The sequence below is a fragment of the Thunnus albacares genome, chromosome 10 (assembly GCF_914725855.1).
Source record: "Thunnus albacares chromosome 10, fThuAlb1.1, whole genome shotgun sequence".
Classification (NCBI taxonomy): domain Eukaryota; kingdom Metazoa; phylum Chordata; class Actinopteri; order Scombriformes; family Scombridae; genus Thunnus; species Thunnus albacares.
The window spans coordinates 27,897,725-28,030,185 of record NC_058115.1 but is presented as its reverse complement, the minus strand read 5'-3'; the positions used below and the strand labels follow the sequence as shown (position 1 = coordinate 28,030,185).

General features: G+C 39.7%; 3 protein-coding genes across 15 annotated transcripts; 1 reads left to right on the top strand and 2 right to left on the bottom strand.

Moving 5' to 3' along the window:
- Window positions 1–21,669: 21,669 nt before the first annotated feature.
- Window positions 21,670–29,253, bottom strand: LOC122991066 (transmembrane O-methyltransferase homolog). Of its 5 annotated transcripts, XM_044364680.1 has the most exons (7): window positions 29,162–29,253; window positions 28,797–28,916; window positions 28,260–28,274; window positions 26,252–26,289; window positions 24,145–24,439; window positions 22,262–22,458; window positions 21,670–22,152 (listed from the first exon to the last, which is right to left on the bottom strand). In XM_044364680.1, exons 2-7 carry the CDS (start codon window positions 28,879–28,881, stop codon window positions 21,808–21,810), a joined length of 975 nt encoding a protein of 324 aa, XP_044220615.1. In that variant the 5' UTR covers window positions 28,882–28,916; window positions 29,162–29,253; the 3' UTR covers window positions 21,670–21,807. The 5 variants fall into 5 exon arrangements, with proteins under 5 accessions (XP_044220615.1, XP_044220614.1, XP_044220616.1 ...); XM_044364679.1 differs by lacking the exon at window positions 29,162–29,253 and having other exon boundaries at window positions 28,797–28,929; XM_044364681.1 differs by lacking the exons at window positions 28,260–28,274; window positions 29,162–29,253 and having other exon boundaries at window positions 26,252–26,368; window positions 28,797–28,884.
- Window positions 29,254–29,435: 182 nt separating this feature from the next.
- Window positions 29,436–125,220, top strand: LOC122991065 (LIM and calponin homology domains-containing protein 1-like). 9 transcript variants are annotated; one of them, XM_044364669.1, is made up of 29 exons: window positions 29,440–29,749; window positions 68,704–68,774; window positions 73,297–73,366; window positions 81,174–81,280; window positions 87,575–87,605; window positions 91,097–91,207; window positions 93,547–93,745; window positions 100,196–100,454; window positions 102,281–102,538; window positions 104,519–104,908; window positions 106,230–106,265; window positions 108,419–108,545; window positions 108,884–109,041; window positions 109,356–109,836; window positions 111,325–111,639; window positions 112,445–112,547; window positions 112,713–112,807; window positions 112,907–113,006; window positions 113,675–113,749; window positions 114,469–114,497; window positions 115,501–115,614; window positions 117,893–117,985; window positions 118,191–118,355; window positions 118,510–118,604; window positions 119,467–119,628; window positions 120,417–120,512; window positions 121,224–121,332; window positions 122,155–122,257; window positions 123,171–125,220. In XM_044364669.1, exons 1-29 carry the CDS (start codon window positions 29,648–29,650, stop codon window positions 123,194–123,196), a joined length of 4,080 nt encoding a protein of 1,359 aa, XP_044220604.1. In that variant the 5' UTR covers window positions 29,440–29,647; the 3' UTR covers window positions 123,197–125,220. The 9 variants fall into 9 exon arrangements, with proteins under 9 accessions (XP_044220607.1, XP_044220604.1, XP_044220605.1 ...); XM_044364672.1 differs by lacking the exon at window positions 120,417–120,512 and having other exon boundaries at window positions 29,436–29,749; XM_044364670.1 differs by lacking the exon at window positions 106,230–106,265.
- A 2,490-nt stretch (window positions 125,221–127,710) lies between these two features.
- Window positions 127,711–130,329, bottom strand: phox2bb (paired like homeobox 2Bb). Its single transcript, XM_044364685.1, has 3 exons — window positions 129,519–130,329; window positions 128,683–128,870; window positions 127,711–128,222 (listed from the first exon to the last, which is right to left on the bottom strand). The coding sequence occupies exons 1-3, from the start codon at window positions 129,757–129,759 to the stop codon at window positions 127,794–127,796; spliced, it is 858 nt and encodes a 285-aa protein (XP_044220620.1). The 5' UTR covers window positions 129,760–130,329; the 3' UTR covers window positions 127,711–127,793.
- Between the last annotated feature and the right edge of the window lie 2,132 nt (window positions 130,330–132,461).

The following is a 132,461-nucleotide window of genomic DNA, read 5'->3' as shown; positions in this document are numbered from 1 at the left end:
TTCTAATAAGGGTGAAACAAGTTCACAACAGTTTATAACAAATATTTTGACAGCAGCCATGTAGGAACTGCTCTGACTCCAAGACCGCCAAATTTCTAACATGCCAGAAATCCAAACAATCCATACAACAGCCATTTGAGCAATTAGGTGTCGCAACCTCCTTAAAACTGAACCCATGGCCCATGAATATAGCCTTTATCGTGCCAAGGAAGATTTGTTTTCACAGTCTGTACAGAAACATACAGATATCAACACAACAACATACCAATACACACAATACATAAACACATACTACTCCTGCCTGGATCCCAAGCCATACCCAGATACTGTATATATACACACATGGTTGTATAGTCTGCATCTACCGAGGCAGTTTGTTCAGGATGGCTTTGGAAGAAGGGACTTATGCCAAAACAAGCTCTTTTCCATTTCAGAGTCCTGCATCCACAAGCAGGCGACAGCAGTGTGATCTGTGGATTGAGGGGGTGATCAGGATCATTTGCTATTATGAGAGTGCAATGGTTCTGTTGTTCATGTCTGAGAGATTCGGGGTTGGGAGGCAGATGATTTTGGAGGTTTTTGCTGGAGATAGTTCAGGGTTGAATATGGGAATAATCCATACAGTGTCTGCCTAGCTTTACACATTAGCCATACGTTAGAATACAGAAATACTTTTCCAATATTGTGTAAATGTGTTTGCAAATATTTTGCTCCACAGTACATCGCCTTCATTAAAATGACTGTACACTTACACAAACATTCATTTTATTCATATCCTCGTGTTCTTTCCTTGTCAGCAGTGCACAGAGAGGTGACCCTGCCTTGTCCCTTTGCAAGCTATGGATATCTGAAAGTAATTACAAGCAGCAGAACTAGTAGCGACTACACATGGAAGACAAAGAGGGTGCACTGTGGTGGTCAACATTAAGAGCATTAACGCTGCCCCCACATCTCATCATTATCCCAGTGCAATCTAAAGCTCAATAAAATGCAAATCACAATCACTGCTGTTCCCTCTTCGGGAGATTTATACATTAAAGTGCAGCAGTAAAAGGAATCCACTGAGGTTTAAGGTCATGTTGAAAGAGTGTAGAGTAATGGAATATAGAATGAGCAAGATGGGTGATTAAATTAGCTCTATACTGTGCACTATACTGTTTGGTATCAGGTGTTTTAATCAGCTTAGAAGGCTGTGTGTGACTGGTGATTTACACACTTCATATATATATGATTTACTCCGGTGCCATGCTCATCTTTTCTCATTAGGGAGGGAATTTCTTCAGGCCTCTTTACATGTTCCTATATAAGAGACAACAAGGGGAGCACTGACAGCATTTAGGAGTCAATCGTTTTCCAGAGTGCTTGTTTAACAGGCATAGAAATAGGGAAATTATTTGTTTTATCACTAATCTCTATTGGTGTGCCAACTTTTTTTTATTTTTTTATTTAAATGCCTCTATGATCCACTGAAACTGTACACACATTAGCATACAGCCCCCCAGCCCCTCATCCCCCACCCCCATCCTGGCCTTTGAGGAGCTATGCTTTCTTACTTTCACATATAATCCAATTCATTATTGTTGGCCCCCCTCGGTACACTCAGCTGTCAGCGGAGACAAAAGCCCTGCCAAATATGGATGCGTTTTTGTTCCCTTGGATTTGTGCTGCCCTCCCCTGGGGATACTGCATCCCCCCCCCCCCCTCCACTCACCCCTCTCATCTCCCCCCATATACACTCACACCCTCCACCTCCCCCTGCTCAGGAGGGGTGAAAAAATACCTGGGGCTGTTCATTGTGTCACCTCTTCCATGGGTGGAAATGGCATTCAGAAAGGAGGGCAAATTCTTTTGAGGGTCATGCTAATTGAATGTAAAAAAAAAAAAAAAAAAAAAAAAAAGTTGCTGTACTCAAAGGAAAGTGGAGATCTAAAGGAAGATATTAACTATTGATTTATGAATATGGGATGCAAGGAGGGGCTTGATTATGACGGGGGAATGTTTTTCATTTTTCAAATTGAATTCATAAATGTTTCAATGCACTGCTAATTCAGTGTGTGCAGAGACATAATACACAACCTCATACAAACACAGTATTTATTCAAATCTATGTTTGGCATATTTTGTGGCTCAAAATAGCCAACCTTGTCTGCTACAAAATACACTTAGATTTGTTTTTGATTTTGGAGGAAACATAAGTGCTGCCTGGAACATGTTTTTCCCAACCAGGGTTTGCTTCCTACATCCCATGTGTTAAAAGATTCGCTACTCAAATGCTTAAGGTTGAGAAAAGATTGTGGTTTTGGTTAAATATTTAAAAAGCAGACGATGTCACTTGTGACTTTTTCAGTGATTAACAGAGGCCACAATATTTCTGTAACCACAAACAAGGGCTTTGAGTTGCCTAACTGTAACCATAGAAACATTAATTAAGCTTTAATTACCAGGGGTTGACATAGTGGGAGGAAAAATTAAATATGCTGACAGTTATGTTGTCAATATCAATGTTTCCATGTTATGCTGATAGAATATGTAACCCTGGCGGCATTATGTTCCCTAAAATGTGTTTACTTATGCCAATTAGTTGTTTATGAATATGATTTTTAGGAGTGGTTGAAAAGGGAGTAATTAATCTCTGGCAACTAGTTTTTGAAAGCCTCTAAATAATAAGGATGCCAAAGGGATGACAGAAGCAAAATATGCTCTGCTTGGAAGTCTAGTTTGTTCTTGATGGTGTGTTCACTTGCTGCTGTTTAGGAGCTCACTGTGATGTTTTGATTCATCACTTCCACTGGCAGAAGAAGAAGCCAGATATCTGACACCGCACTTTCAGTTTGGTATATAAGGCGGATTTAGACAGAGGATTTACACTGTCTCAATTAATGATAGTCTTTCATGAATACTGTGTGATTTTAGCTGATAAAACAGTCTTGCCTTGTGCAGTTTTATGTAAGCTGGTAAATGAGGACCAAATACCATTTTACAGCACGTTTAACACAAAAGTATCACCTGCATTAACTTCTGAGGATTCCTAATGAAACTTCCTCCAAAAGCAAACATATCTTTTGTCCAAAAGAGACTCGTCAACAGAACACTGTCAGTCACAGCTCTTCAGTTTTTGCAGATGTTAGCTCTCTATAGCTGCACTGCTACCAATTACTCGGCATGAGTGATAGGTGGTGGTGTGGAGGGCTTGGACATGCACCAGGGTCACCGGTGCTGGGTCTCAATTAACCACACAGCTACACATGGGATCTGCCATGGCCCTTATCTCGTATTTATAGAATAACACAGAGACAAACACAGAGCACAGTCAAGAGGCAAGACCCATGAGGTCAGCTGTTGTTACTGCTGGATATTTGCAGCTGCTGCACAGGGACGGTAAAGAAAAAAGAAAACTCGACAGAAAAGTTTAGATGGAAAATGTAAGGAAGCTGAGGCTTAGTTTCTTTGCTTGTTAGTCTCCTTTTGTTTGGTTCAAATCCATGTTGGAAGAATTAACTTTGTTATTTTTTCGAATCATTTGTTTAGGTTCATGCTGCAAATGAGCAAAGACTTGGAAACAACAACATCTGAAACACAAATGGACTCACAAGAAGTTTTTACTGAACAGATTTTGGAAACTCATTTTTGCAGTAGGAGAGAGTCAATCTCCTCTATGTCTTAATGGATACTTGTATTTATATGTTTTTGGTTGTTTATGTTTTGTTTTTTTGTGGGACGTCAATTTGAGAAGTCCAGTTGTAAATCAGTTATAATATACAGTATCTATCCACTTTGTCAGTAAAGGGCTACGTATCATGCATATTTTCATATTTTATTCTTGGGCTCTACTGGAATATCTTTGCATGATTTACAGTTAAAAAACTCCTTATTTATCTTATACCGACTCTTCATGCAGCCCTTCAGTTCAGTTTCTGTCTGAAACAAGCTGTCTTTTAAGGCATGAACAAACAACCTGATGTCATTACAAGGTGGAAGTAGAGCTAACAGTGTTCAGAGCAGGATAAAGCCTGAGCTTTTGCCTTGCAGGGAGTATTTTTTACATACGTTTAAGCTTTAACCATGTTTAACAGAGACATCCAACATCATAAGAGTATAAAAATAACAGAAAATCACAAAAAGCATTTTATGTCTCCTTTAAACCACATTAATTGATGAAAACAAGAGGTACTTTTCCACCTGAATTCACTTTATCAGTCTATTTTATTGAAAGAGTAGATCATCACATTCTTTTTAAAACCAAAGTGGTGCAAATGTAAAAGAATGAAACCCCCATTTAGGTAATCTGAATAATATTCAGAAATGTGTTTTAGTGCTTCATGTGGCTCCTCAATCAAATTAAAAATATATTGTCTTCTTTTTTTCTCCTCTTTTTATCAAAACTTCAACTATATCAGAATATTAAAATACCCTTTGTTAGTTGTTGCAGAGAATACTGACATGTTGCAAAGTTCACGTACCATTCATTGCAGTTTGAACAGTGGCAGATATTGTACTGTTACTGCACCAAACAGCAACATCCCATCTTATCCTAGTAAACAACAGATGTTTAGTCCAATATTAAAAGAAATATGGCAATTTCTCCTCTGAATAATCTCCCTCTTGCACATGAGTTTCAACATAATGAGCTTCAGCAGATTAAAAATTGTAATCCATGTGCTAATGGCCATGGCATTTTTTGTCGTGCTTCATTATGGAGATTTAATGCAGACAGAGGAGCTTTCAAATCACTTTTTATGACAAGTGAAACGCAATCAAAGCTTTCATTAAGAGGTTCGTTAGGTGACTCTTAAGGCTTTGTGGGATTCGATTTGCATCTTAAAATATAAGAACTAACAGCGCAAAACACACAGCATGCATGCAGATTGGTCTAATTATAGTAGCTTCTGTCTTCTTGAACGTCCACAGATTATAATGGTGTCTGCACTTGACAAGAATAGCTACATAACATATGATAATGTGTAGCACTGCGAATAATATGAAAAACAAGGTCGAGCCCCATATTCTACTTGTGACAGCAGGATGCTTTGTGATTCCAAATGCTCTGTGAATACTAAACAAGCTTCTATACAATGAGCACTTGATTGGATTCATATAGTTGCCCTCTAACACACTTTCACAATTGCCTTTCAGGAGCTGTAAAAGGAATATGCATGTGGGTAAGTTGAAAGCTTACAAACCACAGAAGAAAAACGTTACGGTTCCAGTGACAACCTGTTATGTTAAAAGGCCAGTTTGTATATCAGTGAAGGTACTTTTACAAGAGGCAGAAAGGCTGAACTCAGAAACAAAGCAACTGTAACCTGGTTTATATGGAAATACACCGTAGCTACCCGACACACAGTGTATTTTATCGTCTTGAATGACAAAGTGGGACTGCAACAGAGGCAAGCTTTACATTTCTCCTAAGTGAGGTGGATGCATTTGAACAGTGTCACCTTCATTTATTCGGAGGTGAAAAAACACAACTTTAGAGATAAATGCAAACCGAGAACAGGGGATTTACTAAAGCTCTAGAGCAGCTTCCTCCCACACATCATCACATTCATACAGTGAAACGGCCATGTAATGTCCCAGAACAATGCCTGCACAATAACCTTGCAATAGCAAAACATCTGGTACAGTGTAATATACGCAATGTGCAATAACATATAATAGGCTTTCCACTTATTGTCAAGCAGGTTGTATATGCAGTACATGTATGCATATATACATGTACATTAACCCCCTACAGTAGGTATATAAAGTAAATCATGACATTAGCCGTACAATATATTTCACCACTCTTTGCACTATTTGTAAACTTGTACACACAGTTACAGTTATTTTACTGTAAACTGCAATTTACAGTAAAAAACATGACCTGATATAGACCCTGTACTGTATTTTCTTTATGTCTATGTGTATCCAGCTGTACATCTGTATTGTGTATAAGTATTACAACTGGAAACTAGAAAATTTCTTGTGTGCTTAAACATACTTGGCCAGTAAAGTTAATTCTGATTCTAAATTTTAAGATCTTGCCTCTCTTCTCTTTTTGTTTACATGGTATCATTATCATTTAACAAGTATATTCCATGTGCAGTTTACTTGAATCAAATCAAAAAATGTCTGGGTAATGATGAACATCAGATGTTTTTACCTCTTGCTGCTAAACGTCCTAATTTTCCCCTGCAGTTTTATTGTTAATGATGGGGTTACCATCGTTAGGGTTAGAAAATAAGACCTACTGTAGACTTAGAGCCGGGCGTATGAAGTGCCTTTAATAAAAATCGAGGTAAAGTAAAGATTTAGTTCATTGTTAAGTTGTCATAAAACAGCTTCACTTGCCCATTACTGAGCCTGAACTCACACATCTCAAAAATTTGAGCAACAATTTACGCTAAAAGCCCAAATTGCTACTACATGATCAAAGGGCTTTTGTTCAAATTTCATCAGTGGCTTTCAGAAACACAGTGCAATGATTTCCATTTCATTTTATTAGAGTGATATACTTTTTAGAATGTCATTATGTGTTATGAATGAGTGTAATGGTGTTTTATTCTGCAATCTCGAGGGTGCATGAACAGAAAAGTGCTATGTCTTGAAAGTGATTTATGAATACATTTTTATTATTACTGCTGAACTTATCGTTCCATCTGTTGCATTTGTATTGTGCTGGGCAATTATTCACTGTAAGCTGTAAAAACTGGCCATGGAGGATGAAACACTGATGTAAAACACTGAAACCCTAAACAAAGATACCTAGAACAAAACAATGGGTGCTTGGTCTACTCTATAATAAATTCAGTAGTTGCTATATCTGCAATGCTTCATTCTCATAAAAAATACAATAAATATATTGTTTGGTCAGAAATTGCACACAACCTACATAGAGTTTTACAATAAATGACTTGATGATTGATGTTATCAAGTTCTAACTGCACGTTGGTAAATGTTAATTTATTAAAACCTTTATTTTTGTGCGCACATCCACTTGATTAAAGGAGAACCTGAAATACTGCAGCATGATGACCTTCTACCTCCCAGCAGCAGTGGAGGGAGAAAATAGGAGAAAAAGTATTCTGTTTTAAACTAGCCTTGACAGGTTTGACTTTTCAAATGGAAGAAAAAGCACTTGCCTGATGAAATTCTGCAAGAGGGAAAAGCACGAAGCATGTGGTGCTTTCTTTCATTTAAATCCGTGTTTTACAAAAAAAAACAAAAACTCGGCAAGAGAGAGAAAGGACAGGATTCTTTAAAAGGACCACATAGACAGTAAAAAGCAGATGCTAACATGTCAGCAACTCCCACATTCCCCTCATCCTGACAAGATGCAGCCAACAAGATATGATGCTCACCATTTACAGTTAAAATTTCCCCCCAAGCCATATAAGTGCTATTGAGGATACTGTACCTTTGAAGTATAATAGACTCACGGATAGCTTTAATGGCGTGAAATGTGCCACAGTGCAGTTACACCCCCACAGATGTACAGACCTGTCAGAAAAATCACCCAAATCAGGTCAGTTTTGCACTCAAGGCAAATGGACAACTCTGGCCCAGACAGATTTAATCAGTGTCTGATTTACAACCTCGAACCACTTAATGTGCCAGTGCCACGTTCACATCACATTCTCATTTGTTTTCCTATCAAATAACTACAATAAATCTGTGGGAAAAAAAAGGGAACATTGTGGATTGGAGGGGTTTTTTTTCCTCTGTACTCTCAGCTCACTCACAAAGCATAATGACCACAGGGGACAGAGATAGTAAAAGGAAATCTAATATTATTGTACCAAACATATTGTGAAACTAGGCATTAGTGTAAGGACATTAGTATATATTATGGACCTGGATTTTGACATCTCATTACCAGCAGTCACGTGCTCAGAGAGCCTTGAATAACAAAATTATCTTACAGCCACCAATGAAGTTACAAAAACTTTTTCATTTGTTTTGTTTTCAGGATGCGGTTTGCTTGTTGCTGAACAGCATGAACTTAAAACAACAAAATCAAAAGTTGCATTAACTTTCTGTGTCAGATGGTGCAATTGTTTCATCTTTTCTTTTTCTATGATCACAACATATTGAGCTCCATCCATCTGCTGATGAAGATCAATGCGATATAATTGAAAGCTCTATAAGAGCTACTGAATTGACCACATGGTGAGATTGTTTTCTCTACTGCTGTTTTCAAGGTCAAGAATTAACTTTGAACCTCAGCATTTTATCTTATATAAACAAGAAGTCCATAAAGAGCTCAGAGAAAAAATGGAAGTCTGAACATCTACATTTCCGTGTCAACTGGGAAAACTATGTGCTGATGAATCACGTGATACGATAGAAAGATCCAGAACAGCTACCTTGTGGTGAGACTGTGATCTCTTTATGATCTCCATTTAAAGAAACACTTCAACATTTTGAGAAATATACTTTTTTTCACTTCTTGCTTAGAGTTAGTTAACAAGACTGTTGCCACTCTCATGTGTGTACGGTAAATATGAAACTACAGCCAATTAGCTTAGCTTAGCTTAGCTTAGTTCAAAGACTGGAAACAGGGTGGGCAGCTACCAATCTTTCTGGCTCAGTCGAAAAGTAACAAAGCATGCCATAAATCAGAATGTCTAAATAACAAGTTGTAGTTGTGGTTTTATGTGTACGAGAGGTGGCTTCCTGTATCGAAGTCTAAAGCGAAGTCTAAAGATAGTCGCTGCATTCGGCCAAGAAGATACAGAGTGACACATAATCCCCATGAAAGCTTGCTGAGAGTTTCCACTTTTTATGCTAAGCTAAGCTAACTGGCTTCTGCCTGTGTCCTTAAACTGAAAGGACAAATATGAGAGTGGTATCGATCTCATCTAACTCTCGGCAGGAAGCCAAATAAATGTATTTCCAAAAATGTTGAACTATCCCCTTTAAGCTTTGATTTCTGGGGATCACAAAATAATTATTCTTTAGTCACTGGAAAATGAATTGACAATAAATCGATTTGACAAAACATTTACAATATTCTGTGATCACAAAATAAATGATAACATGAACTGTTCTCTTGATCCCCAAAAATATTTATTTGATGCAGAACACACGCACATCTGTCATCTCCAGGTGTCGAGTCCAAAAAAATTGTAGATACTTTCTGCATCCCAAGGACTCGCAACACTGTAAAATGCTCCCTTTTAAGAACATTATTCTTCAATGCATTTAGAAATACCTCTGTACCCTTTCTAAATACAATAGGAGCATTTTACAATGTTACGGGCCCTTGAGAAGCCAAAAGCTTCCATATGAATCACCTGGTGGTCAAATCTCACAGTAACATACTTAATGCACCAGATCACACTATGGCTCATACTCACAGGCGGGTTCACATCCAGCAAACATGAGCACACAATCACACACACACACCTGAAGTCACATCAGTAAACAGACTTAGAGCAGTGCCAGCAGCTCCATTGTTAGAGATTTGATCAGCTGTGCTGTTGTTGTGATCCAAACCCATTCGTGTCCTAATGAAAAGTCCATTTGGACGACAAGCAATGTGGCCTCCTCTTCTCATGTGGGCTTATAAAATGAGGGTCCGCACAAGGGATTGAGGAACACTCCATTCTCAATAAAATGAAAGAGACCATGGTGATGCATCAGATTAGATATTCACAGCAGCCATTAGTGGCTGTGTGCAGGGGAATCTGAACAGAAATCACATGGAATACCACCAGAAAATAGGATGGACAGTGAAAAAAGAGAGGGCCGTGGAAGTGGATTCATGCCATTAGGGATTCTTAGAGATGGCCTCAATTCAAGTCTGTTGGTCAGAAATGAAGGAACAATACAATTTAAATTTCATATAATGCTGTGGCGCTACCAACTACAACTGGGACAGTCATGGAACACATGGTGCTTATTCTGCTTCAAGGCTTAATATATCTATGGCTACTTCAGCGGTAATAGACTCATGGGAAATAAACTCAGCAGCTTCATAACTGTTTTTGCTCCACCCATGGCGGTTTGTTGGAATTACTCTCCATTTTAAAATAAGGTCATTATGGCCTGTTCTTTGGGACAGGATGAAGTATGTAGGAGGTGTGGGTGTTGCCTTTGCCCCCTAAACATTTTAAATATAAGACCCTCTACCCTCTAATGGAAATCTGCCAGATTTAGAGAAATAATTTGGTAATTTGGTAGCCACTCAATCTGACTCTTTTTTTCAAAGCCGGGAACAGACTTAATCTTATGTCCCTGTGTTAAATTGTTCGGTTATCTCTTGTTACATAAGCTAATAAGTATATGACAAAAAAATATTTTAATCCCATTTTTTTCTCTTCCTGTGAAACGTTAAAATATTTTCGATTACTCATCCTGAACTCTGTGACGCACATGAATACATAAATGTATCCAATTATATGTGATTTGGGATGACTAGCTAACCCTGTCCATCATGTAAAACTGTCCTGGATGTTATTTGACATTTCCGAAAAGCCTGGTTTTGCTCTTATTTATTCATTGCCCACTTTTGAGAGAGCAAATCACATGTGGAGGATTTGATTTAAATCCCACATATTCTTTTTTTCACTCAGAAACACGTCACATTGCAGAATCTTGAGACAATCGAACAGATGTTTCACTAAGATTTTGATATTACTGAAAGCTTTAGTAGAAACTCCATAATGACTATTTCCACCCGACATTCAGGTTTGTTTTAGTCTTAATAAACACAGAGATGAAACACTGGAAAGTAGTTATGTTATGATTAGAGTTAGGCTGCTTACATTTGTGGCCAATTTGTTGTTGTCATTATTGCTCAGGGCCATTGCTCATTTCCAGTCATATATATGAAACTAAATAATCATAATAAACTACTCGATTGGAGGACAACCGAGTAAATCTTTTACCACCACACACTGATTTTATCTTTGTCTCTCAAATGGTCCAGACTTGGTTCACACCCAAATCATAACACCTCAGCAATCATAATAAAGGCTCAAGCCATTGACAGGTTTTTGGATGGATCAAACAGAAACAGTGAAAGTGCAACATGCAGCATTAATTAATCAACTGTATCCCTGTCGAATGAATTACCATTATCACATTAATTGTGTAACATTGGAATAATCACTGAGAGCTCTAAGTCTCTGTAGTCTGCCACAGATTGCTGTAACAACACCTTCCTCGTGTGTTGTGCTGTGAGAGGCACTCAATTTAGAAGCCGATGGAGGCTGCAAGTCTTTCCACCAATGGTTTTGTTTGTTTATAACTTAATTATTCCACTTAGGCCTCAAAATGAATGTAATAAAGACCTTTTGATGTGACATGTAGCAACTTCAAGTTTTACAAACAACATATTTCTTTCTCTTTCTCTCTAAAATTAGGAATATTGGTGATGGAGAATGTGCAATGTACATTTTCAGTCAAATAATCCCCTCCTATCATCTGCTGTGAGAACTTTTTAGTGGCTATTCATTTCTTATTTCCCCAGTAACTTATAGATCAATAAATTCACATTTCTCCAACCCACCTTTTTGTGTGTATTTTGTGCTGAAATCGATACACCCTTAGTGGGCTTTGAAAGGTTGATGATGCAGAAACACAATTGATCCATTAATAAAACAGTCGAGTCCAATCCATAACGAACAAGGGAATGAACATTATGCTACATGCATTCACAGGCGCACACACACACACACACACACTACAGGAACACAATCTATTTTTCAACTCTTGGCCAAGCAAATGCTTGAATAATACATAAAAGGTCAATGATAATAAGATGCCCTGTCGATGTACGTTTATTGAAGTAATTGCACTTGTTCCATCCCTTCACCAAGACTATTCCCCCTCCACCTCCCTCATCGATCCTCTCTTTATGTCCTATATCTCTCTTTATCTCTCTTTGCTGCATGGGACAAATCACACTAGAAAGTGGCAGAGCAAAATTACTTTGCCTCTTGTTACGATTATACGCTGAAATAACTGTAGTTATAGTAAATCCAAATAAGTAGCTCCACTTACTTTTTGCAGGTGAAAAGGCATCACAACATACAAAAGCCTAAAACCAAAAGTAGAAAATTTCCTTAGTGCGGTAAAAGCCTGAAGTGTCAACAAATTGATAAAATTTATCATCACATTTTAAACCTGTAGCCTACTCTTTCCACACATTGAAAGTAAAGCAAAGATAGCAGAGCATTAATGTCATTTTTGAAGTTGTACACAGCCAGTTGTACACATCCCAGCTACAATTTTAAAAAAATATACCATACATCACCTTTGTGACACAGTTTCAACAAAAAATAATGTTTTGATTTGACAAAATAGTAATAATCTTTACTCAAGGCCTAGGTCTACCAACTTATTCTGGGACATTCAACCAATTATCTGTCTTCATTAGTGGATGGAGAATTAGGATTTATTGAAATGACACTCTGAAAACACATATGTACATTACATATCAGTAATTTTTAACAATCCATTGGGTAATTTGTATTTGTCGAAGTGAATTTCGATACATCCTTTCACCTAGAAAACCAAGTTTCCAATATTTAACCTTGCCTTTGCATTGCTCAAGTGTGACACTGCACACCAAAAATCACTGAGTTAAAATTAGCAATATAGCGCCAATACAGCATTAAGTTAACTTTACCCAGTAGCAATCTGTTATTTTGACCCAGTGTTACACACAACAAGCTTTAGCTAAAAACTGTGTAAGTTTAAAAAAGAGTAGAGGAGATTATAACAGGCTTCAGTTTAGGTAATTAACCCAACGGTATAATAAAAATTAACACTAAAACTGTGTCAAAACAGCCCCTTGTCTTGAGTGGCTTTCTGGGTAACATTAACCCAGTAATGGGTTGGTGGTGTTCCTATACCTCATGGCTACCAGTTAGTTGGCTGTGTTAGCTAACGTTTCTTTGCTCAATATTTTGGCGATGATTATACATGTTGACGCTAAGGTTATTTTGGAGGACATGTTGTGCATTTGACAAATGACAATGAAGAGCGACAGGAAAGGTGGGGGGATGTAAGGTGATGACTTGCAACTAAATTAAGTCCCCCAGTCGCTATCGAAACAAAGGGATTGCAGTAAACTAGCCTATGCAATGTTGAATTACCAGTTTTGTAGATAAATAGTCAAGGTGTCAAGAAAGCTAGCAAACTAATCAAGCTTGGTATGTATAAGCTTGCTAGGTTGGCATGTTGCTAACTTCATTCACTTTCTTGATATTGTCAATTCTTCAGCATTTTAAATTTCATTTTGGGTGAACAACTGTATGAATTCCTAAATTACACTCTTCCTTGAATGTTACAAGAATGTTGAATTTAATCATCACAATAATACAAAAAAACAGATATAATTGTGAATAACATTGGAAATATATTAGCATTTATTTATCGTGCATACTGTAATTATAAAACAAGTAAAATACTGTAAGATCTAAACAGCACTTGGATTTTTTTGTGTGTATTTTTAATGAAGCCATATTGTCAGCATTTCATATCACAATTAAAATGTAGGAGGACAGCAGTAGTGCTTGTCCAATTTTCCCTCAGCAACACATTAGTGCTCTTAATATCTGAAGTATGAGACATAGACAGCGTGTCTTGCTTCTCCCCAAAAATAAAAATCTCAAGCATAGGAGGTCTCTTCAACTTGGAGCAGAGAAACTACATTCTGAGAGGCTTTGGCCCTCTTAAGACAGCGCATGGTGGGAGGTCTATTTTCTCTCAATCTTCCCTCTCTCCACTGAGAGGGTGCATGTGTGTGAATGTATATGTGTTGTGTGTGTGGTGGTTGAAGTCCGGGTCAGAGGCGGGTGGTAGAGTCACTTCACACTGTCAGATCCTTACACAGATTAAAAGAGAGAACTTGAGTGTTTTTATTTTTCAATAGCTGACACTCATCAAAATGACAGGAAGTAAAGGAGCAGGTCATAAAGACCTACTGAATTTGAGCCTTCCTTTATCAAATATGTGTATTTGTGTGATTAAGTTAACAGCAACACTGTTTGTAACTGATCTTTATTGTTTATTTAATCTATTTAGAAATTACACATGTCATATCAGTGGCATATTTGCACTCCTGATAACCTGTGAACAAAATGAGGAGGGAGGGACAGGACAAGATGAAGCAGCCATTTCATAATCATGTGGCGATTAAAGGGGCCATATTATGCTTTTTGTGGATTTCTATCATTTAAATACTGTTATAATGTCAGATTTCTGTGTTAAACATGGTCAAAGTTCCCAAACTTGAGGTGAATGTATGTAAATATGCCATCTTCAATTCATAAGCCAGGGCTTGATCCTGCTCTGAATGCTTTGTTTGTAGAGTTACATCTACTTCCCCAACAAACTGATGTCAGACGGTTCGCACATGCTCACAAACAGCCATACACTCTGTAGCCTGCGTTGCTAAGGTTGTTGCCAAGGGTGTTTCACAGGTTGTTTACATGTGCAGCCATAGATTGAATGATGATAAATAGATAAATAAATACTGTAGGCAGAAACATAGATAAAACTTGGAGAACTGTAAACTTTTAAATTCTACTGTAATATCTTAAGATTACACAGCAGTCAGTCTAAAAATACGACTGTTTCCTCACTCCTGGAAAGATGACATGCTGGAGAAACAACACTTTCAAGTGACAACAGTCAAATGTGAGGGTGCGGCATCATTACACAATGATGAAGTGAACAGAATGAAGTGTGTGTGTGTGGTGGGGTGTGTATGGTGTGTATGGGGATCACAGTGTACCAAAATAGAAGTCCTTTGGTGTCTGGAGAAGCCATCAAGAGGCTCCTTTCTCCTTTTGCTCTGCCTACTCAAGTTGATGAACCAGGAGAAGAGGGGGAGGCTTTGTTCCTTCAATGACTGAGAGGAAACATGGTGTGAATTTGAAATTACTTTGCTGTAAACAGAGGTTTATGCTGCTATAGGAAATACTGATGTAAAAAGAATTCTCACGAATTAAGTGACTTAGTGGATTAGAGGATCTACTGGATACCATTCTTATTAGAAAATAGACAGCATTAGTTGTTTGTTCAAATGCCAAGATGGCTTGTGTTTACAAGAGACTGTCCAAAAGCATTTGTTTACATTCAAGTGACAAAGTCCTCAAGCAGCAGGAGGAATGACTCTTGTCTATCAGGAGCAAGAAAAAGAAGTGTTATGTCGTTATTGAAAGTCTGCAGAGATGAGGTCGGGGTGGATGGATGGGTCAACAAAGGGTCATAAGACCACTGTTTGTTTCCAGTTTCATGGAGAGCCTCAACGTCGGTTTCTTTTAACTATGATCATGATCAATACGGGGGCAGCTGTGGCTCAGGAGGTTGAGCAGGTCATCCACTAATCAGACATCAGACATCAACTAATGTGGTCCCTTCCTTAACCTTAACCAAGTGGTTATTATTGTAACCATGATGATGGAAAACCCCTAACCTTAAGCATATGGTTGTCAGATCGGGAAAAGGTTTTTATTTTGAAAAAGTGATTTGTTACAGTTTCGGAAGACACTGACAAACATGTTGGCCTGTTGATCAGATCAGTAAATGCTTCAATGTATTGTTTCAGAGGACAATGATAGACGACATATATATTCTTGTTGGTTCACAACTACTGAATAAGGACCTCTAGTGGCCTCATGAATTGTGTTAGCGTAACTTCACATCCTGTTTCTTACCAACAGTCAATATCGCTTTCTTTTACTCATGACCAAGACTTATTCTTAATCTTAAAGTTTTTGTATGTATTAATAATTTTTTATTGCCAGTGAGTGAACAGGTAGTAATGTAAAAAATGGGACCTTCCCTGACTTTCTTGGTTGCCTGTAACAGTCTGTGGACTGATTTCTATGTGCAGGCCCCGGGTCAGATTTTCAGCGAAAATCCAACGGAAGTGACATTTTTGACCGGCGTAATGACACAACAACACTGCAACAAACAAAAACTGTTCTATCCAACTAGAAACACCCTGCAGATATTACCTCTCCCGCTAATGAAACAGCTAGCTGCCGTTTAATTAACTGTCCTCATCCTCAACTGTGTATTATCTCCATGTTTAATTCATAATAGTCAACAAGTTACACCCCGTCTTCTGACTCTCTTTTTCTCTCTGTCTCTTTCTCTTGCTCTTTCTAACTGCACTAAACCCTGTAAGTTTGTATAATTTTAGACATTACAACATTCATCACGCTGTTGTGTAACAGCTGTGACCTCGAGTCACGACCCATCCCGAGGCTCCTAGAAATATTGCATTTAATTAAATCTTGTTATTGCACAAATATTATTTATTTAAATTCTGCACTAAATTGTCTTTAAACCATGTAATGGCTTCCCAGCTGCTATAAAAGCCTAGGCAGTGCCATTAGGATCTAATTTAGAAAACTCCACCTGATTTCTTCCCGGAAGAAAACATGTCTATCTCCTCATTTAAGATTCAGTGGATCATTATAGACATTATAGCCATTTGGGTTGAAAGTGTTGATCGTATTACAAAAAAAAGAACATCTATTTCTTAATTGGAAACATTGAAATTGGGCTCTGAGAGTAAATATCACAATATGCACAAGAGGGAGTGTGTATCTTTGCCTTGGATCATCCTCTTCATCGTGAATAAATCAACATGAATAAATCAAAATCAACAGCGTTTACATCACAAATTGAAAGGTTAACTAAGACTTCTGTTTTAGTATGAACTGAGCTGTCCTAGGGTGAAGAGAAAATATGTAAAAACGTGTGGCATTTCCTCTTAAATGCTTGTTCTGTTGAGATCAGTTCGATGCCTGAGTTTTTATGTTTCCTAAAGCTGAGAGCGCCATCAAGTGGTTATTCTGTACTGCGTTATCCAACTAGAAACACCCTGCAGATATTAGCTCTCCAGCTAATGAAACAGCTAGCTGCCTCCATCGACCACAACACATTTCACAACAAAGGCGCATACATACAGCGGTCGGTGGGGGGGCTGACTGACTGGGACTGAGAGATGCTTTGCTGAAACACGGTGCAAAACACAACGTTAGAGATCTTTTATGTAATTATGAGAAGTGTAAGCGAGGAAAAAGACATCACCTGCAATAGTTGCGAGCACCAGGATGTTGACTACAGCTTATTTAACAACCACAGGTGTCACTAATGAGAAGGAATTTCTGATTCCTACATGAAGAACCTTTAACCAAGTTGTTTTTGTGTCTAAAACATACTAAACCTCAAGCATAGCAGGGGCATTTTTGTCAGAGCCATATGTAATGGTTTTGGAAAGCACTGACAAACTATGTTGTCAGAAGGGTAGATGTTACAGTTGCAGTGTATTGATTTATCAACAAAAATGTACAATTTTGTTTCATTTGTCCTTCTCATAGTGCTGTGCTCTACTTGTAACAAGGGACAGATTATCACACTTATGACATACACAATCTGTATGTTTGATAAAATTATGTAAATCAACACAAATGTAAATGATGTGACAAAAATCAAACATACTGTCAAACCTCTGCTTTAAGTTTAGTGGCATAAGATCATGGATGGACTAATACCCAACACAGTATAAAAGATGAGCATAACATTCTCTGCATAACTTTGACACACACAGTCACTGAAAAAGTTTCTGTCTCCGTTGTGAATTTATCCTAGTGAATGGCTGTCCAGAGGTTCCCAGCACTGCGATGTGGGGTGTTTGGGTATGAAGGCTGGGCCTTTGTGCAGAGAGCCCGGGGGCAGCAGAGCGTGGCTCTTTTAGGGTTTGATTTATAATTGAAAGCTGTGTTTACATCCGCTCTCCAGCCTCCATAGCACAGAGTGCAGTTCATAGCTTGATGAAGGAGGAACCCAGAAATTGAACCCATTAAAATAGGAATTTTTAGGAAACCAGAGGAAGGGGGCGGAGGTTTCGGTTGGTCATAGAGCATGGTGTTTACATTTGGTTGTACATCATTGTGTACACTAGTGGTGCTCTGAAAGGAGGGCAAGGAAATGTTAAATCACCTCTGACAGCTGAGAAATTGACCACGTCTTGGCTCTAACACTTGTGTTGTGGGACGTTGGGAGAGTATCTGAGCTGAGATGGTGGTGGAAGCTAATGAGGAATCATTACAGTTGGTCCACTTTGTATAATTACATACACACATTGGCCATTTGGGGATGCGCTGGGTAGAGCTAATATGATTGTAATGCTGCTAGTTTCTCTAAAATGCCTGCTAGAATCACAGTCATTATCTCATAGTAGATTAGAAGCTGTTGAAGGGAAAGACAGACAAATATGCAAATATGACCATAAAAAAAGGTTAACAGAAATACAGTATGCATAGGCAGGTTTGCATTAAGGCCGTTAATATGTGATTAATAGGGCATCTATAAATCTAAATATTCCTGCTTTTCTTTACAATTGTGCACATCTGTTTAGGGGTACAGAATGGAAGGTTAAGTCAAATTTTATTTATTACTTATCTGCCATGTTGCTTTTCTAAATTAAAAGGGATTATCAGTTTAGGAATGCAATCCAGAAACTTGCAGTGAAGTCAACAAAGTCTTTACCAAAGCTAGAAAATGAAATTTAAAGGAATTGAAAGATATGAAGACTTTCATTCCAAAACACAAATTGTAAACCCTTTTCAGTGGATAAAAAAAAAAAAATCCTCACAGATGATTATACCCACCCTGAATGTTGCTATTTTCCAAATGAAATGCTCCAGATTGCTAATTAGTGATAATAATATTCAGTACTTTGACTTTCATGCAAGCAATCACTTCCTTAGATTGGGCGTCACCTTTTTTCCAAATGGTACATATCTTAATTTAGAGTTAAAGTAGTTCTATTTTGATACTGATTATGAAACTAACTTTGTGTACTAATGAGTTGGTTGTTTCTGCTTCAGCAGTTCTCCATAATAGAAGTAATATTACCAGTGGAGGAGCAGACAATAACCCATATGCCTGTGGTCTCTTTCTTATTAATTCAGATCGAACAGCAAATCCATGTGACCTTGTAGTGCAGATGGTTGGACAGTTATGTCTGACAGCAGTCAGTGTTCAGCTAATACACAAGGAATGAGCCAAACATATCAGAGTTTGCTGGAAATCTATTGTTTCCCCTCAAACACCAACATCCTATTCAACAAATGCACCACTTCCCCTTTTGTGCAAATAGTGGTCTATGTATGAGTTTATAAAGTATTCATGCAGCTCGTCAAATCTGCCATTACAGCTCTGAGCTCCATTACCTGCTTTTCTGTATGGAAACATTCACAGTGAACAGTTCAACTGGATGGATTTGCAAAGTTCACATCCTTGACTGTGTATTATCACCATGTTTAATTCATAATAGTTAACAATTTACACCCCCTCTTCTGACTCTCTTTGTCTCTGTCTGTCTCTTTCTCTTGCTCGTTTAAACTGCACTAAACCCTGTAAGTTTGCATAATTTTAGACATTACAACATTCATCACGCTGTTGTGTAACAATTGTGACCTCGAGACAGGACCCACCCCGGGGCTCCTGGAAATATTGCATTTAATTAAATCTTGTTATTGCACAAATATTATTTATTTAAATCCTGCACTAAATTGTCTTTAAACCATGTAATGGCTTCCCGGCTGCTATAAAAGCCAAGGCAGTGCCATTAGGATCTAATTTAGAAAACTCCATCTGATTTCTACCCAGAAGAAAACACTGCTACCTCCTCATTTAAGATTCAGTGGATCATTATAGACATTATAGCCACTTTGGTTGAAAGTGTTGATCTTATTACAAAAAGGGTGTAAAAAAAAAGAACATCTTTTTCTAAATTATTAACACTGAAATTGGGCTCTGAAAGTAAAAATCATAATATGCACACAAAGGAGTGTGTATCTTTGCTTTGGATCATCCTCTTCATCATGAATAAATCAGGAAACATAAGTGTTTACATCACAAATTCAAAGGTTAACTAAGACTGCTGTTTTAGTATGAACTGAGCTGTCCTAGGGTGCAGAAAAAAAATATGTAAAAAAGTGTGGCATCTCCCTTTAAATGCTTGCTTTGTCAAAACCACTTTGATGCCTGAGTTTTTATATTTCCTAAAGCAGAGAGCGCCATCAAGTGGTTATTCTGTGCTCAACATCTACTTATTTCTTTCTTTGTTTCTTTTGTTGTGAAGAGAGGTCTTGGTGGAAGCACGTTTGGGATTTTCTCAATATCCCATGCACAACTAAGTTGAATTCAGCATCTCCTATACCTGTGTGTTATTGTCATCACTGTGTTCATAGTTTGTTTGTCATTTGAGTGCCTTAAATGATAACTATGCAGATAGAATAAACTAAATCATATTATACTTTGCTGCAAATGAAATCCAACAATCTCAGCAGTCGATTCAAAGATACTGTTGTATTATTGAAGACTGTAGATTAATTTGTAGCACGTTTACTATTATTCAGAGCAACCTTGTAATATATAACATGCATTTCATTATTATTATTATTAATAATAATAATAGTAATAATAATAATAATAATAATAATAATAATAATAATAATAACAACAACAACAACAACAACAACAACAACAACAACAACAACATTAATACTAGCTGACAGCTGAAATAACTTGCACAGCATTGCTGCAAATACAACACACTTGTTCAGCATCCTCATCTGTACAACTTCGCAGAATTTGGTTACCATGGTATATTACAGTTAGGAGATATGGCAGTTAATAAGTAGTATGGTGGTGTTTTACTCATGACCACAGGGTGGGGCTATTGGTGTCATGATTCAGTATGTTGTGCAAATTCACAGAGAACTTGTGTACCAAGTGTCATTTTATTTTTGACAACATATTTGCAGAAATATCATGTTATAATGTGCGTTATTATGGGTAGACTTACATCAAATGTTACACACTTGTGCAGTGTGGCTTTATGTACAAGATTCCCAAATTTGGTTGCAATCCAATTTAGCATTGAAGAGTTCTAAGGGCATCATCCACACCTTCAAAAACCAATTGCAGACAAACAGTAAGTGTTACCCATAAATGAACTCATGAGTTTTGTCTGGGGTCATTTAAATATGGTATTTACCAAGTTTGGTGAAAATTAGATGAAATATGTGCCAACAGAAGCAAAAAATCCTAAATGGTGGAAAATATTTCCAGGCACAAATGGGCACAGCCCACATCAGTTGAATCAGCATTGTCCAAGGAATACTCTGTGCAAATATTGTTTTGATTCAACTCACGGTTCATGAGTTATGTAAAACACACAATAACTGACCACATGGTGGCGCTATTGGTTCCATGTTTTCATAGGTTCAGCATTTCCACATGGGACACCTGTCCATGTAGTATGAATACTTCAGCACTTTTAGTGTTTGAGATACCACCTTGCAAACATAATCCCATAGACTTCCTGTTTTAGGGTTTTTGGTTTTGTTTGTTGCTGATGAGACATTGTAGTGTTGCTTGGGTATTTGAGTTGTATTCATGTTTATTCTGTGGTGGTTCTATGCAGGTTGGTTTCTCTTTTTTTTTTTTTTGGGGGGGGGGGTTCTTTTGCTGTGTTCCCTCCTATTTTCCTGTGCTTGCTTTGCCCATCTACACACCTGCCCTGTATCATTAATAAACATTTGAAGAACATTTGAGCCATATATTTTATGAGAAGCACAAAACATTTTACTGTGTTTGTTTCCTTAAGTTATCCAAGTTAGAAAAAGATTAAACATTAAACAGCAATTCGAAAAACTGTCGTAAACCATTTATTCAGCACACAGGTCTCACACATAAGTAATACTCAAGAAGGTACAGTGGTTATGGTTGATAAAGTACACAGAGAAAGAAAGCACACACACACACGCACGCACACACACTTCTTTAGACTCTCTGGTTGACGTTTACGCTAGTTCTTTCCTTCTGGAAGAAGATCTCTGTCATAAACTGAAGCTCTGTCTTGATGCAGTAACAGTCTGGTTTTGCTCTGATATAATCCACAATTCCTCTCAGACTTTCAGCTCTTGGGTCCCTGATGATCAGAAGAACAGAGCAGCCAGAGGGGCAGAGGAGTTCCTCTCTCTCCAGGGCCAGCAGGTCTGTAAGGTACTGCTGGGGGTCATGGTCCATCAGCACCAGATTGAAACCCTCACTGTTCCCTTGATCGGGTTCAAGAAATGGATGCAATGTTGGGATGCTCTCATCTGAACTACATGTCAACACCTGGAACTGCAAAAAGAGCACGAGTTAGAATTCCTCTTTTAAATCTGTTCTTGTTTACCACCTTGTCTGTTATGCGGATGTGATAAACTGAAAAGCTAATCTACCCTGAGCGTACCTGGGAGTGTTTGAAGCCCGCCACCAGTATGATTTCCTCTCCTAGCTCTGATGTGAATGGGTCCAGCTCCACTGTGATCAGTCTGCCAACAGGGGACAACAGACGCAGCAGGCGGACAGAGCTGTAGCCGCAGTGCATCCCCAGCTCCAGCACCCTAGACGGGCAAATTTGCCTCACCACCTCATCCAGTGCCTCGCCTGAGTCAACAGGACAGGGCTGGTGTTGATTTCTTTGAGTAATTAATGAAGTATCTAAAGGATCTAGTGGTCATTTAGGATCATAAATGTTGCGCCAGGAAGGTGGAATATATGAAAATCAGTGCCCTTCTTATTTTAAACTTGACAGACTAATATTGCAAGTATGTTCCATTAAATTAAAACTTGGATTATTAGGTGTGGATTGATATACTGTGGACATAGAAGCACCAGTTTTATCTTAACCTTTTTTTTTTTTTTTAAATTATTATTAGTTATCAATATTATTACATGCAAGGAAGTGAAGACTGACAGATAAACAATGTGTCATGTAGAATCACTTTTCAATTCACTATGTTAAAGCAAATTTCAAAAGTTACAGACTTTTAGAGAGACTAACAGAGCTTTTTTGATGACTTGTGATCTGTAAACATATTTATAGAAATATCATAAATTGCAGTTGTCACAGTGGTTTAACTCATAGCTAATTCATGAAAACATTTGTTTTATTTTGTTCTACTTAAACTTGAACTTGAGCTACATTAAGAGAAAATCCAATGTGAAATACAGTATGTTGCAAGACTGTCATGTGATGGACAGGTGAAATGCAATGCACAAACGACACAGTGAGTTTGTAGCAATAAATGAAAAACTGATCATAATTCCATATCAGTCAAATCTTGGTCTAATATATGTGACTCCTTTGATTAATAGATTCACATCTTTATATCATGGACGGTTATTCAAGGTGTCAACTTGCATCTGGATTGCAAATAAATAAGCTTTAAACATTGACTTGCAACTTGTTTATATTGACTCCAGACTTGAATCTTAATAATGACTTACAAACAGTAACAGTTGTTCAAGGATTGGTAAGGCACTGTGAACATTCCTGCAAAGCAAAGTTTTGATTTTTTTCAACTTCCCCGAATGCTCCAATGTATCACAGTGTGCACCTGCCCGCTGTTATGGAATTTTCCATCTTTAGGGGTTACAAATTGGGTTATATTGGGTCAAGCGTGGGCCTTGAGGTCACAGAGTAAACAACATTAAGTCTTACAGAGAGAGACACCGCTTCTCCTTGGATATGCAGCTATCTGGGTGTTTGGGAAAACTGGAGCCACTCTGATAAAGAGTGAACCGGCGTTGTCCCGGTAACCAAGGTCAGGAAGATGGCCCTAGACACCACAGATAGGTGATTGCGCAGATTTCCATTGGCATAACCAGACAGTGCTGACAGAAACCTGAAAGTACCATGCAGTGTGACCAGAACTAACACGGGTAAAGTGCAGTTCCTTGTTTAGAAACTAGTGAACAATTTTTTCATATTGTAGGCTGTCAGACCTTCAGAAAGCAGAACGGGAAGAGACAGCATCTTGTGCAGAACACCTTGATGTTTACTGTTTCAGTTCTCAGCTTGGCCAAGTGTTTCAATAAACTCAGCATAAGACATCAAGACTCCTGTACACTTTCTTCTACCTGAAGTGTTGACCAATGCTCGGAATTTCTACACAACACCCACCACAAGAGTGTGACACTGAATCAAAACACAATAAACTGCGCTGGTATCTCAGCAGCCTCCACTGGATCTGTACCCAACATTATAACCTTTGGTTTAAGAGACTTCAAGGACAATTTCTTGTATCATAAATGCACATGATAAATAAAGCGATTCTTATGCATACTGACCAATTTGTGGACCGATGCAGAGAGAAGGATGTGTGTCAGCATAGAGGTCAAAGGTCTCCAGGACGCTGTCAGCATTGCCATGGGTGCATTCGGAGAACACAAAGGCGTGGGTGCTCCTTACACACACTCTTCCTCGCACCAGCCTCAGTGCCCAGGCCAGAGCCCGATGGCACAGTGCGGCAACTTTGACATGATAGCGGCTGGATAACATGATGATGGCAGGAAGCAGTGGGATGGAAACGACCGTCAGCCACATTTGAATAGCTGTGGAGAAGATAGTAGGAGGCCTCAAAATCTGTGGATGAAAAGAGGAGAAGTTGAGATGTGTGACTGATTTGATGAATGTAATATTTGCCTTTTTAAAAAAGCTAGACATCGCGTATTATTTAGACTTGATTGAAGTCTGATAACCAATTTTGGCTCATTTACAGCTCTTATGAAATACCAGATTTTACTCTTGGCATATGAATTGAGCAAGAAAAGAAACAAAATCTTACTGAAAGCAAAAAGCATCTTCATTTTCAGCAGATGTAGCCAATAATTTGTCATATTTGATAAGATATTTTGTGGTTGTGTTTTGTAAAATAAAGAAAATACTCTGTGGAGTGGAAGTTTGGAAATCTACAGTAAACTCAATCCACTGATGAAGACTGTGCCATATGGTTGAAAGCTCCAGGAGAAGCTAGTGGACCTAGAGCTGAGATTGTATCTTGTCATGCACAAGTTAAGTATTTCATATTTTATACTTATTATTTTGTATATGTGTGTTTCCAATTCAGAGTTGCTTCTTGATACCTGACACCACATTATTAAAAAAACAGATAACATTTAGGATTGATTGATTGATTGAAAGGCAGCAGTACAATACATAGTCAGTACAGGGTATCCTACCAATTCAATAATTAATACATGAATCAATCCTACAATATACAGCATAAATCCATATGTATGCCCAAACGGCTTAATCTATACCTAAATAAGTCAAAATCAATCAGACTTAAAAACCATATGTTCTCCTAATCCAGACAAAATTACTCTGACAATGCATTAACAATTAAAACAAACAAAATGTGTATTTAGGAACTAATGCAACTCAACTTAAATAGTTATATTTAGGACCAGCTGCTACTCAGCCAGCTCTTTAGGGAGGACTTAAAGTTTCCAGCAGAGCTAATCGACTTAAGGCCTGCAGGTAACCCATTCCACGTAACAGCTGCTGAATATAAAAACCAGTCAGAGGACTACATTGAGGAAGCTATGACTTGTAATTTTTTAGCAGACAGCAAAAAAATGACAAAAACACTGGTCTCTGGCACCCCCTGCAGACACAATGTGGTATTATTTTGGTGTGAACTGTTAAGAATGTTTTGATTCCGACATATAAAAACATCTTCTACAGCAAGGAATGTCAGAATCTCAAGTATCCTTTGAGAGTCCAACCACCAAACACTCAGATTTTATATATTTGCCCTAAATGGGTCAACAGCATTTCTTAAATTAACTCTCAATATAATAAATATCCCACACTGCCTCCTTGGTTTCTGAATGATATAAACCTCCTGTCTGTAACGTAAAGGAAACTGCACTTCTCTTTGCAAGTGAAAACATCATTTTGTGAGTTGTGTATCTTTGGGGTTCCATAGATTTACCACATTTTCACATTTTACAGGAAAACAGGGAAAAGAAACACCTAAATGCACATTTTCAGTATTAAACATACCAAACATGACACAATAGAATGATGGTTGAAAAAGTAAAGTAGCAGCCGAGCTATAAAGCTACATATAATTCATATTAATATTCTTTTTTGCAAAAAACCTCCATGTTTTATTCTTATTCATCTTTACTACAGGCACCATCATGTATTCACCGTCTACTGTATCTTGCAATAAATAAAAAATGACTGAATATACAACGGTATCATAACATTTCTAACAGTGTAACATCAATACACATATCTAATAAATGCTGTTTTAGATTAAAATTGTAAGAGGATTCTGGGTATTCTAGTAGCTTATTAGGAAAATAAAGAAAATGAAAATTTGAACAAGGACATTGAACTACTTTCTCGATACAGAAGTAATAACAGTAGCAGAGTAGTACTTGCCAAACCGCAGCGTTGCTCGTCCAGCTTAAGAGTGTGTCCTGTCAAACACAGATGGGACTGTCACTCTATTAAGTCAAGTACACTATGGGTGATGAGCATATGAAAACAGCGTGCCCACTGAAAGACTAACCATGATGTTATTTTAGACATAGGCTAGATCTTATCGGACAAAGTCAACTTGAAAGAAAACGAAAAAGGAAGGAAAGGAAATAGATGCCTGTGTGATAGAAGACAGGAGAGGTGAGTGAGTACACCTTCAGTACAAAAGGAAATGAAAATTTCCTGTCTGGGAAGCCGCTCCTCCCATTTTTTAAGCACTGCTGCGTTATTCCACAAGAGGTCAGCAAACATGTAAGAATATAACACCTGTGCAGGTCAGACGCTTGATTGGCATCCTCTAACTATGGGGCCTCATATGGTAAAGTGGTTAAAAATGGTGAAATTATTTGTGTGCGGCCTTTCTTTTTGAGAAATCTGCCCAATTAAGCTGACTTACTATGTAAACTGTTTATTTTTAATTATTTCACTGACCAAAGATGGATTGTGTTTCACTCAAAATGCAGTTAGAAATGTCTAATGACTAATGGAAGCGGTATGAAAACAGAGATAAAGACATTTTCTTAATAGTATGCTTTAGTTTATTGCCTTAGGGTGATACAGGAGGTCATAGTTGACTCTGTTTCGCTTCTGCTCTACATCAGTGAACTCTTTGCTCTCTCAGTTGCTCCACATAGTGAAAGTGGGTGTGAGATCCCCAGTGTGTTGCTGCCCTCATTGGCTGGTGGTGGAGTGGCACTGCTCTGTGTATTTTTGGCCATTCGAGCGAATCATACTGCGGCGTGCAAGTCCCTGTCAGTCCAGCTGCGTCAAGTTAGCAGCTGGAGCAGCCGGTTTATTACCGGAAGCGAAGCCATTCTGCAATTAAAATAAGAGCATAAGCGGATGGCTGAAGAGGTGGGTGGAAGCCTCAGTAACCTGTTTTATAGCCTACATTTGTCAACTCTGACATTAGTTGCCTGTGCATTTTCACTGACAACTACCAACAATGCCTGTAAACCACACATCCATGCCGTAAACCTTATATTAGGTCGGCTTGTATCAGCATGGTTTTCCTAAAGATCAATACGTTAGTTAGACTTTGAAAGTCCTCACAGGTCGTTTAACAACTTTTATGTAATGGAGAACAGATATATGCAATTTTTGGTTACCTTCCTGTTTCATTTGAACCGCAGAGATATGGAAAGTATGCAAAGAAGAAGAAGTTAAATAATGAAATTTAGTGGCTAATTCTCAGTTTTTTCAGTACTTACACTTATGAAAGAGTGTTAAACGTTGTAGCAAAAGCCTTAATGTCGTTTAAACCCATCTTCATATTTGTGAAACCTTTATTTTGACTATGAAAAATGAAAAAAAAGGCGACCCCCCCCCCCCCGCCCCATCCATACCACATTAGACCGAGTCCAGATCAAAAACCTCTATACTTAGACTTGTCAAGTCTGGACTAGATTACCAAGGAGACTCCAGAGACTCATTAAAACAGTTTCATATTTGTGAAACATTTATTCTATTTGTGAGAAATGAAGACGGCAAAAAAAGGGGGGGCTGATTTCACTGATGTTGCAGCTCGAAATTCACAGCAGGATTCCACATCTTTCCATTTTTCATTTCATTGGTTTTGACCATGTAGAGTTTTTTCACTTAAAAGCAAAGACAGTAAAATTATTTTTATCTTATGAAAAGCATTTACACAACATATTTTTAGCGTAAATGTTCTAATCTGTTTAATGTGGTCTCGATGGGAAAAAGGCAGTAAAATCCTTTTATTCATTTTTCATAAGCAAACTAAAGATTTAACACAACTGGAAGTGAATTTGAACAGCGTTAAAGCTTTTGCTCTGATGTCTAACACTCTTTCATAAGTGTGAGTGGTGAAAAAACGGTTAATCCGCCACTAAATATAAATAAAATATACCTTAACCACCGTTTCGTCAAAATTTGGACGCCTCACCTCCGGTTCGGTGGCCTGTTCGGTTTGAGAAAAAAAAGTTACAAGCAGGGAAACTGTTCAAAGCCCTTTCCCATCCTGCAGCCCATGTTATACTTTTCATTTCAGTTGAAAAGAGGAGACTTTAATGAATGTGAAAATGTCTTTAAATCGGCTGTTAGTGTTGCCAAACGACCTCCTGCAAGTTTTGGACAGTGACGTTATTTACCATTGAGATAAACACATGCTTGAGCTAGCTGCTAATTAGCTAACTAATAATTCTGTGACTCGAATGTCACTATCTTGAAATTAACCGTTAGCTAATGTTAAAATCACAGGTGTGAAAAGGAGGCCAGGGACAAACTGAGGCTAACTGTTAGCTGTTAGCGATGGCGTGTGAGATAACGTTTCCTAGCAACCATCTAAGCTAGCCAGATAACTTAAGATATATTAGCCTATGGATGAATTACTAACACAGTGTTAGTAGCTGCCTTCTGTGGTTCTGACTTACAGTTTTAGTTGACAGCCACACTAGAAAATGCATTACTATTTTGTACTTACACCAAGATTTCAAAATGTCCTTATCATTCTCAGTAGCCTGCTGTCCAGTTCCCTGTACGGTGTTACACCATATTTGGTGACCCATCAGATTCTGTGACCTGCAGTGTTGGTACCCAGATCCTTAAATAAAAGTATCAATACCACAATGTAAAACTACTTCGTTACAAGTAAAAATCATGCAGAATCCTACTTAAGTAAAAGTATAGAGGTATTACCAGCTAGATTTATTTGAAGTACTAAAGCCTGATTTTCTGCAACATTAGTACTTTTACTTTAGTACTTTAAGTAAGATTTTAAATCCAGGAATTTCACTCGTAATGAAGTATTTTTTACATTGTGGTATTGATACTTTTACTTTTACTTACTACTACCGAGTGCTACTTCCAACACTGCAGGTCACAGAATCTGATGGGTAACCAAATACGGTGAAACACCTGTTAGCTTGCGTTAGCTAACCAGGTTAACGCTAACGTTAGTTGACTAGGTAAATAACGGTTGTTAGCTGATGGGTGTCAAAGCAAAACAAGTACGGTGCCTGATCGTTGCAAGCTTTTATTTCGAGTGCCCTCCCCGGAAACCGTGCATGTGACTGTGGCTAACTTGACGCTGATGTCTGCCCACAGACTCCAACTGGAGCGATACTGGAGAGCAGCAACTGGTCCGTTCGCCTCGCCGGTGCTGCTGCTGCTGCTGCTGCTGCGACACCTACAACCGACGGAGGAGAACAAGCTGACTGACGCGGTTCACGACTAATTTCGTTGGAATAACGCGGCACAGAGCTGTTTTTTTTTATTTTTTATTTTTACACATTTTACAGCCTTTAATACTTGGAGAGCAGAGCTTCTTCGCCAATGGCAAGTCCGGTTGCAGACATAGGACAGTCTCATCAGCATCACCCTGTGACCGAGTCGGCCGCAGACTCCGCTTTTCAAGAGGCGCAGAAATGGATCGAGGTGAGTCACTGAATATCAACGAAGAGCCCGTTTAATGTATCAACACTTCTGCACTTTGCTTCCCTTTTGTGTAAGTGTTTTGTTGTCGTTATGTGGCCTTAGTTACTGGTTTGCAACCTCTACCTGCAGCGCCTTCTCCTTTATACGCCTGTTTGATTTTTATTGCTTCGTCACCTGTTGAAAGGTGAGCCAAACTGCAATAATTCAATTAACAAAAAAACCCCAGTTATGTATTTGAAGTTTCTGTGTTGGGTTACAGGGTGTCTGTTGCTCAGTGGGGGTATTTATAGCGACTATGTTTAATTTAATAGTATTTTAATCCAATCTGCCATATAACATTCTTGTAGTAGTCCAATAGGGACTTGCGTCAGTGAAACTCAAGTTAATAACTACCATATTGCTCCCAAAACAGAAAGTTATACGAATAACCTCTATTGATTCAGCATATCCGCAATCATTTTGTAATGTTCAGTATAAGATATTAAATGTTTATACTAGACCCTCCTGAGTGTTACAGCAGGCTCTCCGTTGCTTTTGGTGAGGGCTATTGTACAGTGGCTGTGGCTGCTGTGGGGCCTGGTGCGTGTTTGGCTGAAAACAATGAATGCATCATGTGGAATGGATTTTTGCCTCATTGCGAGCCTGGTGAACAATAATCACACAAACGAGGTTTTGTTCTGGGAGAATTTCAATCACGACACTCGCCTGCCCCCGTTGCATTTGACTTTGTCATCCTGCAGTGAGCTGCCCTCTTGTCAGCCCTTCAAAACACTGATGACTGGCTGATTATGTATATGTGTGTGCTTCTGGTGGAATGCAGTCACAGCTTTGTAGGTTTACATAAAGGCTTAAATATGTGATTTTTAAGCCCACTGTGGCACAGAGAGAGCTTTTTTTTAAGTGATTGATTCAGAGCAGCAGGGGCATAGATAGGAATTATGGAGCCTCTTTACAGGAAAGGACTCTGGGACCCCCCCATACTCCTCTCTAATTTACATTTCCTAATCAATCATTTGACAAGTTGAGTGCAGACAAAACCTCATTACATTAATTCCTGTGTGTCTCAGTGAACTGGACACCTTCTGTATTTGTTTTGGAGGACTTTTTGTTTGTAGTTTTGTAGTTTTTAGTGGTTTTAAAGACAGAAGTTAAAGCCACAGTCTCTTTATTTGCTCTTTATTTTGCATCCCTGCATTTTTAATCTTTGTGATCAGCTACCACATTACATTTATACTGGTGGGACTGTCCTACGAGCTATTTATCCTATGATTTGATATGATTTATTTATCCTATGCATCATATAGTCAAATGTATCACAGCTACAACTTAACTCACAGCCTTTGTATTACTAATAAGACTGTAACAGTCATTTTACACACTTTTTAAAAGGTCTGCTGTTTCTTTTATACATCTGCCCAGACTTGTATTTTGACATTTATAATCCTGTGTTTCTTCCTAAAACTTATTACATTAACTTGTGTACATATTAACATGCTCTTTTCAAACAAATGCAAGTGTGTGCAACCTTGAAAAAAATATTTAAAAATGATAAATCCTCTTTAACAGTGTCAGGCGCCATTACAGGCCTATTTAGCAGGACCAAACTCCTCGGAGGCCCATATCACATCTTTAAAAAGCCACTACTGACCTAGAATCTCCGAGGCAGATGGGACTGAGAGCTGAAAAGGCGGGAGGGAAGTGATACCACTCCTGCGTTGTTGTTCTTCTATCACCCTTCTCCCTAGGGGGCTGATATCATTACCTACACACACACACACACACACACTCATGGTAACGGTCCTTCAGTCACCTCAGGGAGGCAGAGACAGGACACTGGTTTCTGAATGAATGGAACAAGACAAAGCCTCAGTTAGCATCCCAGTGGCCGATGTTTCACTGTATTCACATGCTGTATCGTACTGTATATGATGTCAGGACCTCAGGCTTGGGGTTATGACAACAGGTTTCCTGTTTGCCATGTTTTGTTAGTGACAAATCAGAGCGCGCAAAAAAACTCCATCTAGCATCCTCGCAGCTGTAACTTGTGCGCTTTGTGTCGTGCACTTCGTCAGCTGAGGTGTAAAGTAATAATCGCACCTATTAATATCATGTCCAACATGTCGTGGAGGAAATAAAGACCGGCACTGGATATCTTAATTGAGAAGGCATATATTTGAATCTTCTGACCTTCTTTATACACAAAAACATCAGATACCATAGACTTGACATGAAGTGGCTTGTTTGATTTCAGGGCCTGTTCAGACTACGTGTGTTTGGGATGATTTTTCATTACAAGGAGCAGTTACTCTCTAATTTTGGTTTGTTTTGGCAGGTGAAAATAATTTGAATTCTGTTCTTGACTCTGTAACCACACAGAGACTCTTTAGACTGCTGTTGAAAACCAGATTTATGCTTCTCTGTCAACGCGTTCTGGTGGTCCCTCCATAGTTCCAGTTTAGGAGGAACTGATTTATAGTTCAGCGTAACAGGACATGTATGTGTACTACATTATCAGGCATTCATTATGTACCTGAAGTAATCGTTTACACACGGCATAGAGCGAGGCTTGCTCTGGAAATGACTTTGCCAGATAACAAATTTGAAATTAATCTGGCGTTGCTGAAAGGTAAAAGATGACTGAATCTTCAGTTTGCTTCATGTTGTCTTTGCTTGAAACGATCTCTTCCAGCATTAAAAAAAAACATGTAGGAGAAAACATGAGCTGCCTTAGCCGAATTAGCACGTGGAATCACAATAGCCGAAGCATACAGAAGATGCATTTTTGAGGAAGCGCATGTCACAACCAAATGTTAAACTACATTTCCCACCAAGATTTGTTTCATAAATAATCCCTAATTGGGAGAAAGAATTTTTTTCTTCTTCTTTGGTTATAAAGTAACTTACCCATATTTTACACTTTGATTCATGAAATAATGTGTCATCATGGGAACCAAGCTTAGACAAATGGGATCCAACAGTGCTGCCTGTAAAACCCAACGCCATGACGCATCATTCACACCTGCACTCAATACTTCCTCGAAGGCCACTTCATCTCACCATCTCCTCAGTAACACTGTCACTAATGACAGTGTTTAGGCTCCTCTGAACTTCAGAAGAGGACTGACTGGCCCTTTGAGGGTGGAAACCTTCAGTCGGTTAGGCTGATTGATTTGCGTCTTATAGCCACAGGGTGTTAGCATGAACGGAAACCCAGTGGAATTATCTCACTGGTTCTTTTCTTGTCACATATCTTAGTGGTGTGATGAATGGTCTTTCTTCTTAACTGTGATCGAGGACTATTGTGCTTGCAGGCAAATTCATATCAAAGCGTAAATGTGAGAAAGTATTTCTGTTAAGAGTTGTGTTATTTCATCACTTGTTTCGTTTTGATTAAAGACATTTCTGGAGGAAAAATATCCAACTGATAAATGAACATGAAGAATATGTTTTGGAACAAATGGAAAAAAAAATGTAATCAAGAAAAACAAACTGGGATTAGCATGTGGGGTGTAATAAGATATCTTGTCAGTTTTAGGCATTTTAAGCAGTTTCATGTTGGTCGCTGGTGTCCTTGGGGAGTCGGTCATATAAAATGAATCAAGTCCATATAAACTGGAAGTTTAGCCTTGCTGCCAGGGAGGCTGCCTTGTAAAGCTTAGAAAAGACGACATGATTTAAAACCCAAAGTTGGCAGCTGTTTTTCAAGATTGTGGGGCAGGTCACCTTGGATCTTCACTGTGATTTGTGAGTGTAGTTTATTCACATCTTTTGCCTCCTGACTGAGGCTCAGACCAGTGGTAACTATCCTAACAATCATGATGGAATCTGGACAAATCATCTTGTTTTAGCTGGTCAGTGATATCTCAGTAGGTGCTTCTGTGTCTATATATGAACAGAAATCAGCCATTAAATGTTTGATACTGAGTCCTTTCACAGTCATTTTACAATGTCTTCAATATCTTCCATATCTTCTCATCTGATTGTATGTTTAATATGTTACATTGTGGTTTAGGTATCTGCTGGTGGTACTCAACTTCTTAGCCCTGTTATGTGTCCAAAATGTATAATCTAAATAATATTCTTTGGCAAGAGGTCTTTTCCAGAGCTTGTTTCATCTTGTTCAGTGTCTCGTTTCTATTAGTTCTGTATTTCCTAAGTATCTCTCTCTCTACCCTGAACCCCCACCCCCTTCTGTCTAAGTCATGGCATGTTTAGGGGGCTGTGAATAATACAGCGTTCCATTGTGACAAGCCTGAAAGGGAAAGTGATATCATCTACATGTCTGTGGCTGATATGATTGTACTCAACAGTCAAATCACCAGACCGATCTATGTTATTAGATTCTCTTTTCAGTGAATATCACTGTGACAGGATATCTAATCCTCATTCCGCTGTTCACAGTGTTCGAATCATCTTGGGACTTGGGGTGTGAGGGCTTTCGATATTTGTGTAGTGTAGTCATGTTTATGGAGAAGGCACAGCACAAAAAATGAGTTCAAAACTGCACAATACAGCTACAACCAGCATATAACCTTGTTTGATATTTGTTATTCTTTGAAGAAGTCCTGTGCACAGGGGAAATGGAAGATATTCAATAGACACTCGTCTACAATACCAAACATGTTTGTAAGGTAATTGATTGAAACCTAAGTGAAATCCTGACAATCAGGACCAACCTCATCTGACTGGAATGAGATACGGCATATCTAATTAAAGTGGTAAACAGGACTAGACTTGATGACGGCTTCTGGTGTTTGCTGTGGAAACTTTGAATTAAATGGCCAGGAAATGATGAACCAAGCTAATAAAATGGGGGAAAAAATTAGAGTTTTTAAATCACCACAGCAACCAAAAGCACAAGTTTTGTTTTGGTGCTTGTGTTGTGGTGGGAGAGAGGCTACTCTGCATTACGAGGGAACGCTGGTGCATACTGGCTGCCGTTCGTCTTTGCTAAATAGACATTTGACTGTGAACTTCACTGCTTGTGTGATTAATGTGGCCTTCCTGCATTTTGCTCGAACTTTTTATATTTCTCTGTTTTCTGTCTGTGTGTTTTGATTGCTCCCTGAGCTGGAATACGTGACTTCAAACTGTTGGACTTTGGATTAACTAAAGTGAAGTACTGCCTATCTTCTCTACGGGGATTTATGGATTTTGGATTGTCCAACGTAAAATGCTTCCTACCTGCTCTACTGGGATCCCTTTTCTCCGGAGCACAGTGGCTGTCTCTTTCTCCAGCCTTCCCACTCAGGTGTGCCCGAACCCGTCCGGTTCACCTGCACTCTCTATCAGTGTGGAAATAACCCAGAGCTGCGTTGTTACTGACAGACTCTACTAACTGGGTTTTTTTCTTCAACTGGAGCTCCCTTCATGTATGCTGTAATGATCTGCACGGTGTGACTATAACTGTGGCCGTTACCAACACTGCAATTCTGCCTGAACAACGCAACTGCTTTAATTATGATGTCCTACATCGCCACATTGCTAGAATTTGCGCAGCTTCCTAATATACCCAACAAGGGGTTTTTAAACCCGCTGCCAAGAGTTTGGGATTTAAAGAAACAGACCTCATTACATCCATAGAGGCTTGCGCCACAAAATATGGAGTGGATCACAGTGTACTGCAGAGTTTGCAAAGACTTCCATCCTCAGCTCTGTCTCCGCCACCAGTTATTTAATACACAATCTCTTACCAATAAATCCCTCCTCATCCATGACCACATCTTGGACAAGGGGCTTGATTTCATGTGCTTAACTGAAACCTGACATAAACCAGGAGACTACTCTGTGCATAATGAGGTCTGCCCTCCTGGCTATAGTTACATGGAAAAAGCCTGCAGCTCTGGGCGTGGTGGTGGTTTAGAAATCATACAAAGGGATGAACTGAAAGTGTGTCCCTTGCCAATGCCTGATCTTTCTTCTATTGAATTCCTTTCTCTAAAATGTAAACCTCCATAATCCATGATGGTGCTTCTCACCGACTGCCACCCACAAACCAAACTCATCTTTCCTCCCTGAGATACACAACCTCCTCACCTCACTCTGCTCCATGTCAACCAACATTGTCATTGTTGGTGATATGAATATACTTGTCGACAACCCTTCCTGTCATTTTTCGGTGGAGTTCCTGAGTCTGATTGAATGACTTGGCCTGAAGCAGCATGTTGATGTCCCAACTCACACCAGGGGGCACATACTTGACCTGGTCATCACTGACTCCCCATCAGTAACCCACAGGTCTATGATCTTGGTGTATCCAACCACAAGGTGGTCTCAATGGATTTGACATTCTTGTCACTCTCTACTAAACCTAAGCATTAAATGCTTTTTCGGAACTGAAAAGTATTGACCCAGTTATCATGACTATGGACCTCCAGCACATCACTTGCCTAGCTTTGGCATCAGTGGATGAACTAGTGGGACTCTACAATACATCTCTAAGCAGTGTCTTTGATGTTCATGCCCCTGTCAAGACGCGTGAGGTCAATTTTTCACACTCCACTCCCTGGTTCACTCATGACCTGCGGAAAATAAAAGCAGCTGAACGTGTCCTGAAATAACACTTAGGCGCTCTGGGCTCACTGTCCATAAACTTGCCCTCTGTGAACATCAAAGAACTTACTCAAAGTCCCTTAATGTTGCTCGGTCACAGTTCTGTTCCAATCTAATTAATAATCATCCTGGCAACCCAAAGCATCTTTTTTCCACCATAAATCATCTCCTGAAGTTGTTGAGGCCACAGAAAAGTGATGTAACAGCTTCAGTGACTTTTTCAGAGCCAAGGTCAACAATATCCGCTCTCTGATGCCCAGCTCTTCCTCTCTGCCTCATCCTGTCATCGACCCTCTGTCTAGGGGCTCACTGTCTCTAATCCATTTTACTGGCGTCAAGCAGAGCCACATTGAGGAAATCCTCAGGAAGATGGAAACCCTGTACTTGTGCCCTGGACCCCATTCCCACAGCTTTGCTCAAATCATACATCCCCATTCTCAGTCCCCTGATCACCCAAACTGTCAACCTCTCCCTTCAAACTGGTATTGTTCCATTTGCCCTCAAGGTCACAGTCATCCACCCCCTCCTCAAGAAGCATGCTATGGACCCAGAATTTCTTGTCAGCTACAGACCTATCTCAAACCTCCCTTTCCTGTCCAAGGTGTCGGAAAAGGTAGTTGCTTCTAAGCGTCAGGACCACCTTAAACACAACAACTTATTTGAAAAATTTCAATCAGGTTTTCATTCAGCACACAGCACTGAAACAGCTCTGCTCAGGGCTGTGAATGACCTGCTGATGGCAGCTGACACAGGGTCCCCTTCTCTCCTGATTCTCCTTGACCTGAGTGCTACATTTGACACTGTGGATCACACTCTCCTCTTATAGCGTCTCCACACCACCATTGGACTGTCAAACTCTACACTTAAGTGGTTTCAGCCCTACCTTTCCGGTAGGACTGAGTATGTCTCAATGGTCTAGATCGCTCCCTGTCACATGTGGTGTTCGGCAAGGATTGGTTCTCGGCCCAATCCTGTTTACCCTCTACATGCTCCCTCTTGGACGTGTCATCAGCAGACATGGCATGTCTGTTCTTACTAAACTAATGATACCCAGCTGTACATCAAGCCCTTCTGCAGCCATGTCTTGCCTCAGCACCAGTCTTAAGGATATAAAGGCCTGGACGGGCACAGATCTCCTCCAGTGAAACAGCAGTAAAACTGAAGCTCTCTTTATTAGCACTCCACACCAGATTCACTCATCCCCCATACCTCATCTCACCATCGACGGCCAGGACCTCCTCCTTTCCTCCTTAGTCACTAATCTGGGTGTCAGGTTTGACCCTCAACTGATTTTTGATGACCATATAAGACATCTATGCAAAACCTCTTTCTACCATCTCAAAAACATCTTTGAACTCCACCCCTCTCTCACCCTGAACAGATGCAGAGAAACCTGTCCATGCCTTTATCTCCTCATGATGAGAGTGCAAAAACACAAACATATAACACCAATTCTGTTTTCATTGTACTGGCTCCCTGTCTCCTTCAGGATTGACTACAAAGTCCTGCTACTCACATACAAATCCATCAATTGACATGCGCCTCCATGCCTCTACCTACAGGAACTGATCATACCACAAACCTCCACCTGCATCCTCAGATCTGCTAGCAGCTTGCTCTTCCAGGCCCCCAGTACTCAGGAAGGCTTTTTCATCTTAGTTCTGTTGTGTGTTGTGTTTTGTGATAAAACTATGCCATCTTGTTTATCTCCTTCATTAAAATGAGAGGGAAAGCAAGCCTTTGTTGAGAGATGTCAGAGAAAGGGACTGTGATGTATGGATGTTTTCCAGTGCTTCTTTGCTGACACAGTTTGTGTATATTTTTACAAAATATATATTTTGTTTTTCCAAAACTGTATATATACATATATATATACATATAAAATACTTTAGTGATCAGAACATCTTAAATTTGGGCAACAGCTAATAACCATATTGTTGAAACTGTGCTTGTTGCATCATAATGCTTGAACCTTCACCTCTTTTTAAAACTGACACATACTGAACTTATAATTGGCATTCATCACTATATTAATTGTGTCTGTAGCTGCCTTTGCAATTGTGATGAGGTACTTCAACGTTCTTTTTGAAGCACATTTTAGTTTTTGCTCCACAGAAACTGTTGATGTATACACACAGGCAAACAATCATTGTCTGATTTTCAAAGAGCGTCATGATAGCCTGCTGGTGTTTAATGAAATTGGCCCCTAACCAAAAGGTCAGGAGGTCTATATAACAGAAGTTAATGCACATCTGTCAACAGCTATTTGTCCTGTCAAAACGTCGTTGAGCATCAGCTTTATGCCTGCACTATAAAATGTCTTTGCCTCGCTGGATGTTATGACAGCAACATCTTTTGAAATGCAATGCCACACACCTCTCTATTTGGCCCCAGGCTGTTTTGGAAAGCCAGTGTGCCATGTGCATAGAAAGATACGTAGTCTCTCCAGAACCCTTCCATGATGTCATTCACAGTTTGGGGGCATTGTCATTCTTTCCTATGAGCAGACTGATAAGTTAGGTGTTGAGCTTTTCCTGTCACTTTTTCTGAAAGTACATGAGTTGCATTGCTATGACTACAAGCCATGGAGGAATGTAATTTTAGAAGGAAGTATCTGTCAGAGCGGGGTTTAGGGTAGATGGAGGATGTCCACCTCATCATTCACCTTAATGCTCTGATGAGCTGGAAATCCACGGTCTACCACAAACCCCCTTTCTCACTCTGCAGCTTGAATGATGAGCTTAGAGTACACAGTTAAGTGTATTATTCCAGGATGAGAATTAAGTTACATGGACATGATTAATTTCAGCTGCATAAGACTTTGGTTTATCTGCATTCAAAGCTATGTTTCTGCCATTGATTGTCAGTATGTTTATGGACATAGTTAAATACAGTCATTTTAATGCAGCTCACTCAAATGTATAGATTGAGAAATAATCTGATTTATGTTAGTTAAATCAGAGTAAGTAACTGAAGTAAAGTCCTCGAGTAAGGATATAGACAGTTTAGTCAATTGAAATGTAGTTTCTCTCTTTCTTGATCCACAAGTGTAGAGAGTGGCACAAGATGCTGCTAATCATGATCTTGAACATGTTACATAAGCTTGTTAAATTAACCACAGTTTCACTAGTTCAGCATTTATCCGTGTTGACGACATCGCTTGATTAAACAACTCACAACATGTTCTGCTCAACTGAGCTGTGGCTGATAAAAATGCAATACAAAATCGGATGCTGTAGTGTATACAATTCAGTCCTCTGCCAGTACATAAATCACTACTGCATAGCTCCAATCACTCACAGAAATGAGAAATCCCTGAAAGTAAGATGCTAATCACTAATCCTTTGGTTATGATCCTCTTAATCTCAGCAGAAGCCTTCTGTTCAGTCCTAGTGAAGCAGGGAAAAGAGCTGGCGTGTTGACACAGTGGCATTAGTGAAACAACAAGCATTAGGGATTAGATGTTTCAGAAAAGCAGACTGATGGTGTTGCTATTTACTCTAGCATGCTTTTTTTTATTATATCAGTCACTTAATTCAACTATATTTTCAAACTTGAGGCATCTTCTGGCCAAACTTTGTCAGATATAGTCAGATGCTTCCATGTATGTTTCTATATTTCAGAAGATTTAGACAGCTTGTAAAGAAAATGTTCATGTAATACAAACAAAAGTCCATGTAGTACAACAATGATGCAGTTGTCAGCAAATGCCTGCCAGTCTGGGACCAGATGGGTCTTTATGGACACACAAGCACGTTTGGGGTGAGAGGTGATCATGTGGTGGATTACAAAAGTAGATGGGAGATTAGCTCCCTCCCTCTCAACTAGGCATGCATGTCCAGTGTAGGAAATTTAAAAAAAATATTTGGTTAAAACACATACAATACACATTTTCTAACTACAATAATATGCACATGAAAAGCAAAACAATGCAGGCCTATTCCCTTTCAACAGTTAAGATTTTATCTAGGAAGAGCCGTCAGTATAAACCACTAGATGACAGTATAAGATAATGATCTTGAGATCATGACAATATTTAATGAACTTGATCTAATTAAATCTATCAAAATTTCTGGTTGGGGGATAATGTCATATTCAGATCTCCTACAAGTCAAAACCAGTCTAACTTTGATAATTTCATCTTTGTCGGTCTGATGCGTTGCATACCACACCTTCAGGTGTTTCACAAAATTACAGACCAGTAGCTACAAGTACTGTCAAAAGAGTCAAAATAAGTGTAATAGTCCTTCTTTATTGATGCAGTTCTGGAAATAAACTTCAGTTGAATTTTTCAGTACGCTTTATTTCATCTCCAAATTTAGCCCTGCTGACGATTTGAGCATGGATGAAATAACATTATAGACTCGACTGTCCAGCATCGTATCATTGGTTAGTAGACTGAAAAAATATGTTCTAAATTTGGGACGAAAAAGCTTACTTCACTTAGAGCTCAGTAACGTTAGTCTACGGCTAACACTAATGTTAGCTAACACGCCAGACCAAACGCGTTTTAAAGTCCCTAGCGTTAGCATTAATGTTACTTTTGGTGACGATAAGCTGAATACTTTTTAACCTGTTGACTTGCTTTAACAAAGTCGTGATTACCTCTTAGCTGTCGGAGGCTATGTTTGGGTGGGTGAGTCCTGCATGCTTTACAGGAGAGGAGAGTCGTCTTATTCACCTCTTCAACACAAAGCCAGTGTGTTTTCCAAGCAGCAATCAAGGCCCAGAATTTGAGTTGCTTTCTTCAACAGGTAACAGACGGAGCTTTTTTAATGAGGTACCGGTTCATTGCAGCAGCTAACTTCACTGCAGGTGCAGATTTGCATGGCCTCTGCCAGGTGTTGTCACAGCAGCGTAGTGTGAAAAACTTGGCAATTTTTGCCCCTCAATCATAGTTTTTAGGGGCATTCTGAGATTTCTTGGGGCATTTTTGTCCTTTCCCCCCATTAATTTCCGACACTGTGCAAGTCTGTACATTTGTATTCATACTGCCACTGAGTCATCAAGCATTCATTCATGGTTATTCCACGTTTTGTACTGAAAATCTATTGTTGTTAATATTAGCACATTTACTAATGTGAGACCAGGGTTGTCTTGTCTTTTCCCATTTACGGCAGCTGATCTTGAAGGCTTTTCATGTAGGTGTGTCCTGCCTGTAGCTGATTTGTATAATGCCCTTCCTCTCAAGGAGCTTTCAAATAGAGCAGTGGATGTGTTGGCTGCTGTTCCAATGAGGTCAAAGTGGATATTCGAAAGCTCTACCTGTCAGTAAATAGACAGCAGAGCAAATAAGGAAGCGCACACACAAGAAAAGGTCTTCTGTAGCTAGAGCCAAATGGCTCCGCATATCTAGTAAAATCCACCGGTGCTTCATTTCACAACCAAATATATTCAAATGAGGTTGGCCACTTGACTAAATGAAAACAATATTATCCAGTTAGGCTGATGACAACTTATCCAAAAGAATAATCCTACATAATAAATTCTGCCCTTGCATACTCAGTAGGAATGTGTTTATATAAGGAGGAATGATTAATGGCTTGTCCAAAGATTTGTGGAGAAAGACCTGTATTAAGTGAGGCTGTGCTGTAGGCGTAAGAGTGGATTTCTTGACTCAAAATGAAAAAAAGGATTAACTGTGATCTTGTGTGAGAGAGGATGCTTATCAGTTTCTAGAATGTTTAAAAGTTCAAAGTTGAATTTGCAAGAACTTGTTAATTAAAAAAGAGTGCGACCGTGATGTAGTTATTTAATAAAACCTGTTACCACTGTGACCCTGAAAGAGATAAGCGGTGTAGACCAATAGACAAGTGGAATTGTAAAGAGCCAAGAGCAGAGCACCAAGAATATTTTTGCTTTTCACTCTGGATGACTCTTTGACTTTCTGCATTTGTGTGTGTGTGTGTGTGTGTGTTAGTGCCTGATATTGCAAGTCTGTCTGTGACAAGGTGAACATACTCATCTTTTTTAGCTGTCAGGTCTGTGTGTTTATACACTGAAGGAGAAAAAGAAGCGTTCAAGGAGGAGAGAGCAAGGCAGCCTGGCACTTAAACTGCAGTGCGACACACACACTCACACACACACACAAACAATAAGCACAACAGAGTGAAGGAGGCACAGCCGGCTTTGTGCCAGGCCTGCACAGCCGCTCTCTGCAGGGAAGCTGTTAACAGTAGTTGTTAGTTGCTACACTAGTCAGTGCACCTAAAGCTTACTCTAGATGGATGATAACAGCATGTTACAATGAGGAAGTTTGCCATTTGAAAGTACATTTCAAGAGTGTAAACAATACTTTTATCCAGAATACATTTGAATACTTGAGTAGGTTAAAGTGGCAATATGCAGGTTTTTCATGTACAGTAAATCTACATCATTATATATCTTTGTGTTTCCTGTGTATACATGCAGAAATCCCCCTTTTTTTTGCCTGGAATTGGCTTTTTTTAGCAGTGGTTGATGTGGCCATTAGTAGCCTGGGTTGTAGCAAGCATGACATTGACTTTCGGCACCCTAATGAAGGATGTAAGATAATTTTATCCTAGAATAATGATGAGACATTAATAGGGAAAAAGCTAATTAGCCAAAGAAACTTTCCCTCTGTTGGTCTCTGCACAAACTGCAGCTGCTTTAGTAGAGATATTGCCATTAATAATCCTCTAAAAGAAAAATGAAGCCACTCCAAGCCACTCTTCCAGTAGACGTTATTATGTAGTCCTATGCATTTTGGTGTGCTTCCCCTTCGTGAAACCACAATGTCCAAAGTGCCCTGGAGTTGTTTTCAGTTGATGATTTTCTTTTGAACTAACCATAAAATGAAGGCTTTTTAAGTTTTTTTTTGAAGAGCACCTTTTTTAAGTGGCTTCCCTTTTCATTAAGGAGCAGCCACAAACCAAAGATATCCTTCAAAAAGACACGAAAATTCAGTCGAGAAACTCCCCCGTCACTACGTTTATCTGACATTTTAAGCTCCGGTTTTGTGGAGCAGATGGAGGGAGAAAGCAGCCATACCTGGAATCTATCTGTGGAGTCACCACCTCTTCTGGGTTACCTCCTCTGGACCCGTTCAGGGACTCAAACCATTCAGTCACAAGCCTGTTCTCTAATCTCACCGTCTGTGCCTCCTCTGTCATGTTATCTGCCATCACTCTATTGATTGCCCCTTATTCACAGGCAATGTGGGTCGCTTTGCATGCCTCCTGTTTAACTCAGATTTATTGATTGTTTTGTGGGCTTTAGGCTGAAAAGGTCACAGGTTCAAGTTCTTGAAAATTTGGTTATGATTAGTATCCAAATTGAAAAGAAATGAGATGGAAGGAGTGACTTCCTGTCAGAGTTGTACAGTATACCGTCACTTTGAAAGGTGTTAAAAAACAACAACAAAAATAACTTCTCTTCCTCCCCCAGATGGTGGTAGTTTATGTGCTGTTACTCGCCCTTCTTCCTGCACCCTGCTTTATTTGGAACCGTCCTTAACTAGCAAATGGGACTGTTTGATGGATAGGACAAGACTGATGTTTCTCCACCGTCCAGGGGATGTTTCTAATTGGGTCATGCAGGCTGAAAACTGGAAAAACTGGTTTCCTAGTTTTCTGAGTTGGGGCACTGGGGAGCTGGACTCCTTCTGACTATCAGGGGAACTAATGCAACCTCTACTGGATGGCAGGCTGACTTGACAGTTGTGTAGCAACAGTGTGCGACTGTATTATGAAAAAAGACCCCGCTGCCTTTCTTCCCTCTGGCTCCTAGCTTGCTCTGTTTTACTGTACATGATCTTTTTAAAAGCACAAGTTGATGTTTTATTGTATTGTGTCCTTTAAATTGCACTGATCGTGAATAGAGCTGCAACGATTAGCCGATCGACAGAAAATTAATTTTGATTATCACCATGAGTCATTTTTAAGAAAAAATGTCCAAATTCTCTTATTCCAGCTCCACAAATGTGAATATTTGCTGGTTTATTTAGTCCTCTATGACCCTAAACTAAATATCTTTGGGTTATGGACTGTTGGACGGGACAAAAGAAGAAATTTGAGGACGTCGCCTTGGGCTTCGGGGAACTGTGATTGACATTTTTCACCATTTTTTGACATTTTATAGACAAAACAGATTACTCAATAATGAAAATAATCATTAGTTGCAGTCCTAATCATGAACAGTATACCCAAGGATTTGACTTGACTGTTCCCTAATTGTTCTTTGCCTAAAGTGTAAATGTAATGATTAATCCACGTTCATTTGGAGCTGAACTGCCTTCTTCATGTTGGCTTGGACTCACTTCTCATGGGGAGCGTTCAGCTTCAATTCAGATTGTTTCAGCATTTTTTCAGAATGAAAAGTGACAATATCTCGTAGCAGGTAGATGAATCTAACTCAGCTGTCTCGTCTCAGTTCATAGTAAGATATTTCCTGTCGTTTCGAGCAAAACAGTGAAATTGTTAAACTCAATGTGAGATTTTTTTTTTACCGCAGAGAACTGGATGACTCAGGTCCGCCATGAATGGAGGGTTTTAGTACTGAGGGGGGCGGCTGTCATTGTCTCACACACAGAGTCTCATACACATGATTCTATGCCCACTCACCCCGACATTCCTAAACCCCTCAATCCCCGGCCCATTCAGACGCTTTTACACACACACATGCACACACAAACACACACACACACACACATATCCAGATCATGGTCACTTTTGGGGACGTTACATAGACTTACATTCATTTCATGGAGACTTGCCCTAACCCTAACCCTAACCACTACTTGCCTAACCCTAACCCTTACCCTAACCTTAACCACTGACCCGAAAATCATCTTTTTCCCAATTAGGGACCCATTTGGAAAAGCTGTCTCCAATTAACTGGTCTTAAGAAATTTGTTCCCAAAAGTAGCCTATGACAGACCACACACACTCACACACTCACACACAGCTCCCCAGCTGTTTGCCCCTACCAACAATGTGTGCTGTCACCACACTCTGGAAAGTGACACAATCGTCTCTCAGCTGACTAGCATTTGTCTGGACTGGGCTGCATGATGCAGCACTGCTGTCATAAGTGTATTTCTGCCAAATCAGAGGTGAAAATCTGTACAGCCAATATGGCACATATTTTTGTGTATCTGCAGACTACAGGATTTAATTTCATAATGCATCATGATTTGTTTTTACAAATAATGTTTAAGATGAGTCTATATTCCTGTACATAAATCCATCTTCAATAATATAACTACTTTACTGAAAGTCTTTCATTCACAAGTATAAAAGTAATACTACAATATTCAGGTGGATGAATTTGATGAAATATATATGAGAGGGATGAAATAGAATAACTGCCGTTTTAAGGAGGATGGATAACGTGCATGTTCCTGTCCCCCACCCCACTCTTTCCCCTATGCTGCCCTAGCTGACCCTTATTACATATTCAGCTAAAACCATTAACGATATTTGCATGAGAATAACCGTCTGCTTTCTTTCTTTTTCTCACATTTTTTTTTTGCCTGCTGTTCTGTTAGATTTAACAATCATGGTGCAATAATTCTGAACCTTTTTCACAGGAGATTTACAATGAAAACAATATCATACTATAGATTTATCAGTTAGCCACTGAGACATAGAGTAGAGGTTGCTACAGTAGTTCACTTCCAAAACCTCTCTGACTTATAAATAATGAACGTGACAAGGAAAGTATATAGCTGTGAGGACTCTAATGTAGATTCTCACCCCTCAGTTTGTGTTTTGGATCACGGTGTATGAAAGAGAGTGGGATTTATTGCGTGTTTTCAGGTCTAGCTACCAGTTACACGCTCCGATGAATTCCTATCATCCGTCTGCACTTGTCAAAGACGTCACTACTGAACTTGAGGTTTTAGTTGGCTGGGATGGAACCATGTCTCCCTAAGTAGAGTGTCAGCAGATGTAAAATAGTAAACCTGTCTGTCAAATCATTCCGACACTCCGTTGCACCTAGACAAAAATGTACTGTCCTTTTTTGGTCTTTTATTAGTAGTTCTTTTTCTTGAGCAATGAAATATGAAATGGCCTGTAGACTTTATACCATGTACAAAACAGCAGTTCTCCAATAAATACCCAGATTATGAAAACATTTAGGCTACTGTATCTGTGGTGTATCTGCTTCATTTGTTGTTCTGTATACCTGGTGTCTGGTAGATCTTTTGTGGGATCAGTCTTTATGCATCAGATTCAACAATGCTTTTTTTGATACTGGAGGCATCAATGGCAATTTAGCAGAACAGGGGAAAAAAGTGGGTAATTAGTGAATGAAACCACCATGACTGAATCCATAAATAGCTCCACCTGCTGTACAGAAACTTTAACCTCATTGTTTGATATACAAGTATTCTTTGGGTATTGAAGTGCTGAAACAGAGGACTTAGCAGTAGATAAAGAGATGACTAAAAAAAGATAAAACACAAAACACAGGCAGCAGGGTACCTCAAGAAGAAACACATGAACAAATGATCATTACACATCACACACAACTCAAGATGACACAAAAGCCAATTTTAAAAAAATGGGTCTTCAATTGTTTTTTTAAAGCTTCTACAGAGACTGCTGACTGTCTATGTACAGGAAGAGAGTTCCATAGTGTTGGAGCCACAAATGCAAAGGCACGATTACCTTTAGTTTTCAGCCAAGAGCGAGAGACAGCCAGTAGGTCCTGGTTGGATGACCTAAGTGACCTACTGGCAATGTAGGGATGGATAAGATCCATGATGTACTCAGGTGCCTGTCCATGCAGGGCTTTATACATAGTAACAAGAACCTTAAAATGGATCCTAAAACAGATGGGAAGCCAGTGCAAAGAACTTCAAATAGGAGTGATATGAGTCATCCTGCTGGACCTGGTTAACAGCCTTGCGCAGAGATGTGGATCAAGACCAGTCTGACATGCCATAACAAAACAGGATCTTGCAGATTACTATGTAAATAAATTAAATTGTCACATCCAACCAGTTCCTATGATTTACTTCATTTGAAGTGTTGAGTTAAAGTGAAGTGAAAACCTGTTAGTGTGTACCCACAACCAGTAGCACTGTATCAGTAATGAGACAGACAAACCCAAACAAATTGCAAACAGAAATCTCCAAATCTGAAGCAAAATGTACTAAAAAAAAGCAAAGAATTGACAAATTACTTTAAAATATGAACTTAGATCCTCTTCAGCCTTTACAAATATACTGCATATCCAGATCCAGGCTGCAGATATGATCAGGCTTGACGGGGCAGGCTTTTCTACCTATTGTGATTTTAATGCACTAATGCATTATCTTGTAAAATTGCAATCTAAATTTAGTATGCTAATGTTTTTTGTTACTTTTGGGTCATTGGTGAAGCTAAGCCACTGGTGAAATCCATTAAATTTGCAGCTTTATGTGCATCTGTGACAGGGATAGACAGAGAGCAGGAGAGGAAGAGAGAGGGACAACCAGAATAGAATTTTAATAAAATCATTCTTGATATCACTATTTTCCCCTAAATATTTGATACATGATTGTTGTCACAACAGTTACAATATAGCAACCATTCTTTCAACTTGACAACCAAAAGCTGATAGCTGGTTACAAGGACGGCAACCAGTTCTAAACTGTCAGTTGTCTCAGCTGGACACTGCCACTGCTCGGGTGAAGGGTTCAGATTTCCACTGGGCTCAACCATGCTGAAAATGCAAGCATTCACTGTAGTGAGGGGGATAAAAGCATCCACTAAATGTCATGTTTGACTTGTACAGTAGGAGCCCTGTTCTCTCCGACTGCAGCAGGTCAGCCTCTGTGTAAAGGCAGCAGGCAGGGGTCTCTTGAGGCTGCTTCAGGCCTGGACCACAGCCAGCCCTGCAATTTATCAAGACTATTTGTTAAATGCTGGCAACAATTTAATCATGACAGGGCATTTAGCAATTTCCTCTGAAGTCCAAATTAAAAAGTAGACTAGCTTTTTTGTAGCTTTGTTGGATAACTTGATGACGATGCACTCAGGAGTGATCCCTTTACCAGCAGATTCACTTAACTTGATCTAATTTAGAGGTCATTATACACTATATATCTGGCCAAAGTGTCCTTGATCAAAACACTAGCTCTTCATTTGTCGCAAGTCTCTCTAGTTAAGAGTGTCAACTGAATACCTGCGATGGAATGGCTTAGTTTACAGTACTGGTCTCTTGAGTGCTGTTATCCCCATCAGCTTGCTGGTAGCAAGGGATAAACTCTAATCCTGACTAATCTAACCACCTGCACCTCCTTCTTTTAGGGGTGAGCATGACAGCTTCCCTTGGTGGTCCGAGTCCAGCTTTAACACTATCATTAAAAGGACACGGGAAGCTTTGCCACATATGTTGCCTTACCACTTTGACCTTGACCTTTTGAAAAGCTTGTTATTGGTTGCCTACAATGTTTGCATTCCAAAAATGTAAAGAAAAAATTCACTTCACCTGATGTATGGTACAACATCTGTCTCCGTCAATTATGTGTGTTGTTCTACTAAATTAAAATTTTCATTGCAATTTAATAAACTAAAGTGTCAATTTGACACCCACAATAACCTCAGGAGCCCAATATTACAGCAACTTGTAATCATGCACCATGGAGGGAGAGAAGTACACTGATTTATTTACAGCAGACCACAGCAGGTAATTGTACCCATGAGAAACTTTAACAGGAGCGCAGGTATCCAGAAATATTTGCCCCGAGAGCAGTTTAATTGCCTGTAGTTGCCGCAGTATATTTGCCTGATTCTGCTTACATTTAGCCCTCTGGTGGCAGAACACAGCCAAATCACCAACACTCACACGCCACAAAGAAGAATTACTGAAATCAGTAGGTAGGAACAAAAAACATTCACAACACTTTACTCACATTGGTACATTAATTGAGATCCTATGTCATTGTGTAGTCACAAGACAAGTTGCAGTTGTGTGGAAGATCACAACTTCAGGATTTTTTTTTTTTTTTTTTTTAGCTTAGACTACTCTTCTGTACTCTTACCAGCCTGATGTTATTGCTTTCCCCTTCTTCACAGGTAGCCCACAGCTGAAAGCAAGAAGTTCATGGCCCTTCTGTGTTGAAAGGCTTTCAGGGAATTCACTGTTCTTAAATTAGGTAGACAAGACAGGTTGAGGGATCACAATAAAAAAACACATCCGATGCATTAGACATCATAGATTGATAACTGTAAGAATATCCAAGGTGGTGTTTTCTTTTAAACTTAATCAGCTCATGTAGGGATTGTATGTTGCTTTAGATGAGGCTACCGGTTAAATGCGATCAGTGTTGACTTGAATTATTAGATCAAAATTTATCTCTAGCTTTATTTTTGTCTTTGGTTGATGTAATCTTACTCTGTTTTCATGGTTCTTAAATAAAATGATATTACAGATATTACGTTTTTCTGTGTTAAGCAAATTGACCACCAAAATTATCTATTCCATTTTCACATTCAGAGTTGTTTTATTATCATTTTTACATTGTGTACTTACTCAGCAGTAGACTCCTTATGTTCAGTGATATAATCAGTTATTCAAACAGCTACTAAGTAACTTATGCAATGTGAGCAAAGCCTAAGCTTCATAGATTTAAGGCATATTAACTGTTGTGAAACTATTCGGACTTTGCAAAGTAATTCAAATAAGTTCTCTTTTCAGAGCTTTATTACAACAGTAATGTTAATCCTACTGCCCAACCTGAGCAATCATCAGTCCATCCTGAATAGCTTACAGTATTTGCAAGTGTGCTGGCGTGTGTGTAGGCATTATGAGTAATATCAGTAAGTGTAACCATGTAAATAAGTGAAGGATATTGGTTTTTCATGTTCCTACGATGGAAATGAAAACTTGATCTCATAACAATTTCCCCTATTAAAATTTCCTTTTAGTGCATTTTTAGGGTTTAGCTCACAATCACAGAACATTCTTGTTTTTGTCACATGGATTTAGAGGGGGCCTAACCTCTAACCTCTTTATCACAGACTCCCATGTGCAATGTTTTTCTGTTGTTTTTCCTGTCTAACACAAAGTAGTTTGTGTTGATTTTTGGCATTTTGTGATTTGGCCGGCTTTCCCCTCCACAGCATCATAGAATTGTGTTTAGTTTGTTGCTCAGAGACACATCGGTTTCCATTTGACACATCAGCTCTGGCTCAAAATTGTGACATTGAAATTACAGTCTCAGTAACTGTTATTCCACCTTTCCATTGTGCTTTGCTCCATGGCACTTCAACAGTGTGAATTAGGTTATATGGAACAACATTTTACTTAATTATACCTATAGAACATCTATTTTATGGGTTTGGGAGAATGTTGATGACATCGTGATCTACACTATCTCACCCTTACTTACCCTTCTAAAGAATTTAGGCAGGGAGGTCTGTTATTCTGTCCTCCATGGAAGATACTGTAAAGGTCCTTGGATTCTTTCTTAAAACCCCTGAACCCCTGGGGAGAGGCACAATGGCAGGATTTCTGTGCATTTGGGGTAAGGAAAGCCTGGCTCCAGTGCTTCCTTTTCCTAATAGGAGCTCACTGCTAACTTGGACTGACAGATGCCCCCTGTTCCCAGGGGTGACAGAGGGGCTTAGCGTTGGGAAACAGGGATTCTATTACATTCCACTTATACTTTTAAGTGAAATTAAGTCCTAAATGTGGTGTAAAGAAGGAATTTCAGAGCTTTAAATTTAAAAAAAAAAATGTCTAATTTGCTTTCTTATCCTGTAGTGTCCTCCTGTGGCAGCATTATTCGAAGAGAATATTGGATTTATAAATCTTTAGTTGGCTAACTAGTGTTTTTGGTTGTGGTTCAGAATTCAAAGTATGTGACTGAGAATGAATGTGACAATACAGCTTAATCATTTGCACTTTGTTCATCTGCAGAATTGAAATGAAGATCCTCACATCACTGTATACCCTCAGATTAGTGATTGAAAGTGTAGATTTAACAGTTTATTATTTGGGTGTTGAAAGTATTTTGTTGTTGAAAACTTGAAGATATCCTAAATTTGGCAATATTTGTGAAATTTGCAAATTAATATAGACATCAAGTTGCTTGTCATGCTCAAAAATGTTTATTTCTTATTTGATTGTGTATTCATCTTCATATGTTTCTAAGTTTATTTATATATTTTCTTTTCAAATACCGGTAGCCTGTTCATTGAAGATATAATGGAAGCCGAATTGCAATGAAATTGGTGTTGAATTGCTCTTTAACATGAGTACTGGCATGACTAGTGTCTCATACGTCCAACACTTGTGAGAGCAGAAGCCATTGTAAACACAGTGATTAACCCCCATTGTGCTCTGCTGTTGACACAGTATGTCAGTGAAGCTCCTGATTAGTTCAGCCTTGCTGAGGACAAATCTTTGTAATGACGAGAGGGCACGGCATGTCTGAACATGTGCGCATAAGAGAACAGAATCTTATCACGTTGAAAGTGTAGAAGGATTTTTGTTTGTTTTGGCTGGCATATAGACCTCCATTTCTTAAAATGACAGCATGAAGATGAATCTAGCTGTTATTATCTATCCTGTATTTACTAAGATCCAAGGTCTGTTGCCTGGATACTGTGCTGAGCATGGTGCACTTAGCAAGCACACTGCCAAATCTTATGTTGCTGTCAGCCTCCAAGAAAATAACACTTGGGTTACACTATTTCACTATTTTTTTTAAAGTCACTAAGTAAAAACTCTTAAGCTTAAACCCCACTACCATCGCATTAATATTGTCTTGGGGTATGTAGTGATTCAAAATGATTGCAATAAATGTCAGTGATACTAATCTGGTACCTGCTATAATTAGGTGAAGATGGAGGTCTCATGAAAGTACTTGACAGTGAAAGTGATAGTAATCTCATGCAAATCAAACTCCTAATTAGGGCTGTTGCAATACCTGCAATATTGCAATACTACACTATACACAAGATAACCGCGGTGGATGGCAAGCAACCGCCAAAACCGAGCTATGTTCACATTTTCTCTTTTTTTTATGAGGCTAGGCCCATCTTGTTTTACGCTTCACTGCGTGTGTATTGAATATTCAGCGGCTCCCCAGGTCCGGTCCAGCAGCTCCAGAGGATCCCGTCCACTGTGCACAGCATCTGGCACTCTGAGTTCTCGTTCGTGGGGCTCCAGGGAACCTCGTGTGAGCCTCCCACAGCTAGCATCCAGGCTAACAAGCTAACCTGGCGTCCAGCCCTCATAACAGAGCTGGGCTTGGGGTGAGCTGACCGGGAGTCAGTGCTGATGCTTGGTAGATAAAAACACACCTATATGAATACTTTGTCTCGATTACATGTTTAAACTCTCCTGGGTCACCTCACGGCAAGCAGGCTGCCATTAAACCTACAAGGTAAAGTAGTTTTACAATCTAAAGGTGCATCCAGCCAGGTTTAAGGTGACTCGGATGTAGGCCAACGTTGTTTCCTGCCACAACATGATTTAAAGTGTTTTCTGTGTTCGTCAGGTACTGCTGCTTCATTCGGCCATCACATAATCAGACTAACATACTACATACCACATACATATTTGTCCTTTGTGTGATTTCCATACTCAGTAATGAAACATTAGGACAGAGGAGACTTGGCATAGGAAGACACATGTAGACTATTGACAACTGAACAGTGACCTCACAGAAGTGTGTCACTGATTGACTTAAGCAACAGTCTAAATCTATGTTTCATAAAATGCAGAGGTTTGAAGGTGAAGCCAATGTGGAAGTGCCTTAAACCTGCACTCTTTCTAATGGACAACAGGGGACGACTCCACTGGCTGCAAAAAGAAGTCCGTTTGTATAGAAGTCTATGAGAAAATGACCCTACTTCTCACTTGATATATTACCTCAGTAAACACTTTCCTAATGAGTTTATGGTCTCAATAGCTAGTTTCAAGTTATCTTCAATACAGCATGATAAGCTACTAACATTGAATAAAACTGATAATAAATTGGGGTATGCTTTTGGGCGTCGCTACCTTGTGATTGACAAGTCGCCACCACGGCAACAATGTTGGTTATGTATCGTAACCCCATGACTATACTCCCTTTGACTATAGGCGTAGCCCTCTAAGAGCTATCGCTATTTCATGGCGTGTTTTCAGTTCATGAAAGTTAATTGGGACATTTTGGTCGCCTAAAAAATTCTTGTTCAGCATTCGGTTGTACTAAAAGACCATCTAAGGCGTCAGCTGTTCAGTTTTTCTGGTAAATACATTTTGTTTTAAGCCTGTTTTTTGCTTATCAAAATTAGCATCCCAATTAATATCACAGTTAACATGAATAATGGATGCACCTTGCTAACCAAGCTAGCTAGCGCTAGCATTAGGGTTAGCTCCACCCTCTCGTAATATTCTGTATTCTCCAAACACTTCTGGCTCCAAAAAACCAAGATGACAACGGCCAAAATGCCAAACTCGAGGCTCCACAACGGTAGTCCACAAACCAGTGGGTGACGTCACGGTGGTTACATCTACTTCTTTTATACAGTGTATGCCTATGCCACAGTAACACATAACGGTCAAGAAATACGAATAGGAAGGAAATGCTCAAATATCTTTTGTGTATATAGTAGACAAGTCTATAATCGGAACCTTGAATGGGCCCCTGTGCTCAATAAAAGCACCTTTTAAATATGGCTGATTGAACACTGGCGTCAAGATGTCCATCCCAGCAGGTCAAGGCCGGTCGTCTGCCTGTCTGTCTGACTGTGGCTCCCAGTGTGGCCGATGGCTTGTTGTTGCCCTCGGCCTCAGGGAGACTGTAGCAGGCAGGATATTGGAGACTAGCGGAGGCCCCTGGAAAAGCCCCACTGCTCAGGAAGCTAAGCTCAGAGAGCTGGTGTCGACACGGAGGCTCTTTGTTTCTGATCTTACAGAGCTGTGGGGGGTTGTCACTAAAATCCTGGTAGGTATGGGATGTATGGTAAGTTACTGGCGTGCTTTGTGTTGGTTAATGTTTAAAATCGGTAACCAACAGAGTTGGGTTGTTTTTGATCTACGTAGCTTTACACAGGGAGCTTAGTTGTTGGAGGGGCTATCCTGCAACCCAGGGGTTTTCAAAGTCTGACACTGATAATTTGTGATAATTGTGTTTTTTTTGTCTGTATGTCAACAGGTTTTCAACACAGGGCAAATGTCTGCATATGAATGGATAGAGGAGAGTGAAAGTATTCTGAGAATCAGTAATGTCATAAAAAATATTGATAGTTTATATGAATGGATTCTATTATTCTTTGTTCCTTCTGTTAGTATTTGTTCTCCACACAGTAGTCTTTCATATATTCATTCACACTTTAACTTCCTGTGTCTAATTTCACTGAAAATGTGTGTGAGATGATCTGGGTTAGTAGAATGGGGATTTGTAACTGCACACCCAAGGTAATGGCTAAATTGAAGAGGCGGCATTTGTGCCACTGAGAGGAGTTGAGAGGACCCTGGAGTGTGTACTGGGTGGAGGGGTTTGAAGGTTCAGTCCCCCTCACACACATCTCTTTGGTCAAAGTGGGGCAATACAATGAAGGCCCTGTGTGGATCTGTCCTTGTCCCACCCAACTGGTCTCCCTGATCTTCTAAAGGGACATTGTTGGTGAGATCAGACGGTTTCCCTTCAACCCCACTCCCTTCTCAGCAGCTTTTACCTGGTGGCAGACTAGCTCTGCAGAGAGAGCAGAAAGTTATCAAAACTTTAAAGGCTCATTTTGTGATTCAGATGTTCAGTATACAAAATAATCCAACACCAAAACTCAAAAGAACTTAGACATTCTATCACACTTATCACGCGTAACACAACTTCAATCATGATCATCTGGGGGAAAAAACACACAAAAAAGCTGATTATACATTTATAACTCAAACTCTCAGTTATGAATATGAATTTATCTATAATGTATATTGCCAAAGATTAGGCCTTTAAGACAAAAAAAGCAATATTTGAAAATCTTATAAACAATATACCCCTGTTTCTCTTAAAAATGTTACATGTGAGAAAGGGCAACTTTGCATATGCGACAGCTTTCTCTGCTGCAGCTACACTCTGTCGTTTAGACTGATAGGAGGGGTGTACTTTTATACAGCCAAGTGCAGTTGGACACACATTTTATTCCCAATTTTCAGCCTCATGCCAGAAATGTCTTGTCAGATGAGGAGTGACATATTTCAAACTGTGGATATTGCATTGCCAAATAAAGGTTTTAAGACTCACTAGCTACATACACAGATCAAATTCTTACAAAGCTCTGTTTCACTGCTCACTGGTGCTTTGGACAAAGAGCAACTGCTGAATCACATAGGTAATTACTGTATACTGTGCCAGTGTTGGTTATAGTATTACTTTTATGGATTTCATTTGCAGAAGCTAAACTGTCATGGCACTTGTAAATTTCATACCTACTGTATACACACATAAATCTTTGGATCTAGCATTGTATTGGCTTACAAATAGAATTAAGTGTGACTGCAACTGCTCCAATCCCACTCCTACACACACTCACGCACATGCAGATTTATGAAATGGTGAATGACTTGGCAGGAAAGTCACAACTGTCAGCATCACCTTTGCAGCCAAAATAGGACAATGTAATCATTTGCAACCTGCTGTTGACCCCCCACCTTATTTCATGTCTGACCCTAGTCAAAGTTTCCTTTTTAGCACAGGTCCCCTTCCCTCTCCTTTATCCTCGACAACTGCCAAGCCATCCTCAAGCCAAATGCTCCTTCCTTTCCCCTCATGTGGGCTCAAGGCCCTGCCAAACCTGGAAGAGAATGGGGAGAAAGACGTGGGAGGGAATGGGGGTGGAAGTGAGTAGCACCAATGGGGGCCAGGAGTGGGGTTAATCCACAACCCAAACATTGTTCCATCATCTAATCAGGGTGGAAATGGGACGGACTGGCTGGAATACTAACATTTAGCTCAGGGCTAGCCCATTTTAGTCGCAGGAAATTTGGCTTGTTTAATCAGAGGGGGCTTATCAAGACTCGGGGGGGACAAGAGACATAAAGAAGTGAACCGGCGTCGGAATTCAGACTGTTAAAGCTCTTAAGAAAACAAGTTTGGAAGAAAGCAGTCTCCTCCGTCTGAATGCCAGGTGTATGGTTTGAATGCAAAGTGCTCATTGTCGTAGTCAAAGGCTGATATTTGTTAGCTAATTCAGAAAAATGCATTATATTTTTGATCTTTCAGAGATTTAAAAAGTTTCTGCACTACTTTGGTGCTTTGGTTAGCCCACTCGATTCTCATAGACAATAGCACTGGGCAAGCCTAAGTAGAAATGGCCCAGTTTGGCATATGAATGGCTGCAGTGTGGGAGTGTGTGGCACACTTGCTAAGCTGTTTTAGCCTCATTCAGTAATAATCTCTGCCACAATGTGGTAGACTCACTTGCAAATATTTTTTTTTAATGCTGTGGATTATCTTTGAATTTATATGAATAACATTTTATGAAATAAACCCGCAGAATGAATAACATGCAAGAATATTTCAGTTTGGGGTTTATATAAGATCTATACTGTTGAAAATATAAATCAACTCATCCCTTCAACAAGAACTGGGAATCCCCCAATCAAAAACAACCACTGCAGTACATGTATACAGAAAAAACTTGTTAACACATTGACTGGACCAGATGATGAACTGGGTCACAGCAATTAATTAGCACAGTGGGTTGGCAGTCTGCACTGCTTAAAGCTAGCTAAGTGAGTTTTTAATACAGTTCAAGGTTGACAGCTAGTTTTGGTAATATATAAAAACCAGGCAGGCGGGACAAGGTGAGAGCTTGTGTTAGTGTTGGACTCTGAGAGTGAGGCTGTGGCTATCTCCAGAAGGTGTTCATACCAGTACAGGCCCAGTATATACCAAACACACAAAAGAATAATCATTCATTATTTTTTAAAATCTAAATACTGTAATAAATCTATACTAATGTCTTTACTTCTTTGCTTCCCTAATGTCCTCTGTGTTGCGTAACACATTTTCATACTTCCATGAAGCTGTCAGATTTGCACCAGCAGAGATTCGTTCTTGAACTCCTAGCTCTTGCCTTAGCATTGAATACTACATCTGTATTGCTCTTAAATTAAGGCTCCTGAACAGAAGAATATGGAGACATTCCAAAGTTGACCTTCTTGTTTAGTTTTGAGCTTCCTCAAGCTGTGAGTTTATGTGAACATTGGCGTAAGGCCATTCTACTTTTCATCTTTCGTGTGAAAGGAAACGAAGAACAAGAACCGCTTCCCCTGCCAAACCTAGAAATATAACAAGGGTCAAAGCTTGTTCTGTAATCAGCTGAGAACCACTGAAACATTACAAATAACTAAATTGTTGTCTATGCTGGAGTCCCAAAGGAACTTCCTCCTAAAATGAAATCTCACTGCTTCATGATCTTGTCACTATCCTTTGCTTGCAGTCATTTTCTTTTCATTATTATTTGAAAAGAAAAAAAAAAAACTAATATTTTCTTCTGCTTTTGAAATTATGTGCAAACTGGCAGCTCTTTAAATGTATAAAAATTGTATTTGGTTTACAGTCACAGATTGCATTGATTTCCATCATTGCTCACAATAGCAGTATACAATCAGAGATTTTTAAGGGACAGCTGCCATGGTACAATCTGAACTGGCTGAACAATCTCCATTGTCTCCTGGTGCCAATGCTCTTAATACTGGTCTCGAAGTGGAAATAATTATTTATGTGGCAATAATTTGTTGTTGTAAAAATGCTACTTTTAAGAATGTAGTTGGCTGTCAATATAGGAAAAGTTGGGTGTTAAATTTGTAATGTTCTAGGAATTAGAACACAGTGGACAAAAAGGTTTCCTTGCAGGATTTTTTTTTGACAGCACTCCTCACGTGGCTCCCAATTAACATCATGTGTTAAACTCCCTTTGACATACACCATTTGATTGATGCCGGAAAGGCTGAGAACGCACCTGTGTGACGATCTTTTAAAGGTGATTCCCAACATACTTGGATGACATGTGTCACCAGCAAATTAGCGGTTTAGCAGTAGCTTGTCTACACTCCCTTACTGACAAAGACAAAGAGAGACAAAAGAACAAATGATCAAAGGAGGCAGAGTTGTAATTTGACCTTTGCACTTGTGTCTCAATGAAGCATGGATAATATTGATGTATCACATGGCTCTCTTCTCCCCTGAGCTGTCTTTGATTCATTGCTCCGTTGAAGCGAGATGCAAAAGCCGAGCCAAGTCTGGAAAATTTCTCGCACTCCGAGTTCCTCCACTTGTCTTTGGGAATTGCTGTCATAGATTGTTAAGTTGAATATGACAGCGTGTGTGTGTATGTGAGAGTGTGTATGTAAGTCGGTGCATACATTTCTTTCTAATCGGGAGCAGGTGACAGACTGTCTAGTTTACGTTTTTCTGCAGGGATTAATAAGATAAAAACACTTAATGCTATATTGATAAGCGTTAATGACTGCATCAGACTTTATCTGCAGTGAGATATAACAGCACTGCAGACATTGGCTAGTAAGAACTCAGGTATAGTAAACTCTCAAGCATACAAGATTGAGGCAGCTTTCATCTTCACTGCTGCCAGGCCTCATGTGGGCTTTTTGAATTAGAAGGTCACTTTCTATTCAAAAAAATAGAGATCTTAATTTTTCATGCCCATATACTGTAACTTGGGAAAAGGGTCGGCCTAATTGAGTTTGAAAATTTCATATATGCAACATGTCAAAAAGAACCACTATGTAAGCATTCTGTAATGTGTTGTGGATTATATTCTGTTTTTTCTGTCATGTTAGCCTGGAACTAAACCCTCAAGGTAAGTTACTCGGTTATGTTATCTGCAAAACAGCTGCATCTACATAAAAATCTGATTCGATTTTTAGGAAAATAATTCACCGTAATCCTGACAAGAACAGCATTGTTTCAAACAGATGACCAGCTAACGGTCAGAGCATTTTTATAGTGATATAAACAGCTCAAGATTTCGAGTTTGACGTAATATCGTTACAATTATAAAACGCTGCTACAAAGCAATGTCGTATTAGTCAGCATGATAATAAGCTGCATCTGTCTCCTTTCAAGAGGTCTGGCAATGATCACTTTGATATGTGAGGTTTTTAAAGTAGCATGAGACAAAAAAAACGCAGCTCAAAGCAATTGCATTATGTAAGCCCCGTTACAGGTGCGCAGGTGAATATCAAAGAATATTTTATGTCAAGAACTGTCTTGAAAATCATGACAACATATTAAACACAAACTACATTGTCAAGTGTTTGTGTTACTTCAAAGTTAGTCTTTTTTTTTTTTTTTTTTTAAGAAACATTTTGTCTCCCATTATGTTATTTTGTCTACTCCCTCTTTTGTCCATATTTAATTTGGGTTTCATTTTTTATTTTGAGCATATATTAACTCTTATTTTCACATATGCTCTCTGTTAAAACAGTGATATGTTTTTCATCCATTATATAAAGGTCTATGATGTCATGTTGATGTTAGAGAATACATAAAGCCACATATGGACCATACTTCCAGGTGGTCTCCAGATTTACAACGTGAACCCAGCAGACGGACATTCATTCAGAGCTCGTCAGTTCCTTTTGACAGACAGCGGGCCGGTCTCCAGAGATGAAGGTGTGACATTGAAAACAGCTCCACGGACCGGTGCATCTGACAGACCACTAGTCCCCCGGGTGCTGTTATTGACGCTTCTGATTTAGCATGTGACTGACCACAAATTTGAATTATTTACAATACTTGTACATTAGTGTGCTGACTTTGCTCCTTTAAGTTTAAATATTTATTTGGACCATTTTGTGTCTTCAAGAAGAAAATGTCTCATTGGTTGGGTTAAACTTTTATCAGTATCTAAATCTGAATACTGAATGCTATAAATACAAAAATAAAGAGAAATATAGAGTAGCTCACTGTCATAATGAAGTGCCCTTCGGCCTTTATGATGAATGAATACACTATTAGTAACTCCCTGTCAGTGTCAGCTATAACTACAATTTCACATATAAATGTAATGTGATTTCTGCATAGATGAAAACAGTGTGTCTTGCTGAGTAGGAGCAAATACATGACTAATCAGGGGTTGTGTAAGGTTTCCCACGCCAGATGACTCTCAGGATCCGCCGTGTGCCTGAGAACATTTGTGCTTCTCTGACTAAAAATGAAAGAAGCAACAGAAAACGTTCATGTTTTAAATAAAGCAAATGACGAATCGAGCAGCAGAAACCCTCCTCGCATTCTTCAGTGTGTTTATAGGATAAACCGCAGTGTATTGTAAGATGCTGTAAAACTCGTGTCCAGTGAAAAAAACGCTGACAATCTCGCAATCTGGTAGTTCACACTTAAAATTAAAACATTGTAAGATCGCAAAGTCCCTTTTGCTTCTGTTTAACCGATGTGGCTCGGAGTGATTATTCTCCGGTCTTGAACAACACATGTCTTTCTTTCCCTTTTTTATTGTGCTCTCCATGACTACAAATAAACATCATTCATTGTTGCTGCCTACAACGTGTGGTTGGCACATGTGAATGGTAAACTTGTGGTAATCCAGTACAAAGGTCTTGTATTAAACTCTGTGTCCCACGCATTATTCTTCACACGTTTCACTTCTGTCAGAAGATTATGCAATAGTTTTGTAGCTTAATGTTCTTTGAGTTAGTGTTAGGACCTTTCCTCTGACAGGTCATTATTCTTGTTACTTCAGGGTGGTCGCACAAGATGGTTGCCATTACAAGTTTTAGTGTATTAAATATGGCCATCTATCACAACAGATTGAGCACAAATAGCCTGCTGTCATCAAATCAGCCCTAAAAATATTCCCCTCAGAAGCCACGGTCCGACTCTGGGATTACTCTGTTGCGGTCCAGTGCTGATTCCACAGTATAATACCATGCCAATTATGTTCTATTAACTGTCATTACCTGTGATGATCCGTGTTTCATAACAGTCTTTTGTTCATTGTCTCCGGCCCGGGCAGCGAATCCGCTGTGGTTCCAGTTAGGCTCAATTGATTTAAAACTTCGGCTGCTTCCTCAGAACAGTCTGTCTCAACTCCCGCCAAAAAGAAAAAACTGGTGCGTCTGCAGTCGGCCTCCTGTAAACACATGCTGACATCAAATATTTGCACTGATGTGTTTTGTAGGCGCGTGGGTGAATGAGTGAATGTTTTTCATATGTGTGGCCTCAACGGGGGGTCCATGAATCTTTTTGTGTTTGTGTCAGTTGATAAAATACGACCAGTTAGAGTTGACTTGCATGTGGCACTTGACTATGTGAATGCGCTTGTCTGATCATTCCTCTGGCTCCCTACTACAGTATGTGCTCGACTGTATCTGCTGGCGTCAGTGTCTCTAGATCAGTCTGACATGGTGAATGGTTGGATCTGCAACTGATTGTGGGTGATTTAGCGGTGATGGTGATCTGCCATGCAGGCTTTAGAAGCATGATCCAATATTAGTCCAAATTTTATAAAAACCTCCGCCAACTCAGTGAAACCTCAGGATGCATGCTAAAATTAAGCAACGTGGAAAAATATACAAACTATTCTGTTTTCCAGGCTCACATTGGCCCCAGATGCCTGAAGCACCTCAGTCTGCTTTCTGGAAGGGAGAGTTTATATCATGATGATACTTTATTACCTTTTAATGTAACAAACTGTGTAATATTGCATGTTATCATGATGATCATTAAACATTCCTGACCAAAAACAGCAACAATTTTTAAGTTGTGTTATTTATTAAGAGTTAACCACTCAAACTCAGCTAATCTGCTTTATCAGGATTGTGTGGGTGTGGTTTAATTGCCATCAGTTATTGATTCAAAAGATGCCAATTTCTTCTTCAAGTATGCAGTATCACCTTTTTTTTCCCAATTGAGCCCTGCTGTTTTTAAAACTGAGAAGAAGACAAAACATAAGTATGGAAATCTCTCATTTCAAATAACCAAAAATGTTCTTACATCGGCCAAAAATGTAGTTCATGTAGGAACCCATTTCTCACAGAAGTTGATTGAGAAATTAAGTTGTCAGGACTTATTAAGGTTGAAATGGACTTTTTTTTTTTTTTTCGCTCACATTTTATTGTACATTATAAAACATAAGAAACTGACTTGTTTAAATATTCTCCCCCTCCAATTCCCAGCTCTCCCCTTTTCCCTCCCTCAGGCTATCCTCCAACATGCCAGCACACTGAGCACAGAGCAAACAGTCCATATAGACACAATAGAGGATCCCCGTGGTGGTGGCAGTGGTGGCAGCTAGTGAAAAGGTCCGGATGATTGATCGTAGGCAGATACCACTACTGACCTTTGGCTGAACTTGTTGAAGCTCCATGAGTTGAGGGCACCCCCAGCCAGAGGGCCCCCCCCCCCTCATATGAAGAGTCAGATGTTACCAATTTTAATGCTGTTGTTTGTCTTCGGACATTTTTTTTTTTCATCAAATCCTACTTCTCAGAAAGTCAGAAGCAAGATTTTTATCTGTTTTATGATGATAAAAACTTGGCAGGTGACTCGCTGCTTCTGTGCCAGAGCAGTGTTTTGCCTGGTCATGAAACTGTTTAGATTTAGATTCTGCAGCACTGAACGAATTTAGTGGTTTTATTGTTCGGTCTCTTGCTTGAAGAGACACACATCTGCACAAATCATGCATCAGCAGTATTGTTTGTTTCTATTCCCCTGGCTCAAGTCATCAATTTTGTATCACTGAATGGCACAGGTTGCACACTGTTGTTTTTGTACCGTTAATCAGAACCAAAAGCATTTACAGATTAAGCTTTCTTGCCAAATTGAATTAACGAGATTATTGGCCGACAGCCAGAAGACGTGTTTACATGTGTTCTTGAACTTGGAGGCATAGTGTTGGGATTCTTTCAGAATTATGCAACACACTTAAGACAACATCCTGTAAAGAAGAATGCTTATGACTACAAAGCAGGCGTGTAACTATAAAGCAGGCGTGCGGGTTGGGAGCACATGTCTCTCTGTTTATATTCGCTAGCCCTTGAGTTAACAGCTGTCAACTCTTTCACACACTTTGCCTCAGGGCCTTGAAGTAAAGTAGTGCTTTTCCCCCAAGTCACAGAAACACGCCTGACTCTAAACCTTGAATTATTGGTCGTTAATTTGGGATAGGTAGCCGTCCAGTGCAGGGCTTCTAAGATTAGTGCTGCGATGCAATGGATCTGTTTTCATTGGATGTCCCTCAAGGTGGAAGGATTGCAGTAAGCTAGTTCAGACAGGGAGAGGTAAAAGCACTGATACAGTCATGGATTTGATTGCTGTTTGAAGGAATGCTCTTTATTTGGATGATGTGTTGGCTGAATATTCAGTATAGATTTTTCAGCTGTATCCTGTTCTAAAAATGGTATTTTTCTTTGCTATATTATTTCAGTAAATTGTCTTTGAGCTGTGATCTTCTGCCAGATAATATTTGACTTTATTGGAGTCTCTTTTCATCACAATGATGTTTTATCTTAGAACATAAAAGCTACGTCTCCTGAGAGTTTCCAACGGAGAACTTCATAGGCTTGTCTATTTTATAATTCACCAAAGTAAAAAGTAGATTCACACACTACTGCTCCCTCGGGGAAACGCTATTTGGCTAAAGCCAAGTTTGCTTCTGCAAAGTTCATTCATGCATTTTCCAAACTAACAGAGACTTCCTTTCTTTGTGGATACCAAAGTGATAATGATGGCCGCTTTGGACATCAATCCATGAGAATGACTTTGGTCTGGACATGAAGTGTTTCCAAGAAGAAAAAAAAAAGGCCAGCATCGTTTGATTGTTTGTGAAACAATGCGAGCGACATTCCACTGGAAACAACAAAGGCGACACATTCCTCTTTTTAATTGAGTCCCCGTATGACCCTGCAGTGGTTTGAAAACGCTGTTTGGACCCAGAAGATTCCAGCATCTTTAACATGCATTTTTTTCCAATGAGGTGTTTGTTTTACTCAATATGCTCAGTATACACTAGAATACTGTAGTGCACCTAAATGTATACATTTTATTTGATGACACTTTTTTATTTCCACTAGAGGTATTTCAGTCACTATATCAAGTGAGATTGTGTTTATCCAAGCAGAACATTTGCTTTTGAGATCAACAAATGGTAATTCTTATTCTGGATGATAGAATTTATTTTATTTTATTCTAGTTTGGCCAGTACATGTGTGTGTTACCCTTCCACATAACATTTGTTAAAGGTAAAGTCAGCAATTCTAATCCAATACACCTTTTGTCAAATTCAGCAAATATTTCCTCACGGTCCGCTAGCTGGTGTCCGGTGCTCATACACATCAGTGGCTCTGTAAATGGACATGTAAACACAGTGGCTCGGAGCAACACTACTCCGGCCATTCAGCAACAGGGGGCATTCGTGCTCGCGCGCAGGACAGAGGGAAGTCATCAGAGCAGCTGTCTGTGATGACATGACAGTCTTTCGTCTCCAGCACTCGTTGAATGGTGGGGAGGGCTGGCGAACTGGAGAGAGAGAGAGAAAGGCCGTGGCCAATTCACACAGGAAGTGTTTTTTCACGGAGCAGATACGCTTCCATTTTATTAAATGTATCAATCCACACTGAATCCCAGACAGTCTCACAGAGACCTCCCGTTTTTTTTTTTTACGCTCCAAGTCTGTTTCTGTTGAGTTTAGTGAAGCATGATCTGAGCAGGCAGCTGTTTAAATCACACACATATCCCACTGTATCTGTGTTTTCAACTTATTAACCATATCAATGAAACAATAAATACAAACACTGTCAATTTCTTCCTGTGGAGCCGACATGCAAACTATTTTGGTTCAGTATATTTCTGCTATCAGTCAGTCTGGTGAAGGCAGATTGGCCGGCCGCTGTCCTCTCAGCTCCCCGAGAGCTGCAGCTGACAGACGGCTGCGGCTGCGGACACAGACGCTGAACGCAGGCCGAGTGAGAAGCAGGAAGGCTGCAGAGAGGCGGAGAGTGTGGATTGACTGTTGTGTTCACATGAGACAATTTTTGCTCGTGATGTGTGACAGGAACAGAAGCGACTCTACAGCTGACGCATCGCTCTGAATTCCACCGTATTTCTCTTTCAGCCGTTGCCTTGGCAATGCCTGTTCATGAATTTTCGGGGGCGGATCTTCTGAAGGAGCATGAAGAGAGGGGTGTATTTGTTTGGGTGTTTAGTTCAAATATCAACAGTCTTTCTTCAGAATGATTGACTTTGCCTTAAATAGAGAAACCCATGTTAATTTTCATGCACCCAAATGTGTGTTGCCTCTAACTTAAGTGCTCCCTCTGACCAGACGGGAGTTTCATGTGCTCTTCAGCTCGGGGACAACACTTATGGGAGCAACAGATGTACATGAGTCAAGATCCTTAGCAGCTCTGCAGTCACTGCCAAACAGAGCAGCATGATAATGAGAAAAACGAATCCCTGCCATTTTCTACAGCTCAGACCTTGTCATGGCCAGAAGAGAAATATGTAATTTATGTTAATATGCATGAACCCCAAAGGACAGAATATTAATTGACCTAACCCTTAAGACACTGGTTTCCACCAAATTTGTTTGGGCCCACTAGAGACCCAAGAAATGAAATGTGGGATTTATTGGATGTGGGAAAAAATTATTAGGTATAGAGTGTAGTAGTATAGAGTATGAGAAGTTTCTGTGTTTTTCCAGTTGGCACCTTATACAATACCCACCTGTAGGAAAATTATAAGCCTCACTTGTTGGCGGAGCTGTAATCTCTCCTTGTAAAGGTGGTGTGACACTTTAATCTCTCCATGCACTCACACTCATTGACAAGGTTGGCGAGGCGTTGACCTAGTTGTTAGAGAGACTGTAGTGTAACTGTAGCACGCAGGTTCCATCCCATCATGTTTCCCCTCAGTGTTTTTTTTTCTGTCTGTGAACAAGACATCAAAACCTGACCATATTTGCTGTATTGTGAGGCGTATAACCGTAACATGTCAAAGCAGTTAAAGGTCATCCCAGAGAGCACAGCATTAAGTCATCTGACACATTTATTGAGGAGCTCCTAAATCAAGGTCATCTGCTCAGTTGCAGTTTTTTTTTAAGCTGCAGATATAAAAGTATCCAGGCCACTGGATCTTCACTGAGATCAGGCATGAAACTCTTATGAACAAAACCAGGGAACGCTGTTCATTTATAACGACGACCTGAGAATGTTTTCCCTCATGTACAAGACTACAGAAAGGTATTTTGTAATGTCATTCTCAGATATGTAAAATACAGAAATGAGTCTACTGTCACACAAAATATTGGACTATTTGCATCACAAACATTTCTCTGTGTCAGATGTGGACACAGAATTAATCTCATTGACTAAGTTAAACCTCAGCGGCAGAGCCAAAGGGAGTTTTTTCTGGCCAAGTAACATTAGACCGAAGCCTGGTGGAAAAGGCAAGAAGTAAGTGGGGAGGAAGATAATTACCATGAATCCTGCTGCTCTTGCTTATAATTGAGAAAATGCAATCTAGCTGCATTAGGCTGTGTGTGTGTGAGCTAGTCTGTCTAATCTTCTTGTCTAAGCCTATAAATGTTTATGTATAGTTTGACATTTCTTCAATATCATGCCAAGAGTTAGATAAGGAGATCTAGATGTCCATTCGATATGAAGCTTGAACTAGAAACTGGTTAGCTTAGCTTAGCATAAAGACTGAAAACAGGGGGAAACAGCTAGCCTGACTCTGTTCAAAAGTAACAAAATCTGCCCACCACAACCTCTAATGCTCACTAATTAACACATTAAATCTAACTTCTGTCACAAAAATTACACTTTGTGGTTCTACAGAGGTTTAGTGGGTGTAAAAGTTTAGGAAGTCACTGCACCTGGCCATGAAATAGTCTAGCACATAACTCTTGTGCTACAAATTCTTTTTGTCTTTTACACTACAAGATATAACATGTTAATTAGTGAGCTTTATAGGTGCTGGTGGATGGATTTTGACAGATGTCGAGCTATCCCTTTAAAATGTAGTTAGCTGGCCTGCTGGGCTGTCCTGACCTTCAGAGGTCATGAATACATTGTCAGGAATAGATGAAAAAAATGCAGTCAATACAGAGAGGCCGCTCAGCTAGCTCTGCCAATTTATGTTTAATTCAATAATATTATGTCTTCCTCCAGAGGAAGTCCATTAACTGTAATCATAGAATGTGGGTTTCGTGGACCATATGTTTGTGCTGTGAGGCAGATCTTTAGGCCTCACACTCAGACCTCACTCATCACTTCCGCGCTGTCAACGCCAGACACACAAAGCCCCGCTCACAAGTGCTGCCGCAGTAGGGAATAGTGGCAGCGAATAGCTAAATGTCAACATACTGAGAAAATCTGTGCCACTTTCTTTTCTCTGTTTGTCTCTCTTAATCTGCCTCTCCGTCTGTCTAACTCCAAACACCAAACACGACACCTCACGGCCCTCCCAGAAGCAGAAACGAGACTTACTGTTGGTCTAGTTGCTGACATACAGCAGTCCATTTCTTTTGTAACAGGTCCAGGCTCCCCGACAAGCCAAGAAGCTGACAGTAATACACAGCCGGCCCAGACACTCTACATTTCCTCACTTTTTTTTTTTTTTCTGCAGCTGTGCAAATACATGTGAAGAAACTCTCAGGAAATTTAATTTTGTAATTGTTTTGGCTTCCAGACCCAGCAGTCCAAAGGGGTCCCCTCTTTTATTATGGCCAAATGTCTGCCAGTATTTGTGAGAATCTAAGTAGGCTTGGTACTGAAAGTCTTGCAACAGCTGATATGTTGGAGTGGTAGGCACCTCTTTCACTCATGCTGTTTATTTTTGCACTTGAGATGTCATGTTAAGTCTCATAAATAAAGGTGAAAGGTCAAAACTTCTGCCGAATGTCAATCCGTGACATAAACTTTCACCTGCACCTGAACCTTATACATTTTTGGAGCGCGTACAAGTTTTCTGCCCCAGGGTTTTGTGCGCTGAAATGTCTCACAACACAAAAAGAAGCATTTGTATGTGTTGCAATATTTATTCAAGAATAACATGCATGCATGACAATGTACTGTAGTCATGCAAATACATGCAAACAGGCGGCTTCTCCTCCTCAGAGGGTCTGAACAACTATTACCCAATAAATCCCCTGTCACAACTCATTAGCTTGCCAGAGCCATTCGGGCAGGATGATTGGGGCTTATGTCAAGCTTGTTAGCGTTTAGCACTGTTAACCAGAGAGGGACTTGATATACGGCCGGCAGCTCTTTGTACAACTCTCCATACCATTCTCAGGATTTACTGTGAAGGAAGGACGTGAAAGGAGTGTGAATAAAGGTTGTGCTTGTTTCTTGTTTCCAAGTGGAGTTTGTGTGTCTAGACTTTACATTCATAGACTGACGGGTTGTTTTTTTTTGCTCTGAAGGCCTCTTGTTGTCATGATTTGTCTAACTCACTTGTTTTGTTCCCTCTGTAGGCTGTGACAGGAAGATGCTTTGGTGACAAAGATTTCAGAGGAGGTTTGGAGAACGGGATACTGCTATGCGAGTAAGTTCTGAATATATATCATTTCTATGTTATTGTAGTGATTGTAAAATAGCTATTAATTTTATTTTATTTGAGGCATTGCGTTCATGTTGTTTTAGGCAGTGACTTTAGACGGTCTTTTATTAATTAAATAGCAAAGGTCCAGTTAAACACACACAGATTACAGACTCTGCCTTCCTCAGTGTGTGTTTGTTTCAGGATCATCGTGTCCCGACAGTTTATGAGAAGCGAGAAGCAATCATGTCTACAATAATGACATATAATTCAGTGTTTATAGGATAAACATCAGCAGCCGCACAGGGTTTTGTTTGAGCGCACTTTGTAGCAGCACTATGGCCCAGTGATCAGAGAGACCGGGGTCCTGTTAAATTGTTCTCCAGGGGCGACACTCGTCCGCCCACTCGTAATGAGTCGAGGTGGTGAAACGAGACTAGAAACACACAGACACTTGCGCTCGCTGTCTTCCACATTCCTCTGTGCCAAGTTCAGTTACACAAGCCCAGTGTTAACAATATCTTTATTGTGAATACAGACATCAGAACCCTTTTAAAAGTGTCCCCACTGGGTTTGGAATTTCTGGAATATCATGGAAAAATCTAGAGGTTTTGCTCCAGGCCCTGAAAATTGGGAGATTATGTGCTAATCACACATTTTGAAAGCAGTATTAACAAACATTATGTCAGGGAAGTGATTCTACTCAGGGTTAGGGTTAGGCTAGTGTTGAAACAAGAGAAAATTAATCGCCAATAACTGATAAATGAATCATTTAAGTTATGTGTTAAGCATAAATGCCTCTCCAGTGTGAAGATTTGCTGCTTTTCTCCATTTTATATCATTGTGAATTGAATATCTTTTGGACTGTAGGTTGAACAAAACAAGTTGTGGTCTGGGAACTTCATTTTTCATCTCATTTTCTCACATTTTATAGACTCAAAGAATAGTTGGTTAATTGACAAAATAATCAACAGGTTAATTGACAATTAATATAATGTAGGGCTGGATGATATGGCCAAAAATGTTATCATGATGTGTTTTTATGTATTTAATAATAATAATGCTGAATTTACAGTTTTAAGAGTATTCTCCTCAGGACTGAACCCTGAAGAAACCAGAAGGTTTATAATATACAATTATTTATTATCAGGATGAACAGGTGACAAACATGTAAACACTGAATAATAAAATAGAATAATAAATATGTAAACAACTGCTGTCATTCCCATCACAGCAGATGTCTGGTTTCAAAGGCCTCTCAAACATTTTAGAGGTAGCATACTAAACGTTGATTAAAGAACATAAAATAAAATGTTGAGTATGATTATACTGCTGTAAATTCTTTGAATACTGCACATTCTTGGCAACTTCACTACAAGTTTCTTAATGCAAGTAGCTGACCTCGTTAGCTAAACTCGAGATACATTTTGCATAGGCTGTCTGTTGATGGTGCGAGCTAGCAGATTAGCATGCTAGCCACAGGCTTGTTAGCCCGGCGTTATCATTGATCCTTTCCCGCGCCTCAGCCGCGTCCTCAGCCGCGCAACGCTGGTGTCGCCAGCCTTCCAAACAGATGATAGCCCCCCCCATGTCATGTTACCTTTTTTGTCAACCGTTTCCTGCTTTGGAGGATAAACGAGTTCACTTTCACCGTCGCTCCGTTCCACTCATTATTTTCCTCTTTTCCAGAGGACATCCATTTTCTTCACCTGTAGCCATGGGCCAGTAGCTCAAACAATGCTTTACGGTAGGAAATGGGCGTGTACTTTGATGTGCCAGCCAAAAACTGCAGACTGATTGGCTGTTGTCATGTTTATTTCTGCTGTGTGATAGGCTGTTAGATCTACCCATATCAAGTAAAAAATGTCCAAAGTTTTTCATCATTATCGATATCGTATCATTTAGCAGATCCTCTCTTCTAGAGATCCACAGATTGTTAATGAGTAACTGATCTGTTTCCTGATCGGTTCCGAATGTTTAGGCAGCGCTGGGCGGTATGACCAAAAAATTGTATCACAGTATTTTTTTAATATTTATTTATTTATTTATTTTCATGACTGGGCCTTTATAAAGGTATATAGTGGCGTATTCTACTGTCAGGAGTACGTAGAGTTTACATGTTCCTGAATGTGTCTGAATGAGTTTAAACACAGAAACTAGCCGCCTGTAGCTGCGTTATGGCTAACTGCATAGAGATCAATATCCGGGGCAATTTGCCAGCTAACCAAACCACCCACAAATTCATCCATGCACGTCAGTTTGTTTACATGTGTGAGGCTGACTTTCACTGCGGTTAGACTGTAAGGAAACTAAAAAAACTAAGTGCAATGATGGATTATTCCGTGGACTACTATATATACGATCATAAGTCATATCACTTTGAACGGCCAAGTGTATTTATTTGAGCTGGAGTACACAGACCAGAGATAAAACAACTGGAAGAAGAAAAATGAAGAATGGAGGCAGAAGGGCAAGGGGACAGTCAGGAAAGTCAACGTACAGTTACGGTTACCTCAGAGAAACCGCTGGTGTTCCTGTAGTCACTGCTCTCCCGAAGAGTGAAGAGGAAAACGTTCTCTGCAGTGGGACCTGTTGCTGCCAGACACGGAAAATCTAGAAGTGTCCATGGATTAGAGTTATCCCAGCTGTGTAACTACTACAAATGGATTTACAGTGTTTATCAACATTGTCGCCCTGGAGATTGTTTCATCTTCACAAAATCAACTATTAAGAAAAGAGCGAGGCCGGCTGGAACAAATGTTCAGCTCCTCACAGTAAGAAAAATGCGATTACGACACATTACTGTCTGAGCAATTACAATATGCAAGTCCATCATCCAGCAGCTGCAAACTGCTCAGTGTGTATCTGGTCATTTTATCCTTTGCAGAAATTAACCATTTTATTTCATCTGTTAAGTTACTACTTCTGTAACGTGAACAGACACTAAGTTATCAGCCTCACACATAAATAAACTGATGTGCAAACTGCCCTGGATGTAGTTCCCTATGCGGTTAGCCACAAGGCTGCTACAAGTGGCTAGTTCCTGTGTTTACTTTCATTCAGCCTCACAAACAAACTTTTGAAGCAACTCGTGTAAAACTCATGTTTATTTCTAAAGCAGTAGGAGGCTGACGGAGGTTTCCCCGATAACCATCATTATACGCGAGGCCTCATTCGCCCCAATCCTAATCTTGATCTCCAGAATCTCAATTACGGAGCTACCTGGCTAGCTAGCTAGCTGTGCCCAGTATACCGTTCGGCCCAGCACTACATTTAGGTTACTCGTGTGATTTAATCATCTACCTTACGTCATCCTGTCTTAACGCCACACAAGCATTTAGTCAAGTAATGCACTTAAATCGTGTCTAAACAGCAGAGGAGAGCGCAGACTGGACTTCCTGTGTGATGCTTGTTTTGAATCTCACTCAATTCCACAAGCTAAACACACTCTAACCTCCTCCACATTTCCTTATCTCCACTTGTCCTCATATATTTATTTTATCTTGAACTGTGTGTTTTGAGTTTATTAAAGCTTGATATCAGATTTTTTCCCCCCGAACCTTTCTGTAAATCCAAGTCACTTGACCATCTGATACTAATCAATCATCCATGGAGAAACTAATTATAGAAAAGGTGAGGACATAGTGGAAAACCCACTTTTTTGTAATTTGGAAAAAAAAAGAGCACTGCAACATTATTCTCCTTCTAGGTGTTTTTTTTTTTAAAGAGTGGGAACACTGTCTTCACTGTTGCTATTGCTCACTTTCTCCACCAACACAAATTTTTATGGAGCACTGAGAACACCTCTCCTGGGGTCATTGAAAGTTATTCTGGGAAACACACACCAGGAAATCTCTAACTTAAGTAAAAGTGGATGAGGCAGGCTGAGGAAAATTACAGCACTTCATCACAAAATAACTGCTGGAATGCCATGAACATCACAGGGCCGCTGATATCTAATACCGCAAAAGTATCCAAGGATGGGTTTTTTCCCTCACAGGGCTGAATCTCATTACAGCGCTTCCTCTGATGAAACCGCACACAAAAGACAAAACTGGAGACAGAGAGAGGGGAAGAGCATGAGAGGCGGGAACTCTGAAACTGCCTGTTCATGACTGCAGTTGCAAGAATATACTGTTTCTAAAAAAAAAAAAAAAAAAATGTGTTCACCTCTGTGTATGATAGGAGAGAGATGACAACAGTAACATACCTCTTCACATGTGTTTTTTATATGAAATGTACTGGAAATAGATAACAGCTCCCAGTGGGTGAAAGCAGCACTGATTCTCAACTCTGATTTAGAATCTGTCGTTATTAAACTTCCAGACGCCACTGTGGGACACTCAAAAATGTTTCTTTCTCCCTTTTTTTTTTGTTCCCCCTCTTTTCTCTGAAGAGACACAAATACAGTTTCACACACTTCATCTGTCTCGCCTGCAAGTTATTTCACTCTGCTTGTGATGCATTTCAATTCAGTTTGTGTTGTAACTTGATTTTTTTCTTTTTTGCTCCGACTGTCTATTGTCAGGTTGCTGAGCTCAATTAAACCCGGCCTGGTGAAGAAAATCAACAGACTTCCAACACCTATAGCTGGACTGGTGAGTCTTTAGATTATCCTTTTCTTCTCCATGCTATCTCCTCCTTATCACATTCCTTTATGTCTGCATGCTTTGTCTCTTCCTCCCCTCTCTTTTATATCAATGTCTGGATCCCTCTCCAGGGATACTTTTGATTTCTACTCTGATTTAGTGCTGTCTTACCTTAAAAACTTGTTGTAATCTGTTGTCACTTCCCTTGAATAAAGTGCCAGAACTGTATATGTGTCTGCAGGGTGGCACAGCGGTATCATAGTCATCATCACATGCTTTGTAACTTAAGATTATGGCTCTGATACCTGTGCGGCTTTCCAAAGCAGAAAGGTAGCCTAAGGTGCCTTTTATAAAGTATAACACCATATATACTCACCGGCCACAGAAAGGTGATAATTCTACTGTGTTTATTATTGAGGTCGTAGTGGGTGGTGGTGGTGGTGTACTGGGGTGCATTATATTGAATGGTGTTCCCCTTTTGTCCACTCCATTAACATGCATGAGAAGGGCAAAGTATTAGGAATACTTTTCAGTATAATGCACGCTAGTATACCACCATCACCCACTACGACCTCAATAATAAACATGAAGTAGAAATATCACCTTTCTGACAATGTCAACAACCAGCCTCAGGTAACCAGCCAGAAGCAGACAGGCAGGGGTGCTGTAGCGGCCTGCAGCAAGAAAGCTGAACCAAGAAACGCAACCCATAACAGCCGGTGATCAGACTGATTATTGTAGTTTTAAAAAATTTCCATATGTTGTCATGTATGAAAAGGCCCAAAGTGAACACTGTAAGCAGACTACTTGATTACTAGAAGCGAATAATTCTTTCTGTCCCAAACTTTCTGATCCATAAAAGCAGTTGATCATAGTAACCGTGATCACTATAAGCGGTTTCCAAATTGCAGTTACCTTTTTTCCTTTGCCAGTGTGGTGTAGGAATGTTGGATACTATTGAACATAAGTTTCACCCAAGGCAACGATTGGAGACATACACCGACAATCATGTGACATGCAGATTTACATTTAAAGCTACCAGGTACTGAGGGTTTGATTACAGATAAATGCAGGTGTACAAGCTCAGTTTCAGTCCCCACAGCCAAGGTGTCCATCAGCAGCTGTGTGTGACACTGAGGCCTTTAATGGCTGACTTGTTGTACATAGTCAGTTTGGTTTGGAGTGAGCTAGATTGTCTGTTGACTGTGAAATATTTTGGGTCATAGCATCAGCTTAAAATATCTTCAGGACCTTATTGCAGGGCTCAACATCCCTTAATATCTTCTCATTATTTTTTGTTTGTTTGTTTATTTGTTTGTTTTTTGACTAAGCAGAATTAGTTTGATCCATTATTATTTTTTCATCTGAGCAGAGCGAAATCACTTTCCGGTCCCAAAAGCTGAACTGAACATTGTGCATTGTTGTCTGCGGTTTTATTTAAGAATCTTAAGTTCTGGCTCTGAATGAGAGCCTGTGAATTTCAGTGGACCTGAACACTGATACATTTCACTAAAGTACAGTGTAATACAGTGGAGCCCTTTCATGGCGACCTAAGACCTTGATCTGGATGAAGTGGCCTTTCAGGACCAGGACTGACATGTAAACAGAGGCTAACGGAAAGTTGATAGCATTGGAGCTCATGCTTAACGTACTTCCATCTTTCTTTCCTTCCTGACTCACGCTCTACTGAACTCACCACTGTCAATAAAGGCTCTTCATGTTAGAATTTAATTTTATATCTTGATAATCTCGTTGAGAGAACAGGACGCACTAAGCTCCAGTGCAAGCTTACATTACAAAAGTAAAGATCAAGAAAAACCAATGACTTTAGCATAGATTTGTAGAGTAGGAGGAGCCGCTTTAAACTATATACTCAGTAGTATTTAATAGGACTCCCAGATAGTGTAACGATCCTATAGGTTTATGTTATGATCAGCCAGTTTCAATTTTTCCAACTTTGTTTCTGAGAAATAACATTTTGTACATGATTTTGACGGATGGCTAAGAATACGACTATACCCATGAGCCTCGGCAGCCGTTGCTATGGAGAAGAAACCAGTCACAGGTGCGATTCAGAGCAGTAATGAATTCAAAACGCTTTGTCATTGAAGTTGTTAACAAAATATTCTAAGATCGATGCCGAATTCATTCAAAAGTGACAGAAATTAAAACTGAACTGATTTACATTGTAGACTGTAAAACCATTTTTCTCAACATGGTCATCTTTAGCTTCCAGCTGCCGTTAGAGGCACACATGCTTGGCGATTGGCTGTTTATTGCCAACATGCACCTTGGGAGTCCTAGTAAACTTCTACCCCTAAATTTTTATATACAGCCTTGTACTTTTTTTTTAAAGACATGTTTTTAGGTATTTTTTTGCCTTTTAGTAGAGAAGCAGACAGGAAACAAGGGGAGAGAGAGAGAGGCGTATGACATGCAACAAGGGTCCCAAGCTGGAGTCCAACCATGTTATGTGACATGTGCTGTAACCATTCAGCTACCAGGGCGCTTTGTACCTTTGACTGTTTGTCAAAGAACCAGATATTTTCTAACACAGCTGTTCATGTTTTGTACCGATGATTTATCAGTGAGAGTTTTATGCCGATCCAAGCTGTAGAAGTGCTCAAACAGTGAGTCACATAACGTGGTCTATAGGAAAACTTCATGTAGTTTTTACTTCTGGAACCACCTGAAATAGCTCCTCTCACTTCACAACTCGATTTCAAATTGTACATTTTGTAGTGCAAAATAGGTGTTTATCATCATGACATATTGAATGCTTGCTCTGACGCTCTAAAAAGTCACTATTCATGTTTTTTCATGGTTTGGAAGCAAAGATTTCTCACCTCACATTGTGAAATTGTGGCATCATCATTTACACCAACCTGAGGCCACATCAGTGTGATTAAGGTTGCTTCATTTCCTCAGTCACGCTGATAGAAGTTAAAGTAGGATTGCTTTCATCAAATTTTAGAGAAATCCTTATGGTCAGTAATGACAGACAGACAATTGAGCTTGAAAACGTGGTGATGGTGTAAACGAGGGGTGCAGGTGATACGACTGATGTTTTGGTGCAGTGTTTAGAGAAAAAAAATGTAAAGGGAGCTGGGTATCATTTGGATCACAGCATGACAGAACAGAGGAGGAAGTTTGGGTTGGGCTGAAATGGCTTTTCTTATCTCATGGCGTTACTAATGGCTGCCAATGAGCCTTCTCTGGCTTTTTACAAGTGTCGGCTCATTACACAGCTACATTCCTCACCATACAATGACTGCTATAATAACAATGATTATCCTGATTCAGTACTCCGTCTTGGTAATGCTTCAGCTATGAATGGATGAACATAAATTCAGTTTGCTTTATTAACTTTCTTTTTTTTTCCTGTATGATTCGACAGACTTTTGGACTATTTTCAGTGAATTCCATCAGTTTCCATGAATATAATATTACTCCGTTGCCTAATGGACTCTAATCAGTGCATCTGCAGTGGTTGACGGCCTTGTCTTTTTTTGTTTGTGTGTTTGTTTTAAAGGCTTTTTAAGGGCTGTCATAAAACCATTAGAACACAGTGCTTCTTTCCTGCTGAGGAACATTACACTAAAAAACTAATGACCTTACAAGTTGTTTAATGGAGTGTTTAGTTCTAGTTTTCTTAAAATAAATCAAAACTTTACCATAATCGAAGGAGAAAATTATATATGAATTATCACCCTACACTTTAGAATTTCACTCAATATTTATATCAACAGCAGGTGGACACCATGCTATCTCAAACATCAGTGATTGATGCATGTAACAGCAATGTTATAAAACTAACTAATTGGCCCAAAGGGGACACACAGTAACAGGTCAAAAAAACATGACATGTCCATTACTAATTTGCCCAAAGGACCAAATGAAGACAACATGTTTACAATAGAAGTTTGATTTGATCTAGATTAACATATAAAAGGTTATAAAAAGACACCTGTTTGTTTTTCCTGTTGTTGTTCTTCCTGTCTAAACAATGTCCCCCGTTATATTTAAGTATCATAACTCTGCCTCTTAGCTTCTCGCGGCTTTGCGGGGATTTTTTTTTTTCCTTCCCCTTGGCTGTGATTGGGAGAGGTGAGAAACATATAAACAAGGGGTCTGCTGTTATCTGGCCCATCATAATAAAACACAGGCTACTCCCCCTTCCTCTTCCTGTTTGGGGGCTAATGGGAAAATGGGTCTCTGAGGAGTTGTGGCTGTTTTACCTCAGTGCTTTGGCAGCTCGGCCTGTGTGGTTCAGTGTTTGTCTGAACAGGTTGGTTGTTGCGCGCTCTGTTTCCAGCAGTCTCCGGGTCGGCTGGCATGTTCACGTTTTACAGTGTGTAAATAGACAAGCTCTGCAAGTTCAATGGTAGTAATTCACATGCTCAGAAAGGTGTTTTCCAGACATCAAGTATAAAGCGAGGGGGCAACAGGCATTTATGTTACTTTTCAGTGATGCATATGTAAACAAACAACGCTTCAGGCTGTTATGTAAATCCCCTGTAATTCCAGTTTTGGGTTGTTTCAGTTTTTGTTTTCATTTGAGGGATCGTATGCTTCATTAGTATCATGAGATAATTTAACTGCCAAGTTGAGGAGCTACATCTGGAGACATGATAAGCAAAATAAAATGTATATTAATGTAAAAAATATTTTTGTTCTATATATTGTATTCTCATAGTCACTTGCTTCAGAAAACATGGAATTGATTCTTATCTAAAGAAGATCAATAAAAAATAAAAAGAAATAAAAGCTAACATGAATGTGTATTATAGCCTGACCCGATACTGGATTTTTGAGAGTTTTAAATAATCTCATAACAATATGTCGACTGATAGCAATTTTTCACATAATGCCATAATCAAACATTAAGGATCCCTTGAATTTTTTTTCTTAAAAATGAGCATAGCATTAAACTTATGAGTGTTCTCTGGTCGAAAAACTATGTATGTATGGGCAACACTCTTGCTAAAGTACCACTGACATCTCTTTGGCATCTCTGCTCTGCAGTTTCTTGTTACTTATCAGAACACACACACACACAGATATCTGCAATTAGCTAATATCTGCCAATTTATTGGTCTAACTGTAGTGTGCAATCATGGAGATGCATGTTAACACAAATATTATTTGTCTTCCATTTTTCAGAGCAACGCATACAGCACACGGGTTCGTTTAATTTGAGGCACAGTGCAGCTTGGTTGAGTTCTCATCTTCACATCGTTCCTGTTTTATTTATTAGTTGTATCCTTGGCAGGAGAAAAACAAATGAGAAACATATATCTTGTTGAAAGCCAAGTGTCTTGTTTCCTCACGGTGACCAGCTTTGCTTTGGATTCTGTCAAGGTCCAAAAATTAGGGTCTGAACATTGATCCTCCTCCCTTAGAAACCTCGGTGGTCTTATCATGGTAGTCAGGTATCAATCACAATGAGTGTTGTGTTTAAAGGAATTTTTTTACCAACCATTCACTACTGAACAAATATTAAGCTTTGGTTGTTAATGCCATTATACTGTATGGCTCTTGGTGATTGTTATTTACACACATTGTGCTGTAATTCATTATTTAATTTTATCACTTGTTTCACCACAATACTGGTATTTCCACAGCAGGAATGACTTCCGCCCAAATTTATTATGACTTCGCTTTTTTTTTTTACCAGAGTTGACGGAGGTTTTGTGTCGGAGTCAACGTTCTACTTCCCAGTCCTTGTACAAACACATTCAGCTGTCAATCATTTCTTTGCGGTAGATTCCCAGTTTCCTGTGGCAGTGACCTTCAAATCACCACAAAGTTATGCTCACTTCTTTACACACACACACACAGTTACTGGAAAATAGAGGAAAATGTTGATGTATACTACAGTTGAAGATTGTCTGATAACCTTTACTATATGTTTGCAGGGAGGGTTAACTGAGCAACACACATCAAAAACTGAGAGCCGTCCAACTCATCCTCTGTCCTCAGCTGTTAGCCAGCAGCTCTGATTATTACAAGTACAGATTAAACAAGCTTGCCAACAGACATTATTATGAAGCATGTTCAGTGTTTTACTTCACCCTTTCCAGATTTTTCCCGTTCTTTAGGATTTTCCAGGCAGAAATGTTGTTCAACAAGTGTCCAAGTTTTTGCACAAGTGGGGGGATAAGTGCATATCAAGCGGTCCATGAGCAAAATTAAGTTATAATTCACCATTCTTACCACAAAATCCCATTCAACGGATATTTGGGTTCTAGTTGGATCTGTTTACTTGGATTCTTGACACAAAAAAGTTTGGGAGTCCAAGTTACAGGCTGTCCTCACCCTAAGGGAGTCCCCTCATTGTTCCAAATCATAGCTCACATCTGAGTTCTGGGAAATGCTCTTTAAGAAAGTCTACGCTGATATTGAGTGCAACTTGACTGAAAGCCATTTATTTTGAGGCCAAACATGACCTTTATCGGTAGTGTGTGTGTGTGTGTGTGTGTGTGTGTGTGCGTGTGTGTGTGTGTGTGTGTATGTGAGACCTAGTTAATCCCAATGTAGGTGTGTTCTCCCTGGAGTAAAACTGTCAAAGAAGTAAGTGTGTGTGTATGTGTGTGTGTGTGTGTGTGTGTGTGTGTGTGTGTGTGTATGGCTGGGTGGGGTTGCGTCACCAGTGATGGCGCTGTCCCAAAAACACAGGAAGCCGTAGGGTGGGTTTGGAGTGGGTGTTTTGCTACAAATAAAAAAAAAAAAGATTGTGAGAACAAGTGTTTCCAAGTTTGTGTGTGTGTGTGTGTGTGTGTGTGTGTGTGTGTTTATTTGTTTGTATCCATGCATATATTCTTGCACCAGCTACATGTGTACATATAAATAAGGCTTATAGTTTTGTGTGTTCATACTCTTGAAATGATGTATATTTGAAGCAGCACTTGTGTGTGTGGAGATGTGTGGATGTGGATGTAAGCACATTGTATTTCTGTTTTGGTATGTGAGAGAGATAGAGTGCTTGGGACATTGAGGGTGGAGAGGAAATGGTGACACCCTGAGATAGAGAGAGAGAGAGAGAGAGAGAGAGAGGGAAGGGCTTTGGCTGTGGCCCTCTGAACGATAGAAAGACAGAAACAAAGGGAGAGAGAACCTGGGAACAGGAGAGGAGAGTTCGGCTCAGGTTGCATCCAACAAAGACTTTTTTCAGAGAGCGGAGGGGAGAGAAGGGAGAGAAGACTTGAGAAGATGGGGAGAGAGAGTGAAGTGTAGAGAAGAAGAGAAGGAAGTCATGTTTGAGGAGAAGCAGGTGAAGGAAGACATAAAGAGGACACAGGGGACCCTCGAAGGAGGTAAAAAGTGAAGAGTTGGAGTAAGCTGAGAGAGGAGACGTAAGAAAGCCGAACACAAAACCCTGGTGGTGTCACGTTTCTGTCAAGCAGGTATCCTGATTTTCATGTTGTGCAGAAACTGTATTTGTGTGTGTGTGTGTGTGTGTGTTTGCATGTTTGTATACAGGACGGAGAAAGAAGAACTAACTCTCCTAAAATCAGTAAAATGAATTGCTCAAACTTTTGTCATGTGTTTTCATACTTCTGCATCTCTATATCCATGTCTAATGGTGTGTAACATACTTAACAAGCCAGACTTTTACTTTCTCCTCTTGGTTTGGCAGCGGCGTGTTTTCTGCAGTAATTATATGATGTAAATTAAATCAGATCGGCAGAGAGAGTCATAGTGTCATGGGTACGTGTGATTTAAAGCCCTGTGCCTGACCTGACCTCCCTTTGACTTCTGTCTCTGCCAACAGCATATTTATCCTGATGAAACATTGTTTTTGTGTTGTGTGCAGGACAACTTGAGTGTGTTTCTGCGTGGCTGTGAGGAATTGGGACTGAAGGGCTCCCAGCTGTTTGACCCTGGAGACCTGCAGGACACGTCGACACGCCCCACCGCCAAGTAAGACTCAGAGCTTCAGTGTTACCTTACTGCTTAATGCGTGCGTGCGTGTGTGCATGTGCGTGTGTGTCTTTCAGTTTTGTTCCAAAGCACAGAATCTTCCATTTGAACAAGTTCGGGCCAAACTTGTTAGGAAAGACTCAGTATGTAACGTAGTAACCACTGTAGTAATTCTGACATGTATAAAATAAGAGTTTGCCAACATTTACAGGCAGCTACTTTTGAATGGATTGTTATAAATATGAAGAAATCAAACCTCAAATCAAAACTAAACAAATCTACTTTCTGGGCTGCTTCTTGTTAGGATGAGGATAGTTTAAAAATTCAGTTGAAACATCGTGCGAAAGGATTTGACATTATCTGAGATGACGCTCTTAGTGAATTCAAGTCATCTGTAAAGGAGTTTAGTTCTTAAAGGCCCCATGAAACAGAAGATACATGTTCCCAGTTTTAATCCTGTGTCCCTGTGTTAACTGTTCATTTATCTCTCGTTATATGCAAAATATATGTAAAAAAAAAAAATCAGTATCAGATTATTTTTTTACATCAAAACCTCAAAACCATCTTTTCTCTTCCTGTAAAATGGTTTGAAATGTTTGATGACACATCCTGCACTCAGGGGCATTTACTCATTCTGCATCCAATGAAAATGCTTTCTTGAATTTGTTTGTGTGTGTGTGTGTGTGTGTGTGTGTGTGTGTGTGTTTTCATCCAGCGCTATTGGCTACTGTAAACGCCAATCAATATCCGCAACAAATCCCTCCCTAGCTTTGTGTTTTTACCGGAAACATGTTAATATGGGGAATGGAATAGAACTCTGACATCCGTTTCATGGGGCCTTTAATCCAATGTGTTTGTTGTCACTTGAGAAACGGGCTATCCTTCCACTTTTAACTGAATAATGAACGTTAACATTTTTGTTTGTACTGTTTATATGCTGCCCTCTTGGTCAGGTCTGTCTTTCAAAAAAATAATTTATTAATCAAATTTTTTATCTTATCGAATACAAGTTTAAGATTGTTTTGCTTTACTGCACAAAACAGCAAGAGGGTGCTGTTCTTCCAAAGCAAAATGATGTCAAGATTTTAGAGTTTCTGCTACTGGTAGATACTTATGCTCTTCAGTGAAGCAAAAAAAGAAAAGGAAAACAAGAAGGAGCAGTGTTTTTCTGATAAAAAGTGTTTGATAAGTGCAGTCTTTCTTTGGTGTGGTGGATGAAAGGTATATAAACAATATGTAAACAAACAGCAGTGAAAGATGTATTTTTGGTGGCAAAATGTTCATGATAACTATTTTATACGCTAGATCCTTCATATAATTTTTAAAAAAAATCCCAACAATAAATGAAGACTTGTATTTTAATAAGAGAACACAGAACAACAGTTTTTTTGATAATGAACACCTCAATTGAGTGTTAATAGCTTGTCTTTATTACTGATTGTTTGCTTCTTTGTGTGTCAGTCGTTGACAGTCACCCAGTCTGTTATTCTCTGCATCAGACAATCAAATAGTTCACTGCCAACACAAATAAGTAAATGAGAGTCAATGGAATAATTGTATGAGCCTGTGTCAGTGAAGCAACAATAGCACATCTGTTAGACACAACCGGTCTCTGTCCAAACACAACACAAGGTTTTGCATCACACACTGAACCGTGACTCCTACTTTGTTGCTTGGTAACAAAGCCAAGTGCATGTAGATTTATATTTATATAGTGTACGTGTGGGTGTGTTTGTGTGTGTGTGTGGCATGTGATGTCCTCATGCTAGCTGTGCATCAACAAGGTTTCATTCACAGAAGGGTTTAGAAAGGTGCTGCTGGAGATGGAGCGAGAGAGAGAGAGAGAGAGGGGGACAGTGCTAATCTTAGCTGGTCTCAAGAGGAGCCGCTTGACTGGTTCTGTCAGGACAAGGAATCCTTTGGTAGCACTGAGGTGTGTGTATGTGTATGTGTATGTGTGTGTGTGTGTGTGTGTGTGTGTGTGTGTATACACTGATGTTTATACAGCTTTTGTTTCCGAGCATAAGTTTACAAGAGTAAACATCATTCTGTTGCATTGATTCAGCTCCAGTTTAAATGGGACACTGGTGTTTGTTTGTCAAAGTTCATTTACTGTTGCCTTGTGCTTTATTTATGTTTCTCCAACAATCATGTCCTTTTCCAACTTTTTGGTTTCAAAAATACAAATATTTTTGTCAAACCTTGCGTGACAGTAACTGCCAGCACACAAGAGACCCTGCCAATAGACATGGATGTGTCATTAAAGTTTATAAAGTGATATATTTGGATGTTTTGGGGTGGTTTTTTTTTCAGATCATTGACATAAGTCAAAGGAATAATATGTGTGTTCAGGCTTTCAAAATATCAACTTAAATGAAATCGAAATAACACGTAATTTGAACAAATGAATTTGAACACAACCCGCATAGTTTATCCTAAAATACTGAACACCAGATTTCACTGCCTTCTTTTTTCTCTATGAGAAACCGGGTGAGACGTGTTCACGGCCGGTTGCAAATTGACTCGACGTCATTGGCTTCATGCAGAGTTCAATCAGATTGAAATCTTTCTGGAACAAGACTGTGTGGTTCTTCAGTGTCCAGCTAGTTTGAGAGAGGGGTTCGGATCATTCAGGGAAAAATATGCATATCTACACTTCTTGCCCGCACTTTTTTCATGTCCAATTTGCATTCGCCTCAGCTCATGAGTCAATACTGCCACATGAAATCCAGTCTAACTGCATTTTGTTCATTTGCACCGCTCTCGCTGCCTCCCTTTAGTGACAAGCTAACGTTACTAGGTCGCGGCGTTAAAAGTCGGCAAACACACATGTTTAGGAGTTCAGGAAATTTTGAATTTGAAATAATGATAACAGATAAAATATTTAATTTTCCTCATGTTCATATGTAATGTGTGCTATTTGTAAATGCTTATTATAAATATATAAAGCAGGAAAAACAAAAACAACTAAATCAAAGCTTCATTATAACTGTAATGGATTGTCTTGCTCTATGGCAAGCAAGGATATTTTCATACTAAACAAATATGAATGTGCTCACTCTAGAAATATAATGAATATACTATATGGACAATATGTACACAATTATCACAAAGTTGAAAAGAAACATTGGCGTCATTGTTTTAGTGTCCTTGTGTTCGTTCCAGAGGTTATGTAACCATGTGTCATACAGGATGCCATTTTCTCGCAGCTCGTACCCATGACAGGAAGCCCTCGAGTCTTCGGGCAGGTGTTTACTCATCTAGGAAGCAGCTTTGGACCGGGAGGCGTAAAGATAGGCAGGTTCTGGTACACTATGAGCTCAGGCCTGAAATATCTCCCGTTCCTCTGCGTGTAGATGGAAAGAGATCGATTTCCAAGATAAGTGACAGTTTGCCTGGCAGAGTCAAGGAGAGGAGAGGAGAGAGTGGCTGTGTTTCCATTCAGCTGTCTAATAAATTGAAAACGCTGGAAGAAATAAAATACAAATTAAATGTGTTTTTCTCAGCTGGGTCGAATTAAATATGATGAAAGTCAGAAATGCATGTCCACAAGAAAACATCTTTCAGGATTAGTAATGATCAGTATTGAGTAACTGTTACTCTTAGCTGTCAGTAAGTACGGGAAAATATTTCGGTGCTTTCATCTAAAAGAAATACACCTGGTCATATTAGCAGTAATAATTCTTCAACTTCTCACCAGGCAACATAAAGCCTAAAATGGACAATTCTTGGAGGTTTTTCTTGACAGATATTTAACAAAAAAAAAAACATTTCAGGACTTCCAAAACCAGATAGGCAGGAGTTTTTTATGTGCTAAAAACGTACAGATTGTGCCAAGCCTGCATTAAATAGTTATTCAAAAAATGCACTTCCTTTTGAAATATGTTGTACTTTTACTGATAAAACATTTGTTGGATGTGACGTAAGTTTTTGAAATATTATAAACATTAAATTGTAAAAATGTGTGGATGAAGACACAGCTGGTAAAAAGAGAACTTTAGGCGCAAAAAAACATCACTCAGCATTTCATAAAAATCTGACCACTTTGTAAAAATATTTTGTCAACGAAAAATGTAATCAGACTTTTTTAAAAAGGTCTGTAATAATGTTTCCTCCAATAATGATTCTATAATACTTTTATTATTCATTTGGTCACATTTACATACAGTACACTTATATATTTATGGTTTCCCTAAGGAAAGAGTGAGAATAACACCAATAGTCTACTGTATATCGCATATTTTCAAGTATGTTATCTCCACAGAATATCACAGAGGTTTATACTGACTGGGGCCCGTAACTGTGATCTAATACCTCGTGGAATCTGTTGTGTTTGCTCTTCAGGTTTGCTTCTACAAGGTAACAGCAGAGAAAAGCAACCTGTCTCCATGTTTATTTAGTCAGCTGACAGAAAGAGAGGATGAGGACGAGGGAGGAGGGAGGGAGGGGGGGGGGGGGATTTACAGATCATCCCCTCCAGCTACTTTCACCTCGATCTTCTTCTCCTCCTCCTTTCTTTCTTTCTTTTCTCAGGTCACTGCTGTCATGGAAAAGCCACGCAACTGCAATTTGGGTTTCACTTGAGTGTGTTGAGTGAGTTTGTCTTTGTGACCGTTAAGCCCCTGAAACTAGTTATAAACGGTCTTATAATATATACAGTAAATTCAGAAGTGTCAAATGCACATGAGATTCTTACACTTTGCAGATATTTTTTTGTGCAACAACAGTGTTATTCTATGGTGTAACTCAGAGACATTAAAGAAACCTCAACTTCTATACACATCTATGTGCATATGGTAGACGAGGTAATGCAGTATATCATCCATGTTGGCTATCTTTTATTCATAACAGATGATGCTGGTTGCTGCAGTGCAGTATATAAGAACACCTGTTGTTCGTATTCATCTCTTGGACATATATAGTAACTGTTATCCATAGTTTTCCTTAAAAGGTTCTGTATTTTCCATGTATGGAAACCTGTATGCATAAAAGCAATTCCTAACCCATGGAAGGCAATGTGTTTTCCATAGATGATGGTTTATTTTGGATATAAACTGATCTGTTGTTCATATTTGTAAGTAACCTATAAAAAATAAGATCTTACAATGTGATTTATTATCTATATTTAAGGCAACCTGCAAAGATAATGAGAAAGCCACTGTCATACACACTTTAGCCAGGCTGCTCAGTTAGCACCAGAAAGACCACGTCACCCCGCCTTGGCTACTCTCCATTGGTCGCTTGTCAATACAGCGTGAATTCTGATAATTTATTGATCTCCTATAAGGCTGGTGTCGGGCTAGCACTTGGTAAAATTGCAGAGCATTAAACCCAGTGAGCCCGAGTACAATCTTAGAGTTTTTTTGGTCATAATCCAGTCTGAGGCCTGACTTCTCTTTTTAAGGGTGCGTAGACTCTGGCAGTGGCAGGTCATTCCTGCCTGAGGTCATCAAGCTAGAGGACTCATTTTTCTGCCTCAACTCTGTCTTGAGAACACTATTTAAGACTTGTTTTCTTGAACCTTTGACCTGACTATGATATCCAGACCTTAACAGTCACAGATAAGGAATGATGGAGTTTGTTGTTGCTGTATCTCTGTCTTTATGTGTCTATAAAAGTCTATTTCTCTGGTGCTAATCTGTCTCCCTCTCTTAGCCTAGAAATATGTTTTTCCACAACACAAGTGTATGTTGGGGTCAGTTTTACAACTGCTTCTTTCCACTTCCCATTTATAGCTTCAAGTGGTGATCCGCAAGATCCACATCTTTTCATTTTGGCAACATCTGTGGTGCTAAGTGGCCACTGCTGTGGTGTTTCTGCACTGCACCTCCCCTCTCACTTGGCAGTCAAACCATCTGGCCACTGTGACATTTTTCTCCTCTAAATTTCTGTGGAAGAAAGATAGTCTTTGTGAACAGTGAAGGCTGGTGCAAAATGGCAGCTCTAGGAAGACACCTTTGCTCTTCATCCTGAGGCACTAACACCGAAACTGCATTTAATTCTTTAAATCTTTTAATAGCTTCCATCAAATTTAAGTGCAGTTGTGCTGCAGATGGTCAATAAATATGAAATAAATACATCACCGAACAGCAAATGAGATGCAGAGATGCAGTTGTAGTGTCTGTAAGTTCAGCCTGTGTGGGCTACTGTCACTGTAGATTCCTGCATATGTACAAAAGGTTTTGTTGTTGATGCTGTGTTGTGTGGGTATGTGGGAGCTGTTGAGTTTTATATATTTCATTAAATATCAACATTTCACTCTTTGTCTCTCTCTCTCTGTCTTATTCTCCTCAGGGGAAGTGACTGCAGCCGAAAGCTAAAAAATGTAAGTGATGCCTCTGGATTACAGTGGGGTGATTTGTTTGTGTGCTAAATGTATGTTTGAGTGGAAGCTGTTATTATAGCCTAGTGTTTTCTGTTTGTGCTGCGGCCATCACTCTTTTCTTACAGCTGCTCTTATCATGTCTGTTTCAGCTTTACCGATTCTTTCCACTCTGTCTTTATGCACTGTATTATTCTAACACATTAGATAGAATACTTTCTATTCTGTCTACACTGTCTGTGCCCATCATAACTAACTTTTTGCATTGTTCTACTTGTATCCATCCTATCTTTAATCGTTTTATTCTATGCACTGGGTCTCTGTACTGTTTTGTGATTGTCTGTTCAGGATTTTCCAGCTCTATTTGTTCTGCCTATTCTACTTATTGTCTGACTTATTGTCTCTCTCTCTCTTCTTAGTTAATCTCTTCTCACTTCGTCTATTTACATACATCATCACTTACTTATTCCACCTGTATTAGCTCTGCCCGGTCTGCCCCTTTGTAGTTTTATTTCATTTTATTTGTCCTTCAGCTATTCTTGTCTCTATTTGTTTGATTTCAAATATTTGAATTCCAGTCATGTTTTACCAGCTCTGTCCTCTTCTACTGCATATTCTACCAGGTTTAGTTCTTTCTATTCTGGTTATTTGAGGTCTCTGTGTTTATTCACTCAGTCTGTTTTGTCTATTTACGCTCAAACGCACCTCAACATCCTCTTCTTTTTTCTAATAATTCTGCTTTAAGAAGTAGAACACACAATTTTAGCCCTGCCCACTCTGCAGTCAATGCTCTCTCTCTCTCTCTTTCTCTCTTTCTCTGTCTCTCTCCCTCTCTGTGATGCTGGTGTGCACCGTACAAGTAAATGTGTGGAGCTGCAGAGCTGGCCCGGGCTGCTAGCTCATTTAGCTGACTACACACAGGGACACTCAGCACCACGTTAGCCTTTGTAAATAGCAGCAATAGCAGATGACCCACTAACCATCGCATTAGCCAGGACCTGCTATTACACTATGGATCTGTTCTGCAGACTGAGGATTTGACAGCTGCTGTTTCTGCAGCTCATCACATATTCAAAGAAGGGGGAACTGCACCGAGAGGAATTTGCTGATGTGGTGAAAAAGGTGTTGTATAGAAAACAGATGTAAGGTTAAAGTAAAGTGAGATCATTGCATGGATTGATGGGATATTGTTGATGTCATGAAATCATCATTCAGTAGGAGCAGGTGTTAAAAGGGCCGATTGCGTGTGAGAATCCGAAAGGGTACATGTACCGTTTCTGGTTTGCGGATTGATTGTGATGTGCTTAAATGTGTGCATGCACAGACATGTGTGTATGTGTTTATTTTTTTGGTTTATTCATGCCCTTGTGTATATGGATCACTCACACATGTGTGCACATGAAACAAAGAGATGATTGTGGTTTTTTTTCAGTGGAACCTCTTTGACAGGTCTTTCCACAAGTGCCAGAGTAGACAGCTGCTGAAACTGAAGAGGCAAAGCTAGTGTGACGATGCACTGTAATGATCTCTTCACTGTCAGGCCCATTGTTTATATCTGTGTCAGTCAAAATTCCACTGAAGTGTTCTCAAACAATGCTTTTCTGTAAGCTACTGTAACTCCGGTGCCAGTGTCCCAAGTTTCGGTTTTTGTACGGTTGTGGTTGTTGTCGGTTTAGTGTTGCACGTCTGAATCACGCAGGCACGGTTGTGGCATGTTTTCACCATTGTGTTCGTGCAGTTGGGATCAATATGGATGCGTTTAAAGCGCACTAGCGAGCAACTGAAACACATTTGGTGATGACCCACTTCTAACAGGAGCTGGCCTGGATGTTATCATTACACTGGTGACAAACCCTGCTGCTCAGGATGCTAAATTGTGCAGATAATGAACCACGGCCACAGTAGGTGCCTTATGGCTACAGCACTGTACGTTTATATTAGTGGCATCCCTTGCAGTAACAAAATATCAAATAAAACACCATTTGCATGTCATTAGATGAAGATGAATGCCAATCGAATGCTTTAATCTACATTTGATCAGACTTCTAGTGTCACACAGAAAATGACTCTTCAGCTTTGTGCTTCTTCCGATTAGCAGGCCGGCTCTTCCTCGATGCGTGTTTGAACGGCAGAGTGTGTTTACAGTGACAGTATGACTGAAATAAACACATTAAGCCATGCTGAGCTTTCTTATCAAAGCAATCCCAGTGGAGAGCCGGTTGACATGGACACAGTAAATATAGCTGGGAACACTTTGCCAACGGTGCTAAAGGTGCAGCTCTGTGTGAGCTCCCTTGGCTGGAGTCATTCTGTGCATTTTGCATTTTAGGCATTTAGCTGACTCAAAAAATGGACTTACAATGAATGTAGAAAGCTGCAGTTCACATTGCAGTGTTACTACGGGACATTAGATGACAAGCAAGAGTCAAAAGCATAGACGCTCTCTACTGCAGATTGTATACAAGCGCCGTGTTTGAAGGAGATGAGAGTGACCTGATAATTTATGCGGTGACGGCTAAGCTTGCTAACAGGCAAATATAAATCACTTCAGGCCCTCAAGGGATAGTGTATATTAGCAGGTCTTGTCATGTTTGTGCAGGAAGCCTTTGCTAACATGTAACTTCTTTGGAAATGACTGGATTGTGATGACCAGGAAACCAGATTGTATTGTTTTGTAGAGGAAGAAGTGAAAGGAACAGAGTGCAGAATGGTTTGAAGTGTGAAGTGTGTGCACTCTTACCTTCCTTCAATAAAACCATTAAGCTATATGAGCCAACAAAATATTATTCATAGCCATTTCACCTATTTAGAAGATAAGTGGAAAGTTTCATGTGTTTGCCTGTATTCCTACATGTAAATATGCCCATTTGATTTAATTGGTCATTTTTCCCATTACATAACAGTACCCTAATGTTATGCAATTTTACTCATTTTGTGGTAAAGGCTGGTCAAGCTCCTAACAAATTGGCTCAGTTTACATTGAATTGTTTGTTGTGACAGTGTAATTGATAGTATGTCTGGATCCAGGGTGTCATTAGACTTTGGACTGCAGTGGGGAACATGAATTCAGGGTTTCTGGATGACTTGTGTTGCTGTTGTTTTGAAAAGGAAGACAGTCAGCCTAAACAGTTCTCTCTGTTAGTGTTTTCTACATGAGGTTACACCAGAGGTCTTAATTTGGTGATGACTGAAAATAGTATGATTTTGTTATCTCCTATTGACTAATGAATGTGGACAACACAAACATACACAAACACACATTTACATTATCATACTTTTACACAAGTTGAACCTGTAAACAAAGTGTAATGAGAGTGCATATCTGACATTATTGTAAATGGGAGATTCAGTGTTTTACTGCATCTAATGATTTATTGACTTTCTGTCCACAGTTATTCTTCATGGTTTTCTTTCTCAGCAACATGATGGGCAGTTTTCTCATCTCATGTTGTCAATCTCTGACTAAAAAGAATAAAATACGCTATTTTCTTTAGGTTCTAATCACCATCTACTGGTTGGGTCGTGCTGCCAACGGCTGTACCTCCTACAACGGGCCCACGCTGGACCTGAAAGAGTTTGAGGGCCTGCTGTCACAGATGCGAAAGGTTCGGCAAGTCATGTTTAGTATAAATCTAAACTACAGGAACAACACAGACAGTAGTTGATCATGAGGTTGTGTTAAAAAGCTCCTAGCAACCACAGATGATGAGGTATAAGTGATGGAGAAGCTGTTCAGTCCTGTACGCAGAAGATCACATGTTTTATCCCTGTGGAAACCAAATCACAAAGTTACCTGGAGCAAGGACACACAAATTGTGGGATGCACTGGTGCATTGAGTAAATGACTTCTAAGAAATCATCTCAGGTAAAGGACAACACCCTCATCCTAGATTCAGTCATGACCTCTGTTAAATTGGACTCAAGTGTCAATCATCTGGACCTGGTTCTACCTTTTTGCTGACACAAAGAGACAGGAAATTACCATTAGCTAGCCCCCAAGACACACATACACACACACACACAAACAATTATACACACACATACTCATATGACAACCACTCATTACCATGATGTCACCCCCATGCAATTTATTCCACAATGTGACGTCCCTTTGCTGTTCTATAAAACTGAGAAACCACTGCCAACTCAGCAAAATAACTTTCCCAGATGTCCACACGTTGCAGTTGAACAAAATAAAGCCACGTTTCCATGAAACAGAAAAGGTATTCAGTATTTCCCCTAGGTGGACTGCATTGGGGTGGCGGTAGCCTCAGGTGGGGGTCAGGCGGGGGGGATTCGATGCAAAACTTGGGAGAGACTTAGCAGCCACACATCTCTCTCTTCTACGTTTCTCTGTTGAGCGTCGTCACGTAGGCCATTCGTTGCGAACTTTGGTGCTAACCCCCTTGACTTTTCCAGCAGGTGGGGAAACAACGGACATGACTTTTCTTTATCTTGAGAAGCCGCAGCATTTAACTGATACACTGTAGACTGTATTGTACATTTACTTCCAGAGTTGTCACCTATTGACAACTTACTGCTGACCTTTTCCTCTGCTCCACTCGTCACTTTTCTGCCGTTCACGCTAGCTCAACTACTCATTTGATATGCACACACATTGCATACTGCTCTACTGCTTAACAGGAGCTCCGCTACCAAGAGTTTCCCAGGCAGTGACACAGGTAGACTCATATTTCGGCACAGCGCTGCACAGAGGCTCCCAAACACTATGGATGTCCAAATAAATGGGTATTTAGTGTTATTTTTGGCATTAAAAAAAAGATTTATTTGGCCTGATGGGGGTTCTCATTGGCCTGGTGGTCCGCCAGGCCTGTGCAATTATAGAGGAAATACTGATATTATTAATAACGAGGGACTCAAGGAAAGCACATAAGGTGCACGCATTCAGGATTAAATTGGCACTTCCAAGTTCTTCCCAGCTCTTTTAGAGATGATGAAATGGAAGCTGGACCTCACAAAAATGATGATTGAAATGCAAGAAGCAGGTGAATGTGGTGTGGTGTAGCTGCACTTTTTGCTGCTCACTGATCGTAGCTTAGGATAAGTACATCAGTTAAAAGGTTTGTTCACCCAAATTAAAAAAAAAAAAGATATTTTTTTCTCACATAGCACTCGTGGTATCTCGCCTTGCAGATTTTATTTGTCCAAAAATCTTGGCAAATAAAACCAAAACTATCTGCATAGCTAGATAAGGTAAGAAATGTTTCCTTTTTTAAATGTGGGTAAATTCAAACCCTTTTAAATATAATGTATGGGTTTAGGGTTTTACGTTTAGGCAACAAGAATAGTTTGGTTAGCGTTGGGGTAACATTCTGGCAGTGGTCCAATTTAAAAACTGAAATTCGTCATTACTTCCCCAAGTGCATTGGGTGTATGACAGAGATGCAGTGAGTGAAATACAGAAATCCTGTAGTTTGTAATTGCATAACAGACTATACAGGGGTCAGGAACAGGACGTGTTTTACTAGACAGGAAAGGCTTTTCCCCCACCTTCCATTAGCCGCATAGACATGTTTCAACTGCAGACAGGCCGAGGGAGGGGTCCCTGAGGTGAAGAGAGAGTGACAGAGAGGGATTCAAGCAGAGAAAAGGATGACATAACACAAAGTAAGGCAGAAGGAGAAAGAGCGAGAAGGCTAGAGAAAGTTCATCTGCAAAGGACAAGAGAAGTAAATGAGATTTTATAGGTTCAGTTGATGTTGCAGAGTTACAGTGTGATGTTTGTGGTGATGAGGACATGAGCAAACTCTTCAGATATTGTTTGATCAGATACAAATTCAGTTAATGTTCATGCAAAGGGAATTCCTTCTCAATATACATGTACTGAGCACCAGATTTTTATGTCTCTTCCCTTTTGTCTACATGCATTTTACACACATTTGTGCATTTGATGCAACCTGGGTGTGTTTGCATAAATGTTCAGGAGGTGGAGGAGGCAGAGAGCCCTAAACGCAGCATCCGGGACAGTGGCTACATCGACTGCTGGGACTCTGAACGCAGTGACTCTCTCTCCCCGCCACGCCACGGCCGCGAGGACTCGTTCGACAGCCTGGACTCCTTCGGCTCACGCTCACGACAGACCCCGTCGCCAGACGTCCTGGTCGCCCGCGGCAGCAGCGATGGTAGGAAACTTATTTCACAATCTTATATTCACATAGAACTCAATACCTAATACCAATACTACTTTAAGAGTGATTATGATGGTGTAATCATGTACTTAGAAAGATTGTTCCTCAGATATAAGGCTAGAGGTTAAATCTATTCAATAAGCATTGTGTCACTTCAGCCATGGCCATTTGTCTTGTGGGAGGGAAGTAATTCAGTACGGGCTGCTTTGTTTGTGTTAAATTTAGTGTACAGATACACTATACAGATAAATGAGGTGCATTGTCTTTCCAGTGTTACTGTAGTAAGGTCTGTTGTTGTGCTCCCTGTGTTTTTGCAGGACAACGCCCAGAGCTGGTCAAAGGCTATTTGAAAGAATAAAGTGCCTTTTTTTTTTAGGCCTTTTTTGAAGCCAAGCTATATGGTCATTGTTTTCATTTTAGCTACATGTCTTGTGGTGTTTGATAAAGCATGTCCTTGAATTAATGCCTGTGTATGCCCTAAACTGCTCAGCACCTATTGTAGAAGTAAAACATTTAAAATATCGAAATATAAAATAGTTTAAAAAATGTAAATATTAGGGATCCAGTCTTTTATAACTTTATTAATCCAGGACAAAAACTGCATTCACGCCACGTTTCTTTCGTGAAAGCTTCTCGTGTACTTTCTTTGTGTTAGAGTTCATATCAGTGCTAAGATCACTCATATCTGATGTCAGTATGAAATAACTAATATCAAAACGCATGCACGAGCCAAGTTTGAATAACAAATGTGGCCACATCTGTTTCTTATGTCATGGTTACACAGGCTCCTCCAAGATGACATCCTATGACAGACATTCGTCATGTGATGTAAAACACAAGACAGTAGATTTATTTGTCCTAATGGAAACACTGACAACCTCTGATTTAAGTGATTAAATAAAAGTGGTAAGAAGGCTACATGCATAAGGGTCTGACTCTGATTTGATACAAATCAGGGATTTAAAAGTGCAATTTCATGTTCATGTAGTAATTTGCAGTTAATACATCTGTGTTCCCTTAGAGGAATAAAATTGGAACAGTTTGAGCTGTAGTTTAAACAATGTGAGACACTGAACCCCTTCCTGCTCAGTTGTAGCTCTGTTGTAGAACATTAGATCAGCGTTTATGATTGAAATACTGATATTAAGATGTTTTTCTGACTTTGTCGAGCCATTCTCCCACCACACCCCCTCATTGCTTCTATTCATTCAACTGACTATTCAGTACACAACTATCCCCCCTCCTTTTTTTAGACAAATAACAGAGTGATAAATAAATTCTCCTCCTCCTCTTGATCTTTTTTCTTCCTCATTTTCTTCTCTGATTTTACCGTCCCTTTACAAAGTTGCATATTGCAGCAATTCTGTTTTATTGTACAGTAATTGAATCTATTTCTGCATCTGTGTGGGTCTATTTATGTACAGTATGATCTAACGGGTGCCTTAGCCACCGTGCTTGTCGAGGCTCGCTATTCATACTATTCGTGACACCTTTCAGTGAGGATTTCCAGTCCTGCCATTGACATCGAAACAAAAGTATCTTTGTGCTTCAGTGTTTCAGCCTGTTGTCCTGGACTACGGCTGTTTGATGGCTCTCTTGAAGTGAGGAATGAGATGATGAGTGACAGCGCTATAGAGAGATGAAGCAGTCTAATGTAGCATGTGACACAAAGAAGAGAAAGAGAAAAGAAGTGTGGTTGTTTGAACGATGGCTGGCAGAGGTTTTTAGATCTGACAGTTTGGTGGATTTGTCAAAGATCACTGGATAACAGAAACCGATAGGGTTTCGGTTTAAGGACAAAGAACAGGATTCCATATAATGACACAACCTCATCTTCATCATAACGACCTAACTCATCAAATGAAGTTTATGAAACGTGACTTCCTTAGTTGAAATATCCTGGCAATAAGATGTGCAGATTTTTTTTTTTAGTTTTCCAAGAATATCTCTTTAGATTTTAAGTATTGTACAAGGAAATTCATGTATGATTGATTTTACCTCCCTCGTCCACTATTTCATGAGTCTCTTATGTCACTTGTCATGAAAACAGGCTCATGCTCTCTGTAAGGATTCTCCCAGCCAACTTTCCATAAAGGCTGTGCAGTAACAATACCAGATAGGTATTTCTCACTTTTATTTCTAACCTTTCTTTTCTAGATTTCTCCCTAAATTATCCTCTATTTGTTTTTAGGTGGTTGTTTCAGTGTTTGCTGTGAGATTCAAAAGCTAATAGACTCTACAGGTATTAACATATACACAGAGCTACACTGGTGCATACAATAAAGAATCACTGACACTAAAGCTGAATATAAAGATCAGATTGCGTGCATTTTCTCTTTATATATTGCTGTTTCTTTCAGTGTATAATAACATTGTTTTCACAGAAGTGGGAAGATGTAATATTAAGTTTTTCAAGACAAGCACAGACTGCAAACAGCTGTGCAGGTTTTTTTTATGCCTTGTGCTGAAGTCAAAAATGGGTTGGTTGCATATACAGTAAATACTTCGTGATGCCAAGCTGACTATATGCTGTCATTGAAAGCTGTTGATCGCCCCGCTGTGTTTGAATGTAACCCTTTTAAACTTTAATGACAGCCTATAAAAGGTTACAGCAGTCATCACAAAGCGTAATGTACGTTTCATCTCGGAGCTGCATGTGGGAAAACAAAGAGCAAAGCCAAGCATCCTGTCTGACTGTGTTTTTGTTTTGAGGGAAGTGCAAAGGAAACTTCCATCTCCGAAGCCAAAGCTGCTGTCACCAAGAGTCATTCTACCCAAAAATGTAGTTATTGTTTTAGAAGTTGATGTTAGCTTCCTAGAAATGAGGAAAAAAATGCACTTCTGTAGCATTTACTGTTAAAAACAAAGCGATTAACCCTGTCATTTGGTAATTTATTTTGTCATCCTTGCAGATAAGCAGCTATAGGTTTCGATATGAGATATCTAGACTTTGGTGTCAGTTATTCTAAATAAAAGAACAAAGCTTGTTAAACAGTCACATTTTTGTACTTAGTTCAACAGTCACACAAGAAGAAGTCCATAAAAGGACTGAGAGACACCACTTACACCTCCTAAATTAGCCTTAATAGACTAGAATGTAAAGCTGCCAAAAGACACTATTTTATACCCTCTTACTCTTAATGCAAGCGTTGTCACGTTCACTCCACCAACATATATAACCCACAGCTGATAAGTCACATTGTCAAGCTGCTTGTATCCCCGTACACCCGCATTTCATCGAAAGCAGCAATCTCAGTTACTTTAAAATTAAGGAATTAATTACTAACTGATGAAAAAATGAGGAGGCAGGTTTGAGAAGTGGGCATACCAAAGAACTAAATACCACACTTAATAAAAGAATACTCCTGGAATGCTTTGAACATTACAGATTGATGATATATTGCAACATAAGAGTATCTGAAGTTGGAATTTGCTTTAGATATTTGTTGGATTTATTACTGTCAGGTCCACTTGGTGGTTCAGTCACGTTAAGAGGGATAAAGATGTTGGTCAAAGGCCAAAATCTACATATGTGGTTCAACAGTTTATAGAAATCTGCATGTCTGATGATATTTATATGTCCTTTCCACTGTTCTGGTTATCACAATATAAGAGTTCAGATCAGATCCAGGAGGCACAGACAAGAGAAGTTAGAAGAGGATAACAATGCAGGTATCAGCCAATCACATGGCGCCTTCAGTACACCTAAAACAGGAGCATCCAGTTATTAACATGCATCCAAACCCTGCCCAGCCTGGTTTTCCCTGCCCTGACCTTAAGTCTTTTCTCTATTGAGCTCTGTAAACTGACTTCACCCTGATAGTAATTAGGGGACAGGGAGAAGAGTTTAATTCAATCTCCAAAAGAAATTCAATATTGGCAGTGCTCTTTTGTTTGGGCCAAGTTTTGTAGATGGATACAGTGTTGATAAAAGAGGCACTTTGTGCTTCTGTTGCTCCTACAGTACAGCCTGTCCTACTCTTTTTTCTATTTTTGCAAGACAACACCCATTGCTAGTTAACAGCTGTTTGAAAGAATAAACAGAGAAATGTCCTTGAGATGGTTTTCACTGTCTGTAAAAAAAATAAACAAAAAAAACAATCCCTGAAGTCCAGCAGGAAGTTTTTCTATTACATCAGTTATCAAATCTGTGAAGGGTTTTAACACTGCGTCACTGCTACATGCCTTCATGCTCAGTTCCAAATCGCTGCTCATATCCAACTGTTCGTATCTGTCCAGGACTCAACTCCCATCCAATGTCATCAGGAAGTGACAGAGATGTAAAAACATGGTCACTTTTCAATGTGGTTAAGATCAGCATTAAAAATGTGACTCCCTACAGACTTTTGCTGCTCATCCGGCTTAGAAAGATCTGTGTCATATAATTGGAAAAAAAAGACAAAAAGACATCTTACTTTGCAGCATGAATACAATCCCAGAAAGTGTCATCATTTATTTCACTTTAATGCTCTTAGAAGTTTTGTGGGTATCACTATCATCTTTTCAGTTATTTAACTAGACTCCACTGCTTTTACATTTCCTGTAGTATGACTGCATGTTGATGATTATTGATATGAATAGGTTTCTGTGAAGCCCTGGTACAGTATGGCACTGAACCATGATAAACGTTCCCTCGAGCTTCAGTGTTACCATATGTGCAAAGAGAGGAGATCGCCCCATGAAGACATATGTTGTTCCTTAGAGATGGATAGACTTGGATACTAGAGTCACTCATGTTTCCAATTGATGGGTTAAGAGTCATAATTGAACCATTCATTGTTGGAAGTGCAGATACCCCGAGGCCTCTTCTGGACCTTGATCTGTCAATCTTTTATACCACATAAAAATGAAGAAGTCTATTGATAGAAGAAGAGGTTTTCACAAGTTCAAAATGCGACGTTTGTTTCCACTGGGAGTTGTGGCTGCATCCATATGTATCCGTTCAAAAGTTAAGGTTTAGATCTAGTTGAAATAGGTCATAGATCGAGTACACACACATTCAAAGGGAGAGGAATTCCAGTAGCACATGTGCTGACCATCTTGGAGAGGAATTTTTGGAGACCTTGAGTAAGGCGAGAGTGAAGGTATCTATTACCTGCTGTTGTTCATATTGCATTTGGGCTAGCATTAGCAAAAAAAAAGCTAAATTAAGGTGGAAATGACTGGTGTACTAATGGCACATCACTGGAATTGTTGTGACCTTCATCCTCATTTCTTTGTTCTGTATATACGCTGAGGATCGCACAATAACATCTCGCAAAGGAATTTAAGACGCCAAGCAGGGAAAGTCCTTGAGCGATGCACTTCTGCAAAGCCAGGTGTTGCCACTGACATTAAAGAGCTAATAATGTGTTTAAAATCTGATACAGACAGACACAGTGGCATCCTAAGTGAATTCTTCCGAATAGTAGGCTAGAATTTAGACAGCAGATGCTGCACAATACAAATTTAGTGATGATTTATGTGTCTTGCTTTGTTTCATAAAAAACAGCCCATCAACCTGCTAGGTGTTGATTTATGTTCAGTCACTGGAATGCGCTACATATAATGATATGTAACAGCAACTGTAATGTTTTGTAGGCCTATATAATGTAACAGCACGGTAAGGTTTTTTTGCAGATTTAAAGTGATATTTAATTCAGAGATTAGCAATCTGGGGTAGTCACCATGAGATTCCTCAATCAAGTGTCTCTCTGTTCAATTTATTTTAAGATTTATTCTCTCTGTCTGTCTCTCCCTCCCTTTCTATCTCTCTCTCTCTCTCTCTCACTCTGACAATGACTCAGCAACCTGGGTTCATCTTGCTCACTGGGATGTTTAAAGGGGAATCACGGTTCATTTTAAAACATAGCATCATTTAGAGGGTAATTGAACATATCAGAGACATTGCTGCTACTAGACTACTGTGTAATCACTGTTCATTTGAATAGGACAATTAAGGGAGTATAGAATTGCAAAGAAATATGCTGTCTAAATAATCTTAACACAGAGTTACTTTGTTTTCCATCCCAGTAATCGGAGCCTGTTCTTTATAGACTTTAAGTAATGGAAATCAAATATGCCACCTGTTCAAGTATGAGCAGTCACTTCAGTATTATGATGACTTGCTTCCTCAATAACGTTTAAAAGTAATTCCACATACTAAGCCTTTATTCAATGACTCCTAGCAAAAAATTAAAATTAACTCCTTTTAATTGTAATAAATTCGTCTAAATCATGCAAAGAAGCTCTACTTACCTTTCACTGTCTCCTGAATAATACGATTATTTTTAAAATGGCTGCTGTTTTTCTCTTAACAGAACAAATATTGTATGGTGATTGTGGAATTCAGTTTGTGGAAGTGCATCTGCAAACCTAAAACTATGACCAAATCAGCCGCAGGTATAGTAAAAGGTCCATGAAACCAATAAAAATCTTCATTACTTCTTCTTCTACCCTTAACAGGCCGCGGCAGCGACTCAGAGTCCGACGGCGCCCCCCACAGGAAGATGCCAGACGTCCGTAAAGACGACATGTTGGCACGGCGGACCTCAGTCAGCGAGCCCCGAACCGCCATGCCCTTCAACCAGTACCTGCCCAACAAGAGCAACCAGAGCGGATATGTGCCAACCCCACTACGCAAGAAGAAGAACGACAAAGAGGATGCAGGACGCAAGAGCTGGAGTACTGCCACTTCCCCTATAGGGGGAGACAGACCTTTCAGGTGAGTGTGACTTTAATGAGAAACTTAAAAATGACAGAATTAAGCAGCATAATGATTGAGCTTTTCTTGTCTATTTGGGTAATTCAAAACGTAATGGAATTTTAAAAAAAAGTAGTAAAAAAGAGTCATGTTTCACTGATTGAATGTTGTCCTATGCAGCTGAACTCTGTACTAAGTCTGTGAATGCTTATACACTTAACCACTTTATATTGAAAAAATATTTCTCCTCCAGGTTTTGCATATGAAGCTTGAATTTCAAGGTTCTTTGAGCAATACATAAGAAATATATAATAAATATACTGTTAGGTATTCCTGTTTTTGTTCTCAGAATATTAACATCCTATTTCCTAGACAAAACAATTATTTGTCTTAAGCTTTCCTGTATGAATTTGTTATAATCCTTGACACAGGTACATTTTACATTTGATAATATTTGATTTAAAGATGGGTTGGACCACCAGAGCTGAGCCAGTAGAGGTCCTGAATGTTGCTGGTGGTTGTCAGGAGGAGGAGGAGTGTAGTTGTGTTATGAACCGGTTATTTGAGGATAGTTTGTGCTACTATGACCTTGTTTCAACCAGAAAATGATTGCTGCAATTTATTTTGGCAGAGAAATTTAGGTATTTCTGCTTTTAGCTGACAATGCAGTTTGATCAGAGAAAGTCTTATAATAAATATATAATAAATATGATCTAGCATCCATCTGACATGTTTTGTGTCTTTAAGTTTGCATGAGAAATGTTAGACACAAAGAAGTAAAATATGGCTGGAGGTAGACCATGAAGTAGTTACCAGAATTGACGAAACAAATGATATCTTCCTTATTTTTCACTACTTCACTATGTTAGTACACATCGACATCCTCTGTAGGTCATCTTGTGTTGTTTATTCATTTCGCAAGAATAGATGTCTCTTGTGTCAAATTACAGATGTCTGGAATCAGACTTTTCAACTGTTGATTATTTTTCTCTGTCCAGTTCTGTACATATGGGAGTGGCTGATGGAGGCCAGATGTGCATTTTCATTGGCTCCGACTCTGATTGAAGCAAAAGTGTGAAATATGCCACATAGACAAAAATGAGGCAGATTTAGGTCTAAAGGTCTTATTGGCATTTATTGGTTTGGCATGTCATCATAAGAACGCTGGGATCACGGATTTCATTTTGTGAAATATTTCATCGTTGTCTTGGCTCTTCTTGTAGAAGTTTCAAATATCTGCTTGCTAAGTAGATTCCTTGATGTTCTTTGATCAGTCATAGTATCAGTATGTGCAGTATTAGTGGTGTGTATAGCGTATGGTTGTGTCAGGGTTCGACTGATATTAGTTTTTGAAGGCTGATATTTTGAGGTTTTACGTATCGTAATTTAGCTGCATTGACGGACAACGGCAGGAGATTGAAGATATTTGTTTAAAGGCCATATTTATAATATCTGCATATTTCTAAGCAGCATTTTCGAGTGGGTGGATATACTGTAGTGATTACTTCATGTGCATTGTGCATCACCCACTGTGTGCTGCTAATTTATCACTCATTTCTCCTATTAACTTCATCCATCATGGTGTTACATCAAAATTCATGTATTAATTGATTTTTGCATTTATTGTTATTATTTTTTTTTCTCCTCCATCTCCTTCCTTTGCATTGTGTGCCATGCTGTTTCCCCTCTTTGTGTCTTCTACCTCTTATCCCTCACCACATTCATGCTTGTTCCATGTCTTGTGACCATCATGTTGTGGTTATCCTCATGTCTTTGTTGCTTATTTTGCTCCAATGTGATTACGCCTTACTTTCCTGTGTGATGCATGTAACTGGGCGATATAACAGTCTAATTGAGGTCCCCAGCATAGTCGCCCCACCTCCAGTGTCCCCCAGTCTGTCCCCCACCCTGCCCCCTGAACCCCAGACACAGATTGAGAAGGAGAGCCAGAGGAAAGGGGAGTGGACTCCCTCCACAGCTTGCATTGAGGTCCATACAGCAGGCTTGAGGAGGAGCAGTGAGCCTCTACCCTGTAGCCTCCCCCAGCCCTATGCAGAGCCCCCCAGTGAGGCTGTAAATCACCTGACGGTCACCTCTGAGCAAAGGTCTTAGTTCATGTTTTTCTCAGTTCCCCAAATCAGCAGCCAAATTGTCTTTTCATAGTCATAATTCTCATTCATAGTTCCTTCCTCTAAATGAATCAGTCTTAAAGCTAATTGATTGTCTTACAGAATTTGAAATTTCTTGTTAATATTTTCCTAATGATAAATTGTTGATATTGCTTTTGTTTTTTTTTCATGTTGTCCTTAATATTGGCCATAAATTAAGTCAGCAGTGCAGGTTTTTATTTTAGCTCATCATTTCTTTTATTTAAGGGTCATTCAAACCCCTAGACATCTGGCCACGTAGATAAAAAAGTGTAAGCTTTGAAATATATGCTTCTGAGACCCCTGCCTGCACCATCATACACTGCTGGAATTTTGTTTGTGCCACTCAAAAGACAGAAAAATTATATTTGAAAATCTCAACAATAGTACGTGTCTCCAAAAACAATGTCTCAGTTACTTAGGATAATCCACAGACTGCTGAGAAGAATTTTCACACCATCTGGTCCTTTTCCTCTTTGGCATTGCCATGGCCAGTTCATTGTTTCCATTAGAGTTAACAAGTTACATGAAGGACATATCGGTATCCAGGGTCTTTATCAAGCAGGCGAGCCTGGGGCCACAACTTTTACAATTGGTGTCAGGTAGCAAGGTGAGGATTATGAGCTGTCATGAGAAAAGTGTTGTATATTTACAGTTCAGAAGTCCAGTGCGATCGTAATGTCCCCCTCTTGTATCAGTTTAGTTCTCTGATGTTATTTCACAATCCAGCCACAATCCAGCTTTATCCGGTGTTATTTCCTAGTCAAGAAGAGGTTTCATTCACAGTCCTGTTAGAGAGTTATTAGAGTCACACCCCCAGTTTCCAGCTTTTTCTGGCAAATGTTATGGCACTGATTTGATTGTCAGTGTTTCAAGGGAGTGAAAAGAATCCTCACCAGAAATCTTTTTGTTGTGATTTATAGCTGCGTTCCAAGGGAACAGGGGATTTTGTACGATGTTTCTAAAAGACTCTGATATGTGCTGCTGCTTTAGTTGGTAACAGCTTACATTTTCCAGAAGATAACTGAGACTGGAATTTGTGCATTTTAGCACTGCCAGGAGTTAACGCTGCTAAGTGGTTGTATCACATCAGCATATCAGTGTTTCTAGTTTTCCAGCAAATTGTGTGGTCAAAGCTGTGTGAGCTGACATTGAGCTCCGTGGTGGTGGTGGTGGTGGTGGTGGTGTGTTAGCTGTTTATTGTGTTTCTTAGCTTGAGTAGAAATGGAGAGTGAGGTGTAACATTTTGTGGGGTGAATATTTATTTTTATTTTCACCAGAGACTCAGCTGAGAGACAAAAATATGAAATGAGGTATTCTGAATAGATAAACTCTAAATCTAGAAATAAAACAAGCTCGGACCAAGAAACACAATTGAGTGCCTTGTAGTTTCCAATAATATTGCGATAGGCCATTCTTTCTAGACTACTGTTGAACTCTTGGGACAAAACCGTGCATACCTTAAAATACAAACCATACATCCAGCACATACACACAAATATGTGTCTACGCACACAAACACATTCGCAGGGAACATGAACATGCGGCCCACCCTAAGGATGTAAGGAAATGAGGCCTTTTTCCTTCCCTGACCCTGAGCAGGCTGGGACTGAGTCTGGCCCTTTCACTGCCGGCAGCTGGCCAGTCTCTCCCTCCCTGCCATGCATTCTGGGAATTTACAGTCGAATAATAAGCCTCCCTGAAAGTAGCTGTTCATCACAGGATAACAAACAACAGAGCGTTCAGTGAATTTTGGTTTGTGACTCAAATTTGTTTTCCCGTCCAGTCTGCACTGAAGGGATTTGTGACCTTGCTATACTATTTTCTCAGATTTATGTCTTCAAAAACCTCCATTTAGGCTCCTCCAGAGGAATGCTGTCTGATGATATAGGATGATAACCAGGCAGCAATACGTTTAGTTTGCTCTGCTCTCTGCAGTACTCCAGCTCGCTCGTGCTCAGAGGAACTCTTCCATCATCCGTCGACCCTAGCGGCAAACGCTACGGCAGCATCTGCGGTTGCAACAAGCCCCCTCAACACATCTGGGAAACATCCACCTGTGACAGACCGAGAGGAGGCAGGAGCGAAGAAGGGAGACGTCGGTGCTCCGTCAGTCGCAGATGCAGACGATAAGCGGGCCCGTCGTACGCTGACGACACCCAAACACGTCACCATCCCGAGCCCCTCTCACTTCCTTCCTGTGCCCGCCGCCATGGCAACCACTACAGCTGCACCAACGGATACAGGACGACGGAAGGGAAGGGCGCTGAGTGAAAGTGACAACCCACAAGGAGGGACATCTTGGTTGGACAGCAATCTTCCAGCAACGTGAGCCCCGTCTAGCAACTACACTAAATGTTATGAATTTCTACCGCGTTTTCATGATCCTTTTTGAATATTCTATCTGAACATGTGACCTTGACCTCAGATGGCAATGGATGACAACTACCTAAAGATTGCATGACCTTATTTACATGTATGCAAGTTGATACTGTTTGCCAAACAGCAGTTGTTATTGTACACAGGATGCATGGAAACTCTGAAAAACATATTTTTTCTCATTTCCTTGCTTTTTTTCTGTAACGAAATTTGGAGAAGAATGAAGACGTCTGAGAATGTGGTCTTAACAATTAACAACGCATGACCTTAACTGACAATCTTTGACCTCTTCAGGAGACCCAGTGAGGGAATAACTCCAATGGATGCTGAATTGCATTTAAACAAATTTGACCTACTTTCATTTTTATCATCCATAATACATTTGGCGAATCTTGCACACATGTACTGTACGTGTTTAAATGCATAAATTGGTCCAGCCATAATGCAGTCACACCTTGAACATAGAGTTTATTCCAATAATGACAAAATAAATAATGGTGTTGGCTTTAATGCAAGCCATTGTATCAGAAGCAGACATCCTCCTACAAAAAGTCATTTTTCAAAACAATCTATCTGGTTTTGATTTAGTGAAGCTCTTTATTAAGTCTCCTTTTTTCTCTTGTGGTAAGCGACCGCAGGCCACACTTTCTCTCACACCCCTGTAACATCACAGAGGCGGCTCTATAAAAAAAAAGACTGTGTGAAGACCTTTTGTGGTTAAGGCCAAACCTACAAGTGGTGGTCACAGACAGAAAGAAAGCCACATCCTCTTGATGTTGCTCTCGTGCTGTCTAATAAAAGATGCATGTGCTTTTTTTTAAATAGTCATGTGTCAGCTACATTCTAAGATTGTTGCCATATGCATTTGTTTTATGCTAGCAGTGTTTTGGTTTGCAGTGCTGCAGTAAACTTCTCTTCTGCTCTGCCTGTGTTTTGGGTAAGACTGCCCCCTTGTGCTTGGTTTGAGGTGCATCATTAAAACCTAAGAACTGACAAATACATCTGTGCATAGACACAAAACCACCAGGCAGACTTGTTTAAAACATTATTCATGAAACTATTCTGGTACATATTATCTGTTTAAACTGTCATGAACTAACTCATTGTCTGTTGTAATCACAACACAGTGTACTATTACTCACTAGCTAACTATCAGACATTTCATAGCAGCATTTTGTTATTCACACGGATGAATGATGTGTTTCTCTATTGAATGAACCTGTGTTCATTTGTGATTGTGCTCTCTCTCCACGCTCGCCGCCTTCTGTAGATTCAGCCACACAGATAGTGTGTCAGGTGACCCACAGTAAGTTGTCTTTTCACCACTCAGCTGCATGGCCGAGCGCCGCTGTGCACTACAAACAAGTCATTTAATTACTCATTTAGTGTTACAGTTAAATTGTTCCTTATGCATGTGGGAAAATCTGCCAACAGAATGAGGTCATTATAAAAACAGTCCAAGTGAATGTTCCAGCAGTAAAGGTTTATTCTTGTTTGTTGGTACCATCAGCCAATATTTTGTGCCAGTATTGATTATTTTTTACATTTGACCATTTTCATGTTAGGCCTTTAGACCCTCATGTAATAAATCCTCCGCTGAATTTCAGTAATTAGTTCTTTCATGCATTTATTAATTCATTAAAAAAAAGAATTAATGGAACAAAATAACAAAAATACTGCATGTAAAGGCAGTAAAACTTCTGATGTTTACACAGACAGTTCATGTAGGTATATATGGTCATACAGTCATTCACAGCCAGTGTATAGATTCAGAAAAATATTCTGTAAACCAAGACAACTCTTTCAAGAAGTTAATTGGACACAGATATAATGTTTCCAAATTAAGCAGATTTTCCCACTTGTATTACCTAAATTAACAGTAAGTTAGATGACTTGTGATGGACATTTTTGTCAACATGCTCTAACAATGTCAAACAATGTCCATGGCTCTAAATATTGCCCCTGACCCCTTTACTAAAATCATTAGATCTGAAATCCAAAAGAAAAATGTCATGTTTATATGAAATGTAGTGGACGTGCTTTCATGCCTTTTTGGCTCAGTACAATCCAAATGGGCCTGCAGTCTTGGCTGTGAAGAGGAATTAAACTGTGCTGCTCCAGCATCATCTCAAAGCTTCTGCCAGCTACATGTTTTATGTAACATAACCTTAACCACTCTCCTTACACCCCGCCCCTTCATCCTGCAGAACAGGTAAATCATGTCATATTACGATAACATTCATGCTGCTTAAAGCTGATGCAAAAAAGTGCAGCTTTGCCTGAAGCAGGAGAGAGGATTCATAAAGAAGAAATGACATGTTTGTTTAAAATTGTTTATTTTAGAGGAGCAGATCAAGCTATTCAGTCAAGCTATAGTCCACAGATTATACCTGTGCCTTTATTTTTATATCAAAACTTTTATAGATGACGTTACATGTCAGTCATCTCTTGGGTTGAAAACACTCTCCTGCTTTGAGTTCCTTTGGTCCAGCCAGTGGCTGCCATAAAACATTTGTTAGTGTGAGCAAGACTCAGAAAATTGTAATCTTCATCATCACTCCTTTTACAACATGCAGTGTTGAAAATGCATTTTGCAATTTTCTCAGTCTCACTCACCAAAACAATATCTATACTAAACAACATTTACAGGACTACTAAGTTATATGAGAATGTATTGACATCGCCCACTCTAGCACACAATACAGCTGAATGCTCCTAACTGTATGGCTGTACTGAAAATAGATGCTTTAACATTATTGACTGAACAAATATAGTTTTCTGAAACATCTCGGTGCCTTTATGAAGGTCATACTGGTTGTTGCATCTCATAGACTCACACATACTCACACCAGAATGTTACTAAAAGCTTTACAGCAACCTGCTCCTGAAGCTCATATCTTCAAATGCCCCGTCAAATTGCATCTTTATGTCCTTATGTTATACATTTCCTGTTGAGTGTAAGTATAAACCAAAGGCAAATTACTTTGAGGAAGAGAGAGAGTTTGAGTTGGTAGGAGGGTCACAATGGTGGAACTTTTTAAAAGATGTGTGATGATTTATTGATTATAAATACTTAAGCCTACTGTGTCAGCATGAGGTAATAAGTGAAGATGCAGTTTTCCAAGAAGTTCAAGTCCTCATTACATGAGGTCTTTAAAGAATGCATAACATTTTGGAATCTGTACTCATCCATTGATTACAGGTTATTCTCTTTTCCTTATCCTTACAGTTCCACAGGACTGCATGAAATGGATAAATATGCCAAAGTACAACCATACATGCAGATATACTTTACTTACAGTACAACACATTCAGGAGAATTCATGGTGTCATCGGCAGCAATATGAAGGATAAATAAATCTTAGGGAAAAAAAACATGTCGTATCCTGGCAACGACTCGTCAACACGTTTTTCATTATCCATATTTTCTGTGTCTCTCTCTCCTTTCCTTCTCCCCAGGAGTGTGAGTATGATCGACATGCGTGGTGAGGAGGAGGCCATCTTGCAGCCCCACAGTCAGGTGCGTCATGAACTGATGCACAACCAGTACAACAGGATGAAGGAAGAGGAGGATCACTGGCAGGATGTGAGTGTCTCAGATTCTTCTTACTTTTATTTGTGTTTCTTTTTGTGCACTTTATTATTTTGTTATTTTTTTTAATGGGCCTTGGATTAGGTAGATTTATTTTTGCGGGACTGAGATGAACATTGTTCTCATAAGAATGTTGTTGAGGTTTATCAGATATATGCCGTGATTTTAGTGCCTGCAGGCTGAAGCCTTTTTTGCCATGCCCCAGTTAAACAACTTAAATCAGTTTCCGAGGGCTACAGCAGTGCTTCAGGTCTCATAACGCTGCTGAGCCAAGACCTCGGGATGTGTTTCATGTGGAACTGAAACACTTCCAATCTGTTTGTGTGTGTCAGGACCTGGCCCGATGGAAAAATCGAAGGAGGAGTATTTCACAGGACCTGATCAAGAAGGAAGAGGAGAGAAAAACGATGGAGCGGTTGATGACAGGAGACGGCTGTATCTCCCAAAGGAGGAGAAGCATCAAAACCTACAGAGAGATAGTGGAGGACAAGTAGGTTAAATTCACACTAACAGATGACAAGTCTCAGTTAGAACAGTAGAGTAGGTACAGAATAATTCTGTATAAGGGACGTTAAGTTATTAACAGAGTGGAGAAGTTTTTATTCATTTTGAACCCTGTTAATGGACGTCAAGGTGTTCAAATAAGTACGTTTCCAACTAAAACTGAGACTGTAGTTTTCCCCTTTGTTCAAATGTAGCTCTACAATATGGTTTGACACTCAAATTGTGTCTTATCAGTTGACTCACCTTTTACACAGCTGTTTTGCTTTATCCCCTCTTAACTTCCTTCCCTCTTTTCACCAGGGAGCGTCGTGAGGAGGAGCTGCGGGTGGCTTACAGGAGAGCCAGAACCCCAGAGGAGGCGTCTATCATCCTCCAACGTTACGCCCAGCGTTTCTCCATCAGCGAGTCAGTGCTGGAACGCCTGCAGCTGCCAAAGCTCCTGGACCGCAGCGTATCCGCTGACCCCTCCTTCCCTTGCTCACCCTTCCCCCTCTCCCTGTCCTCCTCCCCAACAACCCCAGAACCCTTTGACACGGACCCCAACGGGCCCATGAGGTATCTGCGGCAGCAGTCCGCCCCGGCTCCAAAGTTCACATCTACACTGGAGGCGCGAATCGAGGAGTTTCCCAAAGACTCGTCCACGCACCACCGGCCCCAGATTCGCTCACACTCGTCTGAGCCACCATCTACCCGAGCCCTGTCGCCCAAACCGGTGCCTTTGCTGACACCCAAGCCTTACTTCCAGCCCCGGCCCGCAGTGGCTGAACCATGTCCCAGCAAGGTGAGCCTGACCGAAGCACGCCATTACCTCAACAGACAAAGTCAAGTATACCAATAACATTACCAGGATTATGGGACCACTTCCCAACTATAAAAATGATGATGCATGCTTAGTGCTTAGTACAGTTTGGATTACAGCATCCTTCAAATGCCTTGTGGGTCCTTGCCTTGTCAAATGTCTTGGTTGTTATAGTAAAAATCTGCCCAATAGAGTAATATCCCACAGTGTTACATGTTCCCTACATGGTGATGATACAGATCTCTTCATCAATCCTATAATTCAATTAGTGTAGCCACAGCAGCTCTTCAGTAGGCATGGTCGAGGTCTTGACCACTTTACATGTGGTTACTTCCCAGTGTTGGCTGCCCTCCTCACAGGCTGGTGGATAAATTCCCTTCCAGCTCTCTTGGCATTTACATTAGAATGCCACAGAACCGCCATGGTGATGAGCCGGCTGGTTTCTAGGAAAACTTCCCCTCCCAGTGGAAGCATGTCATGTTTCAATTTAGCTCAAAGTGCTCTCAACAGGATCCATTTCCTCTTCTTCTGGAAAAATTGCCAAATGGGAATATTCAAAATGAGATCTTATGTTTTGGTGTGGCGCGGAGGGAGGGGGAGTTATTACCAGACCAGATGGAGCAGAGCGCTTTTCTGGAATGTCTTGTCAGGAGTCTGAGCGGAGCCCGGCTTTGAATGGAGCCCTCTGTTCCCTATTGACTTAAGAAGTTGACAAGTAGGGCCCTCTCAATGTGAAGTGGGCTCCCAGCGGACAAAGAGGGCCCACACAGGCTGCTAGGAGAGGGATGAGAAGGTGGAGGTGGAGGGGGGCGCACAGAGAGCCTGCATTCACCCAACTCCACTACTGTGTCTTAAGTTACCGCTCACTAGGAGCTCCCCGTACATATATTAGTGCCTCTTTGTCGTAGAGGCCAGGGTGGTGTTATGGGCTAGATGAATAGCTAATAACGAACAGAGAGGAGTGGCTGGTAATGACCGCAAATGAGGGCAGTGGGTTTTTAGCCATGAGGTTTGTTTTAATTTTTTATTTGTCATTTAAAAGAGTTAGAATAGTTTAGTTAAAAGAGATATGCAGGCAAATATTTCTTCCAGATATTTCATACCTATAAACCGATTTTTAAATCACAATATATACACATATATAATAAGAAAGGGCTGGAAAATAAGCAAAACTTAAAAGATTATCAACATTATTAATTTCTTACTGAATTTACTTATATTGACTAAAAATTTCATATTCAATTAAACCAAGAATAGCTGCAAATTTTCGTCTGAAGAGAATTTTCATCATACATGGCAGGACTGCTGTATGTTTTTAAAAGGCTGCATGCAGTTTATCATGTTACAGGTTTTTGAGCGCCCCTGTTGCAAGATACTGTTCAGCTGTTTCTTAGATGGCTTTCATGGCATGTATAAGGGGACATAGGACATGTATAAACCAAACGGTAAACCTGTTCTCTTCTGATCTAGGCGGATGGTTTGCTCCGAGTCAATGGCAACATAGGAAGTGACGATGTTCCCACCACACCTGAGAGTCAAGGAAGGGAATCCCCTCCTCATTTCCAACCCTCCCCCTCCAAAACCAGCAACAGCACTGTGGACGCTCCCTCGTCAGCAGCCTCGCCCACACACACTACACACACCTCCACCGGAGGAGGAAGCCCAGTGTCAACAAAGGCCGTGGAGGCAACAGGTGGCACAGAGTCGTCATCTGAAGGCATCATCGAAGAAGGGAAAGTTATACAGCATTCAACGCCACCGAGCAGGCCCACCTCACTCCCAACGGTCAGGATTAGGATCTTTGTAGTTGGATACAGTGAAACGTGGAAATAAAACAGTGAATTAAGTGTATTTCCTTTAGAAAAGATCATTTTTTTGTGCATTTTGGAAAGAAAAAATATCAGTAATTTTAAAAACAGGTGTTTAGTTAGTGTTAAAGAAAGATACTAAAATTAAAATACTCATTACAATTACTTAATACATTTTATAGATACTGTATCATTTTTGTCAACAAATTTTTGCCATTACCTCTCCAGTAAGATTACAGCTGTAGTTACTTATAGTGTACAGTCCATACAGTACATATGTGATTTATAGTTCTCAATCAAAAGACAAATGGTGATTGGTTGGACCCAGTTTAGGTTTAGTAGCACAAACTCTAGTAATATTAGCCAAAGCTAAATATCAGTTCTCTGGTAGAGTCCCACAACACTGAAGCAAAACTCCAAGTTTGTTTAATTTGCTACTGAAAACACTCTCCATTGGTCTTTGTATACAAGCATTTATTTAACATGTTTAGTATGACTGACATCTGCAAAGGGGTACATCTAATATATCACAAACAGAACACAGGTTCATTTCCTTTTCTTGATAGAAATTAGTATGAAATAAATCAATTTGTTTATGTATATCTAAATATAGCGATGTGATCTGCTCTTTATCTTTGGTTGTATTATAGTATCTATAAAAATGTCAGTTTGTCTAAGAAAATTTACCTCTTCAAGTCCTCTTGAGCTGCAAAGCTTTACTTTGATTCCAGGCCTCTTTTTGTTGTCAGTAACCTTGAAAACAATCTGTACCTTTTTTATAGGAATTGCAGAAACCAGAAGAAAGCTTCGTGCAGAGTGGAGGTCAGTCAGCAGCTGCTCCAGAGGAGGAAAAGTCAAATGCTGCAGATCAACAACCACCTGCAGGTCTGAGCAGCATGCTGCTATACTGACCCCTAGTGGTTGCACAAGACTTGTATTGTTGCAGTTCAGGGACAAGTGTAATTTATCTCAAGAAAGTTTGAAAGAAAAGTGAATAGTTTTGATTTGATTTTAACATTTGTGATAAAAATGTTGTCTATGTGTTTACAGAAACTAAACAAAAACAAGAAAAGACTGAACTAAAAATCTCCAACCTTGAGCAGTCAGGAGTCAGCACACAAGAAAGTCAGCCAGTAACCTCACAGGTGAGACTGCCGACTCAGCTGATAAAAAACATCTGTCACTTAACATATCCAGAGAGTCAGACCATCAGCTATTTATCAATCCTGTAAATCTGCCTCCAGCCTTGCAGTTCCCTGGAGTGGTCACAAAGAAAGGAGAATGTACCAAGTTTAGCTGCTCTGAGATCATCTGGATACGACCCGCCAAGCGAAACAACAGAAGGTGAGTGAACTCCTGACGTCAAATACCAAACTAGCAGCTTCTTTTCCATACATCTTCTTGTTTTCTAAGTTTGAATAGCATATCCTCTTTGCTGGCTTTTTCCCTTTTTGCCTCTCAACCTTGCACTCTTTCTGTTTTGCTGTTGTACCGCAAGATGTTAGAATAAGAGTTAAGGGGGTGGTCAATAATTGTGTATCAACCTATTTCGGCAACATTACTGAGGCAAACTCCTGCCTCACCATTCTCAAGTCACAGTTATCTCTAATTGGTATTTACATTAAAGTCTTTTTTTTCAATTTTCACAATGTAGATGTATACAGAAGCTAATGAGAACTAAGACTGACCAAAAAATTGCTGCTTTGCTGTCATTATTCATACTTTTTAGCCCTCAAATTCTTATTGTCTTGAAACTCTAGCGGTGTAGAAAACACTGACTTTTTTTTAAAATTGGAATTACAACTTCTTAAAAGACTTTTAAAGATTGTTTTTCTAATTACAGTTCATTTAGCCTACAGAACCACATCTGTAAAAGCCCCAATTAGACTTTTCCAATTCTCTGGATGTCCATTCCAACACCTGGTTTTGACATCTGTCTATCCCTTATTGCTCTCCTTTTTCCCTCCCTTCCCTCTTTTCCTTCCACCCACATATTTTTTATTTCGCTATAGACTTTGCAAACAGTGTCAGGTCTCCGTTGGCAACCAGCAACCCTAAGTTACGCTGGGACTTCTTCGCTCCACCAGGTAAACCCTTTCATTCATCGGTGGAGCTCATGTTTCTGCCCTCGGAGTGCTGGAATGCACAGGGTTTCCCTGCCGCTCCTCCAAGGGCCGGGCAACAGCCCCTCAGTCCTCATTGTTTTTAATTCATTTCCAGATAATCAGTGATGTTTTGAATGTGTTTTGATGTTTCTCATTTGTACTACAACTATGTGTGTTAAAGGTGTAAGTCATCAGTATGTTGTTACTGTTAGAATTGATTTAACTTTGGTTAATATTGGTATCATCTTGTTGATTCGGATGTTCTGTTGGGAAAAAATCCAGTGAAATAGGTCACCTGTGACAGTTTCTGAAAATTTACATTGCAAGGTTTTCCACCAAAAGCTACATTAGGTTTACCTCAGTTTTGAAAAGAGTTTTAATGTATAGCTGAATACATAAAACATAAAGATAAAATCAAGATAAAAGGACACTGTAACTACACCATATCTAATTATGTCATTAATTAACTCTAGATGTTGCTTATTCATTGCTTTTGGTAGACTTCAGTTTTCTGTCTTTCTCCTTTTCTTTCATCTCCATCTTTACTCCTCAGGATCTTAAACCTCAGCTTTGCCATGTTCTCAGTTTATTAAACATATGTCCCATCATAAATGGCTTTGAGATTGTACACTTACATCCAAAATGCTTGCTTGTTTTAAATTGTATTTTAAGCAATGTACCCTCTCACACTTACTCTACAGAGGAAACGGAGAAGGATCGCCGTGGCAACGTGAGTAAAAAGCATCATCTTCATTTTTTTTATATTTTGTGGTCAGACTCGCAAAAGACCCTTTTTACTGCTTCTCATCTGGCTTATCATCTCCTGGGTTATAATGGGTACCAGAAGTTTAATTTCTCTGTGTACAGAAATATAAGACAGAAAATACATAAGAAAAGAATAGAAAGTAAGAAAAATGACAAATTTCTGCAGGTAAGATAAAAAAAAAAAAATCTCCAGGAGCTTATAAATAGGCCCTCACCTGAACAGAAACATAATATTAGAATAAGAAAACAAAATGACTTTATGTTTGCATGTGAACCTTTTTATTAGCAGACATGTAACATCCTGTATAATATTAATTTAGAGACATGTCTCATATCTCAAAATCCTATAAAGTGTTGTGTAGGCAGCAATTCTAGCTTAACTAGAATCCATAATGTCAGTCTGTGTTGACTCGGTAATCATTCTCTAACATCAGGGATTAGCTTTTAGGACAGTTTTGGCTCAAATTGTGAACTCGCTCTATCACACTGCAGGACACTCAGCTATATACAGTATCACATGACACGCAGCTGTTGATGTAGCATGCCAGATGAAGATGCTGTAGACAATGGCTGAGACTGCTTTCATTTTCATTTGAGCTCACCTCTCTCTTTCTCTGTCTTCTCTCTCCTTAGTAGGAGTCCTTTGGCTAGCATTGGAGTAGTGCTGTTGTGGTAGACCAACTATTTCTGTCTCCTCCCTTCCCTTCTTTCTCCTGTGGTGGATGTGTGTGCACATTGGTGTTGATCTGTGTGTATGTGTGCGTTTGTCGGGGCCTTATCTATCTTTTCTATCGGTCTGTCACCGGGTTCGTGGTTGGGAGAGAGTGTGTGTGTGTGTGTGTTTGCGTGTGAATGGCGGTTTGTGGGTGGGTGTGAATGTGCGCATGAATATTTGTGTGCCGTGTGTGTTTATGCATGTCGATGTGTGTGTGTGTGGGTGTGTGTTTGTGTGTGCCGGGGTCTATTAGGTGTCAGTCCCGGTGTTGCCTCAGGCCAGGCGGGGTGACCGCTGGTCTTGGGACCCGGATGAGGAGCGAAAGCGTCAGAAAAGGTGGCAGCAAGAGCAGGAGCGCATGCTGCAGGTACATAGTATACCTCAAAGGGCAGAGCATGGCACATGAGACCGCCAGGAGTTCAGTTCCTTATGTAGAGCGAGGCACCTGCCTGACCAGAATGAGGTGCAAATTTAGGTTTTAGTTGTACAAACAATTCTCAGAAAAGAAAATAGTCAGTTGAGGTAAACCAACCCCCTGCAACAAAAAGCTTCATACTCTTGCTATTACGTTTTTTAATGGTAATCTATTCTCTGAGCACATTCTTTCAAGTTCAGCCACAAACTTGGGGAAAGATGATTATTAGCTATTTAGCGTAAAACGGCTCCACTTTTCATGAGAATTTGACAAGTGTGTCAGAAACTCATGAAAGTTATAGGTAAGATTAAGAAGTGTTTTATTACCGAGTGCAGCAGTGGATAACCATGTTTAGAGGTTAGAGTATGACTGGAATAGCCATTTTAATATTATGTTTCAGCATTTCAGAAAGATTGGTTTTAATATTAGAACAGAGGCTCTCCTGGCTCTTAAACTGCCTTAAAGCCTTGAACTGAAATTGAATCTCAACTGGTACAGCAGCCCATGTTATTGGATTTGGATCGGAGTTGAGTTAGATCAAAGCAAATTGCAAATGTTTTGTTTAAAATTGTCAAAAGGTTCTGGGATGGCTTGTTAATAAAAGCATGAATCGATGCGAGGCATGTTATGCTAGTAGGCACTGATTTGGTGATCTGCAGGTCAGAAAACATCTGTCAAGGATAGAAATGAGCTAAGTTTGGTTGAAAATTGAAAGAAGTTTTTTAGAAGTCTAGGATACTTAAAACAGTTGTTTGAACAGCATTTAAATGACAATATTTCCTTTAAAATGTTGTTGAAACAATTTTATATGTAACCTTGACATCTAAAAAACATATCAACCAAATGTAGGCGGGTTCCAGCCTAGACATCCTGACTGGCAAAACACCAAATCCCTGCTTAGTGGGATATTTAACTGCTTACCAAACTCCATTCAGCCAAATCCTGAAAGTGAATTCAAACACAGTTTTTTCGGTAAAAAGCAGCCGCTGTGTGACAGTCACTGACTTGCTCAGCTCAGAATCAGATGGATTAACCACATTTCATTGCTACTCGCAAAGCTTTCGTCCATATTTGTTTTGTATTCAGCATATCCTCCTCCAAAGACACACCCCAGCTGCTCCTATACACACTCTGACCACCGGAGGGCGATTTTGTGCAGTTGGAAGAACCTCTAGCTCGGTTTCTTTCCCCTCACTGTCTCCATCTCATGCACATAAGCAAACACAGACGAGGACATTGTCCAAGGTTGCTGCTGTTGCTGCTGCCCAAGTCACCCTCTCTCTCCTCAACCAATGAGAGCTGCATCTCAAGTCCACATATTTTTTTTTTTAACCTTCAAAAGATTCATAGATATGTATAATATACTGGTCTCATCCACAGTATAATCTTGAAATAAATAAATCTTAAAAACAAAAGTGATGAGAAGAGATTTCTCTCTGGGGTTGTTTCAGGACTGCTTGAGATGAAATGCCCTGAAATGGATGAGTGTGCTTGTTTCCTCCCTGGTTGATTCTGTGTTGTCTCTGCGCCTCAATCTTGGTCTTTCATCTGTCTTGCCTAAGTTGCTTTCTCTCTGAATCTTTGATCTATAATTCTGACCTACTGACAGGCTTCCTACACAAGTCTGAAAAGAGTGAAACCTTATATTTATAATGTTTGTGCTTGTGTAGAATAATCTCAAGTGTCAGAGGGACGGGTGATGTTACCCAGTTGCAATTACAGCAGCGTACATCAAGGGAAAGTCATGAAAAATTTAAGGCGGCTTTTGAAAATGGAAATTGTGTAGGAACCCTGTGTTCAGCAGGTTCTGCATGCTCTGCTTTTGCCTTTTGTCTGCACTGCCTGCTTCTGGTCTCCTTTGTTTGCTTTTTATCCCTGACAAGCAAATATCAGATCTGAGCAAGTGTTTAGCCAGAACAGAGAACTACCTTTGGATTCATTAATCCTCTCTAAATCAAGGCTTATATTTGAAGTACTTACTGTGGGCACCTTACAATCAAATCTTGTATAGCCTACTGAGCAGGCAGTATTTACAAGGAGGGAATTTTATCATTGACTCTGATTCAGAACAAGCAAAGATTTTAGATCTTCTCAAAGCCCTTTTGATGCCAGTTATCTATCTATGTATCAGCTCTGTTTTCCTGCCAATACAACCACCTGCAGATAGTTTAGTCTCCCTGTTCGTTGAGGCTTTGTGCTGTATGTCATGTGTCTGTTGCCATGGTAACAGGAGAAGTACCGGCGCGAGCAGGAGAAGCTGAAGGAGGAGTGGGAGAAAGCTCAGAGGGAAGTGGCAGAGGAGGAGAGGAAGTACCATGAGGAGGTGGGTGTGTGTGTGTTTATGCTTCAGGGCACATGTTGCCTCTGATATGTGTTTTTCTGTGTTGTTTTGATCTTTTTTTTTGATATAAAGTACACTAAAATGTGTCTATCAGTCGGCACATACACCCTTCTTTTAGATTTTAAAAATGCACAATAGTCAGTCATACATGCATGTTTACAAATCACCCACTCTTCCATCACGACAGGAGCGTAGGATACTGGAAGAGACTGTGACACCTCTGACTCCCCGTTCATCAGCCCTGCCCTCCCCCAGCCGGGGGGAGCTCTCCTCCACCTCGGAGCCTCATGACACCATCGTCCGCTCACTCGCCGACTGGGAACGCAAGCAGGAAATGCTGGAGAGGCAGTCGGTGAATAGCTCATTGATTGACTATGGTTGATTCATTAGTTTGTGAGATGCTTCCATTAATTTTGTATCAGTGGCTAGAATTACATGAGCGGGCACATTGTTTTTAGATTGGTTGGATCAGCTAACCGTTCGCTTTTTCTGATTGGTTGACACAGAGGGGAAGCACAGAGAGCGTGGAATGGAAACGAAGAGAAAACGACAGGACCAGTGACATCAGCACTGCTGACGACAGCATGAAAACAGGCAGAAGGTTTGTGAGCTGTGTCACAGGATACGGCGACAGTAAATGTTGCATTTCATCACACTGACAGTGGCTAAAATGAGGCTCTGAAGCCTCGAGGGACAATTCCACCTGTCAGTATTGTTTTTTATTGTCTTAATATATGAAGTTTGTTACCAACCACCAACCAAACAAACAAACTCAAAAGATGGAAACTTTCTGAGAGGTTGGAAGAATGTTCAGAGAAGTTGAAAAGTTTAGATTTTAAATTATAAAACAGCTGCTTTTATGGATTAATATTTGGAAATATTTATCATGTTCAAATTTTATGGCAATGGACTTTTCACATTTTATGAGTAAAATTTGAGGCTGTTTCTAGAGTGGTCTATCAATTGATTATCTGTCACTGGACAGACAAATAATCTGCAAGTATTCTGACAATCAATTTATTGTAATTTGTCAAGAAAAAACAGCCAAACATTCCCCAGTTCCAGCTTCTCAACTGAGAGGATGTGCTGCTTTTCTTTCCCCTATATGGTTTTGGACTGTTGGTTGGACAAAAGCAAGTTGATGACATCACCACAGACTCTACACGAATTTTGATCTATTTTTCCCTATTTTCTGACATTTTATGGACTAAATAATTAATTGATAATAAAAATAATTGTTAGTTGCAGCCCCGGCTTTCTCTCAGCTTCATGTGTCTCTAATATGCATTCGCAAGTATTTTTGGGGAGGGTTCAATCTCAGTGCAGGTTTCCATCATAATGGATCTCTGTGGGATTAATCAAATAAAAGTGAAATAAACAACGAAAAGCATAAATACGTGATCTGACATGAGCACGTACGACAGCTAATAGAAATAATCGTGTTTTATTTCTGTGATCTTCAGCTCGGTGAGTCAGAGCAGCAGTCAGGTTGAGATGTTCGGCCACAGTCTGCAGAACGGCCAAAAGCCTCCCTCGATGCCGGCCAAAACCTCGACTCCAGTCAAGAAACAACAAGATCTTACAGCAGACAGCAACAAGCCCAGCCGGCCTTCAGGAGACCGCAGGTGTGTGTGTGTCTGTGTGTGTGTGTGAGGAAGAGAGTGAAAGACTCTCACTTTTGAGTTTGACTCCCATTTGTGTCCCTCTTAAATATGAAAGTTTGGTGCATATTGTTGGAAAAATACTTAAAAATGCCCTTAACTGTCAGAGTTGGAAATCAGCAAGATACAGTCAACCAAAGTTTACAGCTTCAATAAGTAACTGTTATCACAGCCAGGAAACTCCTCAAGAATGTTTCTGTTACATCTGTTACACATTTTGTCTAATAAAAGACAGAACATGACGTGACACGAATTCTTAAAATATGTTTTTTATTCCAAGATGAAAAGTTGTTGCTGCATAATTTTTAATTTGACCTTTTTTTGAAACATTGAAATCATCCTTTGCTTTCACATTTCACATTTGATCTCAGGTTTAAATACATATTTTAAAGGACTAGAACAACCAGCAGGACTTTGGTTGTGGATCTTCTAGTAAATCCTTCAGTGAACTTGTTTGACCAGCAGGTGGCGTCTTGTACCTGTGTTTCCCCTCATAGTTTTCCTCTACATAAAGCAACAGTACCACTTGACAAGAAAAACACTGATTATCATTAGAATCATATGCTGCATTAACACATAACATTACATTTTAAAGAATAAAGTAGGACTGATGTTTTATCCGAACATTACTGAATAGATTCCGGCCGTGTAGTTCATCCCGGCTTGGATTGGTTCATGTCTGTGTCTGGCAGCCAATAGAGAAGCTGTGGCTGTGAGTCATCATCATGTTGCATGTTGCTGTCCATTTCCAGGAGCAGCCCCATTGATAATAACATGGGCCGCAGCTCATCGAAGCCCCCCGCAGCATGTCCACCACCTCCAGACACAGTGCCTCCAGCACCCAATAGGTACTGCATCACAAACAGCCCACATGGAGGGAAGAGGGGAAAGGAGGGGGGGGGGGGGGGTTGGGGGTGGAGGGAGGGGGGAGGTGCTCATTTCTGCATTGTCATTTTCTGCTTCGCTGCCTGTATTTCTCCACCCATCTCATATCATCTAACAGCAAGGACTCTCCAACCTTCCAGGAATATCGATATAATAAAAGGAACGTGGAGTCAGAGACGAGCAGAGGGTTATTTATTAATCTTATTTGTTTGTTTTACAGGGAGCATACTCATAAACATTGCTGCAAATGTGACAGAGTTTACCATCTGCAGTCCAAGACCAGATTTCATTAAAATACAATACAAATTTTATTTTAAATATTTGGAAAAACAGGAAACAGTGGAAACAAGAAGACATGTAGGATAATGTCCGTGATGGAACAGCAAGAACAAGAACCCTGATCAGTAGAAATACCCACAAAAACTGTAAAGGCATCGACTGAAAAGCTACTTATGGGATATACATCACCAAACAAGTTTTCACTGCAAAGATGGTGGAAAGGTAGAAGATACTATCTGACCTGTAGATCAAGATATGAGATTGTTGAAGAGTTCCAATATAATTAAATACACTGACTGACCTTTTTGTATTTACTGTCAAAATAGCTTAACTGGCCAGTCCACGACATCCAGTGTCATAGGTTGTGTGTTTCCATCCGTTTCTCTCTCCCGCAGGTCCGTCAGTGGGAAGAAGCTGTGCTCCAGCTGTGGGCAGCCATTAGGGAAGGGGGCGGCAATGATCATAGAGACCCTCAGCCTCTACTTCCACATTCATTGCTTTAAGGTTAGTGTGCAGAGAGAGAACTTATCCTCCCATGAGTGCTTTTGTCATCAAAGATCCAGTTTGTTTGTGTTTTTTCTTCATTTAACGGTCCATTATGAGCATGAATTGTACTTGAGCAGCGGAGTTTAAATGTGTAAACACAATAAAAGGATAAGGCTGAAGATGTTTTATGTATTTCTTGTTGTCAACAAATAGCATTAAAGGACCAGAACTAATAACAGAAGTATAAGGAACTATAAGTATTTTCTGTGGAGCCAAAACCTGATATATCTTATTCCTGTATTAAAAACACATCAACAGGCCACTACATTACACTGGGTGACATGTTTCTTTATTACTATGAACATAAACACTGTAGATAATTATAAGTCAGTCCCACATACACGGTCCTGCTGCTGTAAATACTTACTAGAGCACCGAATGTGTATTAATCCACAGCTGAAAGTAGTCCCCACCAAATGGAAAATTTACTCTTGTTTGAATGACCTTTGCTAAAAGCCACAGTGTCCAACTGTTTGAGAAATGACTGAACCTTTTATAGAAATGAAACTATATATTTGTGACCTGTTGTAAAAGATTTATGTCTTCAGTGGGAACTAATGGGCTTTGGGCGAGGATCCACAGGCAGGGTTGAGAAGTCAAAGTATCGATAGACGGACAAACTTATTGTTTGTTTTGATCCTTTTGTGATATTTGTTGATGATGGGAAACATAGAATAATACCAGCCTTATCCTTTAAGATTCACCTGTAATAGCACCTAATAAATAATCTCTCTGTCTCTCTCTGTGTGTGTCTTTACGTCTTGCTCTTTCTGTCTTCAGTGCGGAGTGTGTAAGGGACAGTTAGGCGACACGACCACGGGGACGGACGTCCGAATTAGGAACGGCCTCCTCAACTGCCACCAGTGCTACATCCGCTCCCGCTGTGAGTCCCTCCACCTCCCCTCTCTCACATGTCTCCCCCTTTATCTCTCAACCACTGTCTGTTCTGCATCTCACTTTTTTTGTCTCGTTCCCATCCATCCGCAACATAAAGGAATAATCAATGTGGTCGCTTTCTTGCAGCTGAGTCCAAGCGTATAAAACACCATTATGAATATCAAAAAGCAGAACCACCACAACTTTCATGTTAGATAATGCTCACAAAGAGAGAAGTTAATCATCCTCTAACATTAGAATAAGAGAAAGGTGTTATTGTTCCTTATTGTTTGCTAATGTCGGCCATATTTCTTTTATTCCTTGATGAATAAATGCAGTTTTCAATGAGGCAATACAGCACCAGCAGTAAATATGTGTCTGATTTATTGTTTTCAAAGTAAACGCGACAGCATTTTCTGATAAAGACGCGTGGTGTATTTCAAACCCTACATTCTTTATTGCAGCCCCGCTGTGAGGCTGATCAGACTTGTGTATTTTAATCTAAAAATCCGACTGAGTGCAGCTTTAATAAAGAAAGTGTCAGACACAGTGAAGCGGTGATGAATGGAGGGATGAAGCCGCATCAGGTGAAAGGCTCAGAGAGGGAGAGAAACCGGTGATGATGTAAGTCGGGCGAGGACGACAGTAACTTTGCAACCTTTTCACCTTGCCTGCACAAGAGCCAAATTTCATGTTTTTACTTTTAGATAACCTCTCAGCAGCTGTTATCATTTAGGGATCAGAAAACAGCAAAATCAAATCAGAGACTCAATCAAAAGACCGTTAAGTCCCGAGCTAAGAGGGTTTTCTCTCATTACAGCCGCATGTCCTTGAACTCAAGATCCCAGAAAAACAATTGTGGTTTTTTTAAAAACTGTGGCTTCCCTTCTCTGTCTCTCTCTCTCTTTTTTCCTTTCAAGCGGCCGGACAGCCAACCACGTTGTGACGCTCGACAGAAAAGCACAAGGAAGAAATCTCATCCCTGTTTAACCAGATTATCTGCAAATCATGTCCTTCAAAGCGTGTCGGGATATTTGCATCCTCCGCAGCTCAATAACCAACGAAGACTCATCATGTGGGCCAAAACAGAGATCTGGGGACAGTCAAAAAAAAAAAAAAAAAAAAAAAAAAAAATTATTTTTGTGTATGTCACCTGATATGTGAGTGAAATGAATCAAACTCTGGATTTGATTGGTCCTCGTAACATCACACAGACTCTGTTTTATCATGCAGCGAGAGAGCGAGAGAGAGAGACTGTTCGGGGGGTTGGCGGCCATTTTAACATCCTTCAGTGAAAACATTTACAGATGCTTCAAACACAGGAAGGCTGTGTCAACGTCCTGTGTTGTCAAAATGAACACGAAGAGAATTCAACGGTGTTCGGGTCTCGGTTCAGAGAAGTAGAATCAGATTCTACTTTCCTGGTTTGGAAAAGAAATGTGAATATTCACCATTCAGTTCCATTAAATGGAAATGCAGTATATCACAATTACTTAAACGCTTTTTTATCATTTAAGACACATTTTCTTAATTTGGAACGATGGAATTAAAAGAAAACCGAACGTGGCGTCGAGCAGCTGAGATTGGTATTTTTAATTTCTCATAACAGGCTGGATCTGAAAAATATGAATAATTTTATGCCCCTTCAATGAAGTGTGAGATTAAAAACAAAAGGTTATGAACACAGTTCATTTATAAAGAGCAATAAAGGTCACTATAAACCCCGTATTTAGGTCCACAGACACAATATATCCAGTAAATCACTATTTTTTGATCCTTTAGCCCACACAGTGACCTCCTGTGTCTCTCATTCTGTGCTCAAAATAAAATTAGCTTCTGATATAAACACATATTATGAATGTAGTTTCATCATTAGGGCAATAACATGACTTGTGAGCTGTTTTTTGTGCTTTGGGTCACATCAGGTTGTTCCTCGGCCAGCCTGTCAGCTTGGAAAGTCAGGACTTTAATGTGCCTTAGGAAAGCAAGGTGATGCAAGAAAGAAACACCAGCTGTATGGTGTTTTATTTCTTTTTTTTATTATTATTATTATTATTATTAATTTTTTTTTTTTGGGTGGAGGGAGGGATTTGGCCAAATTTGAACTTTTAAACTGCAGACTTTTAAAGGCTGCAGCCCTCCTTGACATCACGCTTTACTTCAGTTGATAAGTACTGTTTATTTTCTCATAAACAAACACCCTTAATTCCGTTTTCCCCCTGTGATTCCTCTGTGATTTGCAGTGATAAAACCAGTGCAAAGGAGTAAACTTGTTGTCTATTTGGAAAAATGCACAGTATAGATTATATACTGCAGGGGAAAACACTGATTTAATTTTGAATGTTGTTTTATTCTAGGGCAATATAGACTTCTGTATGCTATTAATTGAGGTAATTTTGATAATTGCTCAGTGGTAGGATTCATTCATAAAAGTTTAAAAAATAAAAAAATAAACAAAAACATAAATATCATCAATACATGTTACATCTAGTTAATCAGCAGAGGTAATATGAACACACATACCAGCAGTTGCACCTGTGCAATATTTGGTTGGATGAAACTAAAGATCTGTGCCGCCAGCTGGACATTTTAAGTCACTTGCTTCTTTTTTTTTCTGAACTTGTATGAGAAGAGCTCGGTTATGTATTGTGGATGTAAAAAAAAAAATGCACGTTTAAGCCTAAAACCAAATGATTTGCTGTATGAAAGCAAACTAGCAGCCTCCTCCTCTTCCTCCTCCTCCTCCTCCTCCTCCTCCTCAACTGCGTCCTATAGCCAAGCTTTTCCTCCGGGTTCATTTCTCTGATCTACAGTATTTTTAAGCTTCTGTTCTAATTGTGTATTTTCTTTTTTTTTTTTATCCTCATTTAGTTAATGAATAAATCTCGGCTGAGTCTCTTATAGCGGGATCTTTGAGACGGAGCTCTATATTCAGACGGTCTTCTTAACAGGATAGTTGGGGAATGAAAACCTTTTACGTCTGTTCTGTATTTATTGTAATATTCACCTGAACACTATCCGAAATATAGATTAATTTGATGTTTAAATGCAATGGCATTTATAGCATACTGTATGTTTATAAATAAAATGTTATAAATTAAAAATGTGCAGCTGTGTTTTCATTTTTGCAAAATACATAATAATAATAAATACTTAATATATTTGCAACAGCAGCTTTAATCTGTCTCTGGCTCCTTCAACAAGCTGGAAATATGTAGAAATTAGAGGAAACTCAATGTCAGGTATGTTTTTAACTATGTAAATAGGGTGGATGGGGTTAGATCTTAATTAATTAATAATTAGCGTTTTGGTTGGACGTCGTAGAGATGACTGGTTGAGGTTAAATGTGATAAAACTTGGGTTCAGGTTAAGGTAAGTGTAGAATCGATGGGAAAACGACACAAAGACTGGTGTTACACCTAATTCTGTGACCTGAGAAGCAAGTTCACCTGTTACCATGTTGCCTAAATAGTGTATCCAGTATTTAAACAGGAGTCATAAAATCTGGAAGCTGTTATTTCAAAATTATGACCCCATAATCTTCAGATTGGGTCACAAATTTTGATAGCTGTTACCAAACATTGTGACCCCAGATATACACAAATTGAGCTCTGACAGCAGAAACCGGTGGTCAGTATCAATAAAGGTTTGCTTGTAGAGCTCTAACACCTCACCTGCAGATATCTGATCAAATATCAACACGTTTCCTGTAGTTGATCTTCCAGCATCACAGAATAAGAAACACCTGATTTTACATTTACACCTCAAATCATTCCCGTCTTGAGATTTAAATTATGATTTTCCTAAAATAGTTTTAAAAATAAATGTTTACGGGTGTAAATTTTCCATTTTTTCCCTCCGGATCTAAATATTTTCTTCAATCAGGTGACGTTTCCTTGGTGTTAATGGAGCAGTTTTCAAATTCTGTCTCATTTCAGTAAACTGGTCTTATGTTTGCATTGAAATGAAGAGAAATTATTTTAACCTAAATGCAACAGGTTAAATAAATAAATAAATAAATTAAACCTTGAAGACTGAATAAATTGTGTGCTGCGCTGTCCGTGGTGCTGAAATCATCGAGCCTCTTGGAAACGACCCTCAACGAACAACATTGTCCTTCAAGAGCAACACTTAAGAAGATTGTTTATAAATCGTAATATTACATATTTTTAAACCTCTGAATTCCAACAGGAATAATAACTTCACTCGCTTTCCTAATGTTTCCAAAGAAAACATGACAAATCAACTTGCACTATTATTTTTTTTTTTTATCATCAACAACCATTTCAATGGTACACCTGGAAAACTATGTGCACATGTAGAAATATTTCCTTCTTAAATATAAGCATTCATTACCTACATATAAATAACTTTCAGATCCCGGACAAAACATGTTACATAATGCTCACAAAATGGGAGGGAAATCATTGTAAAATCAGACAAAGAGACAACATGCAAATTATATAGAAATAAATACAATGTTTGCATCCATTCCCTTTTTTCTTTTTGTTTTTTACCCAAAATAAATTCTTCCGAGGGAATTTTGTAAAACATCAAAAAGACTTGTATGATCGATCTACGAGGGAGTATGGCCTATGGTTCAACTATAGGAGACAATAATACGTATTAACACTATACAATTTGAGCCACAAAAACACTGCCGTAGAAAGACACACAAAACATACAGATTCCTGTCAGAGGTGAACATTGCAGTAGTTTGTGCCTTTTTTTCTCGAGGAAACAATTGTGTTTATATCGATAATTTAAAGAAACTAAACTCTCAGCAGCCCTGGAAAGAAAAGAAAAAAAAACGCAGCTGTAAGAGGCTACTTCCACACAGCAGGTTGTGTCTACAGAGAACAGAAAAGCAAAATGCGTCAGCGTCTGGTTGGATATTTGTTGTTAAACACCTTGCATTGTGTGTGTGTGTGTGTGTGTGTGGGAGAGAGAGAGAGAGAGAAAGAGAGAGGGAGAGAGAGAGAGAGAGAGAGAGGGAAAGAGAGAGAGCATCCGCAGTCATGGATATTAAACGTCTCTCTACCAAACAAAGCAGCTGTTGAACTCTGACATTATAATGTGACAAAAAGAGGCTCCTTTGCTCACTGATGGCACGATGCGTTTCCAGTGCGCAGACGTCTGTGTTTGCTCATTATCAGAACAGGAAAAAAATATTCATCTTAACAAGTCACATAAATCCAGTATTGAGTCTTAAAATGTGTTTTTTTTTTTCTTAAAACAAGAGGAATGTTGTGAATTACAGTGATCTGCCTTATTCTGCCTTTTTTTTTCAAGACACGAAGAAACAAAAGGAAACATTTCAACTTGTTTTAAGAAAAAGACAAAAACGTGACTTGTGAAGATGGATATTTCTACAGCCAAAGTGTCAACTGACCACAAGAAACGGCGCAAGGCATAAAAACAAAATAACAGAGTTGTCATCTTCTTTTTAACTGCTTTATATTGTCCTTAAGTCTGTCTTGAGCAATTGCTTTTCAGTCTCCGGAGGAGGAAACTTCTCTCTTTTCCTCTGCTGTGGAGCTTCATTAGAACATGCTGGTCTTTACTAATGTAGCTTTGGCCCCGTTCTGTCTTTGCAAAGACGACAGTACGCTGGCGAATGGCCCGCCCAATGAGTCCGGGATGGAGGTGATGGTCCCCGGGGCGGGGGCCCAGCCTTGGCTCGGTGCTGTCACCCCCATTCCGGTGGACACGGAGGTCTTCACTTGGTCCACCTGTCCGTTCCCGGTGGTGTTAACTTGGCCTCCGGTGGGGCTCGGTCCGCCGCAGTTGGAGGTGGGCACGGGGTTCGGGCCCGGTCCTCCTGTGCTATCGGGGTCGGTAGATTTGGTGTCTTTGCTGTCTTCGTCTCTGGAGTCGGACTTCTTCCCAGAATTGGACTTGGCAGCCGCTGCGGCCGCTGCAGCTGCCCGCTCTTGCTTGCGGAACTTGGCACGCCGGTTTTGAAACCACACCTGGATAATTGAGAAAGAATACAAGTAGAAGAGTTAAACAACCATTAATGTTTGATTTGTGCTTAAATCAATCAATCACTGCTAATCTAAAACTATATATCAGCTCAGTTATGATCACATAAGGCTCTTTAGTAGAGGTGATGTTAATTGTAGCTTATTCATTTTGCTTATAAATGCGTTTTGGGGTTAAAATGTCTAAAAGTGTCCATAAAGAAAAACAGCAACTCTTTATTTTGCGCATTACTATACAACAGTGTGTCAAATGGTGCATTGGAGGCCAGCAGTGCACCGTGTTAAAGCAGTAAAGTGTTTATTTCACTAAAATTTATGGAAAATGAGTGATTTGATGTTGAAATGTTTCCTAATTTGCATCATAAATCCACTCGTGCGTAATTGTAGCGTAATCGTGCGTAAAGGGAGCAGGTTGGCGCCTGTTGTTGGAGAGCCGGTGGCTGTTTACCTGCACTCTGGCTTCAGTCAGATCGATTTTGAGTGCCAGCTCCTCTCTGGTGTAGATATCCGGGTAGTGTGTTTCAGCAAAAACCCGCTCCAGCTCCTTCAGCTGGGCGCTGGTGAAAGTGGTCCGGATGCGCCTCTGCTTTCTCTTCTCGTTCAGTCCGCCGTGGTCCGTGAAGAGTTTGTAGGGAACTGTAAACGAAATGAAATGTCACCGTTAGACGTGCTGTGGTCTTATCTGTGCAGTAATGGGAAGATATGAGCGTGTGTAATAGCGATGTTGTCAAATGGAAGTAAATTCAAATTCGATATTTTGTATAAAATCCAGTTAAGGGCGCTGGGCTAGAGCCTTCAATTCTATTATGCCTTTGATTACCTGTGAATTAGTTCTGAATTGATAACGTTGCTGACCTGTGATGCGGTTAATTGTAATGTTAAACTAATTGTTGCTCCTCAGATTGAAGCTCAAGTTTGAAAACTTGTCATAATGTTCCCATCCGCCCCGCTTGTTGCTACTGTAACTCCAATTCGGTGTCAATAATGAGCTTTAGTCTTTGGTTATCTAATTATTTTCGAAGCTTTATGTCTCATCGCAAAGTAAATAAATTATGCCTATCATTTTGGCAGCTTAAGATAATTCTGTTGGCGGTTTTGGGTGTGACTGGGATAGTATAACCCCGTAACCGAATTACCGCTTGCCTGCAATCGCTTCTAACGTGATAAATTCTTTCATTTATGTAAGCAAATTTCGTTTGGTAAATACTAAACACATTTCCATTTTCAAATGCAATCAAGGCGTCCTATAATACGCCTGGTTGAGGCTCCGGAGCCGCTGCTTACCTGCGGCGTACGGGCTGCTCTGGTGGTCCCGCAGGGTCCCCAGGCTGCAGGACCCCGGCGTGAGGGACGGACAGCCGGAGGTGGCCCCGAAAGTGGTCCTGATGGGATTGTACTGAAACCCACTGGCTTGACTGCACGAACTGAAGTCCGCATAGGCCGATGCCAAGCTCGATGTGTCCATCCCGGCCATACATGACTCGTAGGCAGAGGAATTTAGGTAAGAATACTCCATTTTATACATTTGAGAAGGCTCGGTGGAGTTAGAAAGCTGCACTTCCCGGGAAAAAATGTCAAACAAAAAAAAAAACCCCAAAAAAATTGGGTTAGAAAGAAAAAAAATAATAAAAAACCAAACTGAGGAGGACGCGCGGTCTGAGTTGGGGGGGAAAGATGACTTGTTTGGTTTGAACTGGTTGGAAGGAGGCTGGACGGTGGGTAGATGTTCACTGCTCAGCGCCTGCTCCAAAACTGGCCTCCTTTATAGGAACCTAGCCCTGTTTTATGAAAAGCCCCCTAAGAGCCGCCTAGCCCGAGGTCTCTAGAGCATATAGTCCTCATAATAAACTTGGCTCTTTCCGCTTGGACAATAGCAAAGCGTTTGGTCTTATTGCTAGCGCTTTTTTACATGACAATAACTCATCAGTCTATTGGGCTGGCACTGGGGGCCCGGGCTGTCCAACCTCCCTATCATTGATCCCCTGCATCTCTAATTAGAATTTAATACCACGCCATTACGCAGCCCTCCACCACCACCACCGCCACCCCTCTACCCATCCACCCCACTCCTCTCCAACCACCATCTTGCCCTTTAATTCAATCACACCACTTGGAAATAATGAAAGTTGGGTGACGATTCTCCCTGATCCAATTTTCTCCAAGCTTTTAAGCCTTTTAAGCGACCGTATACCTTGGGCAGGATTTCACATAGTATTCCCCCTCTGCTTCTCTTTCTGCCCGTCTGCTCCGACTGTTTTCACTCGCTTTTTTTTTTTTTTTTTTTTTTTTTTGTCTGGTGATCCTCTGCATGGTTTTTCTGCACTGAAGCAGCAAAACATGTACATTTTTTTCTCCGGTATATAACGAGTTGTTTTGTCGTTTAGGTTTATGGATATCTTGAGGTTGAAATACTCTTTTTTGACAAATAAAAATATGTAACTTCGGTGACAGCTGCAGGTGTGACAGGTTACAGATTCAAATGCAACTGGTTTTAATCATATTTTCAGTGTGTGATCCGTGTTTTTCTGCTATTTCCACTGAAGTAAATTCTCTCACACACACCGAGAAAATATAAGATTTTAACACTGAACACGCAGATAAATGACTCATTCAGGTGATTTAAAAAAAAAAAAATGTTTTTACATGCTATGACTTCCTTTTTAAAAAATTATATTTAATCAGTAACTTTGGCTTTTAAATCTAGTCATTGCTAGTAAATGCTTCATGACCGTGTAGAAGCTGAACTTACAAGTAAATAAATGAAAGTTATGGCTGTGTACGTGCAAGTAATTAACTAATTCACCAGCTTCGTTTTTTATGGCAATATTGGCCACTTGTTTTTGCCAAATAAACAAAACGTTTCCCACAATTCTCCCCCTTCTGTACTACTGGAGCATAATCTCTGCTAAACTTCCGGGTGTGTTTTTTAGGATTCAAATGAGTTTGTAATTGTCTTTATTACTTTCATTATTCCGTTTATTTGGCAAATAACATCTTTCTAATGAAAGTAACGAACTGGCGAGGCAGTCATCGGACCTCTTAGGCTCACAATATTGGCTGAGTGGTTAATTTGGTTTGTGTAATAAGGTGAAGCGTTTTGTATGGCGCTTACACCGAGTGTGTGTTTCTTTTTTTCTTTTCTTTTTTTTTTTTCTTTCATTGGACCGAGTTCAAGTCCTCGTGTTTGAAGCTGCGGGTTTTTTCTCTTCCAAATGATCAAAAAAACACAAAAAGGCGCAACAGGAATTCTGATGCATCAATTAGATTTAGCAGATGAGTGTTTGATGTTTCAATTTGTTCACCACTGGTCGTGTTTCACTGACTGATCTGCCTGCTAATGTTTCTTATTCTGAGGCTCTTCATCGAAAAATCACCATAATATTCCAGTAATAGCGGCTGAGAATATGATGCTCGCTGGTGTCAGTGTATTTGAACATTAGATATTACAAACTTTGGTCTTAGAACCTATTAGATTATATTAAAGGATTATAATAGATCTCTTGCTTTGAACGGTTTCTATAATCTCTGATTCATTTTATTACTTTCACACTCATCTCATCTTTTCATCATTATTAAGGAGCTGGAGAAATATTACATTAACATGTTTAATTAAAAAAAGATGTGATTATATCCACGCAGATGCTTTGAAAAAATAACATAACAGGCTGCTTTTGGTAAAACACGTGCAGGTTTTTATATATTTCTCTATGAAAAAGTGATTGAATCATTTATAGATCTCAGATATGTCGATATATGTGAGGAACTATCTGCTTTTTTTGCTATATTGTCACCAAATATGTCTGGGAAATAAAATTGTATTTGATCAAATGTTCATTTAAAGGCTGAATATAACAACAGACATTTTTTTTTATAAATTGTATATTTTGTCATTTTCAGGCCGCAAGGTGCAGCTCTCACATCATCTGAGCCGCTCGCATTTGCCATCAATTATGTTTTTTTTCTCCACAATTGCTGACGTGTTGCAGTGTGTTTCTCCCTTTTCTTTCGTGTGTACATTGTCTTTTTCAGAGATCAACGAGAGCAAAAAAAAAAAAAAGAAGTTAATTCTTTCTTGACACAACCCGGTCCCTATTATGTAAATGTTTTCTTTTTTTATTTCCCCCTTTCTACACACGAGCTGGGACCCAAAAGTTGTACCAAATGGTTAATTTGATTATTGAAACCAAAGAGCCAAATGGTTCACCGTCCTCCCTCCACGCGTCTGGC

Coding starts and splice junctions, on each gene's coding strand:
- phox2bb (XM_044364685.1), bottom strand. CDS start 129,759: ATGTATAAAATGGAGTATTCTTACCTAAATTCCTCTGCCTACGAGTCA. Junction 128,871..129,518: donor GAGCAGCCCGTACGCCGCAG/GTAAGCAGCGGC, acceptor TTTCGTTTACAG/TTCCCTACAAACTCTTCACG. Junction 128,223..128,682: donor TGACTGAAGCCAGAGTGCAG/GTAAACAGCCAC, acceptor TCAATTATCCAG/GTGTGGTTTCAAAACCGGCG.
- LOC122991066 (XM_044364680.1), bottom strand. CDS start 28,881: ATGGGTCACCAAATATGGTGTAACACCGTACAGGGAACTGGACAGCAG. Junction 24,440..26,251: donor ACGAGCAACGCTGCGGTTTG/GCAAGTACTACT, acceptor TTTCATCCACAG/ATTTTGAGGCCTCCTACTAT. Junction 22,459..24,144: donor CTGCATCGGTCCACAAATTG/GTCAGTATGCAT, acceptor CTGTTGACTCAG/GCGAGGCACTGGATGAGGTG.
- LOC122991065 (XM_044364669.1), top strand. CDS start 29,648: ATGGCAAGTCCGGTTGCAGACATAGGACAGTCTCATCAGCATCACCCT. Junction 112,808..112,906: donor GTCAGCCAGTAACCTCACAG/GTGAGACTGCCG, acceptor ATCTGCCTCCAG/CCTTGCAGTTCCCTGGAGTG. Junction 120,513..121,223: donor GTGCCTCCAGCACCCAATAG/GTACTGCATCAC, acceptor TCTCTCCCGCAG/GTCCGTCAGTGGGAAGAAGC.